The following is a 102,606-nucleotide window of genomic DNA, read 5'->3' as shown; positions in this document are numbered from 1 at the left end:
CTGCATGACTCATATTTTATACACTTCAGAACCGACCACTTGCATGCGAAATTTCAAATTCTTCTGTGCAGTAGTTGCCGACATATGGATACTTTTTTGATAGAGACATGCTTTGCCATGAAAGCCAAGCTTTGACCTGCCCAAAGGAGCACTACCCAATTAAATCATTGCATATTACGAGTACATAATGCAGCAACGCAACAAACCTGGTAGTGAGTTAATTGAAAGCGACACACCTGACTTCACACTTCTCCATTCACATATCTTATATGAGATCGTTTTTTTTTTTTTAAGAACGCATTTTTATCTAGGAATACCTTCGAAACTGGAATTAATCAAGTGTCAAGTCTGTATGATTAGTGCAGGTTCAGGTTAGTCGAATATTGCGGTAAGTTTATTTCACCCGTACTACGGTCGCCAAGGGGACTACCATTCCTGGGGTGGCCCTGAATTATTGTGAGCAAAATGCATACAATTACCAACATCAGTAAGGGGCATGGAAAATAAAACACATTTTGTAAGAAATCAAATGCAAAAATATCATATTGCGTGTTCCTTGTCTTTTAATATAAATATTTTAAGATTAAAATCAGTTATTTCAGTGGTGGGTTTTAAATAAAACGATTTGAAATTCAGATAAAACAGGACAACAATGAAGACTTTACCCGATATCGGGTAGCTAAGTTCAAAAAGCACTTTGACGCCTTGGACGTCAACCAAGACGGAAATGTCACAGAAGAGGAGCACATCGGTGCGACAACCGAACGTGCCAAACGTGTTTTGCCATCATGGAGAGCTAAAGCAGTATATGGTGTTATGACCATGGGGTATCACACATGGTGGTCAAATGAATACACCGACTATAAGACATCCATTTCATTTGAGGACTGGGTTGAGTCTTTGAAAAAGGACATCGACTTAACAAATAATCAATTAGTCGAATCGGCGTTGGACGCTTTTCATATTGTTGACGTCGACTGCAGTGAAAAGTTAACCCTCAATGAATACTCTAAATTCCTTGATATATTTCGCAATACGGCTGACAATGAAGTCATTTTCAACGTCACTGACCGTGATGGTGATAACATCATTGATGCTAAGGAGTTCACATATGGGATAAATCATTTTACCTACGACCAGGTTGCCGACTCCGCCGCATATTTTTTCGGCTCCCGAGATAGAAAATGAAGGATCTAGCGAGCAACAAAGTCGATGGTTATCCATTTGGCTTCGATTAAACGAGGACTTTTCTGATTTTTCTTATTTGAACTCAGAATCATAGTTGCAGTGGAACTGGGCATCATTAACTCAGCACTTTCACTTTGAACATTATTCAGAACGGGGTACATTTTTGGCGCTTGAGATTGAAAGGTTTGACCTATGATCAGGTTTATGATTATCTATTTAATATTGAATAAACGGTTACTACTCTGGCATTTCTCAATTGAGGTTCGTATTACTGTCGTAGTTGATCTGTGCGTCGACGCCATTTGGAATAGAGGACTGACTAATCAGAGGGAAAAATATGGTGACCTACTAAAAAGTTTGCCGTCTATTCTGCTAATAGACACTGAATCTCGTGGGGAAGTATTCAAGTGGGTCGGCCTTATTTAACCCTCGGCATAGTTAGACCCCTATTCTGAATGGGGCCTAAGTACGCCCTTTAATCGCGCTTTGCTTTTGGACATTCTTCAGAAGTTATGGTTTCCGTTTCATATAAGCATTTTTAATCTTGGTTTTTGAATTCTAGTTTTTGTAGTGAATGCTTCAAGTATTGAAAAATATTCTTTTATACATCCTGTGACATTTGTATTGATTGGTCCTTCATTCTGCGCACAGTGTATTTGAATCAACGGAAAAGCTCAACAGTAATTTCCCAACAAATAAATTTGATTTTGAAATACTAGTTCACCTGTATAAAAATCAAGCACCTTAAATATACATTTGCAGTTGAAGTTGTTTTAAGTATAAAACTGTTAATGTAATTTGAAGTTTACCTTTAATTTGATGTTTTAGCTATGTTTTTTTAATGCTAAATTTTATCATTTTATCATTGTAAAGTTTTCTTTAAGGGATAATAACTCTTCGTTTTGGCCAAAAAAATGAATTTTCCTGGAGTAAACAACAATTTTCCCACACTTACCAATGGTTAATGAATCCATTTTTACATTCAAAGTTAGTCCCTGGTTTTTTCTAAAAAGTTTGTTTTTTTGTTAAAATCTCCTAAGAGATTTTAGCAGAGTATAGCCATCAATAGAGGTCACGTGGTCTAAAGACAAGCTCATATATCAGAATAATAGCTATAACTGCCGTTTTTGTGGTAAAACAGAATATATTATATTTTTATGAGTTATTCACAATGTTTTTATTGTGAAATATAGATCTCAATCTAAGAGTTATTATCCCTTTAACTTTTACGGAATTTAGACTTTAAATTATTATTATTATTATTATTATTATTATTATTATTATTATTATTATCAATTAAAATTAATTGTGACCAATCTGTATACGGAGAACTTTGAGGAAGCCGTATTGGGATCCTGCCCAATCCCTCACGTCTGTGGTTGAGATACCAGTAGGCCTATGTAGATGATATGTTCAACATCTGCCACAGCTAATTAAGACGCACATTAGATTACATATATGAAAAATTTACTATAATTATGAAATGTCAAGAAAAAGAAACCCTTATTGCACTAGCTCAGTTTCTCTCCTCCGCTTTTGCTAGGAGGGATCTACAAGACAGTGCTGCACTCATCGGCAATTGAGTAATAGTAGTAATAGAAACTTTTTTTAAATAGTAAATAAGTAAATATTCTTACTCATTGTGATTGTTTAATAACATATTCACAAAAATTGTATTCATATTGTCATTTTCATACACACAAGCGGTTGCATATGTTACAGTGAAATGAACTAAACTATATGTCGAATGACTCATTGGTTACGAGTCTGAATAGCCAGCGAGTAAATATACTGTACAAACAATTCACTACCTGCAAAATAAATGGCCATGAAGAACGAACATACGGAAATCGCACCGATAACATTTATAAGACAATAACGTTAATTTCTTAGTTGTGATCAGTCAATTAAAGCACGCATGTATGTATATATATGGACCGTAGAAGTACCACTATAGGTGATAATATGTGGGATCAAAGTTTATTATAATATCATGTGCGCATCATACCAGCATTGTCTTCCTTTGCAAAGCATACAAGATAGGTATTGTTTTCACTCCAGGCTCTTTTATAATTGCTACCTGAAAATATACCTTACGTATAGAGAAAAACTGAAATTTCAAGTCTCAGATAATGCAGGGTACAAACAAAACTATCGTTTTGTTTTGCATGTTTCACTATATATATAAAAACCATATGTTATACACATTTAACAGGGCTGCGTTACAAAAACACCATGCCATTTTTTTCTGTTGTGAAGTGGAATCTTGAACATGTCCGGTGAAGATCAAAGAAGAACGCCAGTCTTTAAGAATTAAATTATTAAATTTCACATGGAATAACAGGGTCAGCTCCAGATATATTTACTGACAGTCTTCCAAATTGTCTTTTTTAATCCATCCTAAAATTTCGATCCTCTTCTGACAAAAAAAATTAGATACCCGTCAATGTAAACTTAAAAATTCTGACCGTCTTCCATAAGATCTAGACGGCTTTAATCCACCCCTTTGTAAGACATCGAATCTAAGTGCAGAGCGGATCGCCTTGACCTCGAGTTGACCTTTACGTTTGAGAATGTGAGACCTTGACCGAGATTAGATAAGCACCTCATGTTCCGTTCACACGTTAGTTCCTGAGTCTCCGACTGCCACATGTACAAGAGGGAGATAACGAGGGGTAATTGAAAAGTTTTTAGCTTGACCCTGATATTACAAGACTGGTTCCTTATATTTTGTAATATGTGGAGACAGAATGTAAATGATGGGGACCAAGTACTGTCATGCGTCATTAAAACAACTCCAGCGGCGGGTTTAGGGGGGGTGTAAGGGAGGGCCTGAAACCCTAACCAAGGGGAGGGGGTCGGCTTCGAATCCGCAGACCCCCTTCAAATAACCCTGGATCTGTCCCTGAACTCGCCACATCATGTGTGCTTTACACCTCCACTACATGTAGTACCTGGACCACCCACCATTGCAAAGGTGGCAAGTCGTGACCAAACGATCCTTTAAATCCTAACCCAAAAGATAACCTTCTCAGTTGGAGCTTGTAAGTCAACCGAGTATACCGCACATTGCGTGGTCACCAGTGTCTTTGCAATGTCAGACTTACTGCTTCTTGCTCTGGTCGGGTTTCTTGTCACCGCTGAGGTGTCTGGTCACGGGCGTTTAATCGATCCTCCTTCCCGGAATAGCGCGTGGAGATACGGGTTCAAAACGCCAACCAACACCAACGACCATGGACTGTTTTGCGGAGGCTCCAGGGTACGTGGACGTGTCACATGATATCTTTAATTTATTTTACTTTTTTATTGGAATAACAAAAGAAATATAAATTTTGTCCCTGTATAGTATTTGTTGCACTTTGTATCGCATAGGAACCTGGTCTCTGAGTTACAAAGTTGGATTAAGGCCTCCGCCCATGTTTATATGAAATCAGAATTCGGGAAATAAACTGTTTTGGGAACCTCATTCTAATGCACTTTTGATGTTTTTGACAGACTACATGAAAGTAAAGCAAAATACGTACAATCGAGATAAATCAAAATGACTGTAATACAGAAAATTGTCCAAATGAAAGGCCCGGATGTTGAGAGGGAAAAGACAGAAGTAAATGTCACTTCTGTTTATTTCTGTTTGATTGCTGTCTCCTTTGTTTATTTACTTTATTTATCATTTACTTTTCAGAGACAATGGGTAACAAATGGCGGGAAATGTGGCATCTGTGGTGACCCGTATGACGGACCACGTGATCATGAAGCGGGCGGTCCCTACGCAACCGGCACCATCGTGCGCACCTACCAATCAGAAGACGTCATCGATATAGCTGTGGAGTTGACTGCGGCTCATCTGGGATATTTCGAGTTCAGGATTTGCCCTCATAATGATCCCAACACACCTGCTAGCCAGGAATGTTTGGATAAACACGTATTGAGGGTAAGGACATTTCCTTCCACACACCCTCCCATCCGCTCTCATCAGTATGATTGCTTAACTTACTTTCCATTCACATCGGCTTTTTCGACGTGCGTACTGATAGTGACATTCTACTTGTTACTGTTGTAAACTATTATGTGCAATAACCAATCACGATTTTTATATGTCCCATAACGGTACAATAAGCAGCATATTTCAACGATTTAAATGCTTGTAATTAAACACCGGGTTAAAATTACGCACAGTGTATAAATAAATCCCGAGAACACCAAGTCCTTATGTAATTATCTTAGAACGTTTTTTCTTTCAAATCATTCTGCCTCTACAGCGAGCAGACGACAGTGGTGTGCGGTTCCCTATCACAGGTGGCGCCAGTGTCTACAAGATGAAGTACAAGCTGCCGGCTGGCATGGTGTGTTCTCAGTGCGTTATGCAGTGGAAATACCATACAGGTAGGGGTCCATTTTCTCCTTTTATATGAAAGTGTGAGTTATATTTATGCATTCCATCGTTTTGCATGGTGTAAAATTTCGTTACGAACAATACTTAATCTACATACAGGAAGTCTTGATTTTAAAATCATTTCAGGAGTTGTTTTGTTAAAAATAACATTATTAACAACATATATTTCTGAATATCGAAAGCTATCTCGTTGGCAAAGCTGCATTGCCTGGTGACGCAAAATGACGCAATATGGTTATTTTTGAATTGTCAGCAAGGCGCATTTACAAAACGTCCACATTTCCATACGGTAAAGCAATCCGCTGGAATTAACACAGTAAGGGGTATATAACTGTCTGGAATATGGGAGTGAAATGTCTCAACCCCCCTACCCCAGCCACCCTCAGGATACGAACCTTCTCTAGCTGTGCCATTCCATACGTTCTCTCATCAAACCTGCTTCTTTTCCAACTTTTCTAGGTAATAGCTGGGGCACTGACCCAGATACTGGTCGTGCTTGTACTGGCTGTGGTCCACAGGAAGAGTTTATCAACTGCGCGGACGTTGCCATAGGTATTTATAATGTTACATTTTCCTTGTTGTGCACATACACTGTAGTGTTACGGACATAGTGTTACGGACATTGTGTGACGGATATACTGTACGTGGTGCGTGAGATAATTGAAACATATCACGTAAGCCTTTTTTCACCTACTTTAATAAGACAATCGTTTGTGCAGGGACAATGTACATGGACGTTGTCTTTGCCACCGGAATCGTAATATCAGTAATTGATTAGATATCAGTTTGGTCTAGATGCAGTATGTTTTAAGCCTATTTCTTATTTCAGTCGCTGATGACAGCGGGTCATTTACAGGCAACTTGTCCACCAGCGCGGTGCCATCTACAGCTGCGTCTTCCACCGTAGAGCCCTCTACCTCAACCACAAATACACCTTCAACAACTACAGTGTCCGTTCCCAGTGTCACAGGTTCCAATACACTCCCTACCACTACCACTGCAACGACTACTCTTCCCACTGAAAAACCGCCTGCCACCCCAAAACCGACAACAGTGGAACCTACTACTACTTTCTCAACTACCACAACTACGGAGAAACCGACTACCACTGAAAAACCAACTACGACAGTGGAACCTACTACTCCATCTACCACCACCACCACCACGGAGAAACCGACTACCACACAAGAACCAACAACAACCATGAAACCAACCACTCCATCTACGACCACCACTACCAAGGAGAAACCGACTACTACGCAAGAACCAACAACAACCATGAAACCAACCACTCCATCTACTACCACGACCACCACGGAGAAACCGACTACCACCGTAAAACCAACAGCAGCAAAAGTAACTACTCCCGAACCAACTACAACCAAGCGACCTGCCAAGCCCAACAAAGGACGCTTGGTGTGTGAGTGGGTGGGTCCTCAGGCTATACGCTTCGGCATGAAGACTTGGTGCAGGAACAACTGTATGGCAGGCTACTGTCCTCCCACTCATTGTAAATGTACTCGCCAGTAGACTGACCACATTAAAGACACCCTGAAGTTTAGAGCACTGACTTTACCCTGCTTGCCCTAAGGTAATAATGGGTATGTGTACTATGCAAAATACCTTGAAAAAACAGGGTGTTTTGGTAACGGCTCTGCACATGTTACGAATACATATAAACCATTGATTTTGATGGTGTTTTCTAAAAAATGCCTCGTTGGTGGTTTGAATAAAATGAGATTGCCAAGCATCGACAAGAGTTAGATTATTGATTGCATTTATGGTAGAACGAATAGTTTTGTTGATGTATTGAGTATCACTCTTCAGCACAAGCGAATCAACAATAGCAGGGCTTCTAAATTTTAAGAACCTTGACAATTAAGAGACATAAAATCCATGAACTTCCAGTCATACATGTAGATAAGTATACAAGAATTTAGCACGGTGTGAGTGAAACAACGTTTGCATGCAGTTAAGACACACGATTCGCTGAGATACCGTGATAAAATTCAAAATCGACTGTTTGTCGTCACAGCTACCGCATTTGTAGATTAAACTACTGTAGTAATGCAGTTGATATTACCTTGAGTAACTGTAGAGAGATCATCAGACATTGTGTCGTGTCCTTCGTTACAATCTAAGTTGCAGATGCACTTCAAATCTACATTTAGTTTAATAATTTGTTCTTCCTTAATATGCTGGTATTCGTCATTCTATATTTGCGCCATAATAGTTGTATCCACTTCATGGGACAGAAAAAATTCTCTTCACCTTCGCCCCCCTTCCCCCTCGCATTTAAAAATGTTACCATTAAAAGGTATAAAAATTGCCTTTTTTAACCTTACCCCCCTCAGCAAAATTCGGGGTCAGACAGTGTATAGGGCATCCACTCGCTCTTCGCTCTCGTTTACATGGCATATACCTCAGCGATTCGTGCTGTAAAATTCAAAGCCGTACGATTTCTGTAATTTGTCGGCGCAACTACCGCATCCAAGTCACAACAGAGAAATGCCAGGTCCACCAGGGCCCCGTATCTCGAAAGATTCGCCATGTTGCGCACGTGCGCAAGTGTCTAGATTCCATTTCCCCGTATCTCGAAATAGAATCGGTTATGGAATCGAGACACTTGCGCATGTGCGCAACATAGCGAACCTTTCGAGATACGGAGCCCAGTAATGATGAAGAACGGCGGGTAGAGTTTGGCCGTTGACCCACCTAGGCAGACGGGCGCTGGCACCAAACTTAAGTCAGTTCCCTGGCTTCGTTGACTAGGATTTCCATGAGAGTGATGTTACACTGCTCCCGAAAGGGTAAGCTGTGACCATGTAACCTTGGCAATTAAGTTCTTAGCTAGGGAACCTGACTTTTTTATTATGAAACTGGGGCCTGGGCACATAAGGTTGTGGGTAAAACAGTCTGTGCGTAGATTGGAGACTTTCCTTTGCATGTATATCTGACATAGCACTAGTGGATATCTACTCGAGAGACTAGGAAGATGATCGGGTCTTTGTGGAGACTATAAACTCCATTGTCGTTATTGGTAATAGGATTTTTAATTGTTTTGCTGTTGTCCACATTATATGCATGTATACTGATATGTTGTTCTGACAAAGCTTGACTTTACACGTGAATTTGAATTTGCCGCGCAAAGCATTAAGGAATTGCCGTTTATAAAATTTAGGATTACAAAGTCACGTGGTATTATCTGGATTAAAAGTTGGATCTTTTTTTTATTTGTAAATTTTCATATGCGATTAGGATTTATTATGGTAACAGCAAAGTTATTTTGAAACATTTGTCATAAAAGTGTAGGCCATACTTACTTGTCATGTGTCTTGGAACAGCTCAACTGACATGGTATTTATCTAGTTTACAAGTGAAGCTCAATGCATCACAATGAACGTGGTAGGTGTGGTCAATTTTAAATGAAATGTTGAAACATTGTGCTTTGAGCTGTGTAAAGTGTATTTATATATCCTTGAGCTCTGGATACCGGCTTACATGTACGTCATCAATTAGACGCAAAGGTATTAATTTACTCCACCTTTGCTGTCTGCCGTCAAATATTAAAAACAGAGAGAGAGAGAAACATTACGCCAATTATATTTTAGACCTAGGTAATTCTCTCTCTCTCTCTCTCTCTCTCTCTCTCTCATGTACCAGTATTGATAAAACATTACGTTATATATATTACCGCCAACCAATCATCATCTTATTTATAGTACAGCAATTTAATGCTTTTGCACTAAAGCAGGGGAATAGGGCGCAACCCTACACACCCTGGGTGATAAAGCTGCCATTTGGCCTAGACACAGATGGAAAGGATAGGTCTTAATGTAAAGATGAAATGTTACTAAGTTTAAAGGCCAGGGCTGCATAAAAATCCAACGCAATAATGCCATAGGCGATTGGTTTATTGCAATCTGATTGAAGTCTTAACAAACACGAGGGTTCCTATTGTGTATAGTTTATTATAACCCATCAAAGGTAAATGGGCACCAAAAATTGGTAATTTCATCAAAGCGTTAAAGTGTTACAATTAAGTCAAGTTAATTTCCTCTGTAATTTCAAATAACGCAGTAGCTTTAGTTGCCTGCATGTAGAATTGTATATGTGCACAATGGTATCATTTTACTTATGTGGTAGGCATGTGTTTGAATTAATCGGTCTTTTATTCTATTTTTGTTTGATATTTTCAATCTACATGTATGTCAAACTCACAGAGCCATGCGAGTGGAGATGCAAAGAGGGGTGAATTTAACAAGGAAAGCCAATTGTCCTTGGTAAGTTATTATTTCTACTTACTGTGGTTTGGTTAATATTTTTCTATGCATTTCCACAGCGAACGTAATCTGCTTTCGGCGAATCTTAATTGTAATGGAGGAAATTGCTCCGGGCATTCCAGTGTTACAAATATGCCAATAGTGCGTCCATTTCGTCAATTTTAAGAAACACGCCAGCGTATATTTTCAATTCACTTTGCCTCTGGTCTTCTGAGAAAAAAATTAAACGCTCATCATGCAAAAAGGTAAAAAGTTTTGTGACTTTAAGTTCTGGAATGAGTGCATTAACGTAAAGAAGCAGACGACTGAAAGGTCACGCTGCAGTTTTTAGGATACAGTATCATGTCTAGGATAAATTGAAGCAGAAGTAATGTTTCCGAAACTGCTGTGAGAAATTAGTAGTAATCTTTCTCTGAATGAAATGTGAATGAAAGTCAAAGGTACCGAGTAAAAAATTGATAAAGGTTAGAATGGGGTTAAGAGAACACGTTTGCTTTTTTTTTCAATCCAAAATTAGTGCTTTACTAAAACAATATATCCGAAAATCTAAATAAAGATTTGGTGTTTCTGGCGTGTAATCTGTAGTGCAATCGATAGACAAATACAAAAAAAAATGAGAACATACATGCACGTATCATTACATAACAATATTTCTGACATCATTTTATTTTGGCGTTACCAATCCATACCAATTAGTTTTACTCATAGTTATATATCTGTAACTTTATCCAGAAAATAAAGGGCTTACGTGGATAAGCTGGCATTAAAAAATGGGAAACGACAAGCGTCTCGTCCGTGAACTTTGAACAATATGACATATCTAAGAAGCACCTATTTCAAGGACAGTCTAACATTAAACTCCGTGTCTAGCGACACTTGGATACCGTAGAGTAAGCTACTGCATTTTTAGCTTAGTATTTCCACATAAAACATCGCTTCAATACACGCGTCTACTTTCGTCTGAACTGTTACTATTTCTATTTCCACTGCACCGTTTTATTACGTCAATTATGCCATTAAACAATCGAATAGGTCTTAACATACATTGACAGAACGCAATAAATCCTATTGCGTTCCAACACCGACAGGGGTCTTTGAGTCATTTATCAAAAAATCAGTTTCACAAACTGAATTGCGTTCAATTACAATTAATGAAATTTCTCTTTACTTAATGGTTTTACGGAAGGTGTGATCAGACGAGAACATTCTTAGACTGACAAAATGCCTTTTACCGTTAGACAAAGAATATGAATGCAGTTCACCTCCCTACTCAGAGCAAGTTAAGTAACCAGCGATGATTTTGTTATCCTGGATTATTATCTGACATACAAAATCTGTGTGTGTGTGTGTGTGTGTGTGTGTGTGTGTTTCTGTCGCTCTTTCTTTCTCTCTCCCTCTCTCATACCCTCTATCACTCCTCAACGGTACCCTAGGGATTCACAAGTGTATGAAAGTGTTCAAAAAACAAATATTGCGACCTGTGACTTTCGCCAGAAGTATCATAACGATGGAACAAGACCTCACATGTCTCACTTCACGCTCCAGTAATAATCACTCTCCAACAATAATCTCCACAACACTCACAGGTCGTGATAGACTCCCAAATGACAATGGACTTTCAAATGTCACCTTAGTAGCTGCAATACAGCTGCTGAATGTAGCTCTTAAAGACCGCCAATGTTCGGATCAGGTTCCTGCGGAAACATCAATAATATCTTGACAAGCCAATATCCAGTGGTTGCGATGTAGTTAAACTTGGTGGCTGTTGAAGACCCTGCAAGGTTGCCAATGACAAAGGACAAATTGAGTCTGATTATACCAATTAGAGTAGTCGTAATAAGAAACCATCACAAAATAACAAGAGCTCAATCTTTGTAATGCTTGCAGATGAAATATAACCTTAAAGGTAAGCATTGCCGATTGACTTAAGATTCTACTACCACCTGTGAAACCTGTTGGACAGCAAGCGACTTGTGAGACAATTGCACTCCAAAATGACACCTCTACCGATGGTCTCTGGGTGCAAGATATTTGCGACTGTTGTGAACAGCCCCACTTGTATTCAAAACATGTATTCTTTGGCAACCGATAAAATGTATTGTGGATCAAAAAAGGTGGTTTCGAGGGACCATCGAGGTCACTGTGGCCGCATTCACGGCAGCGTGCTAACAGATCCGCGAATGTTGCGTAATCCCCAAGGGGAATCTGCTCAGTGTCTATTAGGAGATACGATGGCAAGCTTTTCAATGGGGCGCCACATTTGATCCGAGGACTAGTAAGTTCGCTGTTTTGAATGCGGCCTTCTTCACCACTTTGCAGCAACATTCATGGCGAATTTGAGAGACCGATGATGAAAGGGGACCACCTCCCCCCCCCCTCCCCAAAAAAAAAAGAAATTATAAATTTAAAAAAAGAAGAAAAAGTAACCCATCCTCCATTTAGTATCAAGCCAAGCCTTAACCAAACACGCGTGAGTCGTACTCGTCTGAACTGGACTCAAGGCCGCCATATGATTCACGAAAGTACATTTAAAAGGCACGCAGACGTGTTATCATGCTGTGATCCTGGATTCCCTTAACTCGTAAAACATGGGCTAAACATTACATTCACTGACGTGACACGACTAGGGGAAGTAGCGAGTTTAAAGAATTGATTTACTTAAACAATTCCCGCCCCTGTGCTAAGCGCGGACACCTCGTGTCTCATTAGTGGCGACCTTAAAGGTTCTATAAAAAGACGCGAGGAGTTCGAAGAGAGGTGCCCTTGCTGCGGCATTATCAGTTTATCGTGAGGCTCAATTTGGGAAAAAGTAAGACACTCCGTGGATGGATATGATATCCGTTTTGATAAAGTGTGTGAATTACGCCATAATTTGGAAGACCAGTTGCTTTCATTGGGTAGATTTTTAATTGAAATTAATTGATTTCATGAACAATGGAAATACTTGAAAGCTGTGGTTTGCACCACATGTAGGTTGTGTGGTAGACGCCGCCTTCGTGAAGACCCCCTGGTAGCCAAAGTTCTCCCTGGTCTTCATTAGCGTTCCAGCTTCCAGGATGCCCTTAATACATATGACAGGAGAAAAAAAAGCATATAAATAGTAAAGAAAATGATGGTGTGGGTCATTTTCTGCTACTAGAAACCTCTCATTTCCTGACATAGGAGCTGACAACCTACGTACATTAAAGGTGAGATAATGTCAACGACTTTATTATTGGTTATTGTAGACCAAGTTAGACATGTATATAGCTGCAGCGTCCCGACAGTTTGGCTGTCAGAATCATATGGTCAGTAGTCAGTGTGGTTTCAACTGTAAGATTCAGCTCTGCCTAGAATATTGCAAAAATAGGATTACGATATTCTGATGCTGACGGCTTACGCACGTTAAAGGTGAGAAAATGCAACTGTTCTGATATTCAGAGTATTTGTATCTTAACGAATATTATTCTACAATTTTATTAATTGTGGCTCTGTGGCTTTTATTGTGACCACCGCACCTGACAATGATAATTATTTGCAATTTAACGCCGTTTTAATCAGCCTTGAAATTTGGCGATTCTTTTTGTAGCGAAAATGTAGGCATATAACCCCCGTCTAATCAAACGCGTCACAAAAACACCCGCATTCTCAAGCAGACACAAAAGACAGTTCTCGCACTATGGAAAACTGTCACACGCGCACATGCATGTGCCCGCACGCATCCAAACAATGCCCATGGCATAAGTCAATCAACAACCGACCTTTCGTTAGCTTGAGGTGGTCCTGAACTTAAGACCCCCCCCCCCCCTGAAATAGAGCTCATTTGACCTGCGCGGGGTCACAAAATCTGATAAACAAAACTCTGTAATTAAGGTTTACTATTCCACGTTTCTCCCTAGATACATAAATTATATTTGTCCTGTAAACAAGCACAATGTCGCTCTGCTTATGAGGACTAAGGTCCACCAAATGTGTGTAAAGTGTCAGGAAAAGAAAAAGATTGAGAGGTTTTATAATGATGCTAATAGCAACCGGTAGGCAGCACTTGAAGATGTCGAGTTTTTGGGGTCTTTATTGTGTGTTGGACCTATTTTTCTTTTTAAGTGTTCCTAAATCCCGGTGTATAGAAAGTTCGTATTTAATATCTGTGGTGACTACATTTAAAAAAATAATTAAATATAGCATACATGTTTTCTAATTCAACTGACCTTTCGATGCTCTTGTGTTAGGTTATAAATGGGCGAAACTTAAAAAATTGCAGTTAAAAATCGAATTTGATATCCAAAAATTTTTTTTAAAAAATCTGAATTCTGAAACGTAGAAATTATTAACAATATTGACATTTAAAATAATAAACAACTTAAGAAAGCTTTAATACCTATTTTGAGAAGCGAAAAGGTGTGTTCGCTGCATGGAAATTATTTGTTTAACTACCACAGGGCCATCGATTCTGTAACATCTCCAGTTGTAGCTCACAGTCGACATACATAACTAAGATATCTATGGTCCGGTATTGTTATAATTATACATTTTTGGTGAATAAGACAAATCTTTCAGACCAATACTCGACACTGACTTATAATTAACACGGAGTGCTACAAGTATTTTAGCTCTTATCTATTGCAATCGTGTAAGAGCCACGACTTACGTAAGTAACTCAATGAACCGACTGATTCATGCGAGATTAGGTCGGGCTGACTGTAGACGAAGCAAACGGGGGCTCGCTTTCCTGCATAAATACCAATGATAAAACATGCCTGTCGTGTACCTGACGACCTCAGATTTAAAAATAGTTTCAAAATGTCACTTAAATTATGAGAACCAGCAAAACCCATTAATTAGGAACGAATCCCGCATACATATACAACGTTCGGGTCTTTGATGTTTTATGAAAATAAATCTTACCTCGTGCCCAAATCATATTAAATAATAGAAAGCGGACGCTCAGGGGTAAACTCTCCCAGGCCGACAAAGTTATAAAAAAAAAAAGAACAGGAAAAAAGGAAAAAGGACGGGACAACAATAGCTGTAATTAATCTTCCGCGAAAACCTGTCGTATCCTTTAAAATCTGGCATCATAAGTGTAGTGCGACGGGAACACATGGTTCTATCTGGGTGAGCGTTTATTCTGGATTCGTTAAGTCCCACAAAAATACCGTCTTAGGGAGGTCTACATGGCGCAGTGAAGTGCAACTTTTACTTTCCCGCACGTGTGCAGAAAATATCAAAATGTTCCTGACGGTCGGAATTACTTTTTTTCATTTTACAGTGGCTTTGTTGTTCCGTATAAATTGATGCGGATGCACGGCTTCTGACGAAAAAATGTGTAAACTCTGTTTTTTCACCTTTGCAATCCCACATTATCTCGTACTTGATTGCTTCAGTAGCTTTAAATTGGCTAAATTTTCCTTTTACAAATCATTTATAATTCTTCTTCTTTTTTTTTTTTTTTTTTTTTTTTTTTTTTTTTTTTTCTTTTGTCTTTTTGGTTTTTTTTTTGAACTTCTGTGTACTAGTCTAGAAGTTCATTACCATAATTTACAATCCTCTCAGTCAGTTGGCTTTTTATCTGACATTCTACAAAGACAGCTGCTGTGCTTAACCAACAGTTTCTCTGCTGATCATGCTCTTTTTCTTTTATTTCGGAAAGGCCTATACGTAATAACGAAATACTGATTTTGAAAAAAAAATTGTTGGTGATATCTGTCCAGCATCGGGCGTGCCCCCCCCCCCCCCCCCCCCACCCCAAGTTTAGAAACTAATCAAATGTTTGATCTTTAGCCTGGGCTAAAGTAGCTGCCCTAGTTTTCGAAAAATGTTGAACAGAAAACTCATCACCTAAACCGGGCTGTTTCCTATATGTATCGGAAACTTCATATTGATCTGGGCTTAGCCGGTGACCTATAAGGCGCATTCAGAACAATTTGATCCGCGGGCTAACAGATACGCGGATCAAATATGGCGCAACCCATTTGAAAGCATGCCGAGGTATAATTGCTCTGCAATCACTGCCCACAGTGCGCGCCTTATTTGATCCGTGGACTAGTTAATCCGCGGATCAACATTGTTGTGAATGCATTCTTAGATGCACCTAGGAAGCAGCGATAAAATATAGCCAGAACATTTCCCAAGGTATTCTCAGGGACAGTTGAGGTACAACAGGAGTGAGTTAATCTATGTGTAATATTTTGTTGCCTGGCATATACGTAAAGGCACTGCCAAGGCCACGGATAAAAAAAGGAAAATCAGTGTCGCTGTCACCCGTATATCATAACGGCGCACGGTACAATCCTCCTCACCGCCTGACCTCTGTCAACGTACTGGTTCGGGTCACAGATGACGATGATGAGAAATGTCACAGAATGTATAAGTTCACTGTAATTGCGATGTCTGGTTCTGGGTTAAGGGGAAAAACATGTCATCTTTATTTTTAAAAAAAGTATTGCTTTTAGACACAACGAGAGAAGCAAGGCGGAGCGTGTAGATGTTACACCCCCCTTCCACGCCCCTAAACAAGTGGTGTTTTTTCACTGAAGAACAACATTGAAAATAATAATAAATTTATAAACCTCTTAAAGTTGCATCTGCAAAAATACTTAGTTCACTTCATACAAATAATGAACATGTATAAACAAGTATAATTCAAAATCATTATTTCATTTAATATCATTCTAATCAAAAACTGTAGCGTATTACTTACATGCATGTATCATACCTTGTAAATGTAAGTACTGAATCCGCGCAATGTGGCCCAAATCTTCAGTGGGCTAAATGCATCACATCTTCGATGCACTGTGCCCATTTAAAAGATACACATTTTCACCCTCACATAAGATGTATCGGACAAGGTGGTGATCTTTGCCGATAAATATAAGACAAACAATACAGGCGGTAACACCCGAACGTTACATTATGCACATATTATGGAGGTTGGCGAAGGAGTCATTTCGACGTGGATACAAAGAAATATAAAAAAATAACATTAAAGGTGCCTGCATTTGTGAGTTAAGATCTCTGGTTTGACAGGCTAGAGAGAATTCCGGGGGCACAATGGCTTTCAGAAAATGAAATAACTATATACCGGTTGCTAAAAATGCACACAACCAAATAAACACATGAATAAAAAACTATGCATGAATTAATAACCTTGAACATAAGATGCACGAAACGGGGAGAACATCTTCTCTTTGTACTGTTTTTACTTCCTTCTTTTGGGTAAAACTTTGGGGGTTACAGTGGCTACGTTGGTACAGTGGCTACAGTGGCTACGTTGGTACCCTTGGTAGCCTTATGCTACTCAATACCCCGAATTTTTGATAAATTTGGAAATCTTTATCCGTGACGGCCTTGTGTATTACGTTTTCTATAGTTTTGTGTATTTCGCTTGTTCATGTAGTTATATCAAACTTGATCAAAGAAAAAGATACTGTATCGTTCACCAATAGTCGCTATAGAGCGCAAATGCACGCAAGGCCACACTCCCGCTTTCAGAACGTGTATTCACATATCTGCGAAAACTTAATTAAGTCGACCGGTGTCTCCTTGCAGTTTAATTTTCAATAGAGTTTCTCACAAAAGTCTTTTTTTTTTTGCTGAAAATTTAGGATAAATGCCAATACGGCTTACTGGGTATACATAAGACGAGCATTGCGTTATTTCCAATGCCTTCTTAACCAGAGAGTCTTCTCGAACTACGTAATTATCTCAGCAGTAACAAGCTAGATCAACAGTCCGTTGTGGCCCTCAAGCTAACACGCTCTGTGAGCATCAAATTCATCTGTTTGACCGATAGTGAACCAACAGTATTCGCTGAAAAAAATAAAAAAAAGATTCCTGGAAAGTACTGGTATATTTCATTTTAATTGAGACAAAATTAAGAGGATCGGGAGCGCTAACGCCTCGGAGGATCAACCATGCTTTTTATTTGTCGAACGGAGTTAAGAAATTAACTCTCTGTTTCATATAGATGTCTGTAGTATTTCTCAGAAAACATTTTCTGTTCAGCTTTTTTTTTTTCCTTGCTTTTTGGAAGTGCGTGTTCTGTTTTATGTAAACTTCTTTTTCGTTTCTGAGAAAAAAAACAGTGCGTTTAGGTTTGGAATGCAGCAGTGTTCTTGCCTCTCTCAAAATATAAACACAATTTACACAATTTATTTTGTTCTCTTCACAAAATATTTTGGAGGGACTTGGAGAAAAGAGCACGTCTTCCCCCGTTGCTTCAAGAGGTTAACAACTCTTCGTATGGGATCCATAGTACACAATAAATACATTGCAAACAACCCACAGGAAAATAGTATATTCTATTTTACCACCATAACAACGTTTTTTTTTTTTTCATTTACTCTGGAATCTGTGCTTGCCATAGGACCACGTGACCTCCATAGATGGCTAGCCTCTCCTAAGAGATTATTACAAAAAAAAGGGGGGGGGGCTAACTTTGAAAGTTGGCACAGATTCATTAGCCCGTGGGAAGTATATGGTAAAATTGTCGTTAACCCCCTGATATCAATTTTTGGCCAAAATGAACAGTTGTTGATCCTTTAACTAACTAGTAAAAGTTGAAGTCTGCAGTAGGATGGTATCAACATCAACAGCCTAAATATTTATGGAAAAAATATTTTACTCTTTTCCACTTTCAATTTTTTACTGCCCTTCATCATTCTCTCTGTTGATACATGTATTTGATTTTCTTATGTAATCTATTGCCATGTTCTATTGTTACCAGGCCTATAAAAGCACGCTCTAAACATTTTCTTTTTTTCCCTTAATAAATCCTGTTAAAATCAAAACCCATTTGTTACAACGAACGTTCACCCTTCCAGCTTCTTATCTTGCCCAGAAAATGAATACGATTGAAATGGTTTATCTAATATTGTGGGAAACAGACACTTGATCTTGGATTCACAGATATCTGAACGTACTCGCTGGTTTGTTTAACATTCCTGGTGGATACAATTACTATAGAAACGTAAAAGTGCGCAGGGAGCATTCGGTATGAAGATATCTCTGTGTTAGTTTCGGCCGTTTATTTAGCATTCTCTACACTGGGACTTGTGAATGTGAGGTGAAACGCTAACGTTCACGAAAATCAAAGTCTCGATTAGCCCCCCCCCTCCCCCAAACACACAGACACCATAAGATGACTGAGCCTTTTGTCTTATTATGGGTATAATACGGCAGTTCTCACATGTGCAGGGACAGTTTTTTAACCTTCGACATGGCGAACAAACGCAAACCATGAATTTATCTTTTAATGGCATTAAAGGCGTCCACCGCGTCTTTGCACACCTAACTTTAAAAAAAACTTTGGGGCTGAGACGTTAGGGCTTTTCGCTGTAAAAAAATGTAGGAACGGGGTTTTTTTTTCCCAGGGAAGATACCTTTTATCGGACTGCGTAACGCGGAGACCACCCTGATTCTCAAAGATTAGAGGAGGGTCAAATTCATTATCAGCACACCTCTGTCGTGCCCAGCTGTCTCTTAAAAAGGATTCATAACAACATGATCCGCGGACTAAATATGTCCAAACCACTTAAAAGCAATACCGACTATTACCTTGACGGTCATCCCGCCTCCACACGCGCCATTAGACGGATTAAATCTCCGCTCCGAGGTTTAATTGCTAGGCCCCTGCAGGGACGGCGTGTGTTGAGGCGGGGAGGCCATCAAGGAATAAGGCGGTATTGCTTTTAAGTGGGTCAACCATATTTGATCCTTGGATCTGTTAGCCCGTGCATCATGATGTACTGAATGCGCTCTTAAACTCACGGTCACCAGGGATCGGCTTGGAGGCCATGTTAAATGCTAACAGGTACCCGTACACACTGTACTAGTGGGTGCATTCAAGCAGTAGCATGAATAATTAAAGATTTAGCTATCTGACCAAAAGATCAGGAAATCAGGGCAGCCGGTGCCCCGTATATCACACACCGGTCTCGTACAGGTCCCTGAAAACAGCTGTTGGGTGCTGACCGCTAGCGCTCTCGCTCTCTCTCTCTCTCTCTCTCCGTGTGTGGCTCGTGAGAGCGGGGAGTATTACGTCAGCGAAGTGATACATGTACATCTATACCATCGCCTTTTGCCATGCGTGCTGATGGTATGTTTTTCCAGCCTATGCTAGGATAACTATAAGACTGAACCGTCTATACGAAATGCTTGTTGCTGTGGTGGTGCATGCACATGGGCTTGGACTCTTATTGGATTGCAGAGGAGTGCTAAGGAATATTTGGTGGCTATATATACAAGGTCGTTACATGGTGTAGAAAAAAATAGAGAAAACTTCTGTTAACGAAGAACAAACGGGCAAAGCATGTGTAGCCGTTTATGCGGATAGTGCTTGCCTAGTGCGTCAGCTACACTGCGTTATTTAAAGACGCGATCCTCATACAAGTCGCCAAAGCCTGTTTAAAATTGTTCTACAAAAAAAAACGAGAAAGTGCTCACGTGACGATGCTTGATTGACGTGAGTCTGTTACACTACGTTGGATAAACGGTGAAAAAGCTGCCACTCACCCTTAACTTGACTAGAGCAGACACGCCGTAACTCGACGCAACGGGAGAGGTGAGAGTTGCAAGTAGTTTTTACTTCACTTTATTTTTCTGCATGTTTTTGTTAGTATTTTCGAACACTTAATCTTTATTATGCGGTCATTTAGGATACATTTTCACGACTCTGGACAAGTGTTTAATGATCCAATGAAATTATATTTCATATAACAGCTGCAGACGGTTAGCCAGCTTAAATGCGACTGCAGCAGTAGTACATGTAGTAGGTAGCAGTATATAGTTAATCCAGGTAAAGCGTTGTATTTGACCACTTCGTAATAGGTAAATGAGCGGAATCTCTTACACAAATCTACAAACTAACGATAAGCCCAGAGACATCGGCAGTGAGGTGGTGCACGCGATTTCTTACGTTAAGTTAGTGCTAATTGTTTCACGCACGGCCCAGACGACAGCAAAGTTATGTAAGGGAACACGCGCGTTTGAAGACGATGACTTAACCCTAGACACTCAGGAGCACACGCGACTTTTAACGGTAAGTTCTTGTTCTTCGTTCGGCACATTTTGCAAAGATAGATTAGTAAAGGGGTCGTCTGTAAAATGTAGCGACGAATTTCACCCTTCCAACTGCTTTTTGCTGCATGCTCCATGAAACGGACTCTAATTTACTAATCTGCATTGTATGAATTGATATTTTAGAAATATACCGCATTATTCCTACAATATAAGTTGTGAAATTTGATGACCCTATCATCGAAGGGACAAAACATTGCCTAAAAGCAGTTCAGTGAGATCTTAGAAAATGATCACTGCATTTTTGCGCTATGTAATAATAATTGGTTGGAGTCAAATATAAAAAGGCCGTTGAACTTGCAAGGTACAAGTCAGTTTTACTTTGCTTGCACACAAACATACAAGGAAAAGAGGAAAGGGGGGAGGGAAATGAAGTGGTTTTCTTAAAAACTTTACTGGTTTCCGATGAAACTAGATATTAGATTTCAAAAACATCCGCCGTTTAGTGTTATTTGAAATACTGGGAACTGTCACACTGCCACTTATTGAGTGGATCGTAGGGAGACCGGTAATTGAGACCTTATTCGTGTCAGCTTCTTTCCTTTCAATGGTTGCTTTTTTTATTCCCCGAATATCTCAACTCTTGGCACAGTGTGTATTTGAAATGGACTGTGTCAGTTTTTTTTTTCATGCACTATTTATTTGAATCCTGCAACCATTTAATAAATAGATAAATGAATAGTTAATATAATATAATAATTAAACAGTAAATAGTAAAAGTGTATGGTTAGAAAGTAACATAAGTGATAGCGACTAGGTTCAGTGTTACTGCTGAAATAAAGCAAACAGCAACAGAAATTTAAGCACTAGAGATATATGTCGATTAACAAAATGTCAAACGCAGTACAATGCAGGTGACATTATTTCTTCTAATTCCGACCTTTTAACATTTTGTCGTTCTCTCCGCCGCCTTTCATAGGCGCAAGCTTAAGACCACTCAATGCCGCAAACGAACAGCCGCACACCTTATGCGCCGGAAACGTAACTTGCATAATGCATGTAAATATGAACAACGCTAGAAAATCACTCCCACAAATTAATCCTTAATCCGCAAGCCTTGTTTTGGCCCACTATTACTGTAATCCATGGTCATTGTGTATGTAAAATGCCAGGTTAATCTTCATAGCACAAGTTGTCCCAGTAAAGGTAACGCTTTGTGTCCCTTAATATTTATTTTTGATAATGGGTAAACCCGTGGGAGGTTTCGGAATGCTTCTGGCCTCCCCCCCCCCCTTCTCTTCCTCCTTTCTTCCGAAAAAGAAAGCAAGATTCAAGGATAAATCAGGAGAAAGAAAAAAATATGGGCCCTGCAGAAATCCTATTCAATTGATCAATCCAGATGTGTCTCTATTTTTGATAAGACAATTAACGGCATAGCACAATGTCACTTTTACAAGGACGATATTGGTGAATGTAATAATGTAATATTGACAGGTAAAAAAATACCTGGGATTCTCCCAGGGGCGGATCCAGGATTATTTGAAGGGGGAGTCAGCGGGTGCAAAGCCGACCCTGCTCCCCCGTTGGCGTGGGTCCCGAAAAATATTGGTATTTTAGAGAGCAAAAGGTGCCATTTGGTACGGTTTAGAACTATGATTCAAGTAGTTAAAATTCTAATTTCAAGAGGGGGCCATTGGTGTGAATTTTTTCAGAAATCGAAGGGAGGGTCAGGACCCCCACCCCCCGACCCCCTTCCTCCAAAATCCGCCACTGTCTCCTACCTGTTAAACGGGGTCGCGTGGTTATATCAGATAATAAAAAAGCCGTGAGTTCTACGCGTCAATATTGTGAAGAAAGGGTCAATTGATTTTGCCCGGACATGCCAGATCACACTGTTCATAATATGAGCTTTTTTCTCCAGTAGGGCATTTACATTTTCAGCATAGTTTCCAAATTTTACGCATCAGGCAGTGGTAACATATGGAGTTAGATGTAGATATCTGGTTATTTGCGGTTTAATGTCATACTTGTATGCACGCGATCGTATTAATGGCCTCTCTCTCTCTCTCTCTCTCTCTCTCACACACACACACACACACACACACACACACACAGATGTACCCGGACCCGACATCCATAACACGGCACAAAAAAGAGCACACACACGCACACGCACACGCATACACACATAAAGAGAGAGAGAGAATGATGTAGAAGAGAGAGAAAGGGAACCCCACATCCATACCACGACCCAAAAAAGGGGGTGTGACTCAGCGTCTCTGCTCGTGTCGTCTTCTGGCCTGCGCTGACAACAATGACCCGTAGGCCACTTGACCACCTAACCGCAATAAGACTTTAAGGATTAAACATGATCAAATTCCCATTTGACAAATTTAGTAATATTCCTTGTGTGTGGGTTAACACTAATACGGGTGACTACGTTTTACAGGAAGTTCAAAGGACTTTCGGCTAATTGCGGACTGGTCATCGGTCACCGTGTATTGTCCACTGGCCGGAAGACTGGACCAAGGCTGGCCTTACCTACAGACCTGAGAAATCCCGACGACCATTCCCCCCTCACCGCTGATAGTGGTACAATTTCCTGGGATAATACCGACCGCCGTGAGTAGCATTTTCTTTATTTCATAGTTCAACGCAACGTTCTGCCATAAATGTGTATATACAGTATATATATATGGTGAGCAGGTTTTCGACTGAAAATAAGAAACACATGTATCACATGATAATGCGTCAGGTAGGGGTATTCAATTTGTTTTATTTCTTATAAAATCTTTGAAAATAAGCCACCAAGTTGTCTGTCTTGATCGGCAATGGATTACAGTTGTATCTGGTTGTCACGAGTATGGTCAGTTCACAGGCAGGAATAATTTAACTGATCATATCAAACAGCGTCTTAGCAAATTATCGGACGAGAAAAGTTACGGCTACAAGTTTTTATAAATCTTAGACAGATCCCAATACTTCTGAATTCCGTATGACGTCACACCCATACTTTTCACTAGATTTTGGTGACGTCATCTGTTCTATACCTGGCGTATTGTAAGATTTAATTAAGTCAATCCGGTTGTGAATGTGACTTGGTGCTTGTACTAGGGAGAAATTAAAGACCGTATGTAGGGATTCGGTGTCAACCAATTATTGGTAGCTTATAGAACGTATATATGGCTAATACGATGGGTTTTGCGATAATGGGAATGTATAGCTAAGCTTATTAGTGGTAATATAGACCTATACCCAGTCCCATATCATTGTTCTTGACTGCTTGTCATATAAAATATCAGCGGGTTATGTTGACCATTTAACTTCATCAATGTGGTCTGCGCTTTTATTTATTTATTTATTTATTTATTTATTTATTTATTTATTTTGTTTAGTTTCATCATTCCCAGTCTGTGAAAGAGGGCACGTCTGTGAGGCGGAATAGGGGTGTGTTTGTTACTACATACATTGTAAGTATCGGCAATATAAAAATTCAAAGGATCAACCAGTTGGCGGGTTGGTTCTCATATTTTAATAGGCTTAAACTATCGCCCGGGTACTCCCTGTGCAAAGTCCTCTACATTACGACTGTTTTTCCACAGAGCCCGTCATCATCTGCATGCCCGTCTTCGTTAAGCGATACCTGCTTTAATGTTTTCCTACGTCAGGGATGATTACATGCCTCAGAGAGTAAATTATATCTGTCAATAAAAACAGTTGGAGTTACACTTTGATTTCCCTTCAGAGGAAGAGTCATGACCCGAGCTTAGGAGAAAAACAAAATGTTGCCATTCCTCCGCCTTCTGCTTGTTATTATGTGAACAATCGTGGACTTATATCCAAAATATTATTCTACCTGATATATAATGGAGATAAAATGGCGTAATCGCGCTGTTATTTACGCCCAGGTTGTCCAGTTCATTTTTTTCTATCTGTATTAAGGTGCAGGGGAACCTGTGACCCGTATATCACAGAGTTCACATTTTTAATGCAGCAAACCAGAAGGCTTGCAGACAATGGACGCTCAATCAGGTAGACAGACGGACAGACATAAAGACACGCAGAGAACTGGAAATGAAATAAACGTACGTTTTAGATATGGTATAACTGCATTATACTTCATGAAGCCAAATTAAAGGACTCGCTTTAAGTAGATGGGGTGAGGAAATGAAAAAAGACAATGGAAAATTACATTTATTAAGTATTTATTAAGGAAATAAGACAACAAAAGTATTTATAAGGAAATAAGACAATAAGGCACCAATGAATCCGACTGACCACCCCTCCCCGCCTTAGCCCTTAGGTGTCAAAACGGAGAAAAATTGTTATCGGCTATGTTTCAAAGTGTCCACCAGACAGCCGAAGCAGCCATAGAGATAGCACAGTGGTGATCATCACGAGACAGGTGTTTAAATACTAAATTGAGATAAATCAGTTGCAAGACACAATAGCAAACGCAATTAGTGATCCTAAATAAGACACCTGTTTTCTTATTTTAGTTGAAAATTCGGTCCGGTTATTGCCGGCAGAAGTGGTGGTTTCTCTGTTTTGGTTTTTGGAGACAACAGTTAAATTTTATCTCCCTGTTGGTTGCAGATTCTCGTGTCCATGTACTGGTTATAGAATGGAACCAATTCTAGTTACATAAAACAACAACTATATTGCATAACGGTTTCTTAATTTAACTATGCTGAAGACCCGTTTTGCAACGAAGCCGTATTTATGGCTATTACTGTACATGTTTCAATAAGTTCCGCACGCGCTCGGCGGTAACAGACATGACAAAAATAGCACTCACCCACGGTAGGTAAGCAACGCTAGGTAAACACACGTTTCTTAGGGAGGATCACTTCGCTATCGATTTCTTCCGATACAATATCGGCGATGGCGGAACAGCATGGCTGGCTGATGGTAAGTCTCCTTTAATAATATTACAACTTGACGAAGCAATTGGGGTTGTGTGGTAGACAAATGGGCCTACTTGACAAAATTTTGCTGTTCTTTATAAGGTTTTGTGTTTAGAAGGTTTTCAAATTTAAAAAAAAAGGTTATATGTTGTCTCCCTTTCGAGAGAGTCGAATTCAATATATAATTAGTAGTCCGCTTGTCCCTGGTTGCCAGCTATTAGCCGGCCTTATATTTATTTATTTATTTATTTATTTATTTATTTATTTATTTATTTATTTATTTATTTGAAAAGCTATAATCTGCTATATCGTGGGGGATGTGGAGGAAAAACGCGCGTCGCCGTACCGCAATCTTTTTCCCTATTGCTAGAACTCTGGAACCAAAAGTTTGTATTTCACTTATCTCCTGTACTGGGAGCCAAATTACCAGCCAAGTCCTGATGGGTAACCTTAGCACGAATCATTAAAACACGCTGTTTGATTTTCAAGCCAAGATGACCAATCTTATCCCACCGGCAATGCAATGAAAGTTAGTCTCGCGGGATTGAATTGGGTTCATCAACTGTTTGCAAATGTTAATTGATAGTGCGCATATGTCTTTTTATCGCATAATAAAATATAAATAGAGGCGAAGGCAGGTTATTGTTGTTGTTATTGTTATTGTGCTACAGGCGTTAATGAACAACTGGGGTCGTCCTTGGCGTGGATTGTTCTGATAGCTGTCCTCTCTCTCTTGGTAATATAAACGTGATCATGACAGTCGGCGTTATTAGTTCTTTTTTACCTTTTGCCAATATATTAAACGTAGAACACAGCAATGTAACAGACTCTACTCGCATGTGCAGTATTTATTCATTGCCGTTTATGAGTTTAATTTTGTCAGATGTTGATATAATTGTGAACAATAGATATTACGGTTTTAAGAACCATAATCATTGCATGTAACCAGGCCTTGGTGTAGAAGAATGTTTCCAGGGTTTTTGTAACTATTCTACTTGAAAAACGAGACTATGGCTCTATTCCCATAGATTTTAGATCGATCTATCCCCGCGGGGAGTCTCACTAGATTACTTTCAGATAATCCGACTTAAATGTCCGTCCCGCCTACTACAAGCTGTAAGGAGGTAATTAACTTTCGTGTCCGCCCGGCTGACAGCTATTTAGCGTGAACCCCCAGGGAGTTAGGTCGATCTAAAGTAGGTCGATCTAATATATGGAAATGGGGTCTATGTTTACTGGATGGACTGGGATAATTATTTTTTTTTTCAAATCTAATTATTCCTTGGTTAATCTGTTTGTTTGTTTGCTGGGTTGATTTATTTATTTTCTATCAATTTATCCATTACTGCGTTTTTTTGTTTGTTTATCCATCTATTTATGCTATTGCCTCGCTTTGATGGTAATGATTCATAGAAAGTTCAAAAGGGGTAATGGCCCTGCTTCTCCCCCCCCCCCCAAACCCCATCCACACACATACACATACTGAACGTCAGGCGTTAAACTGTTTTTGGTAGATAAAGAGGGGGTTAACATAACTTTTAGGATACGAAACCGAAAACACTCCTCTTTTCCACCTGCCACCGCAAATATTAGGTAAGATATTACCCCATGCCCCATAGCCTTCATTTCTTTTTCGCAGTACAGCTGGAAGTAGCCTGGAGGAAATGCCGCCGTATTGCGGGGCGTCAAACCGTGTGGAATCCGACACAAACTCATTTCAATACCTCCTGATTCCAATCTCGGTCTACGCTTTCGAAGTGATTAAGATTAGGATAATCTCCCCCCGGCGTTTTCTTTTAGTACAGGCTATATTACCCTTGACTTTGTTATGATATCGCGACATCGATGCCAGAGTGGTTCTTTTGAGGCTTTAGTCAAAGTGCAGTGGTGTCCGAAGTATTACTTGATTGACGTATCGCTGGAATTCTTTAACTTAAGTTTATTGGTGTAAAGTAATTGACACTGGAGATAGTGGTGAAGTATTTCAACCATAAACTGTTGTCACTATGCAATGTCGCGTGTTGTGCTTCTCAAAATAAACTTCATGCTTGACGTTTTGGAGAATCTGGTGAAATAAGAGAAAAGATGACGTTGCGTGATGACGTATTAATATCATGCTTTCCAAGAATGCTTTGTATTAATTTTAAGCTATTACATAATAGTGTTCTTGGCAACTTATATAAGTGTCTAACACAGCAATATTTTCTGGTACACTGTAAATGGATTATCTGATGTACGTCATCATTTGCGCATAAACTGACACACAAATAAATAAATAAATAAATAAATAAATAAATAAATAAATAAATAAATAAATAAATAAATAAAACAATGTCCTCTACATGTATGTTAGGGACCATTCCCATGGATATTTCGATCGATCTTTCTCCCTAGGGAGTGTTACAAATTTATTGTCAACTTAACCGGCTTAAATGACTGTCATGCCCAGTAAAGCTGTAAGGGGGTAATTATCTTTACCCCCTGACTGATTCGGTAGGCGTGACAGACATTTAAGCAGGTTAGTTGATAGCAATTTAGTGAGACTCCCAAGGAGTTAGACCGATCCAGATGGATCGATCTAGGCATGGGAACCCAGTCTTAAAGGGATAATAACTCTTCGTATGATATCTATATTTCACAATAAAAACATTGTGAACAACTCATATAAATATTATATATTCTGTTTATACCACAAAAGTGGCAGTTATAGCTATTATTCTGATATCTGAGCTTGTCTTCAGACACGTGACCTCCATTGATGGCTATACTCTGTTATAATCTCTTAAGAGGTTTTAACTAAAAACCAAACTTTATAGAAAAAACCAGGGACTTACTATGAATGTAAAAATGGATTTATTAACCATTGGTGAGTATGGGAAAATTGCTGTTTACTCCAGGAAAATTCATTTTTTGGCCAAAACGAAGAGTTATTATCCCTTTAAGCTGTGATCATTATTGCTCTACTGCTCGCAACCTCGCTTGACCCTTATCAGATTACCATTTCGATAATCTTGAATTAGATTATCATTATAACCTACCGACTTGCTCAGTTTCCCCGACAACAGCTCACGTTGTATTGGCAAGACTGTAAATCATAGAATCTTCATTGGAAGATAAGAAACAGACACTCTGATTTTAGTTGAAATAATAATGTCTATTCACTTCAGTCATGAAAAAAAATCGAGTAAATTATTTGTATCATTTTTTTTTTTTGATTTTTTTTTGTTCAAGCTAACGATTTCTAATTTTCAAATCTTGCAAGTATGGATCCGACGCATGGGGGTCACGCGATGTGATTGCAATTTCAAATTCCAGAATCACTCGTAAACCGCCATTTCCATGAGTTGTTTACAATGTATTTGTTGTGAAATATGGATATCTTACATGTACGAACAGTTGTTATCTCTTTAACCCCGCCTAACACGGACCATGTCACGTTTTGTAATCTCCTTCGATGCTACGCAGTTTTAAGTTTTAGCTTACCTCAGGTGACATCCATCGAAACTTTCTCTCTGAAATAATATCTTAAGAGAAGTTTACAAAAAAAAGCCTTTTACCAAAAAAAATGATCGACTAACTTTGAATGTGGGAATGAATTCATTTACCGTTGGCAAGTATGGAAAAATTGTCCTCTACCCCCAGGAAAATCAATTTTTTTGGCCAAAATGAAGTCGTTATCCCTTTAACCATTTATCAATACGAGTGAGACTCGATACGACAGTACATGTGATGCCGCATTGAAATCAATACAAAAAGGTAACGCGTAACACGCAAAACGCGGTGAATGCATACTGCTACAGGAACCATTGCAATTCGACAACACTTAAGAGACAACGACCTAAAAACATCCATGGATAAATCCTGCAAGCTTTTATTCGCTTTTGCACCGCATTCCCTTGTCTGCCATTATTTCTGACCCCACTCTCCTCAAAATACCGTTAAATCTCGCCTGATTATACGCTTAGTAGCGAGACTTGGGCTTTCTTGGATGGGTCCCATTTTATAGTGCAGTGACTGTCTACTTCTCTAAAACCATATTGCTATTTATCTCTCAAAGAAAGTCGTTTACACTAATTGATGATACGTGTACTTTATTTGTTATGAAGATTTATCACCTTGTTTCTCATAAAAGAAAATGATGGCTACTATAGAAGCAGTACGTAAAGGAAAATTAAAGTCACTTTCTCAAAATGTCGTGAGATTACATCAACACTCTTTAATGTGCATCAAAGTTTGCTGTCAATAAAGCTGGCGTCGTAAGAATTCAGTGCAACTGGATATGTCACTGTCAGATACACTGATAGGTGTCTAAATAGTGGTCTCGAACCAAATACTTCTGTCCAATTTTGCTCGGCATATTAAAGCTACTGATATGAGTTAAAATATGTTTGTTCTGCAAAGCTGATTGTCTATTTAGCGTATTCTGCTATTGTAATTTTTTTTTTGTACTCTGCGATCATGTTGAAATAAATGATCAATCAATCTATTAAACTACTAGTATGTATCTAGGTGTGCTTGCACTTTTCACTTCGAATTGTTCTTATTCTTATCTTGTGACTGAACGCATTACTATAGCGTTTTATTTGTTTTGTTGTAAATATAAGTACAAGCCAAATGGCGGATTCTAAGATGGGCACGGGAGCACTAACCCCTCCCTTAGCGTCGGAAGTAGCGTCTCCTTCCGACCCCCCCCCCCCCCCAAAAAAAAAAAAAAAAGACAGAGAGAGAGAGAGAGAGAGACCCGGCATCAATTTTATATTTAAAAAACCTACTGGTACATGTAATATGTCACGGAGTTGGTCTCTCCTTCTCTCTCTCTCTCTCTCTCTCTCTCTCTCTCTCTCTCTCTCTCTCTCTCTCACACACACACACACACACACACACTTACTCAAACACACCTCAACATTTTTTTGGCTTTCCAGAAATGTTATGTACAAAAAGAGAAGAATACAATGTACATATTCGATTTCAATTCTTCTCCACTTCTCTTTCCCTTTCTTTCTCTTTTCTATCTCATTCTCTCTATATATTCATATCTCTCTCTCTCTCTCTCTCTCTCTCTCTCTCTCTCTCTCTCCTTCTCTCTCTCTCTCTCTCTCTCTCTCTCTCTCTCTCTCTAGGGTCTATTGATTTACATTTGGAATATATACCGGATCGAGACATTGTGCGGAACTCAGCACCTCGATCGGGTCTGTCTTGCTCTTTTTCCTAAATCCGAACGTGAAAATTGGCACATTTGCACAGCAAGAATTCCATCCTTCCGAATCTGCAGTCTATTTGTACTCTTTGTGCAGTTGCGCAATTACGCTGATACCCGCTGTAGAAACATAATAAAAAACAGACGACCCCTCTTCTATTTACACCGCGTTAAATGTTCAACAAGACCTTAAAACAAATTCTCTCTACGGGATTACACGGACGCTAACCAACCCCAGCAGGCGCGTGATGCGTTTGTAAAGGAAGTTTGCACGGTATGTGAATATCTCTCGACTGGTAAGGAAGTTTTTTTTTTCACGTGTTTAAGTCAAGGTTAAGGAGGGGAAAATCAGTCCACTTTTACAGGTGGTGGTCAGGAGTTTTTGCCAAATAGCTATTGTTTCAATTATCTTCGCTACTGATGTTTTTTCTTTGTTTTTCGAGCGAAGCAAAACATGAAATAGTTTTTCTTTTATTAAAACGGAATGTGTACCGTGATTGTTAGGTCTCATCTGTACTATTGACCTGTCAGAATTAACATCATGTGAGTAAGTTACGGCATTTACAATCATTTTTGTAATACCGCAAACAGACACAATTCAATGCACCCGAATTACACTGCGCACCTGTCATTTTGATCTTTAGTCCTTATTGATATCGATTAAAATTAAATAAGAAAAAACTCTTCGGTATTTCTTTGTCATATTTTTTGTAAATATTCTTTGTAAAGGGTTTTTATCGAAAGAAAAAGAAAAGAAAAGAAAAGAAAGAAAACCAATACGGTCGCTTCATCTACAGTTTTATCCAAGGGAAAAGGTTAAAAGCGTATTCAGATCATGGCTTTAGGCTAGGGACATGCTGCCGTCGTAATCGGGGCTTGTCTTACATGACATGGGCGTGTAACCGTGGTCAGAGAAAAACAAATTAAGACCAAAGAAGTAGAAAAAATCCAAGTTATATTGCATCCCAGGTGGTAATTTTCTATTTTGTTGGCTGGATATCACGACTGCTATTCATTTTGCAAAATAGCCAGGTGTGTCTTTCTACATGTGTACTTCAATGTAAACATATCATTTATAAACATAACATACGACATGTACACTCTGCATTTGTGATTTGCAAAATGAGCATGAATATATTACGACTGCTATTCATTTCGCCAAAAAAAGCCAGGCGTGTCTTTCTACATATGTGCATCAATGTAAGCATATCGTTTTATAAACATAACGCACGACGTGTGCTCTCTGCATTTGTGATTTGCAAAATAAGCAAAATTTTAAAATAAAGATTTCAGCATAAATTATCTTTAAAATATTTAGAATGTTTTGGAATTCTTGAGAGAGAGAGAGAGAGAGAGAGAGAGAGAGAGAGAGAAATGTTGATTCGTTAAGTGCGTCATAACCCGAGCCCCCAAAATGTCGCCCTTAAGTGACTCAATCCCAAAACCAACCATTTAGACTTAAATAAGTTATTTCTATCTAACCATGCTTAAAGCTGACACCGGTGACTGACAAGGTGGCCGGGGGTGTCATTACGCCGCGTAAAATCACACCTTCGTGGTAATCCAAGAAATTGTTTTCAAATGAGTTTAAGTAGTTTTACTAAAAATATCCCTCCCTGACGGAGCGACTGGGGACTCGAGTTTCACCCCTCGTGTTCCGGAACGTGTACCGAGTTTACGCGGTTGAGTTGGAACATTCAAAATCTAGTTAAACGAACACGGCTCCTCAGGGGGAACACTTAAAGGTTAGATTATGTGTGAATGTTCCAATATTGTAGTCGACAGAGGCCTGACAAGAGAGATTAAATGTTTACGTATGTTTAAATAAGGTATTAGGAAAGGCTAATAGGTGAACAATAAGGATAAACCGTGTTTCACAGTTGGTTATTTTAACGAAGGAATGCTGTTTACCGTCCGTAAACTGTTTCTGATTTCTTTTTTTAGGAGGCGCGTGAAAACGAATGTGTGCAATAACTGAAAAATCATTGAATAATTGTGTAAAATAACTTTCTCTCGAATGAGAGATTCAAGACGCGTGCCAAACCGACTATAATAAACCTATGAAAGTATTATGTATTGGTAAACAAGATGTTTTTTGGCATTATATTTCCTATTATTTGCCAGTTTTTTTCCTGCCTTTTTAAAATTGCCAAAATAGTTAAGTGTGTGGATGTAGTTGCTACATGCACAACCCAAAAAGTAAAATTCCTGAGACGTTCGGGTTTTAAAAGGTGAAGGCTCGGACTGAATGTAAAGGGAGAAAAACTCATATTGCGTGATCAACATATAGCTCCAAGGAAAAATATGCGTGCGACATGAAAACTGAAGTTTCCAAAAATCTGCAAACACACAATGCCATCCATTACAATTCACTTGCAGACGACAGGCTTCTGGAAAAGACGACAGTTTGCCAGAGCAGACGATAATTGAAACTGTGGCGATTGCCAACTCTGAGTACAACACATTTCGACTGCCAGCTAAAATTGAAACGAGTGTCAAAAAATTAAAAACTCATGCGTGTCATCACGACATGAGAAAAAGAGACGAAGGATCTTTGTTTTGAGAACTTTTTTTTTTTGCTTTATCGAGTTTTTAGTCAAGCTCTCATATCATATAAGGCCAAAGATGGACGCTTAGTGTAGAAAGATTAGTTATTCCAGCAGGTGAGCTTTTTTTCTTGATACATGTAAATAACATTGTTTTCTGACTTCACAAAAATTACTTGCATTTGATACAGGTTATAACGTTGTTTGTGCTCAATAGTTCATATGAAATGGTGTGTTTAGGATCTCTCCACTGTTGGAGAAAGTGAAGTCCGCGATTTCGAAAAATGTAGACAGAAAATTAAAACTGTCTGCTGTAGTCTACGGTACATGTGGTTTTAAATCATGTTCAAACCGATGCGTATATTCCGCGTGTGAGCGTAATAATGCGTACATGATAAGGTTCTGACAAGAATGCGCAGTCTTTTGAAAGCCTCTCTCTCTCTCTCTCTCTCTCTCTCTCACACACACACACACACATACATGAACACCATCTCTCTCTCTCACACACACACACATACATGTACACCATTTCTCTCTCTCTCTCTCTCTCTCTCTCTCACTCTCTCTCTCTGTCTCTCGTTTGTAGTTGCTAATGTCCTGTACAGCACTATTATTCCCGCCATAAAAATCGGCTGTGCATATTTCACTATTAATGATTTATCTCATATATGGTGTATCGTTTTTCAGATCTCTCAACACTGTTTTATTGTTTTATTCATATTTAGCTAAATGCACGTAAGGTTAAAAAACGAACACGCAAGACAGTTAAAAATAGAGTCATTGTCTGTTATTAAAATACGATGACTACTGCGACTTTTTTATAATGGCGTAGACACGAAATCCATTTTCACATGGCTTTGACCAAGATTGTTTTCAGCCTGACTCTATGAGACCATTCCCACATATATTTAGATCGATCTATCCCCGTGGGGAGTCTCACTAGATTGCTGTCAGCTTAACCGGCTTAAATGTCTGTCCCGCCTACTAAAAGCTGTAAGGGGGTAATTAACTTTTGTGCGCACTCAGCTCCCGGAAGCTGACAGCAATTTAGCGTGAATCCCCAGGGAGTTAGGTCGATCCAGATGGATCGATCTAAATCTGTGGGAACCCAGTCTTAAGGGGGTTTATTTGGACGTGCGTCGTGTTTTCTAGTTAACTTTTCATCTCTGTGGGTACTTAGCATAGGGGCCTTTCCCAGACCCTATCGTACTAACTGTGGGTCGATCTATCTCCAAGAGATTCTCGATTGATAAATTGCAATCAATATAAGCGGCTTAGATGTCTGTCATGCCTACAGAAACTGCTAGGGGATAATTAACTATCGCTAAGCAGCTTCAGTCAGTGTGTCAGACATCTAAGCCCCTTAAGCTGAAAGCAATTTAGCGAGAAAACCTTGGGAGATGGGCCGTTCCTGTTAGACCGATCTAAGTATGGGAATGGGGTCTTAAGTGTAGTGATTGAGCACTGTTCACGTTTGTGTTTTCGCGTCACACCATATGTCACGCGAAATATGTCTCATGGCAAAGGGTGGAGATGTATGTTTTCATCAACAATGGTGCACTTTTAGACAAATAAATATGTAGACGAAACTCACGACTTAATTTGCGTCAAACATCAATTGTCACCTCTATGTTACTTTTCCTTTGCTGAACACGCAAGTGACTGGCTTACGAAAATAGGCTGATTCATTTTCCTGTCTGTGGTCATCTTGTCTATATGACACGCAGAATAGGGCTTCCTCGACAGAGGACTAGCTTTCATCTATGTACATGAGAACGCACCTTTAGATGTGATGTTGATGGTTCTAGGATTTTTTTGTGACATAAGCGAGATCAGTTATCAGTTTTTGAAAGTCTTTTGAAACACCGTCGTGTGTGTGGACTCGGGGGGGGGGGTTGAGTATGTTTGTGTGTGTGTGTGTGTGTGTGTGTGTGTTTGTGTGTGTGTGCGTACGTGTATGAGAGGGTATGCGTGTGAGTGTGAGTTGGCGTGTACTTTTACAAGACATTGTTATGGTCGTTGTTTAATCACTAGTTTGCAATGAGACACAACGTCCTTTGGGCATGCAGTCCATTCTCTTCTATAAAGCACGTTTTCTATAGTAAAACAACCGGGATTACCTCCTGGCTACGCACTTATGTCCCATTAACTTAATGAGTAAATTGTTAATTTTATAATTCTTATCGTGAGTGACGGCAGTTATTTGTAACTTAAGAGTTGACTTGAACCACTTCCTGTGCATTACAGATACAATTCACTCTCATTTCACGCACGACAAAGCAACCATGGATCATCAATATGGGAAGTCAATTTCCTCCGCTAAGTGGCGGGAATTCTCCCCGGGTAAGGACAATACCTAATAATCATGTAATTGATGGCGGTTCTGATGGAGATTGTCGCGCAGTTCCGAAACACTCCGTGGTGCATTGGTGATTGGCAATTTGGTATTCATTGCGTGGATGGTCATTAAGTCACGCGTCTTGAAGCCTCTCTCTCTCTCTCTCTCTCTCTCTCTCTCTCTCTCTCTCTCTCTGAACACTAGCGTTTTGCATAACCGTTATTTGTATATTCACATAATTTAATTTACTTGATTTGGGTGGATATCAACTGAAAAACAAACGACAACATTCCGTATGTTACTTACGGCAATTCTACATTACACATACAGGTATATGTAGATGTTGTCAGTTATTAGGTTCTCTACAATCATCTAGTGACCAATTGTTCAATTTCTTAAGCCGGATCCCAGGATTGTCTGGTAAAAATTTCATCATTAAATTTGATGTGGAAAAATGCTTAAAACCCTTGCAGCTCCATAATGATTCATTATCGCTCTATAATGAGATACAGTCTGTCCAGAAAATAAGGATAAGAAGCTCAATTCCAGGACGGAATAAATCAGAACTGTCTAATGATAGTTTTTCTTACGTTTAGGAGACATGATCCGTCTGGAATATAAAGAAAAGTTTTGGGGTGGCGTCCTTTGAAATTGTTCTGTGATATTTCGACTTTACGTTAATGGGGCATAATCTGTCCAGAAATTGGGGAATGGGTGGTTTGGAATTGAACTGAAGACGGGTCAGAGAACAAACAAGCCAAAGTATTTTGACAGAACACCAGCGTGAGATTTTTATAATTGTAATACCAGTGTTACATATACACACCCCTTCACTTGTAATTACTTCACTTACGTCGTTTGATAAGACGACTGCGGTGCCGTCTATCGGGTGGTACCGATACTACTGGGTATAACCTCAGACGTCTATCTTACGCCGTGTCTTATCAGGTCCATTTCAATTTAAACCTTTTTTTCCATCGGACACCTTTTGCTCAAATTATCTTTTTTCTTTTACGTGTTTTATGCATACTCAGTTTTGTGTTCTTCTTGCGTTACCATGGCGTCGCACCTGCAATTGCTTTGGAGTTGCCGAGTATGTGACGTCACTGACCAGATGCTGGCACCATGCTTGTGTCGTAAAGTCCGCTGTGTAGCAATGTCTAGTGTCTTATTTTGCGGTTGCTGGAATCACAAACAAAATGTCTAATTGCCACATCCGTTTTATTCCGTTAAACAACTTATCCGATCTGACATCAATGCTTCATTATGGGCGCGCTGAAAAATGTTCTTCCTCAAAGAGAACTTACCGGTAGCCAAATGAGGTCTCTAGTTCAGCGAACCTGGGAAAAATGTATTTATTAACACATGCTAGAAGACAAGGTTATTTGTCTGAGTGGCGATTTTTAAGTGGTACACTCGGCTCGTACAGCGTAATTCACTTGTACTGAGTGATTTCACTTTTTCTCCTATATGATATTTCAAGGTGGTTTGTTCTTCCGCAACCAAAGCCACTTTGACTTGCTGTTTCATGGGAAACCCTCTCGTCTTAAGTGCCCTGGATATCTTTACGAAAGGAAAGCTAGGGTTATTGGTTTGAGTGGCGCTTAAGTGATTCCGAGTAAAGGAATTTCTAAGAATAGTTTTCTTAGGCACGTGTAGGCTGTGATGTAATTCACTTCACATGTCATGCAGGCAGCGTGTTCGCACTTCGACAATCAAAGTCACTTTTGCTTAATGTTTCCAGATAAATAAATCTTATCGTTAATTAGGTGTTTATGAATAGCGGGTATTCACTAGGGAGGTATTCAAGTACTTGAACGCAAGTCTAGATAGATGTAAACCGAATTAGCAGTACAATTACCTAATAAGTCGTATAACTAAGGCAGTTATTTTTAGACAACCCACACTCTGGCGACCACATATTGTTTGTTGTCTTCGTTGTCGGTTTTAGATCTACGACTGTTTTATTCTTACGACTGATAATCTATTATTGCATATAAATTGCAATTTGTATACAAATCATGACACCAGTTTTTGTATGCCTGGCAATGCGATGTTATACCTCAACTTTCTTGTGAGCGACATATATGCGATAATTAAGGTATGGGGCATATGTACAGTACATGTATGTCTAGTACGTATGTATGTTTGTATGTATGTATGTATGTATGTATGACACTTTTTTGACCAAATAATGTAGCTGTGCAGAGGCAGTTTTGTGACAGGGTTGGAGCATAGCGATGGTCGTGTTGGGAACTTTTGTAAAAAAATTGAAAGTATAGTAATACGAAACTATTTTGCTTGCAACGGTCGGCTTGGGTACATGTAGGTAAGTGCATGGTATGACTATCGGATTCTTTTATTTTATTATTATTATTATTATTATTATTATTATTATTATTATTATTTTGAGAATATAGGACGAAAGGATATTAGATAGATAAAAAACATTGAGTGGCACCTCAGCAAAATGTATTTTTTCACATCATAGGATATTTTATAGCGGATATTATAGAGAGAATTCATTTCAAATGCAATGTCATCTCTTTCGTTCGCAATTATGCGTCACTTTCTTTGTTATATACATTCATCGAACTGATGGATCGTTTGGGTTCCTGTGATATAAATTAAAACGTATATGTATTTTGTTGCTGCTGTTGTCTGAAATATCATTATCATTCTCAATATTTATTTTCTACAGGTAGGGATCCAATAAATGGAATGAATTAAACGCAGCCAAAGCGAGCACAGCATCATATTTACTCGACTGTTGACCACGCATCTAGAACAGGACAAAAGGTAAGCTTTTTATTGGTCCTAGAAACGATTGAACGGCCCTGGCGCATTTTAAAATTCCAATTCATTTTAAAAAATGGACATTCCATACTGCCAACCCTCACCCCAACCCCATACCCGCCAACGATGACGTTAGGCGTGTAATATTACTGGAGCATGAAGCGAAAATTTATTTTTCGACGCACGTGCTAATAAATACTTGATTTCAAATATGCTTTTGGAGAGAATAATACCGAGGATAATTTTGTGCCGTGCACAAAGTAATTGTACCTTGAGACTGGGTATATTGAATCAATTAGATCATTTGTCCTTTTATTCAAAATACTCATTTAGATGCTCATTTTACAATGCCGTCACAGAATCTACTGGGATATGCGCTGGCATGTTCATTGCAACGACGCGGTTTACTCACCGGTAGATATTGAAATCCCAGGCAGGCGGTCTTTTCGATATTGTAAGATTAATTTCCGTGCCATTGAAAACTTTAGCATTGGATCAGTTTTAGCAGACGAGAACTCAGCTTATCTAACCCGTGACCCACCAAGACCAAAGCATGGTCACTTGGAACATTAGCGCTCTCCATTGAGGACAAATGGATACCCTCTAGCCGTTAACATTGTAAACATTAGGACACTTAAGGCTACACAACACGAAAGAAGACATGATCCTTTAAGTCCAAAATCTCGTCCAGGTGATGTTATTTTTTTTCCTGAGGCAAGATGCGTCGGTTATGTCTAAAACCTTTCAGGTTTATACGTGTAGCTGAAGGTTATTACATACTCTGTCGCTGAGACAGTCGCTATGGAGAAGAAAGTTGTTTGAATATACCCTGTACCAAGGTCACAGATGGATTTTTCACTAATATATTCACATATATGTCTCTGGAAATTTCATGCCACGATTTTCTGCTGTAAGAGAAGTGCACCCCTGGTATACAGTGTAGATGGTAGTGCGTATAAGTGTCATTTCCACCCAAATAAACAATCTTCGCGTATATGTACCGGGGGTAAAGAGTTTCTGTGGGGGAAAATATACTAACTTATTCCTCAACCATGACACTGTCGGGTTTCCGACTCAAACAAACACAGATAACATCATCATCGCCAACATCATCATCATCATCATCAGTGTCCGCCTTCGGTCCGGAGGTCGGCAACCAGTTGCCTCCAACCACACCTGTCCTCACTAAAGACCGTTTTGTTCTTTATTTAATAGACTTAGCGGAGTAAATATTGCACCCAGACTTGCTTTTTCGTTTGCCATAAGGGGCGTGTTAAACGAATTAATTGTTTAACTAAAAGCTAACAATCGATGTATTTTATTATTTGTAGATGTAGGAACAAAATATCGCATGACATATATAAAATTATTTGCGACAAAGTTTTCCCTTTTACAGTCACATCAATTAAATGTGCGATAGATCAGTTTTCACTTAGATCTAATTTGGGTTAAACTTACCCACTGGCATGTCATGTTTTATCTCTTTCTGAATGGGTCACGTAAAAGCAATAACAGATGACATTCGCTGTAGGTGGTCTTTGTATATGTTGTTTTTCATCTTTCAATTATCTGAACTATTTGCTTTTGCCTAATTGCGACATTTGATATATTACTATTGCGTGGAATAAAACCTCATTTTTTCATAAACACTTGTGCCTACGCCGTTTTCAATAGAACCTATTCCTGAAAAAAAGTATTTAAGTGGATATATCAGAAAATTTGTCCTAACAAATCGCTTCCACATCCACCCCCTCACAAATCTGAACATAAATAACAAATGCACTGCTACGGACCATGGTGTCTGCAAGGTATAATGTAATCAATTTTCGACCAAAAAAACCCGCATTTCTGTAAGACCCAGCTGGGAACCTGTTTCGTAAAAACTGCGTTGGTCAACCATTCTTCGGTTCGTTCTCTTAAAACCAGTCACAAATGCGCTGGAGCATTTAGCTTAGGACACAGTAGGATCAGACATTATATTAGCTCCACCATCTTGTATTGTATTGAATCTGGCTTCGTGAATACGGCAATAAAGCCCCGCTACAATACGCGGAATAATGACGGTGTATCGCTATACAATTGCACACTGTCGCGTCTTGCACAGCGGTTATTGGAGACCTCGCGCTCATTTACGAGAATGTGAGCCTTAATTTGAAATTGAAGTGAGGTTAGGCGGATAATTACCCATAGGGTTGTGTTAATTGTGTCTAAGGTCTTTAAGGTCATTTCGTGTCCTAGAAAACCTTTCTGTGAATTTTTCGACTGATTTTTGGTCTTTTTCTCTTAAAGCATTAGCACTAAATGCCTTTAGAACTTTGGAGCACTGCTTTTCTTGTATAGTACAAGATATACAGTGGTGCTGTTTTGATGCAGACTTCAAATTGCAGGTTAAAGTCGTTTGTTCACATTGCACACTTCGTACATATCATCTCCCCATCATCAAAGTCACAGATGATGTTTTCTTCAATAATAAAATGTGGTTTGTTAAAACAATAACAGTTTTATAAAGTTGCGGACTTTGTTGTAAAAAAAATTGCAAAGTCCCAGTCGATCGATGTTTGCAAATGGGATTTTGACTAAGGTAGTGCGGTCAAAACCCCCTTTTTTTCAAAGCACGTTCTATTGCATCGTTATGTTATAGAAAGATTAATGAACGGTCTATGTGAACTTGTTTTCGTCTATTTTGAAAAAAGTAGGTTCGACGTAAGGTAGGTTTGTCGTTATTAAGTTTGTTTAATGGTCTTTCAGTGCAGCACTTGAGTTTCGTTACACTTTGGGGAGTTAATGGTAAAATGAAAGCGTTTCAGAATGACTGTGTGTTTCAGTATTGAAGCACAGAATTTCTGTCTTTGTTTCGGGAACTATTTCATGGACGTAACATTTAACTTCGAGCGATTTAAAGCAGCAGTCAATATTAAAGATTAGTATAAGCACTTAGAAGACTATTTCTGAAGACCAAAATTAAATGAAAGATATCTGCTCTGAACAGTCTGTAATACGCTTCTACGTGTACATGTTGTGGTCTTTTACGAGTTTGTTGTTTCCAATACATGATGGACTACGTCCCTGATATATTTTGGTATTCATATATCTTTGCAGTTATATTAGCTCATATGCTAGTGGTATAGGATATGTCACTCCTGTATTGTTGTTGTTTGCCGTTGATAGTATTGCAGTTGTTTTTCACTGCTGTTGTAATTGTCGTGGGAGTCTTTGTTTTTTTTTTTTTGTTTTTTTTTTGTTTTTTTTTTTTTAGAAAAAAGAGATCCTTTATGCTTTTCAGTTTACATCAAAGCTTTTGACAGCTATTTTGATGTTTTATTAGCGCACATACAGTAGGAGGGCGCAATGAAATTGGGTGCTAAACACGTCCAGTTTTCTTGAAATTGGTTAGAGTAGAAAATCATCCTTGATGGTAATATTACTTTTTTTATACGTTACAACAAGGGTGACGAGAAATGGCGCTGTTCCCAACAAGAACATGCATGTGCATATGTGAGTTCTTTATCTAAGATACTATTTAATATACTAGTCTTTCTTTTTTTTTTTTTTCCTGTTTACATTTTCTAAAACAACACGATGATAACAACATTGCGATTGCGCATACAAGCGAGAACAACCGTTGTTGTCTACCGGGACATCTGCCAGTGCTGATTGATTTATTGGTGTTTTCGTTTTTTTTAATCAGAGACATCTTATGTAAGAGATCAATTACACCACCAAAGGAGTTGACACCCCAGATTGATGAGCAAAGGATGTCCGCTTTGATAACTTGATAATCTCTGAGAGTTCTTATGAAAGTATGCAAATACCGTCTTTGTATAGTGATAATAACAAAAGGCGAAGGAAGCAATGGTGGTGAAGGTCATGCCTAGCTCGTTGGGCTTTATAGATTTCCTTTGTATGTTATTAATTGAGAAATTACTTACAATGGGCTGTTTATCTGTTTTGTCACCACCATTAGCCTGGACCAAGTTTCATAAAAATCTTTAGTCAGTTCCCTGGTTTAGTTGACTAGGATGCCTCTGAGAGTGCTGTAACATTGTTTCTGATAGGATAAGATATGCGCATGTGACCATGCAACGTTGGTAATTTTAAAGTTCTTTGTCAAAGAACCTGACTTTAGTTCTTTTTTTGTTATTTCCTTTTCATCCTTCGCCAGGGAAGCTAAGACGAAGATTTTAGCATAAATTCTCTAACAGAATTTTAGTTGAATTGTTTCAGTCTTTATTTTAGTTGAATTGTTTTCAAGATTGTTTTAAGTTGAATTGTTTCAAGTTTTTTTTCTTAGTTGAGTCATATCAAATGCGTCTGATATTCAGTACCTGGCTCCATCCACATGGCTAGTTCTTGAATGTGGTGGAATACCTCAATACACGAAAGTTAGGTTTTATTTAGCAAACTACTTTCCCTTTTTCTCAACAAATTAGTTTCAAATTATACAGCGCTGAAGGTATTAAAGTTTTGCACCAACATCTCTTAAACTTGCAGTGAAATACATGGCTTCAAGACTTGTTTTTTTTTTTTTCATTATCAGATTAAGTTGGTTCCGTGTATCCTGATATTAAAGGGATAATAACTCTTCGTATGATATCTATATTTCACAATAAAAACATTGTGAACAACTCATATAAATATTATATATTCTGTTTTACCACAAAAGTGGCAGTTATAGCTATTATTCTGATATCTGAGCTTGTCTTTAGACCACGTGACCTCCATTGATGGCTATACTCTGTTAAAATCTCTTTAGAGATTTTAACAAAAAACCAAACTTTTTAGAAAAAAACAGGGACTAACTTTGAATGTAAAAATGGATTCATTAACCATTGGTTGTTGTTTACTCCAGGAAAATTCATTTTTTGGCCGAAAGGAAGAGTTATTATCCCTTTAACTGCCCTTTCGCGCACTGGACATCGCTCTCCTTAAGCTCATTCACCCAAACTAATTCTCAAACTGTTTGGTATTAATTTAGTAGTATATCAAGGGTCACTCAATTAAAATTATCCGAATTCTCTCTGTTGGTTCCTTTAACACAATCAAAGATTCCAAAATGTGCACCAAAACAGCTCTGAGGTGCAAAAATGTTGTTTGTATTTTGACATTGGCGAGATCATCACCTCAATTTACACTATGCGTTATAACGAGAACTTCTTTTGAAAGTAGATGCGCACTATAACCGCACATACCGCATGCCTTGTATCAAATTAATGCCTCCATCTGCTGAAAATTGACCTCTGAATTTATTAATATCCATTCACGGAATGGCTATATTAATACAGGGGCCACGCATATGGACAATCAAGTGTCTTTGCAATTATTCGTGTGTTGGGGCCACATGGTGATTTGAAAGGATCCCAGAACTCTGAATAACAATCGCTACCTCTGGTAGCGTAAGTAAATACTTAATGCTTATTTTGGATGGTCGGAACTTTCAAGCGTCTTCACTTTCGCTTCAAACGGCCGTTCTGACAAACGACTGTCTCTTCACGACGGAGAGATTAATGGGTTCAGCACCCGCGCGCTTCACTGAGCGCTCTTAAACTGTGCCCTCATCAAGAGAAATGGAGTAATGCGTTCAAACCCTTAACGCCTCAACAGGTACCCTTCGGCAGATGTTTCGATATTCTATACGTTTGTACTTTATGTTATGCCAAAATATCACAACAGTCCTCTAGTATCTTATTTATTTCCGCAATGGGAATACTGTGGTTGGCTCAAGTTATATATAAACATGAAGAAAGGGTGGCAGTTTATTTTTTAACAGCACTAATTGTAACGTAACCTGAGTATGTCAATGCATTGTGCGTTAGTTTATATCAATTTTATTGTAACTTATTTAGATAGATGTGCTAGATTTATTTAGGTGTGCCTTTATAGAATTAAAGTTATCCAACAGATACTAGGACTTTTGCCACTGCCTTATTGGTATTTTGTCTAAAAAGTTACGTCATTGTAAAAGTTAAAATGTTGAAATTCTTTGAACATAATTTTAGGAGATGGTTTTAACAGAAACGGATAGATAAAGAAAATGGCACCATTTAGCCGCTTTACCATTATATCTTAACCATACCTGTAGGTAGGGGATACAGTACCTTGAAATCTACAATGTAGATAAAAATGCGTTACGAAAATGTAGTACTGAAGTGGATATTTTCAAAATACCGGGGCCATATTCAGCCGCACGAATATAAATTTAATTTGCTTTCATAAATAAATGCAACCGAACTGAACGAGTCAAGCGGATATTGTTTCGTTCGTTCGCCCGTCTGTTAAAACCCTGGCTTTTATTACACGCTCCTTAACGTATTCTGATAAATCCAAAAGACAGTTCCCTTTATAATTTTTTTTTAATTGACTGAAACTGTTTGGACCAATCGCACCAAATGAAAACGGCAGTAATTTCAAGAAATGCACTTACATCGTTTGCCTGAAACTGTTCGGAGACATTCTGCACCAAATGAAAACGGTAGTAATTTCAAGAAATGCACTTACATTGTTCGACAGCAAAGGCTTAATTCGATTCCTTTTCCGCTTTTGTGGTCTTGTGACGTCATCCATTCAAATTGTGCTCCATTTTATCCCAGTTCATGTCAGCGGGATCACGTCGCATTTCACGGCGTTTTAGGCATTGCATGAGCACCAATTAACTCCCGTGACTTCTCTGTGTACCCGCTGGCCCTTTGACCTCGTCTGGGTATTCAGGGCGGGACCTAGGTCCAGGGCCCTAGCTGTTTTAAGAAAACTTTATTCACTTTAAAGGTCGAAATGTGTGTTTTAAAATGGCCCAACATGATCTCATATTGGTGCAGTAAAAGTTAGTCGTCCGTTGCTAGGTCGTAACAAAATTACCATGATGTCTTTGCACTATATGTAGTACTTTTTCGGGTTTTGCCGCTCACCACATTTAGCATTTGTCCAAGTGTCCATCTTCAAATTCAATAGTCTTCTTCTGTGATAAATTTTTTTCAACTGAGTTAAATATGGATTTTAATTAAGCGACTTCTCATGTCGAATTATTGCGACAAAACCTGACCATATGCCACCATATTGTTTCAAACAGCATAACTTAGAGAAATATACCACAGGGTTTCGTTTCATTATTCCTCGGAAGATAAAGGCAATTGCTACTTACTTTATTACATTATATAGATATGTTACTGGATATTTACTGGTATTCTGGCTTTATAAATCTTGAAAGATTTACTTGTATATAAATTATGTACAAGTAAGTCTTTCAAGACTTATAAAGACAAGTGCTATCTTACACGGAAGCGTGTCTGGTTATTTGTTTTCCTGTATAACTCGTGAACATACACAGTATACTTGCACTGAACACGCGTTATTTAATGATGTTGTAACAGGAAAGAAAACTGCTTCAAACAGAAGCAGAATTTCGACTCGTTGTGTTACGCGAACATTGCACGTCAACTGATTATTCAAATCACCTTATTATTCAAAGCTTTTACATTGACCGTTGATTGGTGAGCACTCAAAGTAGATCGACTGCCAAAATGCGTCCAATACTTATTGTACAGGCAAAGGTGGGTACATATATTCCTGCACGATGTGCATCCATTTGAAATAGGTAAGAAAGTGTATGCTTTTATATGAAGTTCATTGTCCTTCAAACCCGGAAAAATGTGATTTTTTAAATGCTGCACCCTGTTCGTTTATCGATATAGGAAAATAAACCCATCTTAAAGTGCTTTAAGATAATAATAATAATAATAATAATAATAATAATAATAATAATAATAAGACCTTGAAAGCGGTTGCACTGTTCCTTCAAAAACAAGAATGCAAAGTTAATATCTGATACCCCCCATGTGTAATTTTGAAATGTTTTCCTTGATGAATTGCTCCCTGCAACTTACGTTCAATAAAGAAGACAAAGGCAACTGGCAGCCTTGCTTCACCACGTTTGCTGTTGAAAAGGGGTGAATATTTAAGATAAGCAGTGTTTTTGATGTGACCATGCAAATTCAGCCGCAGGTGTTTGAAGCGCTGATAATACATGTATAAATAGTGATAAATTACATCTGGAAGAAATGTTTTCAACAACAGACTCTGTGTATACCCGACTCTGTACATAATTAATGTCTCCAAGTCTATATCACGCTGGCAGTAAAAGTTTATTTCAGGCAACAGCTATTGTAAGTCACAGCTGCACAAGAATAAAGGTTGCTTTATTGCACGGCGGCTTAAAATAATTGGTTTTGACACAATTCGTCGTTTTATATACTTAATAGGATTAATTTTAACTTGGATGATTGAGGACCAAGGCCTGCAATGTGCTACAGTAAGCGTGCATTGACCTTTCATTATGGAGTTTAAATTCAGAAACTGTTTTCTCCAAAACCATCACGACAAATGATGCTGAAAGGTCTTCCTAGCACGCACAATCACCTGTCCTATGATACAATTAGTGTATGGTGGTGAGCTTTATGCATTTATATACTGTTTGTTGCTCAGCAACAATACCTCAACTCGCTCACTGTTTCACTTTACCGTAGCTCCTTAATTGGCCGGTAGAACAGGCAACCAAGGAATTGACACGTCGTATTGTGATTTATAACGTCCGAATAGATAATGTGATGCGTGATAATTAAAATTCGGTATCTTTCATGTTAATTTTTTTAAATTATTTTTCCCGTCCTGCAAGGTGTGCATGTGCATATTTTGTCAATCATAGATGAATATAATGATTTACAAAGTGCTCATCCCACCTGCTCGTGTTTCTGGCTATAGTAATTACCATCCATACAATGTTTCTAGCGGTTAATGGCACATTAATGATATTTTCACTTGCCAATCTTTTGAAATTATAAGCGTAGGTAGAACGCAGTTTTCTGATTTGAAAATTTGGACAGGTTGGAAGTTCCATTTCTCTTTATTAGCCAGCTGTAATTTTAGAAAGCAAAAACTACAGAAACCAATTGAATATCAATTTGCTTAAGTTATTGTGTGGTTTTCCTTCTATTGGCAACTCCGTGACAGGCTGGTCTTTTCGTTCATTTACTCAGCATACATTTATGTATAATCACGATCTCTTTTAACTTTTACATTGATGTTTTATCACGCTACCTAATTGCATTGGAAAAGAACAAACAGCTTCCTAATGGTTCATTATATCTACGTCTTAAATAGCCGATTTTCATTTGAAAATGCATTGGCTTGCGTTGTTGACGTCATTCCGAAACCAGGGTTTTCTTTGTGTAACAAAGCGTAATCAAGGAGTCAGTTTATAAAGGCCATTTATAAACTGCGTCTTTCAGAGCATATGAAAACTCCAGGGAGTAGGGTTCGATGATATGAGTATAAAGTTCTGAAAGGTGGCCAGTTTGCTCTTTAGAACTGACAGTGCGATGTGGGACATTTATCTGAGAACGCATTCTGTCTGTGTGGCAGCGTTATAAAAGACAGCTCTTCTCTTGGTTGTGTTCAAGAAGAACCTTGGAGTGGAAGAAACCATGCAGAATTAAGGTTCTGGCATTCATTTGAGAACGCTTGTTTTTTCATATATCGCCGTGCCTGACAGAATTCATTGAGCAGGGACAAACATTGGGTTGTACACGTTTTAAAAGATTCCTTTTTACGTGCACATCAAGAACTTTTTCGGTTGGTTTTTCGGTACAGCTCACCACAGAGCCTCGTTGCTGAGATAAATTAATCACAGAAAAAACAGACAGCTTCCAAATAAACTAAATACCTTATTTCAACCAACAACGTGTCGAAGCTTATACGTGCAAGTGGAGGAAAAAAGTCAAGGTAATATGTTTTTCTCTGTAACTGAGTTTGTTGGTTTCATTAATCCATTCTGTTAATTTAAGATTAAGAGAACGCGGTTTGTGTTAATGAGGCTTTAATCTCTAGTTCGTTTTCAGTGTAAAGTTTGGCCAAAAGCTGCAAGTAACGCCGATTGCATCATGTTCCAACACCACCAACAGCGTAATTATAACAAAAACATGCACGTGCTGTTAAATCATGTGTTAATTCATTTAGCACAAAGTTAATTTACTCCTTATAACAATTTAAACGTTTCAAGTAACTGCAAGCGATTTGAACATTACTCAACTGTATGGAGGTCTAATTTGCTAGCAAATTTAGATTAATCGGGTTTTACGAGGTTTACTCATATGCTTTTTATGTACATCGTAACATTTAACTTATTTCTCAATAACTTAACCACAAAATGGTTTTTAGACACCATTTGACCTCAGCTTGTCGTAATCATCCTCAGGAGATATAATGTTAATATTCGAAACCGTTAGCCCATGATCCCTAATTATACTGTATGCTTTATAGATATCATCAGCGTACATGTAGATCGAATGACCTGGGTAATTAAGTAGTTTGATTGTCGGTAATTTGCTTTCAGTTTTTATAACCTCTTTTCTGGCACCGCATGAGGTTGTCGCAAGATGCCTGTTTTGGCTCCGGTAGTGGGGATTCACGACAAAGGACAAACTGAGAAAAATGAAAACTTTGCAGCAATATTGCAGCGATTTAGTTTGCAGAAGTTCGCCAAATTTGCTGCAAATTTGCTGCGATATTTTGCTAAGGAGGGTTCCATCTTTCCGCCCTTTGTTGGCATGCCACTATAAAAGTGCATCGGAATGAACATCTATTTGTCATAAACCATGATATATTTGCCATGGTCAATTTATATTCATAGACGCCTACATACATACATACATACATACACAGTGAGGTATGTTACACATGTATAGCCGAAAGAGATGAGTACAACTTATGCATGGGTATATAACTATGTACAATCACTGGAATGCTTCCAACTGTTACTGAGTGTTAGTACATATGGTACATTCCTGTAAGGATGCTTACTCACTCTAATAAGTTGTTGTATGAGAGGCTGTCATTCTAGTTCGTTTTCTACTCTGCCTACATTCACATACAGCAACCATCTCGTTAAACGTCTTTCCCAGCAAACACAACGTTATTATAACGTTACCATAACGTTTATTGTACCAAAAAACGTTATGGCCACGTTATGGTAACGTTATAAAACGTTCTGTGTTTGCTGGGTTGTCACTTCTTGATACCCATATCTAATCGCAATAGAGTTTCAAACTGGTTAGTTATATTTGTATCTTGAATATTTGATTTTTCCTTTGAAAGATTTCCTTTCGTTTAACCGCTCGAAAATATCAAATTGTTTCTTATAGTTACCATTAAATTCAGGTCAGCTATGTTCAGAGGTGAAGCAACAATTACATTCCGCATCCCGCGATGTGTAATTGTACTTACGTGGACACGGCGTGGAGTAGTTACTGTTAGGTGTAATGTCATTTATTGCTTCCACTTTAAATTGGAATTAAAATCATCGCCTCTTAGTTGTTACATTGATTCATTTAAAGAAGACTCATACATGTGAGACTGCAGAGGAGTACTTTGATTGCCGATACGTGCGCTTTGGCTTGCACCTCATTATACGTCGAAAGTTGTGTCCAATTAAGAAATGTTTTGCCAAGTGATGCATTAAGACTACGGAGTGTCCATCACAACAATGCTCCCAACATATTTATAGCGAGCATGAAACGCTATTTAAGTGTTTTCCATCATTTTCTTTAATGGATACCTCTACTACTTTAGTTTTAACACTACACTGCTAATGTGATCTAGGCCGTCACAATTGTTCATAAGAAACAAACCCAGAGCTTAAGAAATACATGAAATTATCTTGTACCGAAAATATTTTATATGCTTTTCGGTGACAGCAATACAGACACACAGTTTCGAAAACATTAGTCTCCAAAGCTTGACCGAAATACCTTACGATTCAGTTTTAGAACTTTGCTTTGGTGTAGATTAACTCACTATTACAATGTTGAACTTTTTTGACATATTTCCTGCGAGAAAATGTCAACTTTGTTTCAGATATATAGATAGATCAGTAGTTACATTTGTACATTCAGATGTACGTTTACATACACTAAACGGGACATTTATAAGGACACCATAAAAGGCATTGATTGCCTGTTCGTTCTTTAAATAACATTACACCCTCCAGTAAGCACGCCTTGGGTCGTTTATTTTGCTCTGTCCCCTTGGGCGTTCACCTGTTGACACTGATTGACAACGCATATCCGGACACCCTGGGCATCAACTTGACTAGAATCACATTACTGTACAGAGCGGAACCATTGTTAATAATCTGAAACCCCGGGTACTTCCGTCGTTACACATTGATAAAAAGTTGACGTTATTCAAACAGTCGCTCTTCATTTAGCGCATTTCGACCTTGGTGTTTGACTGTGGCATTGAAAAGAAAAGCTTGGTTGCGTTTCGGGCAATTTCCCGTAATCTTTATATATAATTTCAACGTCGGTAACTGGAGAAAATGCAACAGCCATAGAAAACCTTTCAAAAAAGGCAGAATAGTCGGCCTTATGGCGGGTTGGAGAAATGGCAAAATAATTTCCTCCGGGGAATGGGCAATTGGTTCAAATAGCCTTATTCAGAATACATTTCCCCCGCGGATTTATAAGCTCACCGGTTTATGTATGTTTTTTCCAATTCATGTATCACTTAGAAGAGATTTACCAGTCAGATTGACACATTGCGGGCATACTTTTGAATTATACAAGAATCAGACGTATGAATTAGCAATGGTCTGTGAGATAAAGCCAACCTCAGCCTTTCTTGGTTTTTCCTCAGACATCAAATAGCCTTCTATAGTTGTTAGAAGGCGTCCTACGCAGAGCATTTTCAGATAATTGGATGTTTGGCTCAATATTTAATTTATGATTAGAAACAACAGTCTGTGTTGTGGTGTCACACACCTCTCCCAATAACCGCAGACATATCTGAAAATACAGAAAGTTCAATTCATTGTTTAATAAACAAGCACACGGAAAAGAGGCATGTCCTGCTTCGTGTATACTCAAGTATATAGCTTTATTATCAGATATGTTCCATTTTTTTATTGTCTTCTATAAATTATAAGATGCAAAATTTTGTTTTATAAGTAACATCTGATAGGTAAAACTTGTTAATTCCAATGAATTTTTGTGAATTATATTACTCACGTCTGTCTATGAAGATTTCAGGATCGCTTTGGTGTAACCGTTATTGTGAATATTTGTCCTTTTGGAAAACACCTATTTTCAAAAATACAAAAGTGAAAACGCGCCACGTTGTCCTTTCTGGTTTCCTTTGTCAGTGTTTTTTATTTGAAGTGTCCTTTTTATCACTATTCTGTCATGTGGAGCTCATTTTTGGCACCAATTATGATCAGTCATTAATGCTTCTCGTTAAAACAGATGCTTTGCCCATTTGCGCCTTCTTTTATGTGTTTATAGATACATGATGCATAATTGAGAATCCCATATAGTACACGCACTATGCACCTAAGACAATTAATACAGCTATTCGTCAAGTGCCACACTGGTCTTAATTGTCCTAAGATATATAACTTTAAAATAGCTTTTATACAATGTCTTCTCCGAAAATGACCATTAACTCACCGATATTTCGACTTAGAGTGAGCGATCACTTCCCATTGCCCCAGCTGTTGATCTAAGTCCGCCTTTGCGTCATTAACCACATCCAATGTGCTCTTTAAGTTAATGACATGAATATAGAAAAGTGATCTGTATTTTGACCGACTTTAAAAGTATAGTCCCGCGCGGCACGCAAGTTCCAAGAAACCGCAACTTTTAAGTTCTCTAGCACTACAAAGCAAGAGTACATGTAGTAGAAATTTACTATATTCTGTGTGTATATATATTTGATACAGCGAGCAGAACACGCGAACAGAAATGTACATTTTCAAACTGAAACAAATCTTATCGCGATTCCATAATGCGTGTGTGCGCGTGTGTGTATGCGTGTGTGTGTGCACATCTGTAGTCTGTGTATGCACATCTGTATGTATTTATAAGCATGCTGTTAGTTCACTTTCGCGTACTAACAGGTACGCGCGGTTGGACTGCACTTATAATTAGGTTTACTTTTTGCAGGCGAGGTGAGGTTTGCATTCCGGAGGTTATTCGTACACATTTTACGTACCAAAGTGTTTGTATGTAAAACAATTAGAGGACCAGATCAGTATATGCACTGTCCAATAAGATTATCTCTTCTTAGTGTTCTCCAGGAACAACATCTTAAACAAAAAACAATTCTCGTGTTGTGCCTGCGTGCATGAAGTCAGTGTTATAAAAACCTAGCTCAAGGTTAAGTGATCATTTCGAAATGAGCAAACGCAGTGCATGTATATCTAATAAGACATTCAAAGTCATTGTAGGACACAAAGCATCGTATAATTGGCAATTCGTGTTTTTTCTCTGTTTACCCAAGGCCAATCTTATCAAAGCTATCTCTAATGATAAATCTCTATAAAGGGCCTGATCGACGGGTGATTCGTGTCTATTGGCCTGTCTCAAGGAATACAAATGTCACCAACGCGGAATGTTGACAGATCATAATTGTTCAGTCAGAAGGTCTTTTATGTCTCCTTCCGCTGTATTACAACTAACATGAATTCCGGTAATGCGGCGGTGAACTCATCGTTATAACGTCACTGCAACAACATGAGCCGACTACGTAACGTTTGCCTTGAACTAAACTTACACGGCGCCGTTTAGCCAACGAATTAAGAGGTTTACTCCCACTCCTGGGCCGTATGTTCAGTCAACTTTGAGCTGATCATAAGTTTTAAGTGTATTCCAGCAGAAATAGGGAGTTTTCTCTCGGTAGACTAACTTGTTGGAGGGTTAAAATGTCAGAATGTTTGTTGTTCAAAAAGCATAGGAAATTCATTTTCTTTATAACCGAGCTCCCTAATTATGTTTGAAGAAGAAAAGACGCTGTCACCTCGCTCGATCATTACGTTACCACGACGGCATTTCGTTTGTTCATGCAGATTTAACACATTATATATACCCTGCTATTTAAAATCCCATCGCTATTCAACATAACCACCAACGGCTTCATTAACAAACTGAACAGACACAGTAAAGCATTGTTTGAAGTCACAGGACTGTCGCCGGAGGGGTGGGGGGGGGGGGGGGACGAACCGCCATTTTTACCGGGAAAAGGTCCGCTCTGGGTAAAGTCTGATGTATGTACATGAAGTTTTCATGAGGTTTCTTCGAAAAATACACCGAACACTCATTGCTTTATCCGTATTTCGCATGTGTGCATGGATCCAGACAGAGGAATTGTGTTACACGTGTAAACGTGCCAATGTCCCTCTGAACGTTTCACTATTGAAGTGTCATCCAAGGAGAATTTCTGCGAACCCGTATTCAAAGAAAAATCGGACAGATCTTTTATAGATGATATCAGACATCTTAATTAAGATCATTATATCATCATTAAATACGTGCCCATTTGGTTCTGTTGCAATTATTTCAAGATTATGGTAATAATTAGGGATGTATTTGCAGACAAGGGATATATCTTAAAGACGGTTTAACTGAAATCTCGTTAGCGGGGAGGGGAAAATTTATTTTCATATGGCGATTGCAATGAAGATGGTGATTAACACAAAACGAATAGACATTCAAGTCTCCCTGTCAAAATTAAAGGTATATTTCATCCTTATGAATGAGGAAAACCATGCCAATTGGCTTCGTCCCCAGTTCTGTCTTTACCACTGTATAACGTTGTGAATCACTGCTTAGTTGAGAGCAAACGTAGGATTGCGCTCTACAAATAGCGTAGCATCGGCAAGAGTGGTAAGTGGGCATTCGGAATATATATATATATATATATATATATATATATATATATAGAGAGAGAGAGAGAGAGAGAGAGAGAGAGAGAGAGAGAGAGAGAGAGAGAGAGAGAGATCACTGGTGTCCACAAACAGATTAAAGGCAGCAACAGTATTGGTAACAGGAGCATCAGTAAGTAGTAGTAGTGATGTTAGCGCAGGTAGAAGTAGCATTTGTGATGACGATGTAACACGACAGAGAGCCCCCCATGATAGAGAGCCTACTTCCTCTTCATTTGTACAGGTAAAACTTGTCCTAGATTTTAACACACTTAGGTCAGGCTAACCCTAACCATTATAACTAAATGGAGGACGGACAATCAGTTACACGGACCCTCAGTTTCGTTACAACGGCGGTGGTGGTGATAGTCGTTTTAGTAGAATGTACATGTAACCGAAGGGGCAGGAGAAGGAGGAGGTGTCGTTATAATTGCAGTCATGAAAACAAAGGCCAACAGCATTGGTGAAAATGGCCATAATAGAGCAATTTGACATAGAAGTGTAGCGACCATGGAAAATGTAGCAGTCATGCTGGTCACTCGGTGAATGCACCTTATGGTTATAGACATTATATTTTGACCTACCCGGTCTGCTACCAAAAGCACTCCCAACGAACGCAAGACAACGTCAAATTGGAAATAAAGCTTTCGTGACTCTGAAAGATCAAACACAGAAGCATAGACTAGTGTCTATTCCCATTGAACGTTATCATGGGAAACTTGCAAACGTTAATGGTGCTTTAGACGCCGTTTCTCACGTTTGATTAAATTCGAAAAGTTATAGGCCTACACTGCCTTTCAGTGATTTATGGAGAACAAGCAGATTCAAGAGGCTAACTCGTTTTTCTATTCCATGGAGAGTGAGATTGCATAAACTGAATAAAGGCAATTGTCAATTACTTAAAATGCCACCATTACCTTGCGCGATTACATCATTATTTTACTGTCTTCTGTGATTAAGCCTTTTAAAATATGTGATTAGGGAATATACAGGCTTTGCTGTTTATGGAGATATTGTTCAATTTCCTTCTATACAAAGCCATGGTTTAGCAAATATTCTTTCTTTATTATTCTCGATAAGGTATTTTAATGAAATGGAAAACGCTATTAGTCAAAGAATAAGTGATTGGAATCCCTGACATTGTCTTTATTTTCCGCAGAGAAACGAAAACAAATGTATCGTTGCCTGCCTTTTCATCTTGCCTTTTTTTCATAATGATTTTCCCCTTGGAACTTAAGAACACGAGGACATTTTCCAGCAGTCTCAGATATCGATACTGCGACAGTTTACGTGACTTTTTGGTTAAATACGCACGGTGTCATGTTCGGGCAGAAAGACCTCTGGCTTTGTCAATTGATTGTAGTCGAAGGCATTGCAGTGTTTTCACTGCTGCAGAGCTCTCTCTCTCTCTCTCTCTCTCTCTCTCACTTTTCGAGTATAATGACAAAGCATATGTTTCTTTTTCGTCAGAGTTTTGTTCCCAAGTGACAGATCGAGAAAGAGAGAGGTAGAGAGTCCACCTTGGAGCTACATGTACAGTTGTACGTGGCACACGATCTAGGCGATGGCTTCGTTTTGCGTCTGTCACGTCGTTTCATATGACTCGTACGCTATACATGCTGTGTTGCTGTTGATATTGTTCCAAGATCAAAACGCCTAAAAAAATATCAAATGTGCATGTAAACTGTCACGCGTGACAGAAATAACGAAGTTCATGGGAAATGGAACATTAAGAAAATTGGCTTTAGGCGATTGTTCAAGATGAAGCATAAAGTAACGAGAAGAAATTAGACACGCGAAAAAGTACGTCAGTACAGGAAAATAGTAACAGGAAAATGAAAGTAAAGTAAGCCGATGAGTTATTACGTAATTTATATTGCCGACGTTTAATAAATGGCAATGTGGAATAAAAAATAGAGCATTGTTGCTTCAGCCCTGCATTGTCCATCACGTTAGGCATATATATATATGTGTGTGTGTGTATGTGTGTGTGTGTGTGTGTGTGTGTGTGTGTGTGTGTGTTCATATTGGTCGTTTCATAATCCCCGTTTCTTCGTTAAAATATTTTGCATTGAACGTGGATCATTGTGCGCTCTCTCTCTCTCTCTCTCTCTCTCTCTCTCTCTCTCTCTCTCTCTCTCTCTCTCTCTCTGGCATAGGTTCATCAACATATTGCAAGAAAGCACAAGTTTTTAATGTGCACGTAGGCACCTTATTGCAAATGCACAACGTTGTTTTAATGGTACGGTATGGCTCATAAACACCAGGCGGTCAACAGGAAACAGTTTATCCAATGTGACAAAGGGCAATTCGTCTCACCATGAAGTCTTAAGTCAGGGATCTAGGGCTCAGAACTCCACGGGTGTGACCTTTATATCAAGGGGCGAGTTTCATGATATATGACATGTGACCGTGGACGGCTACCTGTTAATTTCACGTGCGTTGCATTGTTTTTGTCCATTCTAAATTAAAACACTGTGCGACACTACACAGTATAGCTGCGGGTAATATATACACTGTAGTTTTAATTGTACATCGAACGGTGTGAAATATCACCCTTTCCTTATTAACATTGCAGCATTTAATATAATCCCTTCTTCTACTTTTTCGTTATTTAGATCAAATTAGGAATGGCATGGTTTTAACTCATATCAGCTCAGTTTACAAAATGAAGTGTTATAAGAGGTTTGACTATGTATAGCTGGAACCAATGCAAGCAAGCCTATACTTAACCTTTATGATATAAAGATTGCAGAGCAAAACTGTCCACATTATTCAACTTCATACATGTACCACTACCATTTTTCTGTCATTTAATCATTTGAGCTTGTCTGAGCTTGCAAAAATGCTTATGATTCATCCAATTGCAGTGCAGTGGATCTGTCAAATAGCAAAATGAAGGCGATGGCCGATCTGGCTTTCGGCGTCACTTTCAGGAAAGACCCTAACTTCCGTCCATCAGTTCAATCATTGCCACACTGAGAAAACTTCCTGATATCATCTAAGTATTCATTTTGTTTCTCCCGTAAAGACATTGTCTGTCAATTATGCGGCGCTTAAGCAGATGAGAGCTGAATACGAAAATGCATCTTTCTTAGCTGGAATGGCTTCCTACCGTCATAAATATTGCATTGGTAATTAATGCGCTGAACAAAAGTGATGACTTTTATGAAGTGAAAAGACCGTGGCATTTCAGAGACATCGTTTATTTAGATTTATGATAAAGTGTTTTTTTCTGATCGCGTTGTATCTTATTATTATGTTCCACGTAACTGAATGTCATCCTACAGCAATTAAATAGCAAATTATATATATATATATATATATATATATATATATATATATATATATATATATATATATATATATATATATATATATTTTTTTTTTTTTTTTTTTTTTTGCGAATTTCAATGCCAAAGTAAAATTCAAACTTCTCTAAGCCGAAACCTGAAATCACGAAATGAAGTGATGTTAATCGTAGAATATGGGAAAGAAAACACTGAATGCTTATTTAACTTGACACCTTTTCCTGTTTGTTGATACTCATTCACCCTCCTGTTTATCTAAACATTGCGCACACACCTAGTTTTTCTTACCAAATGCTAGTTGTGGTGTGTTCTACGAATAATGGGGACTCAATGGACAATCAACAAGCATCGGGGGAATCGTCGCTTCTTTGAACGGAATCTCTATGAAAGGTTATATTTGTAATAAGATCACAAATTGGCAATTGCTGATAGTGCTTCGATTGAGATTCAGTGTGTAGTTTAATTCATGGTCAATGACAGAAGGCATTGTAAAATGGATCTTTTTTTTTCCTGGAGTATTCATATTAACTGATTGGTGACATTTGATTTAATCCCACTGACAGTTTTATCTGGAGTGGTGTTTTACCCGTTCATGTACACTTTGCATGTATTCCTGGTATTGAAACGCGAGGCAGTTGGCAGGAAAGTGTCAATGTCAGAAGGTTTCAGTGGACAATAATACCATGAGTAGACGTCAATAAAAGCAAAGAGACTTAATTGCTTTCTGCGACATATTGGGGAAGGTCGTTCTATGGACAATCGTAAGTGACAATATAAGTTTCCTAGCTGTCACTATTTTTGTCACTTCATCATCTTACTTAAATGCACGCGTCCCTGGGAGTGAGATTAACACCACTTAATTGTGTGGTAATCCGAGGCATCCTTGAAACACCTGTTAGGCGTGAATGTCATATCTGAGGCTTAGGAGTTCCAGGCGTGACACCTCCGCATATATAAGAGACAACAGTCCTCTGTTTTATCCTTTCATCTGAGGCTACCGGTGACAGCCACACTTTGAATTGTTCTAGACCAACATTTCGAGCACCTGTTGGATGAGGTAATAATTGAGGAAATCATCAAGTTATTTGGAATGGACAACATAAACGATGGCCATTAAAAGTGATCTTAATTTTATTGTTTGTGTTTCAGGCAGACGTTTAAAGAGAGAGGCACGGTTTGAAAGCGTTTCTGTTAGGATGACAGGTGGTTGGCAGAAGATCACGTCAATGGAAGAGTGTGTGCAGAAACATGCCCGAACAGCGCTACCTAAAGGTAGGTATTCCTTATATATTATGCGTCTCATCTTACATCATTCAATAATTAAGCAAATCAGTGCAGTCCAAATTCTTTTATTGCAATTATTTCGAGAGACGAGACGAATATTGGACGTCATTTTGACGGCGTCATGAAGCTGTTGGAATGTTTTTAGATGATACCGATACCTATAATGAACAATTGTCGCACCAGTGGAATCATTTTACCATGTGCATGAACTCTCATTTAGTATACACGGTTGTGAAACCTTAAGACAATTTTGATTCCTGTTGTTTCTAACAGAGATGCACATGTAGTTCCAAGCGGAGTTAAATATTTCTCACTAAATTAATATAGCAATGTTACAAATTAAAGACAAACGGTTCTGGGATTATGTGGGTGGCATGTATCGCGGTTTTCTATTAGCCTTGCAAGTTCAGACTTACGAAGCCATATTTGCTGATGCTGTTTTTTTCCCTTTTGATTTTTTTTTCCTTTTTGATTTATTAAAATATATGATATTATAGGACGTGTAACATCAAGTTGTGATAGTCAGCCTTTGGATATTTCTCTGTCAACGGGACAATTTTAAACCACTTGTTTGCTTTTATCTTACTTCATTCGCCACCAAATACACCTTATCTGTGTTTCTGACAAACACGTTTCTGTCACATTGTATTATAGTCCAGGAAATTGGTGAAAAATTGTGCATTTTTTACCTACAAGCATGAAATTTGGCACACTTATGGACAATAAAATTCTAAGCAAATTTGGATATATGGGCATGTCCGAAAATTCCAAAATGGCCGTCAAATCCAATATGGCCACCAAAATACATTTTCAAATTAAAACTTCAAGTATATAGTCTTCTAATGACTTAAAATATCATATAAAGGTTAGAAAACACCATGTATGAATCCTTCAGGTGTATTAAATCCAAAATGGCTGCCAAAAGTAACAAAAGCAGACCATTTATTCAAGATATCCATTTGAATGGGGAATTCATCAAGCACTTAAAACTACAATCATAAAATTTGGCAGGTTTGTGGAAAATGAAATTCTGAGCAAGTTTGGATGTATGGGCATATCCGAAAATTTAAAAATGGCCTTCAAATCCAAGATGGCCTCCAAAAATACGGCTTCTAATTAAAACTTCAAGTATATAGTCTTTTAAGGGCGTAAATATCATACAAAGGTTAAAAAACACCACGGTATGAATTCAGAATCAATATTTGCTTTTTTAGGTGTATTAAATCCAAAATGGCCGCCAATAGTAAAAAGCACTCTACTAATCCAAGATATCCAGCAGAGTGGATAATTCATCAAAAACTACAAGCATGGCATTTGGTACAGTTGTAAAACAGGAGTCCAAGCACTTTTGGATGTATGAGCATGTCTAAAAATTTCAATATATGGCCCCCAAATCCAATATAGCCGACACAAATACCCGTTCAAATTAAAACTTCAAGTATATATAATCCTATAATAACTTAAGATAACATTTTATGGTTAAAAAAGACTATGGTATGCATGAAGTATCAATATTTGATTCTTTAAGTGTGTAGAAATCCAAAATGGCCTCCAAAAATAAGAAAAACAGGCCACTCACAGCAGCAGTATGGTGAATTCATCATGCACTTAAAACTACAAGCATGAAAATTGGCTCAATTGTACAGAACAGGATTCTAAGCAATTTGTTATATAGGGACATGTCTGAATATTCTAATATGGCCACTAAAACCCTTTTAAAGTAAAAAGACTACTATATAATCTGACTGACAACAGTCTTTACTCTTTTTTGGTTTTTCGCTCCTTTAGTTACATTTAGACCCAAATGACCATAAAAAATGGAACAGGACTCCTTTTGGTCTAGTTGTGACACCACATGCAGCAATTCTATAAATGTCAAGGATATGAAAATGTCAAGGTATTTTCACAAATAAGTTTCAAATTAACGAAAGTTATTTTATCAAGTAAGTGTTGCACATTTTATGGGCGGTCAACCTTTTACTTTAGTAAATGGACAATATCTCAACAGAGGATAACAGCTAGCTACACCAAAATTTCTACTTATTTGGTTAAATAATTTTCATTCATTAATGTGTGCCTAGCTTTACTAGTAGTTGTGTTTCCCTCAGCTTTCCCAGTATTTCCTTAAAGCTAAAGCTTCTACATGTAATCCACTTTCCCCAACAAAATAACAAGAGACATTGGTCGTTTTTAACACCAGAAAGCATCAGTTTACATGCATGAGGGTCAATAGGAATATGAAAGTGTGGTAGGGCATAGTAGTAGATGTAGGTTACTAGTGTGAACCCTTATAGGACCAGTCTTCCAATGCTTCTGACTCCCCTCACCACAGTTAGCAACTGCACACATAACTACAAACAGATGTCAGGCCTACCCAACTACCAGACTCGGCACCTAAGGATCCTGAATTAACTGGTATATCGGACCACACTACCCGTTTTCAAGGTGTGTGTCAGATCGCATTTCGGAGTATCAGCCATAACACCGACAGGATGAGCCCTGGCATGCTCCGCTGTCACCTTGATTGGATAGTAAACGATTGTCGTAAAATCGCTATATGATTTTAAAACCGGGCGCATAAATTTGAAAGCCACCTAGATGACCCTTAGACTGCCACATTAATCTAATACAATGCAAAAAAGCCCTATCAAAAGTGGTTAAAACATTCAAACCGAATGTCGTACAGTCCCCATATACCCCCATAGAGACCATAAAATAGAGTACTCTAAAGTAAGAGTACAGTTTCAGATTGTTCAGCCGAGCGTGGATGAGCCCGCAGTCGTGCTACAAAATTTGTTCTGGGATATGATTCTCCGAAATGCGATCTGCGTGGTCCGATATACCGGTTAATTCAGGATCCTTAGGTGCCGAGTCTGGTAGTTGGGTAGGCCTGGATGTGGTAGGAGCTACCTGGTAGATTTTGTAAGCTGGGTAAGTGAATACTCTTCATGGCTTTATTCTGGATTGTCCCACAGAGACAATGATGCCGGAAATCTCATGAATTTTTACCTTTCAAAGTCCATATTGCACTAATTTCTTGGTGTAATCCTCAGAATACATCGTTTTTTGAAGTTTTGTATGTATTAACTGTCTGGAGGATTTTAATTCTTTTATTTTCATGTTCAGTTTTTTGAAAGTATAAGTTTGTAACTAAACAAGTTGCCAAATGATCAAATGAAAACCAAAGTTTGGCGCCTATAGATCAGTGCTTCTTTTTTAGTGCACGAAGTGTGAAGTCTGCAATGCAACTCTTGGATACAGCACGTATCAACACCTGCCCTCTGTTTGGGGTACAAGTATTTCTTTGCTCATAAATTTTCACTAAATTCTCGGTAGCCATTACTGCGAATGTACTAAAGCCAATTTTTTAAATAAGAAGCTTTTCTAATTTACTTTTGAAGCACAAGATAACATCATAACATTATCGAGTGCAAATGTGCCCCGCTTTTAGTACTTTACCAATGAAAAACACCAAATTGTTGAGACCTGTATGTTTGATTAGCTGTCATTTTTGTTATATTTATGAGCATTTGATGAAGCGCCATGCACTGATCTAGCTGAAGAATCATAACCAACAGACAAAATTGGTACACCCCAAGTTTTTTATATTTGCCTCTTTAAGGCTAAGTTATTCTGGTGTTTCTTTCACATTTTATGGATTTTGCACGATACTTTTTTTCTTAGAAAGGGGGAGTCACTCATGAGTGCCATATAAGAAAATTTTTAACTGGGAATTGATCTAAATGAGAATCCAGAGCAAAAAGTCAAACTACTTATGTTGGTTTATCAAAAGAAGGACTTTTTTCAGTACATAATAAATGTATCATGCTTGATGGTTTTTTAAAAACTTTGTAGAATAGCTCCTGCCGAGGTAGGAATATACTGATTATACAGGTAGTTTGCAAAGCCCACATGCCTATTCCCGAATGATTACAATTCAATAGTTGTGGTCTGCTGACTTTTGGAGGCCATTTTGGAATTTTAAAGCCTTAAGTGGCAGATATTGATACTTCATATATACAATGGTATTTTCTAACCATTAAATGATATTTTTATAAAAGACTATACAAATAACTTTCACCTTGAAAGGGTGTTTTGGGGCAATATTGAAATTGGCTGCCATATTGGAATTTTCAGACATGCCCCTATATCCAACGTTGCTTAGAATCATGTTCTACATAACTGTGCCAATTTTTATGCTTGTAATTGTAAGTGCTTGATGATTTTACAAAACTGCTGCATATTTTGCGTAAGTAAACTGCTTATTTTACTTTTGGAGGCCATTTTGGAATTCTATACACCTTTAGAAGCGGATATTGATAATTCATTCATAGCATGATATTTTCCAGCTATAAAATGATATTCTAAACCATTTTAGGACTATATATTAGATGTTTTAATTTAAAAGAGTATTTGTGGCGGCCATATTGGATTTGGCGGCCATACTGGAATTTTCAGACATGCCCATATATCCAAAAAAGCTTAGAATTCCATTATCTACAACTGTGGCAAATTTCATGCTTGTAGGTAAAAAACGCACAATTCACCCTTTTTTCTGCACCAATTTCTTGGACTATTAGAGCTGTGACCCTTACTCATCCCTGTTATAAGCATCAAATGCGAGTCAAGCGTTTGTAAAGCAATAACAAACCTTAGCCCTCCTGAGAATTTTCTTTGTCACCAAACTTTGAAGCCTTTGAGGATCTTTATTTATAGATACGTTTTTTTTTTAGTTCTAACATTTTGTTTTTACCTTCCCGACTGGAATCAAGCAATATCTTTCTTCATTACGAGAGTAGCTTGAAAACCAAATATTAAGCACTTTAAAATGAAGCCATGGATCAATTTTCTGGAAACGGCTTTGGAATGGGACATTTTGATGATCGATTAAAGGAAAATTGTTACAATTTCCAAGAGTATTAAGGTTTTTGCCTTTACAAATTAAACATACTTCATTGGACTCGTTTGAGAAAATAAGTCACATTGGATGGCCAATTCATTGAAATTAACTCCACAGGGAAGATTTGCTGATGACTGCAGTATATGGCTGTTAATTGCTAACCTTTTCACACAGTCTGTTGTCAGTGTGTTTTGTATCAGATGATATTTTGACGCGGAATCTTCTGGGGCTTTCACTGAGGTTTGTCGTCTGTTAAACTGTACGCGATGGTCAACGGGGAGTGCATTTATATATACCGGGTTCGTATAATATACATCATAACATACGGAATAAACGGTTTCTCGCTCTTTAGTTTTGTAGCCGACAAGTAATTAGGTCAAATTAAGTCAAAGTGGCGGTTTTCAGTAAAAGGGCCTTCATTTATTCAGAACATTTCAACAGAATTTACAGTTGGAGACTGACATCATATACCCAGTAAAGAAATAAAATAAAAAAAAATATATGTATTAAAAAGGTTACCATGTCGTAACTGACATAATGTGTTAAATGTAAATACGGTATATGTATATGGGATATAATAAAATATAACAAGTATATATATATATATATATATATATATATATATATATATATATATATATATATATATATATATATACTGATTGCGAAATATGGGTGCTGTCAGTGATTTTTTATATATCATTGCCCATGTAAGAGCTGCTTCTGTGTGTTACAATGAAGCCTGGCGTTTGTGACCGGTCGCTTGACCGTTTCACCTGCTAGTTTTCAGTCAAGTTGTTTTTAGATGACACACGGTGGAAATTACTGGCCCTGCCATTAATAAGATTACAAAGATACAAACCCTTAACCGATTAGCTTACTTCTTTCTTGGGTGCTTTTTCTCTTCATCGTGGAATAGGTTGGCTTTTTTTCACCAATATAACAGTGTTCGAAGATATTTGTGAAGATCAGAATGCCTTTTATTGATCAAAGGGGACTCGAAAATCGGACTAACAGCATACAACCATGCGAGGCTTAATATAATGGGGTTTCTTTCACATCATAATAAAGTCGGAAGGTAGGTTATTTTCAAAGTTTTTCATCTTTTTTTCTACAGTTTTCAAATTGCAAAAAATACACCACTAGGTAGGTAGCTAGGCATTACATCATCTGAATTGCCCTATCGGATGCCATTAATTCATGTACTTTTTCTTAATATATTGACTCTATTCAAGGTATCAAATAGTAAAGACAAATTAAAGTCACCCGCCATCTACGCTACGATAGGCATCGGTTACCGACCAACTTTTAGTTAATCTGCCTTGATTTGAAAGATAAGCGATTACGTGACACTGTCAGAAATGCGGACATCTTTCTTACATTCCTTAGGGGATGCAATGATTTAGACAGAACGGCTTTTACTGCGACCACTTCCACTGTCACAGTATTATAACATTAGTCTGTTATTACTAGATAGCCCCCAGAGACCATGGAAATTTAGCTTTACAGCTAATGTTGCGTCAAAATACGTCTTTAGGCATGATGAAAATACCCCAAGAGAACCATCGACTTCAGGGTCGTGCAAAAACGATATGCAATTTCGTCTCTGGCTATGCTGTCTAAGTAATTTGCCATTTATGCTACCGTTAGTCTAGCATATCGCAAGGAATTATATTCTTTATGCAACAGATAATTCAAGCACCTTTTCAATTCACCCTACCTAAGAACATATAAAGTCGCATTAACTTATGTTGCCTAAGTCCTACTTCCGAACCGCTGTCTTTAATGCGTTTTCTCGGCAAAGACTGGAGAAGCGCACGAAGAGGACACGTTAATTACGGCGTTCGTTAAAGCCTCTCTGTTGCCAAGTTATAGTAGTCTGGCGGACGTCAGATAAGGAATCACCTACACAGCAATACGAGTACATTAACTTGATACACAGATAGAGAGATAGATAGACGAAGAAAAAAGTGTGAATATATACGTATGTAGTTAATAAAGATAAATTTCCAATCTGATTAGGGTATATGCAATAATCTGCATACAAAACATGAACCCCTTGGTCTGCTTGTAACGTTCATATAGGTTACTAAGGAAAGGCTACATATAAGGTATTAACATGCAAACTGAATATATAACAATGCAGATATATAACTATACAAGTGCCTTAAGGGCACAGTACAAGGCTATGCGAAGGAGTCAATTGTCTAGTTTCTGGCAATCTGTTCACCTGGCACCCCCTGCTTTAAGCATTTTGACTTGCTTTAACATTGACCTTTCCCCACACGAAGCATGTCTCAAGTACATGGTATATACGTTTTACCCACGGCTATTGTCAGTTAAGTAAGAGATACATGTATGTTTTACCCCTAGCTGTTAACGTTATATACAAAGATTTCGTGACGATGACAGTCTAATGCATATTAATTGCCTCCGGTGAAGTGGAATCGACATGATCGAGGACTACGATGACAGTAGTTAATTAAACATATCACCAGGTTGAACCCAGATTTTACAGGGTTTTTCCATCTTTTGCTATACTGCTCGCACCCGCGTTTTCAAAGTGATTTCGAAATAACGAAATTGGTGAATATTCTTTTTTAGAGGGATAATTGGCGCTGATATATCTGCAACAGTTTCGTTGAGGTACACCGCACCAGTTAATAAATTAACTAATGAATGGAAAAGGTCCCTTCTTACAGCAAAATAGAATGGCCATGAATGTGTGATCGTCGCAATCCACAGGGGATTATTTGAAATTACCATAACTGCGGAAATTAAGACACGTGGCACAAAATAACCTTGATTAATATCGAAAACTATTCACGCAACTCAATGTTATATTAAATTCAGAAAAAATGGTAATGAAACTGATCGTGTTACAAAGACGGCAGAATAACCTTTATTGGGTAACATTCAACTAAGATTGCAAAACATGAGTGCGCAGGAACAAGCCCGACACTAATGTGTTTGTGTTGCTCTTTCAATCGTAACACGCCACATGTGTAAAAGTTTGAAGTGATTTGAACTCGGAAAGTTTTCCAGTCTTAGGCACCCGGTGCCTTAAAATATTTGTAAGAATGATGTTGCTTCTCGTCTTTTCGTCATATGCGTACATGTAGCTTACTTTCTTTATAATAACCATACAATATTCTACTAGTGTGACGTTGCTGTGTATATTTTTATTGTTTTTTTTTCTGAATCCGCTCCCCCTCCCCCCCACACACACACACACGTCTCTCTCTCTCTCTCTCTCTCTCTCTCTCTCTCTCTCTCTCTCTGCCCATGCCCATGCTTATTAAAACGCAGGTGGTCGCCACTCTGCCAGTACAGGAGCCGTTAGTAGCCACTAACCACTATGTAAACACCATTTAACAAAAGGGGCAATGTAAAGTCATCATTTGAGCGTACACTCCGATTAAGTCCGAGGCCAGGCAACCCAAAGCGGCCTCGGCCCCACACACCAAGCAAATTGACTTAGTCAGTATAAGGTCGACTAGAAGTGATTTGTATATATACAATTTCAGTATGGTCATTCACTTAGGTTTTCTTCTTTATAAATATTCCCGGACATCAGCAGTAAAGCAAGAATCACGCCGGTTTGAAATCATTTATGGGCTTGCCACATACATGCATACTATTTCGTTTTTTTGTCGTAGCATCAGGCTCAATTATAATCAAGTGAGTTCAAACTTCCTCTATTTTTAATTTGAAAATACCACCAAAACGACGGTTGTCGCAATTCTAAAATCTGTCCTAGCCATCGGGCCACGGGTACCTTCAAAGATGGCTACACTTCGTAATAATCTTAAGAGATTATTACAAAACCATTTTGTAATGAATAAAAAACAATTAATAAATATGATATCAGAACGGATTCATTTACCATTGGAAAGTATGGTTCAACCCGGGAAAAGCCGTTATAGTGCACTTCCCCCTCAAAATGAAGAGTTTTTATCCCTTTAAGCTTGAACTGAAGTAGACTGATTTTTGCATTAAGGTTTACGGTGGTTTTCTGCTTATCTCTCTTATTGTTGAAGTTGTCTCAGAAGCCTTTTTCGCTACTTGCTCGATTCCTGAAAAATCAGTCCCGACGTAATGCAATTGTTGTTAAAACTCGTCCTATTTGAGTTCCGTTGGACTTTAAAAGCACAATTAAGGGCGATAAAAATTAGATTGTTTACTCCAGGTATGAAAAGACTGGATAAAAGCCCCTGTTATTCCAGCATTTAACTTTTTGTCACAATTAGAAAATTTAGTTTTAACAAAAGCTACTCTCAATTCGTTATAGGTTCTGACAGTAAATGACAGTGAGGACGACCAAAAGGCAATTAAGCACTACCCTGGTAGATTAATTTGAATTCTTAAATGATCGACTTATATGTTTCTCCACACCATGACATATTATCGAGGAATAACGATAACAACTTCACGTTCTATTAAACGAGTACATTAGAGTACATTACAAAAGCTATTTGATCGAATTTTGTACATGCCGGAAACAATACCGTGTTATACATTGTAGTGTTACAAGGATTTTGTTCCATTTTTGATATCCAAACCTGAACTTTTGTACTCATTTGGTCATTACTATGGGCCTCAGGGATTCAAGATGAAAAATAATGTTTTTTACCCACTGCTTCCTCCTTAAACCCTCTTTACACTAGAGGGCGTCCTTTCTGCGTCCTTTGTGCGACCATGAAACTGGCATCGCTGTGGTCGTAGAAAGGAGGCACAAGCATCGTTCTGGTTGCAGAATGAATGCCCAGTGATCGGTAAGTTGTTAGCACTTAAAGTATTTATTTACTCTCAAACAGGGTCGTAGTACGGGACGAAGAAAGGACGCCGTCCAGTGTAGGGTGGCTTTAAGAATCTTACGAGTTTTAAATGTAAGGGAACATGTCTGATAGTCCTGTGGTGTTTTCACTGCCTAACCTCCCAACTGAGTGCTAATAACTTCTGACAGTGATTGTTCTTCAAGAGAGCCGAGTTCACGCCGCGACCTCGCAAGATGTCGATAATTGCTCAGAGAGTGAGGTGCGTGCCTTGCTTTTCACTCCCTGTTTCATCCCTGACTTAATAATAAAAACCCACTTACATTCTTTCGGTACGAAACGCATATCTTTAGTCATGAAAAAAATGTTCTGCATTCTGCAGGTAAAATCTGACTTCTTAAGAAAATATGTGTAAACCCCAAGACTAAAGCCCACTTGAAAAACTAAATTTCTCTTACAAATAACGGCATACCGTTCCTTCACCTTATTGCACTTATGTTCTTTGTGATCTTTATTCGTGACAAGTCAGGCCATCGTATGATTCCAGTTCTATAAGTTCATGCATACGCAGTAAGGAGTTCATTCACACGATATACTTGATACCTTAGAATGCGCTAGTTTTCCCAGAAAATAGACAGCTGTCTAGATCCGCCCTGTCATTGCAGGTATCCCCAAAACACGCACAAACCCCGCGATTTCAACGTAGGCAATTTTATCACCTAAAATGAACTGAAAAGAATCCATATCCTCATTGTTGCAGAAGTTCGAAATACCTTGGCGGATCTTCAGCACTGATAGAAACCGCCGAAGTGTGTTTGAGCACTCGTTTTAAATAACTGTATTCTTTCCTCCTTTGAGTTATTGAATTACAGAAAAACCAGTTCCATAGAATAACCTAATCTGTACTGAAAGATGATTTAATAGCCCAGAAAATCGCCCATTAGGCACCAAAATGTGCCGCTTTCAGCACATTAAACTGTTTGAGTTTGAATCCACTACAATTACAAATTTGATTTCATGTTGTTACAACCTCTCTGAAGTTTGCAGCCAAGGTTTGCGCTTTGGAATCTTTGTATGTGCGTTTAATTTTTTTTTCTTTTTTTTTTTTTTTTTGTATGACCAAACGCAGCTTGATGGTGGTGCTTACTCCTTAAATTAAAAACCAAAGGAAAATAGCAGAGCATTTTCATTAAAATTGATTGATCATATTTAAGGGAGGAGCTTTTCAATGTATTCTCATTTCACGAAGGACATGAAAGTCCCCAATTTTTAGATTGACAAGGTATTAGGTACTAAACATATACGAAATTGCCACATAGTAAAGGCTTTACTTAACGATACTGCACAATTCTATTAGCAGTTTTACTTGGTAGCGTTATTAAGCTGCAGTATCTAGACGCTATACTTTAAGCGAATTAAGTGAATGTAAGTTTTTGACATGCGTAAAATACGTGCGAAAGATGACCGACAATTATGTAATTTTGTGACCCAATTTTTCAAAGTAAAATTGCAGTTTTTCATTTTCCAAGAAACCTAATATGTTACCGCAGATATTGTCTGGTTCAAAGCAGTTTAGTTGAAAGAAACCGCATTGAACCCTACCGCGTTGCTCGAATTATTGACATGTTCTGTAATTTATGACTATTTGATTTTAACCCAACATTAATTGCTCAGTGTTCTAATATGTTTTCGATTTATTGCAGGACAGTACTGCAACGCGACTTACGACACCATATTGTGTTGGCCACCCACCCCTGCTGGAACCGTTGCTAGGCAATATTGCCCCCCACTAAGAGGCCTGGATACCAATAGTGAGTGATTCTTCTTGATGTTTGCAAGGCACAAGAAGGTGTTTAAACGCAGGTCGGACAATAAAGTGCTTTGCAATGTAATTATTTCATACACAGTCATCAAACCCCCTTATTGATGGGATATGACTTATTTTCAGTAGCAAGGGCCTTTATTGCTTTTCACATATATTTGCAAGTTTTACTACCATAACTACATTCCCTCTCTTTATATGGTGTTTGATGATACTGGGAATTGTCCCTAGTGAGATTACACTACTGTAAACGGGTTGTTGTGACTCAATGCCTTTTCTCCCATGGTTTGTAGCCCCTAGACTTATAAATAAACACAAAACACTAACTTGGTCCTTTTCAAAATTTGCTCCGTAGAGTTATTCAGTTCAGTGGGCTAAATTACAGGAACCAATTCAAAATATACTCCATAAAACAAACCACGTTTTTTCCAGAATATGCCACGCGAAATTGCACAATCACAGGACACTGGGAAGGAACGTCAAGCAACGGGGAGGGGTACACGGACTACCTCGGCTGTTATGACAAGACAGGCTACGAGGCCTATAAAGCCTACCTGGAGGGGAAGACGCCCGAGGAAAGAATGGTGCGTAGGCAAGAACACCACAGATATGTCGCGCACAACAATTTGAATCAGATATCGGTATTTGTGAGGGTTTTATGATCTTGCACTCATTTTCTCCCCCAAAGGATATGGGCACATGCGGGTTTGACAATAAAATCCAATATAATCGCATGGTATGAATGTCACTCCGGAGGTGAATAGTAAGTCATTTGTGACAGGGATATTATTCACGGAAATCGCTATGCGGTTTCTTGGTATTATTTGTTATTAGAGTCTCTCTCTCTCTCTCTCTCTCTATCTCTCTCTCTCTCAGTGTGTGTGTGTGTGTGTAAGTGAGTGTGTGTGCATGAGAGAGAGAGAGAGAGAGCGTGTGTGTGTGCGTGCGTGCGTGTGCATGTCATCAAGGTACAACCGTTTATATATGTAATGCTACGATGAGGAAAAGTGTGTCGATAAATTTTATAATAATAATGTTCACGTACTAAGCTGCACTGATTTCTTTCCCGAGCTTACGTTTCACATAAATGGTCTGAGACTTATTACTGTCGTATCTGCATTTCAGGCTATGAAAGAAATCGCTAAGAACACGAGAGCCGTGGAAGTCGCCGGACTTGCCGTCTCTCTGGTCGCCTTGGCAGTCTCACTCTTCATATTCTCATATTTCAGGTGACTGAACTTTTTAGTCAATATTGCATACAGCCATCCAGTTTTATGTTTGGTAAAAATTCACGTTAGAAAATATAATTGGAGCAAAAAAAGTGAATCCAATTATTACGATCTGGTTTGTTTCAATGCTCATTTATTCCACACGTTGCGAAAATAAATTGTCGCCATGCAATGACAAAACCCATTTCATCGTAGTCAGCTTCACGCATATCATACAATAGCTATATGTAATAACTTCCTTGTGTTTTACTCAAAGGAGTAAATATGTACAGTTAAAGGTGGAAACAAACATAATTTGATCTCATTTAGATCAAGAACTAATAGCTCTTCTGTATACATCCAAACAATTTCTGCGCCATTCCGTTTATTAAAAACCCAATCTCTAATCCTAATTTCTTGATTTGAGAATATCTATATTCAATAGTATATTTATTTTGATGCAGGAGTTTAAAATGCAGTCGCACAAAGATCCACGTGAACTTGTTCAGCGCCATGCTTATCCAGGTCCTGTGTCGTCTGGTGCTGTACATAGACCAGTATGTGGCTCGTCTTGTGGCGGGAGAAATTGCGGGGGCCGCCGCTGGAACGTCAGGGACAATTTCAGATACGGTACAAAAATGAGTAAATGCTTTTCCAAAATATGCGTCTACACTGATTGTTCTCATGGCAGTATATTTACCGTTATTTACTAAACTTACAGGAAATTCCTTACTAATGCACATAATGACATAAATTTTAATACTTTTAAAATCGTCATCCACCTAATTTTTTTCAAATGGTATATGTTTAGTCTATATATAGTGATCCATGGGATCACTTTTTTAAATTAAAATGTGATTTTAATAATTTTAATTGTGCGCTTCCAGCGGGTTGTCTGTGAGGCCCTGTATATCCTAATGGAGTACACGTGGACAGTGATGTTTATGTGGATGTTCATTGAAGGCCTTTACCTCCACAACCAGATCACAGTGTCGGTCTTCTCAGACGGTCCAAATTTCAAATTGTACCACTGTATAGGATGGGGTAAGAGAGAGAGAGAGAGAGAAGGGGGGGAGAGAGGGGAGAAAGAGAAAAAAGAAAGAATAAGAATGCAGTGAAAGTACTTGTTTTCAATCATCCTCCATCATGCCACTCTTTCACTATACTTGTACTTGTATACTTATACTTAAGAGAGAGAGAGAGAATGTGGATATTTAAAGAGTAAAAATATGAATTCCTTGAAAAAGTTGCTCTTAATCATAGTCCATTATGCCACTATTCCACTGTACATGTAATTTGTTTAGAACAATTGTCTGTCGTGTTAAATCTGTCTAAATCAAACGCTCAATATAACACCCAGAATTCACCTACATGTACAGAGAGGCCTGGATGAACAAGGAGTAACTGTATATTTTCCTTTATTCCCCAGGGGTACCGCTCATCATTACCATACCATGGGTCATAACGGTGGCTGTGACGTTACCGCCAACGGAAGGGTAAGTTAAAGATGCACATAAAGTCAAATATTGTTCTATAAAAACCCGACCAAATACCACCACATAGATTAAAATAGCATAACTTAAAGAAATAGCGCTTAATAATTCCCGAAAATAGCATTTGAACAGATTTTTCGGCTTTTTTTCTGTGCTATTTTAATCTCTTAGCAGTTTCCGTAAAAGCTGATTTAAGTAAACGCGAGCAGCTACAAGCATACATACACGTTGTAATTATTCCGTTTATTTTGGGACTGCTTTCTGAAATGGGAAATATTATAGCACGACATAAACAGTTACTGTAGTAATATTTTCGGCATTAGTACACTTCCAACTCCTCTGTGTAATGCATTTGGAAGAAGCTTAAGTGATGCTGTTATATTACAGAACAAGATATTTTGGAGAAAGTGTGCTAAAGCGCACATAGTTTATGCCTATTGATTTATATTGTAATGTCCATTTGTTAAAGAGGTTTAAAAAGACCTACATGTAAACATGCCCTACGTTATTTGCGAATTATGATTTACACTGTACACATGTACGTGAAACTGTCTTAGGGCTATATAACGTCTGCCAGGAAAGCGCGTGGCATTTTCATTCAACCAATCATATAAGATGTCACATTCGTTGCAGGTGTTGGTTGGGTATTGAGTTTCTGACTACGTACTGGATCATACAGGGGCCACGATTGGTTATATTTGCGGTAAGTTTTCAAGGCAGTTGTTTCAGATATTGATGTGTTTAAAGGGCATATGCACGTATTTCTGCTGAAGATGCTTCTCTTGGGACATATAAGACAAAAGAACGCAAGTCAAATTGGGATTGAATAACAACGACTAAAAAAACTTAACTTGTGTCTATCTATTTTTAAGCAAGTCAGATAAAGTTAAAATTGCAGCATTTAACATGTAAAATCCGTGCATTGTAACACCATTTAATGTCAACGTTTGGATTAGGCTACATGTCAAAATAATCAGCTTAAGGATTACATAACCTTCAAAATAAATTAAACAAGCCAAAGAATGAACTTCGATAAACAGAGCTGATGGAAAATGTGAAACACAGAATGTACAAGATATACATTCTCCGCAGTGAATGTGCAGTAGCTGTACCGGGAACTATAAACTTCATGAAATCAGCTAGGAAATATTAATCACTACACGTGCTCATAAAGCCTTCATCTATCTGACGCAGCGTTGGTTTGCATCGGTAATGAAATAATGGACCTTTGATCCGATTCCGGCCTTTGTTGATAAATCTACCTCCTAAGTGGCACGCGTTTCCTCTGTGCAAGGTTAATAAGGAGGCAGCAGCAGTTGTTGTTGAGAGATAGCAATCATTTCAGCGTTTTTTCTCACACAATTGGGAACATAAATTCCGTGACTGTGGTTTTCTCGGAAGAATTTGAATTACAAATAAGGCATCCAGGAAATGAGATAGAGGTGTTTAATGCGTGGTTTATTGCTTAGCAGGTGGAATGTCTGGACAACAAGAAGCGTGTTTGGCATTCAGGCAGTTTTTCTGCGGTGCTTTTTATGGGGTGCATGGCAAATTCTCCTTTCATGAACAAAATATGTTTTCGGTTATGCATACATGTTTCCTTGTGAAAAAGTGACGTTTTATTTAACCGTGCGTTACTAAATCAAAACGAAATATCACCATTCTCCCGTCGCTGATGTTTGTAAATACACGCAGTTCCGACTTATTACGCCAGGAGTATGCATGCGTTTATGTTATCTAACGGGAAAACAATCATTAATTTCGCTGATATATCACTTTCAGCGTTACGTCTTTGTACAACGGTATACGTCATATCGACATGACGTCAAAAAAGCGCCGTTCCGCATGCTACCAAAGCACCAACATGCTCATTGTCGTATTATACATGCGTTTACCTATCCATTTACTAAATTATTCATACAATATTAAAATCAGTGGGATTACATGTGCTCTGAAATTTCAGTGTAGAGTACCCAGATATGCACAATGTTATTCTTTGTTTTAGATCAATCTCACAATCATGCCCAATGTTATTCTTTGTTTTAGATCAATCTCACCTTCTTGGTGATCATAATAAGTGTGCTGGTGAACAAGCTAAAGGAAAGTCGGTCTTCAGAGGCGGAGCAAGTCAGGTAATTAAGGGGCTATAATAATATTCAAGTTTTTTCCACATCGAGGTACACAGTAATGGTTTAATCAGCTCTTACTTTTTTGCTATATTTTATTGCTGTTTTGTCTATCAGTGTTCTGCTCTGAGAAGAAACATGGTTCTGACAAAAGAGAGAGAGACTGTTTTGAAATAGTTAAAGTTTGGAAAGTTAATTTGTTTCATTTATTGGGGTGCTCAGAACAGCTTTGAATTAAAGTCTGGGTCTGCATCAAAGTCATGAAGGCATAACTTTGACAATGACATGACAAAAACCCGAAAATAAAATGAGATTTTATGCGAATTCGGTAATTCCACCATGTAAAGAAGGCGCCACGGTTAAATACATGTATCTTAAGATTGTTAAAATTTTTCAAGCTTACCTGTATTCATGACGATTTTGTAAACCACAAATACTGGATACAGCTTATATTAATGGACTTCATTTTTACAGAAAAGCCGTAAAGGCCGCCATCTTGTTACTGCCATTGCTTGGCATAACAAACATCATGGGGATGGTGAAACCGCCAAGTGACACAGTCGTTGCCTATGGTGTCTATAGTTACACCTCTCATATACTGAGCTCCTTTCAAGGATTCCTAGTCGCGTTGTTCTACTGCTTTCTAAATGGCGAGGTGGGTAACGTCACAGTGCATGATATCACGTGTTAAATTAACATCGTGATGTCATTCATACCGTTCCTTTCAGTTAATGCATACGCTAAGAAACTATGGAATATTGTTTAGGTTTACGTACATCATGTAACGATTTTGGATGTATCGTAGAATATCCTTTGAACTCGCATCGATTTTGTGCAATATGTCATTTCTTCTTAATATTTTGTCATGACACCATTAATTTGTAGAGCAAATAATCTATCACACATTTACGCCAGCATCATATGTAAATGACTTAGACACTATTTAGCTTGCGTGCGTTGCTTTCTGTGTTTTTTCAGTCTGTTCTTACCATAACTTTGAATGCCATCTCTTTAGGTGCACAAAGCCCTTTTGAAGGCGTCTCGTGATATCTTGTACTATTTATGCAACGTGGAGTTTTGAAGCTCCACTCAACTCACACGCTTGGCATTATACACGCTTCAAGGTTAGTCGTTGTACGTGTCAGTGGCATGGGTGTAGTGGCGCATGCGTACTAAACGTTTCCTGTGTAATGGTGCTTCGCATGCAGAATCTGTGTTTTCAGAGAAAAACGACTTGGTAATATAAGAAACTATTGATATAATTGTGTACAATTATATTTCTTTCTAAATATCGATTTCTGGTGTTTATTCTTTCTTTTCTCTGTTCAAAGCGTGGTAGTCGATCTGATGTATTGGGTTGTTTCTTCTCGTTTTTTATATAACTTTATCTGCCATTCATCATAAATATGGACTATATATATATAATTCACATTATTCTTTACCTGACATACTTGTCCTACGCCTGCAATCTCACTTTTAATCCAATATATGGAAAAGGATCCTGGGACTTATTTCACCTTCATATCCTTAAGGCTGACAGCAATGCCTGCTTCCCATAAAGCGTTGCGTAAAAGTATCGATTTCCTTTTTGTTGCATCATCCCTATAATCAAACCTTGCGACTTTTACATTCTCCTTCTTTCCTTTTCCTTCTTCATTGTTTCCTTTCATTTACTTGTTGTTTTCATTCATTCCTTTCTACCTATCACTAGGCGCACACTTTGAGTTATAAAGTAAGCTGTCGCCTCGTGAAGTCGGTAGCTCCGCTGGTAGCTCAGCGTGTGCGTTGGCCGAAGCAAATCTATGTCGACTTGTTTGTTTGTTTGTTTGTGCATGAGTAAAGCATTGGTATGACGGCTTTAATATCTTTTATCTGTGGGCATTTGGGATTCTTATATTGAAACTTTAAGTAGTGAACCATACATTATGTTATAGAATTTTTTGTGTCTTATATACATAGTATAGGTAAAACCGGCCGCACATACTAAGTACTGGTAAATCCACAAGGTCCCTGTGTGAAGCTGATCATGGCTGCTTTATGAAATATGATTTCTGGGCCAGCTAATTTGTCTTTAATTTATTTTGATTGTCTTGCATGCTTTTCTGGACACTTTTGTACATTGTCACCTTTTGAACACAGTTTAACCCTCTGCTAAATTTAATTGTGAACTCCGCTAATTCCACATCTCTACAGTCGTCTGCAGTCCGTAACACACTATTTGTTCTCGGTACCGTGGCCTGCTTCATAAAACAATTTAAAGGTTTGGGCTTATCTTAGACTACTAAACTTATATAGTCGATAGTGTGGCACCGACTTTTAGACGCTTGACCCGCAATCGGGTGACATAACTAAGACGGCATTGTGAATACACGCGTATTTTTCAAAACAATTAGATCGCAATAAATCATGGATAAAACGAGACTAAGTTTAAAGACAGAAAAAAAGCGAGATAAGTGCTCCGTAAGACTATTTGTGATGAGTGCCATAGTCGACTACGAAGCATATTTGGCTTGGCTAAGACCGACTTTTCACTTGCCCCCTTTTCTAAAAAGGGAACCCACATTAAACGATGCGATAATCTAGATTCTCAAGACAATCACTTCTGGATTCAAGTCTTTTGAACATTGGGGTTAAAACTGACTCATGACATTTGAATCTGTGCATTAATTTTACTTAAAGTATTAATTTCTTTATTTTCTGCAGGTCCGCCAAGCACTCAGCAAACATTGGGACAGGTACTGGCAGAGAAAGGGACAATACCGTAGAACTAGCAGATCACAGTCATTATACACGTCAGAGACAGAAGTGCAGTCCACTTTTCCTGGGAAGGGGTTTGTTAAAGTATGTATGCACAGGCTTTATAGATGTGTTTTCAGTTCGTGGCACAAAGCAAAATGCTGTTCAATCAGAAAAATATCGCCTTCTTTCAAATTGGTTAAAATATGGATAACTTAATTTAAGCTAGGATGAAAATAACAGGGGTGGATCTAGAGCTATTTTCTGACAGTCTCCTAAATTATCTTTGTTGATCCATCCTCCATTTTGGACCACCTTCCGACAGAAAAAATTACATACCCGTCAATGTAAACTTGAAAATCTACCGTCTTCAGGAAGACCCAGATGGCCTTTATCCGCCCATCAATAGTACGTGACACAATGAAAACGACGGTAATCTCATTACCCAAATGTTTTTTGTTGAGTACGTTCGTGTATATTAAAAAATACTCTCTGTCTTTCCAGATCCAACTGGCAAAATCAACACAAAAGTCCAAGTTGAACAACGGTGTCCACGTGCAAGATAAGACTTCCGGTTCCAGCTGTGAGCCCGACACGACAACGCTTTAATATTTGTATATATACTCTGTATACGTCATCGATATCATTACTTAAACTATCATCATACATGTACACATATATATGTACATTTGGGACATTATGTGATCGTACGTCTGTGCCATTGGTTTCGAACCTTAAAATGTGAACTTGGTCGCTTGGTATTATACTCGGGTTCATCACGTAAAATATGTTTTACAATCGGCAGCACAATGACAAGCGCCGTGTAGAAGTCATATTTTCATCTTTGTAGCATTCTACGAAAGTAACGCATTGCGTTGTAGTATTCGCCATGATGCTGTACATTGTCAGTACTCTAGATTGAGAAGAATGCGGGAAACGTTCTGATATATACATGTAATAGTATTACAGTTTGTTTAATGAAACATGTTAAGTAGTATTAATGCCAATTATGTACATACGCAAACAACTACACACACACACACGCACGCGCGCACACACACAAACGGCCGAAATTAAATTACGGATGATATCAAATATCAAATAACAAAAAACTAAGAATTGTGATTATATACTATGGTAGTTACCAATGTTATGTCATATCTCAAGTAGTTGCTGACAAACAATATCAGCGAGAACTGATATTGTTGAGGGGTACCGATGTCAGAGGGGTACTGATCCCTCCTTCGATTTCTGAAAAAAATCCCACCAATGGTGCCCTCTTGAAAGTAGATTTTTGATTAGCTGAATTATAGTTCTAAACCGTACCAAAAGGCACCGTTCGCCCTCTAAAATACCAAAACTTTTGGGGCCCCTAGCGGGCCCCGACGCTTCGCCAAGGGGGGGATGGGGGAGGGTCGGCTGCGCATCCGCGGCCTTTCATTTCCACGAAAAAAACTAGACCCCCCTTCAAATAATCCTCGATCCGCCTCTGCACTTAGCCAGATCTCTGAAATTTATTAGTACTGGACTGGCTGGCTGCTGTGATTCTTTTAAATTTGGTAACGCGCCAAATTGAATGGCAAGTGAGTGCGACTTGACACCTAAATGAAGATTAAGAAATACCAATACTGTTATGGCTAGACAGAGAAATAAGCGAAAATCAATTGGGTTGAAATTACTATAGAAGTATTTTACCGGGGTTTTATTAGATGATCAGTATTAGTGTCCTTCTCTACTGCCGGAGACATGAAGAAAATGGTTATTGTGTATTACATGGTATTACACGCGGCGATGTATTGCTGTACAATGTTTTCTGAAGTGTGCCATATATCATTTACATTTTTATGATACCCATTGCATTGTGGCATAAACAACTTTCACTTATGAGTCCCAGATTGAGTGTAAAATAGATTGTCAACTACTGCATTTACACGCATTCTTAACATTTGAACTATCAATTTCTCCGTGTATTTCTATTGCTTCGAACGTGATATACAAAACGTATGTTCGTATTTTGATAACTAAGATATTAGAGTCCTATGGGATCATATTATACTGGGAAAAATTGTGTTAAGATGAACAATTGTATATAGTTCCATGGTTTAAGAGGAAGCTTGGACCATTGCCCAACGTAACAAAGTGCCATATACCTGAACATTTTATACATTACATCGTATCATATATTTATTTGTCTATAATACTCTAAATCAACTTCTTTTTTTTCTTTGTAAGTATTACTGCTCGTCAAAACTGTGTTTAGAATAAATTATTTATTTCAGTCCGATATCTTACATTTCAGTGACTTTTGTTAGTTTTTCTTTACAATACAAGTACAATGTAGATGTATGGTGTAGTATAATTCAGATCTGATTTTGATAGCTATAAAGATTAACGGTTTGTTGATCGAGAATTTATTATTTGACCAACAACACGGGGTTTGGGAATTGTAGGAGAGAGCCCGCGCACGGGGATTCTTTGTTTCATAAAGTGAATTCAAATCATAATTTCTGAAACGCCACGTGTTCAAACCCATTTCCTAGCATAGACATAGTTACAGCAACAAAGTGTAGTGATAACTTCCTCTTTTAAGGTCAAACTCTTCGTAACTTCTCCTAACACTTTGGTAATTTTAAAATAACTAAATGTTGTAAAAAAGGGGGATTTTGGCCTTTCGCTAGCCCCCTTGCTGTTTGCTATTGCTGTTCAGGAATGTTAACCATTGAGCTTACAGGTGTCTCCCACTTGTTTTACATTGCGGGCCGATGTTCATAAGGGAAGTGGTTGATTTTCACTCCGAAATCTACATAAACAGACCCAAACTGTTCATTTTTTACGCATTGTTTTCTCATTGTCCGTAACAAAACACAGCTAAGGGCACTTTTTTGTGAATGAACTGAAACAATTGTTACTGTAAAACACACGTGTTAAATTGGAAACTGATCCCCTGGCATAGAATGGCAAACTGGATTTTGTGAGGTTCTCACACGGGGTAAGCCAAACACCTCGCGGCGGGGCGGTGTGTAAAACGCGTGCACGGATATTAAGCTTAACTAGAATTTAAACTTTTTGCCATGAAAACATCACTTAACAATTGAAAAACATGCCGCTTTTGTATGTTCCTGGGGTGAAAAATGAACAACTTGTGGTGACCTGAAGATCAAATTTTAGTTGGGGTAAAGGATATGAATAAAGCTGGGTGAAATACATTTGACCATTACTCCAGTATTCCTTATCGATTTTCTAGTTTTTTGTTTCTTTTTGTTAATGAGTGAAATGTGTATCATATCAATTGCAGAGTATCCCAGTAGTTTCAATTAGATTCACTGTTTAAAACCTGGCTGTTATTATCCTTTCACATTTTAATTTTTTTTTTTTTTCAAATTAAAATTCGCTTCAGTCGAGAACTCGATTTCATTATTGCATGTGACCCCATTCCTTTAGGCACATCATCGGTCTAAGTGTATCGACCCAACTCCGCGGGGTCTTCTGCTAAGTGCAATCTGCTTAACTGAACGCCACACCTCCTCTTATTTCCACCGTGTTAATATAATTGCCAGCTTTTTCTGTATTCTACTTAATGTCAGGAGAAGACATGTTAATCTGTTCAAGGACATTATTGTCCTGTAAGTCCTTGATCTGTTAAGCTGATTGGACTTAGCGAGAGTCCCAACAGAGTTGGGCCGATCCACGTAGGCCGATGTGTCTATGGGAATGGTCCCTATGTTGCTGCCAGGGATGTTCTCCAAAGGTTAAGAATAAAAATAACTTTATTTCCTGTTATGTGTGAGATAAAACACTGTCACCCGAGCGAAATATGCCATAACACCTCGAGTGTCAGTGAGATGTGTTCATGGCATATATCGCGAGAGGGAGACAGTGTATTATTTGACATACATACCGAGAAAAAATACTGACATTTCAAACTAAAACAACACTTAAACCGAATGAAAATGAACTTATATCACGCCCTAGAGATGCTTTATGTAATAAACTCATCTCCCGCGAAATTTATACGTAACGTCTGGCCAATTTGGTCAATTTTTGCTGATTACTTGGTATTGAAGGTCAAGCCGCTTGAGTAGTGTTTATTAATGTTCAATCAATCGTAGACACTGACCATGTGAATCTGGGCTGAGCCGCAACTACCTGTAGCTGGGATTGCAGTTGAACAAAGGTCCTAAGGCAAAACATCTACTTTCCAGTGACGTTTTTGATGAAGGAGCATCGGACAGGAATATAGTCATATTAATTTTTACAAGCTCACAGGACAAATAAATTAACTTTTAACTTATATTTCTGACGACGAGGTGGTTTCGGAATATAGTCAAAGCAGGACTGATGTTAATTGCAAGTCCACAGGAGTAATAATTCTACTTTTCAGTAATATGTCTGTTAACGAGGCGATTTTGGAATATATAGGTTTGATTTTCAACGATATTTCTGATAAAGAGGAAGAATGGATAGCCGACAGACAAAAGGTACATGTAAATAACACAATCTACGTTAAAAAAAGGTATAGATTTACAAACATTTGTGCACGCATATATGTGACTTAAATGACAAATAATTCCATTTTTTTCAAACCATGCCCAATTCATCTAAGGAGTAAAATACTCTATGATATGACTCAGTGTAAAAAAAGATAAATAATAATTGTTGACCGTAAAAAGTTTATTTTAAATTAATTTCAGGAGGGTGAGAGATTTCAAATTTATCGAGGTATAATACATAACAGCGGTCTGATATCCGTTCTTTCCAAGGGACCTACACAGAAATGTCGAGTGAAGCGAAATATTTCTTGGTAGCGGCTCTAGGCTGCGCTCCATCTTCACTGAAGCTTGTCTAAATGGGAAAAATCAGTGATCTGCATATCGCCACGGCTATGTAATATCCCAAGGTATGTATTTGATTATGAAACTGAATTGCCTTAAGGCCATTCCATGTTCTGATGAGTAAAATCGCGTTGCTGTGACAAGATAGCTATCTTGTCACATTTATTTTGTCACGTTTTCTTCTAAACCTTTCTTGTTTTCAATTTTTATTTATTTATTTATTTATTTATTTATTTATTTATTTATTTGTTTATTTATTTATTTATTTATTTATTTATTATTAGTTGTTTTACTCTTAAAAGTGCAAAATAGTGAGTGCACAGTTTGTTTGTTTGTTCATTTGTTCGTTCGTTTGTTTGTTTGTTTGTTTGTTTGTTTGTTTGTTTGTTTGTTTGTTTTTCTGCAACCCCATATATAATAACAAAGATACAATTTGGGTTGATACCAATACCAGTAGCATATTCATGATCATCAGCTAGACTGAAAAAATGACACTTCCGCAAGGTGTGTTTGCGGTTTGCTGCGTATTTATTGACAGAAAGATAAGATGGATATTCCACTATCTATAACAACAAACTAAGTAAAGTAATCAGATCAATTATGGTTATTGCCTCGGGTAGAGAGGCGCCTTCGCCTTCCGGAGATTAGCTAAGTACCACCTGTTAAGACCCCATTCAGAACAGCGGACTATCTAGTCCGAGGGTCAATTATGGCGTCCCACAACAAAGCTTGCTGTCCAATCCGCTAATAGACACTGAATAGATATCCCGTGGGGAAGTATTCAAGTGGGTCGGCCATATTTGACCCTCGGACTAGTTAGTCCCCTATTCTCAATGGGGCCAAAGATACTTGATGAAGGATATCAATGGTATGTTATTAATTGGTATTATTGACTGAAGTACACATAATGGCCACCTACTAAGGCAACAGCGCTTTCTATGCAGATGAATGGATTTTAGAACGTATTCAGAATAGCGGACCAACAGATCCGCGGATCAAATATGGCGACCATCTAAAAAGCTTGCCGTTTAATTCCCGATTAAATACTGAATAGATTGCCTGCGGGGATTACGCAACAAGCATTTAAGTGGGTCAGCCATATTTGATCCGCGGATCTGTTCGTCTGCTGTTGTGAATGCGCTTTTATAGAGCATACTTTATCAAGTGACCCCTGACAGATTGATGTTGCCATGGGTATCAACAACGTGTTGTGCCCATGTCAACTTCACGAAGGAAAAACCAACTCGGTCTCAGATCTAGTATTTGGCATCAGCGTATGCCTATTCTTCCCTTTGAAAAGCGATTAAGACTGAGTCTGCCATATTGATTTCCGATCATTTCGAAGGGCTCCGTCACCATCCACCAGATCTGCATTAGAACTTTTTACTGGTTGATTGCGTTTCTCCATCATCACTCTTTAAAGCAGGCTACATTTGCATGTTTTCACTTAAAAGCTTGAGATTTATTTGTAGTGATATTACCGCATTTACAATTAAGTACAAGCATTGATGAATTATGCTCTTCATAATCAGTGTACCGGTGCCTGTTCAATTATTCAGCCATGTTCCCACTAACATCATTTTCGTGTAATGTGAGTTGTAGAATTGATGCGTGTCAACCTAAGATAGACGTAGGCCTAAATTATTTAAAACACTATAAGCAAACAACTGAGGTTTAACACCCAACCAAAACAATCGATCCATTCATTTTCATCATTGTGGTAAGAGTTAGTGAAGCTGAAGGTGGCTTGCCGTTTAGTACTGAATAGATTCCCTGAGGGGATTACGCAACATGCAAATGTATTTTTCAGAAAACAGCATCACAGCCACCCTTTTTTATTTTTTCCTTGGTACGCAATAACTATTCTTCATCCATCCGTCTATTTCCTATTTTCTATGTATCGAAACTCGTTTTCCAGATAATATCTTTACAGTTCTGTTCAATCCAGACCAAAAAAATCACCACCATCATCAATCTCCATTATAAATTCTCGCGTGATGTTGAATTTCGATGTTGTTTGCACTGTAACCCCTTTAATACTTAGTAAGCGAAGGTTTGATGTCACCAGCAGGCCATACAATGGGCTATCAGTGACAAAAACTTGCGTTGTTTTTGTAAAATTCGCCTGCAGTACCTTAAAAAAATCCAATTAGTTTCATAACTTATACGGAAATCCATCTGTAGAATTACCATGCAATCCTCGTCCTTGCTTTCAAATCTGCCGTCATTATATAAATATCACTTCGGCTTTTTTTCCTGAAACACACGCCGCTCGTTGACAATGAAAGAGAACGCATGGCAGACCGATAGACATTGACATAATGATTTTACTGTATACTAACATACAGTACTGAATACAGAAAACTTTTGCCGGCTCATCCCCAGACGGAATGAAATTGAGCTTAAATATTGTGCTTTGTCATAACTCATATGCAATTTAGAAAAACGACGAAGAGCAAGAAGCTTGAAGACCCCTTGCACGAGAAGGCTGTGTGCCAGACACGGAATTGACGATCAAACAAAATAACAATTAAAAAAAACTCGAAAATATGACTCTAGAGAATGTCACCCTCATGACCAGTAATGATGCACGGAATGATTCCACAGACATTTCCATCCCCGTGAATGGCCAAGGCTCGGCAAACAATGGAACAGTTCTGACGACCACAGAGGTATTAATTGCTGGGGCGCGTTTGGGTATGCTCCCAGTGTCCGTCATCGGTTTGTGCTGCAATTTATTAATCCTTCTCCTGGTCACTCTGAGAAAAGAGGTCAGGAAGCTTACAGTCTCCGTCTACCTGTCCGCACTGGCCATTGCAGATTTTATTTTTTGCTTGGATATATTACGTTGGCATTTGGAATGGGCAGATATGATCCCAATGTCTTGGGGAGACATCTACTGCACCATTACCAATTTCCTCGGGCATTTTGCAACTGGACTCGCTCACTGGACTATTTTCTGTATCTCACTGGAAAGAATGACAAGGGTGGTTTTTCCTTTCAAAGCCAAAACGCTTTTGACGGTAAAACTTGCAAGGATCGTCGTTGTCGTGTTTGTGTGTTGGTCCGCGTTACCCAATATTGCCCGCTTTGTTTTTGACCATCAAATCCCGTTGGACAACACTACGTGGATTTGCTGGACATTGCAAACCGATACCATAGGGCCGCTGTATCAGAACCTTGTGCGTATACTGATAGAAACGCCTCCGGTGTTTTTGGTCATCGTCATCAACTGTATCACGGTGGTCAAGCTGCGTGCCCACTGGTCAGCGATGAAAAAGATGGGTTTGAAGGAGCGGAGCCAGAGGTGCCGCAGCGGTCTTCATTTGTCCCAGCAGGAGACGGCACTGACTGTGACCTTGGTCGTTAACGGGACGCTGTTCGTCGTCTTGGAAACGCCTTATTTGGTCACGGAGTTTGTGATGCACTACCTGTCGTCAGAGGAAATCAGCGCGCTGCATATGGTTTTGGCAAATGCATTTAAATTGGTCAGCGGCGTCGATCACACGTGCAACTTTTTTGTTTATGTCATCGGTTCTGGGATGCTCCGACGTGAGTTTGGTGCCATTTTCTGCTGCAGCAGAAACGCTCCTGGCGAAGAGGGGAAAACACGTCAAAACAGCCCTCTGGCGGGTCCATCTTCGAAGTCCACTGACGAAAATCAAGGTACCAGTTTTACTTTAGCGTCTGTTATTTCCACTCAGCCGTCTCACTGTGGCTCGAGTATCGGGGACATTACTTTGCCTGAAGGCAATACAGACAAATAACAGAACTATTTAACGAATACATTCAACTTTGTGAAATGAGCAAATAGGAGTCATGTAATTGTCTGTTTAATAAGTACAAACTCTTTAAAAGTAATTTTGCAGAGTTTGCCATTTCGCCCTAGCATATTTTCCAGTGATCTTAAAACTACCGGGATATGTCCTCTACAAAAATTTACGTAATCACTTACTATAGATACTTATATTTGTATGATTATTCAGTTGAAATGATGTCCTTTCAAAGGACATTTGTGTAATGAATGAATGCATGTAGTCTATTGAAAATAAGATGTTAGATCATAACATTTATATGAAACAGTCTCGTTTCGTTTGTTTTTGCAATATTTTCTTTTATCTTTTTTTCATACCATAAATGCACAACCACCGAATATCTTCATGATGTTACTCACATGACTTGCGAAGCCTACTCAGTGTTATTAACCAGTGGCGAATCTAGGGGGGTGTCAAGGGGGTCCTGCCCCCCCCCCTCCTCGATTTATGAAAAAAATCACACCAAAGGTCCCCTCTTCAAATTAGAATTTTGAGTAGCTGAATTGTAGTTCTTAACAGTATATACCAAATGGAACTGTCCGCCCTTTAAAATACCAATTTTTTGCGGCCTTTCAGAGGGCACCGAGCCCCACGACAAGGGGGGGTCGGCTTCTCATCCGCGGACCCCCCCCCCCCCCCTTCAAATAATCCTGTATCCGCCTCTGCTAACTCTGGATAAATAATAACCACAATGCTGTTGATTTCTGGGTGAATGTGTGAGGGTAGTTCGTGAATCATTTTATTGCATGGTACATCTCCGCTTCTCTCGTTAATCCCTTAAGTGATCAAAGTGCTCAAAAAATAACGAAAAAAGATTTAAATCATATCACAGGCTCCAGAAAGTAACTTTCGTCCTCATGTGCGATATGAAAACGTTATATCATAGTGGCCCATATTTAAAAAAACGTTGATATTTAAAAATCTAGATTTTTAAAAATCTACTAAATACTTAAATTCGAAAGAAAAACATAAAATTTGAAAACTGTGAAAAACTAGAGATGAATGAAAAATAGCAAACCGACTTATTATACAGACGTGTAACGGAAACATGCCATAAACAATCCTCCATTTTAACATGAACAGACACATTCCAATAAACAATATCTTCACTAAGAATATCTTAAAGAAGGTCAAATTAGAGTTTGGCAATTATACAGTGATACAGCAGATTTTCCCGACAAATTGCAGAACATACATAGACCCTGCATCTGTACACATGTATTATAATATACATGTATATATTTTTTATAATAAAATTGAAAAGGTATTGGTTTTTGAAATCAGAATGTTACGAAAACGTATGTGCAGTGCACTGACAACCTTAACACACGCAGTGTTTGGAATACTTAAATTAAAATTAAAACTGTAGAGTGGAGAAAAATTGAGTTTACGGCTTGCCCGCCTGACAGGTGAAGTGCCTGAAAAGCGTCCCCGTCAGCTTGACCTGGCAGTTGTATCAAACACGGACTTGACGTAAAAGAAAAACAATAACATTAAATTGCTGTCTTTCTGTTCTTAATTTGTTAATTCGCACAGGGACTCGTTGATTTAGAGACACCAATTGGTGGTAAGTGCTTCATTTTTTTTTTTTTTTTTTTTGAAAATTATGTTAAGTGTAATTAAAACGTTTTTATCACAAAGAAACCCTTTTATGAATATGTTATTATAGTGGTTATAGGGCTAACATTTGGTAAGAGGGTGTGGCACATTTATAAAATATGATGCCCATTTGATGATATTCACTTGCTTAAATGGAGATTCATGAGGATCGAAAAAAGGAGGAGAAAAATAGCACTAGAAAGAAAAAGATAATGTGCATCAATGAGTCAAAGGAAGGCTGTTGGTCCTATTACAAGTTCCCACCATCAACCGTGTTTTTTTTTTTGTTTGTTTGTTTGTTTGTTTGTTTTTTTTTTTTTTTTTTTTTAATTTTTGGTGTGGTTTAGTTTTAAACACATGGCATTTCAAATATGCTACGGGAGGGAGGGAGGGGTATTTGTGGTTTTAAGAAATTGCTGTCTGTTCAAATTGTGCTAGTTGCGCCTAGCGAGCATTTTCGAGTTGCAACAGTTGTGTTCGAAAACGCTCTTTATTTTAAAATTTCTTTGCTGGTTGATGATAAAACTGCGCACGGGAACAGATGAGGGGAGACAACATTGCTTTATTTGAAGTAATAAACCAACCAAATATTATTGACAATTTCGAATATGTTGATACAACCAGTTCATATTCTCAAATATAACACTCACTGTCACGAACCACCTTGGAGAAAAATAACAATTGATATTTATATTTCTTTTCACCTTTTTGTTATCTCTGTGAAGTTCCCATTTTACACCTGTCCATTCCTTTGTTTTCACAAACATTTTCCGTGTCTGAACCTTGTTTGTATTCATATTCCACAACTTTAGGTTCCTCCTCACTTGCAATTTGTTTTATCTCTACTTCAGTTAGTTTGTCTCTGTTGGTATCTTTAAGATTAGAAATTTCCATTGGTTCACCTTCAAGTCCTTCGTCAGCATTCTTTACATAATCTCTTACAGCCCTTTCAACTACAACATGTTTCTCCTCATTCGGGTCATCATCATCATCATCAAGTCCTTCATCAGTATTCTTTACATCATCTGTTAAAGCCTTTTAAACTACATCAACCCAGCTGGCAAATTATGTTGTTTTAACGTTGAAACAACGTTGAACCATAACGTTGATAAGACATTGGATAAAGGTTGGATTTGAAAGTTGGATCAACGTCAGATAACAACATTGTATCAACCCCAGTTGTTAGACAACGTTCTTGCATGAAAAGACATTAAAATGACCTGAAATGTTTTTATTTTTGGTACAAAACACAGGCACACAATTATAACGTACACTGTAAAAACATTCAAGTGCCTGCTTTGTCTGATTTTTTCAACGCATTTCATCCTAGTCTTAGCTGACCTTGCAAGGAAGTTGGTTTCTTGGTTTCTTTCTTTAACTTCTTCTGGTTTCATTTCAGATTCTGCAATAATGTCATTTTTGTTGCTCCAAACAGCCATATTGTCTCTGTAACAAGTCGGCCAGCTTAGATAGGCATTCTACAAGTCTGCCGCCAATATTATAGTCCTTTTCATAATTCCAGTCATCCTCTTCATACCCATACTCATCTTCAAAGTTGGATCCATAGCTATATTCCTCCCCCGCAGTGACCCTGGTCGAGCTCGCCATTATGTAGGGGTCCATGTTCCTCCCCACCCAGGTTCTTCTAATATTTCACTTGTCACTGATGCATGGGAAGGGGAATATTACCACAAACTCACATCTTCAGTTCTAACTCTAAAGTCCCCTTTATTAGGTCCAAACATTCAGCATTTATACACATTATCTAAATGTAAATGTAAAATCATTTCTGTGCTCAATAAATTATTATTATTATTATTATTATTATTATTATTATTATTATTATATTTGATCCGCGGATCTATTATATATCATACTTTATCGAGTGAGCCCTGAAAGATGGCATGGCAACGCTGGGGTGCGCTAGCAGTTTTTTTCGCTTATCCAAATCACCACTTTTTTGTCAATTTGTTATCAAAATAGTTATAATTTGACTAAAACAAGTCAAATCAAGCCTGTTTTCTTTAGCCAATTAAGGCCAGTTTTAGCATATGGCTAAATTGGCGAGTGTTAGCGCTACCCCAGCATGGGTATGAAGAACGTGGTGTCCCCCTGTCAACTTCATGGAGGAAAAGCAGCTAAGCCTCAGTACTAGTATTTGGCTTCAGCGTATACCTATCCCCCTTTGGGAAGTGTGTAAGATGAGTCCGCCATAGTAATTTCCGATCATTTCGAAGGGCTCCGTCACCATCCACCAGATATGCATTAGAACTTCTCACGAGCTGATTGCGTCCCCCTCCCCCCCCCCCCCCCACACACACACACACACACTGGTACACCGGCTGTAAGGCAGGCTGTATTTCCATGGCAAGTGCTAATTTCCCTTCAGTTATAAGCTATATATATATTTACATGTAAAGTGATTCATGTTTTACCGCCTTTACAATTAACCAAAATGTATAGTAAAGGCATTGATGAATTATGCTTTTCATATTCAGTGTACCGTTAGGTGTTCAATTATTCAGCCATGTTCCCACTAACATCATTTTCGTGTAATGTGAGTTGCAGAATTGATGCGTGTCAAGAGTAGATAGACGTAGGCCTAAATTATTTAAAACACTATAAGCAAACAACTGAGGTTTAACATTCAACCAAAACAATCAATCCATTCCTTTTCATCTTTGTGGTAAGAGTTAGTGAAACTGAAGGTGGTACGTTCAGAAAACAGCATCACAGCCAAACCTTTTTTCTTGAATGTTCGACAATAACTGCTCTTCATCCATCCGTCTATTTCCTGTATCTATCTATCTATTTTCTATGTATCTAAACTCGTTTCCAGATAATATCGTTACATTTCTGTTCAATCCCGACCAAAAAATCACCACCATCATCAATCTCCATTAAAAGTTTCCGCGTGATGTCGAATTTTGATGTTGTTTTCACTATAACCCCTAAAATACATAGTAAGCGAAGTTTTGATGTCACCAGCTGACCATACTATGGACTATCAGTGACAAAAACTTATACGTTATTTTTGTAAAATTCGCCTGCAGTACCTTTAAGAAAATCCAATTAGTTTCATAACTTATAGAGAAACCCATCTGTAGGATTGGCATGCAATCCTCGTCCTTGCTTTCAAATCTGCCGTCATTATATAAATATTACTTGGGCTTTTTTTCTGAAACATACGCCGCTCGTTGACAATGTAACACATCACCTGGCAGACTTATCTACGCTGACGTAATGATTTCCCTGTAAACTACCATACAGTACTGGATACAGAAAACTTTTGAAGGCTCATCTCCAGACGGAATGAAATTGAGCTTAAATATTGAGCTTTGTGGTATGCAATTTTTTAAATCAACAAAAACCAAGGAGCATCAGGACCCCTTGTACAAGAAAGCTGTGTGCCAGACACGGATTTGACGATCAAACAAAATAACAAAAAAAACTTGAAAATATGACTCTGGAGAATGTAACCCTCATGATCAGTAATGATGCACGGAACGTGAATGACCAAGGCTCGGCAAAAAATGGGACAATTGTGACGACTACAGAGGTATTAATTGCTGGGGCGCGTTTGGGTATGCTCCCAGTGTCCGTCATCGGTTTGTGCTGCAATCTATTAATCCTTCTTCTGGTCACTCTGAGAAAAGAGGTCAGGACGCTTACAGTCTCCGTATACCTGTCCGCCTTGGCCATTGCAGATTTTATTTTTTGCTTGGATATATTACGTTGGCATTTGGAATGGGCAGATATGATCCCGATGTCTTGGGGGGACATCTACTGCACCATTACCAATTTTCTCGGTCATTTTGCCACGGGACTCGCTCACTGGACTATTTTCTGTATCTCACTGGAAAGAATGACGCGGGTGGTTTTCCCTTTCAGAGCCAAGACGCTTTTGACGGTAAAACTTGCAAGGATCGTCGTTGTCGTGTTTGTGTGTTGGTCCGCGTTACCCAATATTGCCCGCTTTGTTTTTGACCATCAAATCCCGTTGGACAACACTACGTGGATTTGCTGGACATTGCAAACCGATACCATAGGGCCGCTGTATCAGAACCTCGTGCGTATACTGATAGAAACGCCTCCGGTGTTTTTGGTCATCGTCATCAACTGTATCACGGTGGTCAAGCTGCGTGCCCACTGGTCAGCGATGAAAAAGATGGGTTTGAAGGAGCGGAACCAGAGGTGCCGCAGTGGTCTTCATTTGTCCCAGCAGGAGACGGCGCTGACTGTGACCCTGGTCGTCAACGGGATGCTGTTCGTCGTCTTGGAAACGCCTTATTTGGTCACGGAGTTCATGGTGCACTACCTGGCGTCAGAGGATATCAGTGAGCTGCATTTCGTTTTGGGCAATATATTTAAATTGGTCAGCGGCGTCGATCATACATGCAACTTTTTTGTTTATGTCATCGGTTCTGGGATGCTCCGACGTGAGTTTGGTGCCATTTTCTGCTGCAACAGAAACGCTCCTGGCAAAGAGGGAAAGGCACGCCAAAGCAGCCCTTTTGCGGGTCCTTCTTCGAAGTCCACTGACGAAATCCAAGGTAGCAGTTTCACTTTAGCGTCTGTGACCACTCAGCCGTCTCACTGTGGCTCGAGTATCGGGGACATTACTTTGCCTGAAGGCAATACAGACAAATAACAGATCTATTTAACGAATACAGGTACATTTAACTTTGTGAAATAAGCAAACAGGGGTCATATGATTGTGTGTTTAATAAGTACAAACTCTTTAAAAGTAATTTTGCAGAGTTTTCTATTTCGCCCGAGCATACTTTTCAGTGATCTTAAAACAACCGGGGTATGTCCTCTACAAAAATCTACATAATCACTTACTTGGCTAATTGTTATGCGTGTCACAACTTTTCTCTTTAACTGCTGAAGTGTTCAAAATGCGCAAAAAAAAAATAACGACAAAAGATTATAAAACACCATTTAAATCATAATAAAGACATCTGAAAGTGACGTTCTCACTTATGTCAGTTATAAAAACGTTCTCGTAGAGACTAGTTATAAATAAATGTTAAATTCTAGCAATCTAGATTTTTGAGGAGCTGATAAATGCAACATGGAACAATGTGGGGAAAAAGATTTCCTCAATTCTTTTATTGGAAAAAATGTCAAATTTGAACAGTGTAAAAAATTTAAGTTGAATGAAAAATGGCAATGCGGTTAAATAGGCCAAAATCGTTGCTCTATTTTAACATGAACAGTCAAATTCCAGCAAGCAATTAAATATAAAAACCCAATCACGCTGGTTTTCACAAGGAACCTGTACCTTTACTAAAAACAAGCCACTGAGAACATCCTAAATAAATCCAAATTTCAGTTTGGCAACTGTATAAGGTGTTCAAAGGGTGTGCCGGAACTCCACGGTGCCAACAATCTCAGACAAAGTGCAGAATATTCATGCATATAGACATTTCGCCTGTATGTGTATATAAAAATATGTGATTAAGAAGAAAACATTGAACCGCAACACGTCACTTAAATATATATGTAAAACAAGTATGTTTTTTATCAGAATGTTAACAAAACGTATGTGCAGTGCATTGATAACCCCACACACACACACACAGTTACACACACACATACACACTGCTTAATTTTTTAATTGAAATTAAAAGTGTAAATTGAGTTGCCTGACAGGTGAAGTGCCTGAAAAGCGTCCCCGTCAACTTGACCTGGCAGTTACAGCAAACACGGACGTGGCGTCAAAGAAACACAATAACATTAAATTGCTGTCGTTTCTTTTCTCAATTTGTTACTTCGCACAGGGACTCATTACTTTAACAACACCAATTGGTAGTAAGTGCTTGAACATTTTTGGAAATGATGTAAGGTGTAATTAAAACTTTTATCACAAAAAAATCCATTTACGAACATGTTTTTATAGTTTTTAATAAGGCAAACATGTTGTAAGAGATTGTGGCATATTTGTTTATGAAGAAAACGATGCTGATTTGATGATATTCACTTGCTTCAATGAAGAGTCCTTCGGATCGAAAAAAGGAGAAAAATAGCACTCGATAGAAGAATAAAATGTGCATGAATATTTCAAAGAAGGGCTGTTTGCCCTATTACAAGTACCAAACATCAACCATATATTTTTGCTGTAGGTGTGGTTTAATAATAAACACCTGACATTTCAAATATGCTACGGGATAGGGGGTATTTGTGGCCAATGAGAAATTTCTTTGTTCAAATTGTGTTAGTTGCGTCTAGCGAGCATTTTCGAGTTGTGACAGTTGTGTTCGAAAAAGCTTCACCTTTTGCAATGTCTACAGTGTACATGTATGTGGGTTTATCGCGCGGTTAAGTGGAAACACCATTGCTTTATTTAAAGTTATAAACCGACATAATTATTATCGACAATTTCCAATATATAAGTGGTAGCAGCAACCAGTTCATGTTCTCAAATATAACACTCACTGCTACGAAACACCGTGGAGTAAAGTGACAATTGATATTTAAACAAAACAGTAATTACTAAGTTCAACTCTTTCAATTTTGTAACGCCTAAAATCTGACATTACTGTCCTTCCTTCTCTCAATATATTAGATTTAGAAAACAATGTAGATTTTAGTCTGATATGAGACCTAGATGTGTGACGGATCCGTTTATTCAATTACAAGGTCGCCTTGCACGACATAGCAACCTGTTACATCACGTTAAGCCAGATTCAGATTCGCATCTTTTGATTCACAAGTGAACCATTTGTAACACTTGTCAATGTATTTATTGCAAGGACGACGGTTAATAAAAACAACCTGATCGATAGTGACGCTTTGATGAATTTTGTGGCATCGAATTTCCATGTGCAGTCTCTTTCTAATAAAATTATGGAGGAGTGATGCGGGAAATTCTGCTCAAAATGTACAGGCAACATCCCTTAACTTCAGGAAATACTTCCTTGTCTATTAGTCGCTTCAATTGACACAGACCGCGGATAATATTGGCGGCTGTATGGCGGAGATACATGTTAATCCAGTATCTCCCTTTCGGTAATTGGTGCTTTGTCATCGTCAACTTAAATAAGCTTTCGTGTCACCCAGCGAAAAATGCCGATCAACGTCAGGTAGTGAGCGAGAGAGAGGGACAGAGACAGAATAAATCCATTAAAAATAAGTTCCATGTAATAGTAAAAGAAAACGACATCGCCAGCCACCCCAGACACCCAGCTCCGTATAGTAGGTATTGACTCTTTGTAAATGACACGAGGAAACATAACATAAGGAATCTGCATGCTTTCAAATTCTGTATGTGAAAAAAAGTAATGGTCATCTCCAAGGACAGTTCCATATCCCAGACGCACTAGAATTCAGGAGAACTCATTTACACCCCAAATGGCAAGTTTTAAAACTTGTTAAAAGTTTCTTACTGTAATGGTCTATGAGGAAATTTCCATCGGATGGGATAACATGATCCCCGGAATTTGTCACGTACGTTCAGGAATAATGATGCTAATCAAACAGAGCACAGTCCCGAGGGTACATGTACAACGAAGAATACAGTCTTACATGTGCCTGTAATCTTCAAAGTACACGGGGAACTTTGCTCTTTTTTATTGTACCAGTAACTAGAGGCCTTTAGAAGCTACATGTAGATGACTATAAACTTCATCAAGATGTAAACAAAAACAATTTTCGGTTTTGCTGATTTATCTGTATTTTGTTGATTGTGCATGGATTGGTTATACAATGTTTAACAATACTTTACATAGAAAAAAAGAGATTTACACACTCTTCAGCAATTAAGACACATTAAATTATTTTACGTATAATGAAATGTATAGGTAATTTTGATACACATGTTTACGTGTACACTGTAGCAATTGACATCTTACAAGGACAAATATGGCTTTGTACATGTAACTGACCAATCGGAGATCTAGGATTGGCAAGAGGTAGAGTGGTGTGTACATGAATATACTCTATATTCTACATATACTAGTATGTATGATAAGCCTGTACAAGTAAAATATATTTACACGGGACGACGGCCTCTCTAAGTCCCGTAGTACGGCCCTGTTTGAGAGTAAATAAAATAATACTCCACGTGCCGACAACTGGCCACTGCGATGCCAGTTCCATGGTTGCACAAAGGACGCAGAAAGGACGCCGTCCAGTGTAAAGGTTTTTAAAGATACAGTATATGTATGACGCCTTTGTGGTTCGTGGGTTAAGGTTATAAACGATATGATCAGGTGCCCTCATCGTGAAGCACGCCTGGTTATAAGTGGCAAGACCACGCGGCGCCCACACGCCATGGACTCCCTCTTGGTTTTATCAGCGTGATCCAGAGGAAATCAAAACAACCCGCCTGGCATTGCTGTGGCTGCAGCCAATGTCCTCTGATAAAACCGGTGTAACGAAACTGAGCACCCGTGTAACAGAAAGCCACCCTCCATTTAGTTATAATGGTTAGGGTTAGCCTGACCTAAGTGGGTCGAAACCCAGGGCGAGACTTACCTGCACAAATGAATGGGAGGCGGAATCTCTATCATGGGTGACTCTTTTTCACTTAACACCGGTTCACTGTATAGTGTCAGGTCCTTACAAGACAATGAATGCTCACCAAAAAAAACAAAAAAAGTAATTTACTAGAGTCCATCAACCTATTCTTGATCGCTACAGTACTAGTGGTAGAGAATAAAAAGAGTATAGAAAAATATACTCAGCATTTGAGAGAAATATTAACCTCCCAAACTATGGTGACTCAGAATATGTTCAAAATCAGTGTGACATGGAAATCCCATCGTCCTTGTTTATTTTCAAAGGTGCGACTCCCGCCGTGTCCCGGAAGACGGTCATAATGTTGCATGACAAGCTTCCAGTATGATTCTGGTTAATTTGATTGAAATCTCTTGATATACTCTTAATATCTGCTCTCAGTCATGTGTGTGTTGTTGGTCACTTAACTACGTCAATCCACAGGTGTCACGACAATCCATTGGGTACATTTTGTAACCTAGCTGGCCGACATCTTAACTACTGAGAATATAATTGCCTCGGTTGTTTGTTTTTGTTCAAATCGTGTAGCTGACAGGCTTCCAGCTCTATGGTTTGACATTGACTCAGAGCCTGACAGGTTTCCAACTTGCTTTTAATAAATGCGATTAATACTATTTACAACTGGACAAGGTATCTAACCTGATGCGGTACAGTTTCCCCGACTTTTAAACCTGAGCACAAGATGCACTTCAATGTTTTATGAGGCTGAAGGAATTTTTTACGTTATAGATGGGCGAAAATTAAATGCGAGGTATTTAGTTGTATTGGTGCGATTAAAAAGTTTCTTTCTATCATTGACAAGCTTTTTTATATATAATGTTGGAAAAATAAATGCGAGGTATTTAGTTGTATTGGTGCGATTAATAAGTGTCTTTCTATCATTGACAAGCTTTTTTATATATAATGTTGGAGTTCGCGGACATCTTCACAAAGAGGGCTCAAACCGCACCGGTGATACTGGAAGGATATACTAAGACCTCATTTCCAGAGATTAGATCGATCTACTTTAGACCGACCTAACTCCCTGGGGGTTCACGCTAAATACATCATGTAGCTGTCAGCCGAGCGGACACGAAAGTTAATTACCCCCTTACAGCTTGTAGTAGGCGGGACGGACATTTAAGCCGGATTATCTGACAGTAATCTAGGGGGATAGATCGATCGATCCGCGGGGATAGATCGATCTAAAAGCTCTGGGAATACAGCCTAAGACGAACGCATCATGTGGATGTTTTATTTGAATACCCTGAAACGCAAATCCTCAGACATTTACAAATAGAGGATATGCAGTTACTTTTGTATATATATTTGAATAACATTTATTAACAACCGATCACAATTCAAGATTACATTTATTGACATAAAAATAAAAAAGGAAGATATATATGTAATATTGTATGTCTAAGATCGCATTCACAACGAGTTGAGCCAGGCTTTACAAATCCTGGGGACTAAATATGGCGGACGTACATGAAAGAAAAACCGCCTAATCTTTTAATAGTCTCTCCGCCTCTCACACGCCTCCCCATGTGTCGTCCCAACGGAGCCGAGATTTAATGACTGTCCCCCCGCAGGGACGACGTGTGGGGAGGTGTGTGAGAGGCGGAGAGACTATTAAAAGATTAGGCGGTTTTTCTTTCATGTACGACCGCCATATTTAGTCCCCAGTATTTGTAAAGCCTGGCTCAACTCGTTGTGAATGCGATCTTACAAAACCCACCAGCTTCTTGTGCCCACTCCTTCAGCCCACTATGTTGTTGCGGTCATCTTGAAATGAGTCAAAAATTTCATCGCGTGTCGTTACATCATGTACGTAGTCACGTTTTTATATAGCTCCGTGGTATTTGTCCCCCCCCCCCTCCCCTATGAAATAAGTAAACAGTTAAAAGAGCAAACCAAAACAAACGGTGGGGGGCATACCCCATATTTCGTTAAAATTGTTTTTAAAATGATCTCGTGTACAGTGTACGTATGCTGACCGAAACAGCATGTATGCATCATTTGTTAGCCCTTCTCTCTCTCTCTCTCTCTCTCTCTCTCTCTCTCTCTCTCTCTCTCTCTCTCTCTCTCATCTGTCCTATTCCCGGACCCGTCAGTGTTTTAGTCCATTTCCTAGGCAAATATTCCATTCATCCATTTCCCAAAAAGGCTTGGACAGAGTTAATAACCAGCTTATGTAAAGAAAACAATTAGATCCGAGCAGTTAAAATATGAGGCAAAGGAAGTCGCTATCATCAATTCCCAGAAAAGTAACGATTAAAACAATCATTCATGCACATGCACATGTATTATCGTATTTTGAGGGCACCTTAAATGCAATGTAACCAAGGACCATACGTCAGTAACTCCTCTTTGTCCGGTAGCAGTATAAAAATCAAGTAGATCCTTACGAAACAGTAATCGGTTATTCTTTTCTGTATCCGCCAAGTCTGAGAGGTCAAATCTTGCCCGATCTATTATACTAAAGAAAAACAGGGGATAATAAGCTGAACCTCAAGCATAATTGCAATAGCAATTAATTTTGTCACTCAAAGTGTTCGGAAATTTGCAGCAGGTTAGATAATAAAAGGCATAATGCATGGGCGTTTAGTGTTTTTGCACCGCACATGCACATTCTCCTTTTTGATCAATCAATGGGAATATGAAGATTAGGCAGTGTGTGGAAATACAGTGTATGCATTGATTAATTAATAGGCAGACAAAAAAACACAAACAAAAAACATACAAACAAAATTTTAGACCTGTAAACACATACTAGACCTGTTTACCAGTAGTGTTTAACTGGAAATCGTCGTAAGTGCCCTGATAATCGTTATTATTAACTGCATGTGCCAGAGAATTTACGTCACCGTTTCAGCAATGCCGCGGAGCGTCACGATAAGCGATCGTCATTCAAGGCTATAAAAGCGTAAGATGCGGCATAGAGTGCTAGAGAACGGCGACGGACTGCATATTGACTCGGAAAAAGGCACAATACGTATGACAATGGTTAACGACACTACTGTCTTCTCCGAGGAGGAATTGCGACCTCTCACGGACACTGCCTGCACAGTTATTGGGGTATATCTGACTTTAACAGGTAAATGAGTTTTGGTTTCCCAAATCAGAATACTTTTATGTTCAGTTATTTTAATGTTGCATTATGAAAGTAACTATTTGCATCGTTGATTTTCTTTTCTGTTGAGACGTTGGCTTAGGCCTAGTTTACATTTACACGGACGCCGTGCGATGAAATTGTCCGTACGATTTTTTTCAATTTTTAATTTTTATTTTATTTATTTATTTATTTATTTATTTATTTATTTATTATTATTATTATTATTATTATTATTATTATTATTATTATTATTTTATTTTATTTATCTATTTTTATTTATTTATTATTATTATTTATTTTTTTTTGAAATCGTAAGGAGCTACGGGCTACGCCCGTATGACTACATTACGATTCTGTGCGATTTTGCACGGCCAGGCTACCTCCGATTAGACTCCGTACGAGAAGGGTGTTACGGGCAGTATACGTGCATCGCATTTCAAATGTAATCTGGGCTTTACATAAACAGTGTTTTCTACGGCATTTGCTATTTCCCTAATCATAGACTAGACCTGTTCACTTCCAACGTAGCAGTTACTTTTTTCGGTTTTTGTAATAAAATGATAAATACCGCCAAAAGAATCAATTACACTCAGTACTCTCTTGGTAGCAAATTTGGATTTTGCTTTCGATTTGTTTGACAGGTATGACATTATCAAATAGCACGAGGCGTGAATTCTGTGCCCCTTGTGAATAATATTCAAATTATACAAGTGGATGTGTTAGGCCGTATTCAGAACAGTGGAGAAACTAGTCCGAGGGTCAAATATGGCCGACCCACTTGAATACTTCCCCACGAGGACTCTATTAAATGTCTGGTGGCGTATTAGAGGGCAAGTTTTTTAGTGGGTCGCCATATTTGACCCGCGGACTAGTTAGTCCACTGTTCTGAGTGTGGCCGTACTCGCATGAACAGTTCTGATGGCAGTTTCATGTGATTACTTTGATACATTTTTCAATTCCGTTCACCATATCAGTGACCTTTTCAAGAGCTAAATACTCAACGAAAAGGATATCAACCAGGTGGAAATCGATAATTTCCCGTAGGCTGGCTCAACTTCAAAGATTGACGTTTCTTTCCTCGTCATTCTTTCCGTTGCCTTTCCTTAAGACCTTTGTCTAGTTCGCGCCCTTTCCCTCGGTTTCTTGGTTGCCGAGCTTATTTGACCGGAACACTCGTAATTTCCTCCTCATGAATGTTTTACAATGTCTCACATTTCTTGATGTCTGCTCCTCTCCTCTCTCAGGACTCCAATGCGTACAACAATGAGGGTTATTATGTAAAGACGTTAAGTAGGATACATATCTCATGTTACCTGATATTTATTTGTTTCTGATTCTCTGCACATTGTTTCCCAAATTGAAGTACTTGTTTCAAAGATCGTCGTTTTAACTCATTCAGAAATGCGTCTTTAGAAAAACTATTGAAGTTAATTGTTGCAGCCCGAAAATTTATTACAAATTGTACATTGTTCCACCACTGTGTGCAATAGATATTTTAAACATGACAGAATTAAGCCATATTATGCTGCTTTTTAAAAAGAACTTGTTTTACTGCGACAAATGTCTAAGATTTTATTACCCGACTGTTTCTGAGAAAATTTATGAACCTCCTAGGCAAATGACAACATTTTTTAAATAAATGCGTTATATTGCTGCTACCTATAGAACGTTGTTTTTGTTAAACTGTTTTACACAATAAATCTAAGATTTTACGCATTGCGCATGAGAATTGTTGCACATGTATCGCCAGGTGATATATCAGCTTTCAGAGTGAAGTGATGAATTATTCAAAGAATTTTTTTTTTCTTACTCCAATACAAGGAACAGAGGAATGAGATTACTTGCCTCGTCCTGAGATAAGTGGATGACATTTACATGCTCTATGTCTCCCCGTATTTATTTATTTATTTATTTATTTATTTATTTATTTATTTATTTATTTATTTATTTATTTATTTATTAATTGCTGTTGTAAATTTGCTTTATTTATCATTATTTCATAAGTTTTATTATCATTTTTTTAAAAGTAACAAATAGACTGTTCAGCTGGTACGATCCTTATAATTGTATCGACAGCAGTTTTACACAGTTTTGTTCAACAAAAAACCCTCAATGTACGGCATATACAGAAAAAAAGAGAGTTTTACAATCAGTTGGGATTATGATAGTAAAACTGCATATGAAAAAACACTATTAATTCATCTGGACAAGTTTCAAAGACAATTTATAGCCTACATGAAGTATTTGACAGGAGCGCTTGTACATTGTATAAAGCTTTCACTGCTAGACTACACCGTCTGAAGGCCCAAGCGCTTTAAAGAATACAGGTTATTAAAGGGCATTGTGAAATAAATATATAAACGGATAACGGAAGCGTTTTAGGAAAGTGTCTTAATTCCATGAACACACTGAAATAGCTGTCATCAGAACAAACTGGTAGAATTTGCAAGTGCGTTATATATTTTACACGTCCCTTGTCTGTAGGCTATTTTGTATCACTCAATTGAATGACAGGCTTGCAGTAGAGACTTCTGCATAGTTGGAAAAGGTTATAGTACATATTTTAAGCCGTCTGATGAATAGCACTAAAGAATGACGCCTCATGATCAGCGGCTTTTTTCATTTCCAGACTTGCAAGACTTCTGAAAACCCTCAAAGCTAGATATATCCGCGGGTAAATAATTGTTATTTATTGACCCT

At 38.3% G+C, this 102,606-nt stretch overlaps 4 protein-coding genes across 10 annotated transcripts in view; all 4 read left to right on the top strand.

Annotated features, from left to right (window-relative positions):
* The first annotated feature begins 4,213 nt into the window (after nt 1-4,213).
* Nucleotides 4,214-7,338, top strand: LOC106158600 (uncharacterized). Its single transcript, XM_013534658.3, has 5 exons — nt 4,214-4,447; nt 4,871-5,119; nt 5,448-5,571; nt 6,041-6,133; nt 6,411-7,338. Exons 1-5 carry the CDS (start codon nt 4,283-4,285, stop codon nt 7,109-7,111), a joined length of 1,332 nt encoding a protein of 443 aa, XP_013390112.2. The 5' UTR covers nt 4,214-4,282; the 3' UTR covers nt 7,112-7,338.
* Nucleotides 7,339-12,886: 5,548 nt separating this feature from the next.
* On the top strand, nt 12,887-80,331 carry LOC106175588 (PDF receptor). 7 transcript variants are annotated; one of them, XM_087013552.1, is made up of 15 exons: nt 12,887-13,052; nt 23,309-23,481; nt 38,549-38,646; nt 58,846-58,968; nt 70,359-70,466; nt 70,910-71,061; nt 71,603-71,706; nt 72,150-72,315; nt 72,573-72,729; nt 73,115-73,181; nt 73,812-73,881; nt 75,225-75,310; nt 75,779-75,959; nt 78,008-78,145; nt 78,545-80,331. In XM_087013552.1, exons 4-15 carry the CDS (start codon nt 58,893-58,895, stop codon nt 78,647-78,649), a joined length of 1,410 nt encoding a protein of 469 aa, XP_086869678.1. In that variant the 5' UTR covers nt 12,887-13,052; nt 23,309-23,481; nt 38,549-38,646; nt 58,846-58,892; the 3' UTR covers nt 78,650-80,331. The 7 variants fall into 7 exon arrangements, with proteins under 7 accessions (XP_086869678.1, XP_086869677.1, XP_086869681.1 ...); XM_087013551.1 differs by lacking the exon at nt 12,887-13,052 and adding an exon at nt 19,853-20,404; XM_087013555.1 differs by lacking the exons at nt 12,887-13,052; nt 78,545-80,331 and adding exons at nt 20,706-20,881; nt 76,320-76,428.
* An 11,415-nt stretch (nt 80,332-91,746) lies between these two features.
* Nucleotides 91,747-92,937, top strand: LOC106175586 (growth hormone secretagogue receptor type 1-like). Its single transcript, XM_013557650.2, has one exon. It carries the CDS (start codon nt 91,747-91,749, stop codon nt 92,935-92,937), a length of 1,191 nt encoding a protein of 396 aa, XP_013413104.2.
* A 6,526-nt stretch (nt 92,938-99,463) lies between these two features.
* Nucleotides 99,464-102,606, top strand: part of LOC106175584 (visual pigment-like receptor peropsin) — an 11,451-nt gene continuing 8,308 nt past the window's right edge. The window contains exon 1 of the mRNA XM_087014347.1: nt 99,464-99,888. Coding sequence (XP_086870473.1) covers nt 99,723-99,888 — 166 coding nt within the window. The 5' untranslated portion in view covers nt 99,464-99,722. The remainder of the gene's footprint in view (nt 99,889-102,606) is intronic.

Source organism: Lingula anatina, chromosome 5, assembly GCF_051362555.1.
Source record: "Lingula anatina isolate TDL-2025a chromosome 5, LinAna3.0, whole genome shotgun sequence".
Classification (NCBI taxonomy): domain Eukaryota; kingdom Metazoa; phylum Brachiopoda; class Lingulata; order Lingulida; family Lingulidae; genus Lingula; species Lingula anatina.
Note: the sequence above shows the minus strand (reverse complement) of the source record. Positions and strands in the feature narration are given on the sequence as shown.

What these genes read in the sequence shown, in the direction of transcription:
- LOC106158600 (XM_013534658.3), top strand. Translation starts at nt 4,283, where the DNA reads ATGTCAGACTTACTGCTTCTTGCTCTGGTCGGGTTTCTTGTCACCGCT. An exon ending in TGTTTTGCGGAGGCTCCAGG is followed by an intron (nt 4,448 to 4,870) that starts GTACGTGGACGT and finishes TTTACTTTTCAG; the next exon opens with AGACAATGGGTAACAAATGG. An exon ending in CTGCGCGGACGTTGCCATAG is followed by an intron (nt 6,134 to 6,410) that starts GTATTTATAATG and finishes TTCTTATTTCAG; the next exon opens with TCGCTGATGACAGCGGGTCA.
- LOC106175588 (XM_087013552.1), top strand. Translation starts at nt 58,893, where the DNA reads ATGACAGGTGGTTGGCAGAAGATCACGTCAATGGAAGAGTGTGTGCAG. An exon ending in AGACGCCCGAGGAAAGAATG is followed by an intron (nt 71,062 to 71,602) that starts GTGCGTAGGCAA and finishes TCTGCATTTCAG; the next exon opens with GCTATGAAAGAAATCGCTAA. An exon ending in CACGATTGGTTATATTTGCG is followed by an intron (nt 73,882 to 75,224) that starts GTAAGTTTTCAA and finishes TCTTTGTTTTAG; the next exon opens with ATCAATCTCACCTTCTTGGT.
- LOC106175586 (XM_013557650.2), top strand. Translation starts at nt 91,747, where the DNA reads ATGACTCTGGAGAATGTAACCCTCATGATCAGTAATGATGCACGGAAC.